This window comes from Camponotus vicinus, unplaced genomic scaffold (assembly GCF_025532165.1).
Source record: "Camponotus vicinus isolate PSW18456_S1 unplaced genomic scaffold, iyCamVici1.0 SCAF_13, whole genome shotgun sequence".
NCBI classification, from domain to species: domain Eukaryota; kingdom Metazoa; phylum Arthropoda; class Insecta; order Hymenoptera; family Formicidae; genus Camponotus; species Camponotus vicinus.
This window is the reverse complement of record NW_028141949.1, coordinates 9844844-9989022: the sequence shown is the minus strand read 5'-3', so window position 1 is coordinate 9989022 and position 144179 is coordinate 9844844. Positions and strand designations below refer to the sequence as shown.

Below are 144179 nucleotides of genomic sequence, written 5' to 3'. Positions count from 1 at the left end.
ACAGACAGACAGACAGACAGACAGACAGACAGACAGACAGACAGACAGACAGACAGACAGACAGACAGACAGACAGACAGACAGACAGACAGACAGACAGACAGACAGACAGACAGACAGACAGACAGACAGACAGACAGACAGACAGACAGACAGACAGACAGACAGACAGACAGACAGACAGACAGACAGACAGACAGACAGACAGACAGACAGACAGACAGACAGACAGACAGACAGACAGACAGACAGACAGACAGACAGACAGACAGACAGACAGACAGACAGACAGACAGACAGACAGACAGACAGACAGACAGACAGACAGACAGACAGACAGACAGACAGACAGACAGACAGACAGACAGACAGACAGACAGACAGACAGACAGACAGACAGACAGACAGACAGACAGACAGACAGACAGACAGACAGACAGACAGACAGACAGACAGACAGACAGACAGACAGACAGACAGACAGACAGACAGACAGACAGACAGACAGACAGACAGACAGACAGACAGACAGACAGACAGACAGACAGACAGACAGACAGACAGACAGACAGACAGACAGACAGACAGACAGACAGACAGACAGACAGACAGACAGACAGACAGACAGACAGACAGACAGACAGACAGACAGACAGACAGACAGACAGACAGACAGACAGACAGACAGACAGACAGACAGACAGACAGACAGACAGACAGACAGACAGACAGACAGACAGACAGACAGACAGACAGACAGACAGACAGACAGACAGACAGACAGACAGACAGACAGACAGACAGACAGACAGACAGACAGACAGACAGACAGACAGACAGACAGACAGACAGACAGACAGACAGACAGACAGACAGACAGACAGACAGACAGACAGACAGACAGACAGACAGACAGACAGACAGACAGACAGACAGACAGACAGACAGACAGACAGACAGACAGACAGACAGACAGACAGACAGACAGACAGACAGACAGACAGACAGACAGACAGACAGACAGACAGACAGACAGACAGACAGACAGACAGACAGACAGACAGACAGACAGACAGACAGACAGACAGACAGACAGACAGACAGACAGACAGACAGACAGACAGACAGACAGACAGACAGACAGACAGACAGACAGACAGACAGACAGACAGACAGACAGACAGACAGACAGACAGACAGACAGACAGACAGACAGACAGACAGACAGACAGACAGACAGACAGACAGACAGACAGACAGACAGACAGACAGACAGACAGACAGACAGACAGACAGACAGACAGACAGACAGACAGACAGACAGACAGACAGACAGACAGACAGACAGACAGACAGACAGACAGACAGACAGACAGACAGACAGACAGACAGACAGACAGACAGACAGACAGACAGACAGACAGACAGACAGACAGACAGACAGACAGACAGACAGACAGACAGACAGACAGACAGACAGACAGACAGACAGACAGACAGACAGACAGACAGACAGACAGACAGACAGACAGACAGACAGACAGACAGACAGACAGACAGACAGACAGACAGACAGACAGACAGACAGACAGACAGACAGACAGACAGACAGACAGACAGACAGACAGACAGACAGACAGACAGACAGACAGACAGACAGACAGACAGACAGACAGACAGACAGACAGACAGACAGACAGACAGACAGACAGACAGACAGACAGACAGACAGACAGACAGACAGACAGACAGACAGACAGACAGACAGACAGACAGACAGACAGACAGACAGACAGACAGACAGACAGACAGACAGACAGACAGACAGACAGACAGACAGACAGACAGACAGACAGACAGACAGACAGACAGACAGACAGACAGACAGACAGACAGACAGACAGACAGACAGACAGACAGACAGACAGACAGACAGACAGACAGACAGACAGACAGACAGACAGACAGACAGACAGACAGACAGACAGACAGACAGACAGACAGACAGACAGACAGACAGACAGACAGACAGACAGACAGACAGACAGACAGACAGACAGACAGACAGACAGACAGACAGACAGACAGACAGACAGACAGACAGACAGACAGACAGACAGACAGACAGACAGACAGACAGACAGACAGACAGACAGACAGACAGACAGACAGACAGACAGACAGACAGACAGACAGACAGACAGACAGACAGACAGACAGACAGACAGACAGACAGACACACAGACAGACACACACACACACACACACACACACACACACACACACACACACACACACACAAGATGTTTTTCATATTCTTGCTTTCTGCAAGTATGGTGTCTGTTAGACAGACAGACAGACACACACACACACACACACACTCTCTCTCTCTCTCTCTCACACACACACACACACACAAGATGTTTTTCATATTCTTGCTTCCTGCAAGTATGGTGTCTGTTAGACAGACAAGATGTTTTGTACAAGGGTAATGTCTTTAATAAATTTATTATTAATGAGATGAGGGGCCAGCTATGTCAGTATCTGCAGCATGTAACCGTAAAATACTTTTATTTTTCTTAGTAGCGGTAGCATATAATTTATCCGCTGAGATAAATGCTTTTTATCAATTTTCATTTTTATAGCTGTTTCGCCCCTCGTTTTTAATGCCGATTTAAATACACAAATAGCATTAACAGTAGTTGACGAAAAACTGTTACGTTTTTTCGTTTTTAAATTATTCAAAAGAGAAAACATTCTTTCCGAATCGGCATTTGAATTTGGAAGAGATCTTATAGTACTTATAACCTTTTTTAAATTGGGATATTTAGCAAAATTATTATGTTGATTTTGTAAAATTTTTTTCCACATGTTGTCGAAATTTAATTTGGAAAAGCTTTGTTTTTCTTCCATTGTAAAATCTAATGGCAAAGCAATCCATTCTTTTTTTAAACCATTTTCATCAAAACCGCCGATAGTTTTAGCTATAAAAGAAACATCATTGAATGATGTTTCTCTATTATTATCAAATAAACTTATGTATGGCCGAAAAATTTGTAACTTTGATAAAAATATGTTATTTATAGGTAATCTTTTACGAATTTCTTCCGCAGCAGTCACAAAATGTTAAACAGTTCTCTCGAACAATATTAACTATGTTTATGTGACTTTTTAGCGTTAATTTAGATATTCTTCACATTCTGTTCCCAAAATAATTTCATTCATAGTTTTTTGATTTTCTTTTAATGAGAATATAATGTTTGTAGAAAATGGTTTTAAATATTCTTCTTTTAAAAAATTTCGACAGATTTGGAAAAGAAAGTTTATAGATTTAGGATGTAATAAATGAATCCTTGTTTCTAATGCTTGAAAAAATGCATTAAATGCATTAAAGAAATTCAAAACGTATTTTAAAAACAAAATAAGTTTCCATCTCTACGTTGTTCATCATAGACAATAGATATTCTCCAGAATTTGTTTTTTCACTCACAACCATTTCAGTAAGAAAGTATTTAATTGTATCCCAAGATTCAAGAAGCCTTTCGATACATAAATAGTGCGAAAGCCAGCGTGTATCACATAATTTCAATATTTTGCGATTTGTTTCTTGGAAACATTCGCAAAATTCAAGAAAAATAGCCGAACGTTTTGGACTACCATTGAGATAAGTAGCAATTTTTTTTAGAAATTCCTCGCAATATGCAGGCATTTTAGAACAAGCAGCATGCGCTGCTAATGCGGAGGAATGACATGGGCATGAAAATGTTAATAAATGTGGGCATATTTCTTCCAATTTTTTTTTAAACGATAAATGTTTTCTTGTCATAACAGATGCATTATCGCATGATAAAGCTACGATATTTAAAAACGGTATCTGTAATTTCCACATTTCACATTTAAATGCCTGAAACAACTTTTCTGCACTTGAATCTTTGGCATCAATATCGATTAATTTAACTAATTGTGAGCGAATATCTAATGTCTCTGGATCAACGTATCGAACAAGAAAAGTCATCCATTTATTATTTGTTATATCAGATGTTTCGTCAATAAAAATTGAAAATTTTGTATTCTGAATTTTATTGACGACACATCTGTTTCGAACGGGCACAAAACATTTGTAATAATGTTTTTACATTTTGTTCGGCTCATGCTCATGCTTTTTAACACATTAGGATCTTCTCCTATATGTTGAAAAAAACTGAGGATTTCTTTTGCAGTTTGATGCGAAATACTTTTATCAGCAATTAATGCAGCATACCGAATTTCTGCTATTTTCTTTCTTCAAACGACAAAAGTGAATCATCTACTATGTTTATATTTTCGTTCGTATTCTTTGTTTCTGTTTTAATTTTACATATTTCTATATGTGCTTTGGATTCTGCGTGACGATAAATTTTCGACAAATCAGCAACCATGGATTTATCACAAAATGAACAAAAAAATAAATTTACGTCATGTGACACTTTGCGTAGCCATGGCTTAAATAATTCAATATCTAGCCATTGTTCTTTAAATTTACATTTTTCTGATGTTTTTTTTCTGAATTTTCATTATCAGTATTTAAAGATGAAGTATTTTCTTTAATATTATTTTTATGACTCGCAGAATCCGCATGTCTCAAAACATGTGTATTGCACGAAATATTTTTATTACATATTATACAATGATACAAGCTCTCATCAAAAGATACTTTGCGTATCCAACATTTAATTCGATCATCATTGAGCCAAGCCTCTGAAAAGCTTCGCTTAGATTTTTTTTAACTCATCGCACATTTTTATGAAATAAAAAATAGACAGAAACAAAGAATTAAAGAAGAGTGAATAAAAGAAGATAAAGACTACAAAGGATAAAGATATGTAGGAATTTTAAATAATCAGAACACACTCACAATCGGGATTGTGTTAGTTTCTTGAACATCAAGATTTCACAAGGCACGTATAAAAAAATACGTTTACTCGAGCGTACAAGGCGATAAGATTATCTGATGATAACGCCGCGAAACAAATGAATGGCATAAAACAAATGAAACGGCATGAAACAAATGAACAAAGTGTGCCTCATTCTCAGTACACGAAAAGACGGCAAGACGAACTTGCGCTGAGCGTCAACATGTCTCGTAAGTAAATCATTATTTGTAACAAAATACTAAGAAATTTTCATGTTTTTAATTGTTCTAAATTTTAGAGGAAATTAATGAAGAAATGGGCGCGCTCGCTCTACAAGAGCCCAACATGCAGCAGCTGATGCAACAATTGATGCATCAGCAGCTGCAGTTATATATGCAGTTACACCAGCAGCAACAACAGCAGCAGCAGCAGCAGCCGCTGCAGCCGCCGCAACCGCCGCAGTCGCCGCAACCGCCGCAGCAGCACCAGGAACAACAGGCGCAGCAGCAAAATAGTATATTATTTTTTTATATATTTAAATTATATTTTATCAAATTATATATATATATATGCATCATTATAATTTATTTTATTTTTCAGAAAACAACTCAAAAAGAAGAGGAGGCGGCCAGTCCCGTGCCCGGTGGTATGCCCGGCGGAACCAGGGCACCAGGGACACCAGGGGCACCAGGGGCGGATGGGGCGTCGCCCGAAATAGTCGAGGCAGCCGAGGCCGAGGAGGCGGCCCGACTATTATTAAAAATTATTACTACTATTAATTATTAAATAAAGAACAAAAAATAATTCAGGGAGTATTTATTTTTACTTTCCTATACTTTCTTCCTTTATCCTTTTTTCCTTCTAAAATATAATATAAAACAATGTGGTATAATAGGGCTTCAGGCGAAGGTCTACATGAAAAACCTAACGCGCCATTGGTGATACCTCATGGGTGGTGTGGAAAGTCGCCACTTATATTTTTATTTTTTTATTATTTTAGATATATAAAAAAATTAATAATATTAAATATATCGCAAAACGTGTGTGTGTATACATATATAACATAAAGAAAAGCTGTGAGAGAGAAACATATCGAGCATATATCGAGATATATATATATATATATATATATATATATATATATATATATCGATATATGCTCAATATGTTTCTCTGTTACAGCTTTTCTTTATGTTTTATATTTTTGTTACAATTGTGTAGTAAATATGTATAAATATGTATATATAAACGTATAATATATTAAAAAAAAATATATATATACAGGGTGAGCCATTTTAATTAACGCACGCAATTATTTCGGAAACAAAGCATTTTAGAGAAAAATGTTTCAGACAAAAGTTTTATGGTTTCGAGGGGGCCATAAGATGGTATCATTGGTTTGACCTTGAAGAGTTATTTGAAGGTCACATGAAGGTCACCTTCAATTTCTTAAATGGAACCTACTATTTGTCATTGCATATTCTTGTAGCTTATCTCGAGAGCTTTCCAAAACACTATAATTAAGTACCTTTTCGTTAAGTACTTTTTGAGTTATGAGGCTTGAAATAATTTCTTAATTTTACATAAACCGTAAAATATCTTGTAAAATATTCATTTTTCGATTATCTTATCTTAATACTTTTATGTACAAAATAATGAGAGGAATCAATTGGTCTAAAGAAAACATAGTTGTTTTTAAGAAAAAATATGGAATTGTTAATTGCAAATTATATATTTTTTCTTCAAAACAACTTGTTGTCTTTGCCGGATACGTGCCTGATATCGGTTGAGAATTGGCCGATGAAGTCGAGGTGACGGCACTGCCGGGGCGAACACTTATCGGCTTTCTGTCGGAAGGCGAACGTGATCGGCTTGTGGTCTGTATAGATCGTGAAGGTCCTCGCCTCTACCATATGTCTGAAGTGCTTGACAGCAAGGTAGATGGCGAGGAGTTCCCGGTCGTATGCGCCGTACTTCTTTTCGGCACTACTTAGCTTTTTGGAAAAGAAGGCTAATGGTTCCCAACTATCGCCGATTCGTTGTTGGAGGACCGCCCCCACCGTGAAGTCCGAGGCGTCGGAGATTATTGCAAGCGGCGCGTTAGGTTCGGGGTGAGCCAGTAGGGCCGCTTGCGCAATGCTCTCCCGGCATTCGTTGAAGGCGACCTGCGTCGACGTGGTCCAGGTGATGGGGGTCTTGCCCCTGATATTTCCGTGGAGCAGGTCGTTCAGAGGCGCTTGGAGCTGAGCCGCCCTGGGTATGAACCTCCTGTAGAAGTTTAACATACCCAGGAACTGTCGCAGTTGTCTCGCCGTAGTTGGCTGTGGATAATTCCGGATGGCTTCGACCTTCTCGGGTAAGGGCTGGGTTCCCTCGGCGGAAACTCGGTAGCCAAGGAATTTGACTTCTGTCTGCCCGAACACGCACTTGGTCTGGTTGATGATCACGCCATATTTTCTCAGCCGTTCGTACACGGCCTCCAAATGCTGCAGGTGTTCGCGTTCGGAGGTCGATGCGATGAGTATGTCATCTATGTACGCGTAGCAGAAGTCCATGCCTCGGAGGACTTCGTCGAGGAATCGCTGGAACGTTTGCGCGGCGTTGCGTAGGCCAAACGACATGAACGGGAATTCGAATAACCCGAACGGTGTCGTGATAGCCGTTTTCTCGATGTCTTCAGGTGCGACGGGAATCTGGTTGTACGCCCTAACTAAATCTATGGTTGAAAAAATATTTTTACCTCTTAACGACTGCGCAAAGTCTTCTATGTGACGCACGGGGTACCGATCTGGCACGGTCCTTGCGTTCAATGCTCGGTAATCTCCGCACGGTCGCCATTCGTCGCTGGCTTTCTTCGGGACCATGTGCAGCGGCGATGCCCAACAGTTTTCCGATGGTCGTGCCGTTCCGAATCGTATCATTGTCTCGAACTCCTTCTTGGCCGCGCGCAGTTTTTCCGTCGGCAAACGTCTTGGCTTGTTCGCCACGGGGGGCCCAGGCGATGTTCGGATGTGATGTCGCGTCGAATGCTTCGGTTCGGAGGGGGCGCCGCCCGGGCGTGTGATCTCCGGGAACTTCCGCAGCTGCTCGTCGTGGTAGATCGATGTCCCGGCGATCGTTTTGATGCTGGGAATGTCGCACGTTGCAACGTGACCTTTGACAGTCAACGAGGTCAACTGATCTAAGAGGCGGCGGCCGCGAACGTCAACGAGTAGGCCGTAGAACGCCAGGAAATCCACTCCGATAATTGGCTTAGAGACGTCAGCGACGACAAACTTCCACGTGAAGGCCCTGCGTAGCCAGAGGTTGAGCGTAATCGTAATCGTTCCGTAAGTCGCGATGATGCTGTTATTCGCTGAGCTCATACGTTGTCTTTTCATGCGGCCCGCGTAGAAACGATCGTGGATAAACGCAGAGATCGGCGCCGGTGTCGACCAAAAATTCCGTCCTGGAGTCTTTGTCCGTGATGAACAGATGGAGGGACGTAGGGCACGGGTCGCTTGCCTCCATTAACGACCGCCCTGATCGTTTCCCGCGTGGAAGTTGCACGGCGGTTCGCACCTTGTCGCATCGGCCCCGAATCGCCAGTGATACCAGCAGATTCCGTCTTTGCCGTGGCCGCGGCTGCGCGCGCGCTGCCTGGATGGGGAGCGCCGCTACCGTGAGCGACTACCGCGCGCCGAAACACGGTCGTTGACCGCAGCGATCTCTTGACGGAGTCCATTCACCAACTCCCCCATCTTGGCGGTCATATGGATGGTCAATCGCTCGAGCATCGGCTCGAACGAGTCCGCGGATACGGCCGTCACATGGCGTCTTTCGGGCAAAGCGTCGCTTACCGCGTCGGCGAGCTCGGCCATCTTATCCAGACCAGCTTCCGCCTGAGTTACCAGGATGGCTTGCATGGACGCTGGGAGTCGCCCTAGCCAGATGGTTTTGAGCAATTCGTCCGGAACAGCGGTACCCGCCAGCCCGCGTAGATGGCGGAGGAATTGGGACGGCTTGCGGTCTCCTATCTCTTCGTGTTCCAGTAATTGCCGCGATTTCTTTTCCTGCGAGGTACCGAGCCGGCGTATGAGCTCCGTCTTGAGGAGCTGGTATCTCTCGGTCGCGGGCGGATCGAGCAGTATATCGCGGACGTCCGCGGCGTATCGGGATTCGAGGTTGCCCGTGATGTAATAAAATTTCGTGTCATCGCTCGTGATTCCTGAGAGTGCGAATTGGCTCTCCACCTGGCGGAACCACAGCTCAGGGTCATGAGCCCAGAATGGTGGAATCTTGATGGCTACGCGGTCGATCGCCGTGGCAGAGCTTCCTTCGGCCATGATAATCCGGATAGCGATTGAGTCTCACTGTCGGTTCCTTTAATTCTTCCGTGTACTTACACGGTCACCCACAAATGCACTTTACGGCAAAAAAAAAACGATACACGTACGCGAGATCACGCGATCACGTCGGGGTCACCAATTTGTGGGTAATCTCAGGATATAAGAAATGAACGTTTCTCAGTTAAATAGCTCCGAATTTATTTTAATCTATAATTTTGGGGGTCTTGTATACTATGTGAAGTCTTGTGTGTACTGTCGGTAGGCGCGAGATAGATTCTCTTGAGACTCGACAATCACTCTTCGAAAGCGGGATACTAAATGAATCCTGGAAAACCAGGATTCGGCATGCATGATTCGGGAGAAAGTTTTATAATCGGAAAGATTCTCGGAGGGACGAATGACCGTTGTGTAGGAAAAAACCGTGTGCTTGCCATATGTTAGTCGGCGATGTAAGGGATCGATGGAAGGCTGCGTAACATGCAAGGGTTGTAAAATTTACGAAAGTGAAAGCGGAATAGGAGACAATCGTCCCTATGCGGTCAACGATGAGGGTGACGTAGCGCATGTGTGTCGCTACACAAATTTAACCAAATATTCTGTTAATGTCCGATGTTGTCGCTCCACCATCCCGTTAGATTGCGGATGAAACGAAGTAGTTCGAGTTTTTTTAATCCCTAGTAAATGAGACAACTCATGGAAAACTCGCAAATCAAAATTTCTCCCCTGATCAGTATGCAACTCCGAGGGGACGCCAAATCTTGAAATCACTTGGTTCACAAAGATCTCTGCGACAGTGCTTGCTCTTATATTCTTTAATGGAAATGCTTCCACCCATTTAGTAAAGCAGTCGCACACAACCAATAAGTATCTGTTCCCAGCTGAAGACGTAGGAAACGGACCTAGGATATCCATCTGCACTCTTTCAAATGGAGCTCCGACATTGTAAATTTGCAAACTAGACTTTCCCTTATTAGAGGGACCCTTTTTAGCTATACAAGTTCTACACGACCTACACCAATCCTCAACGTCTTGTTTACAAGTTGCCCAATAAAATCGTTTTCGAATTTTCCCGAGGATTTTATTTACCCCAAAGTGCCCTCCAGAAGGAGAATCGTGAGCCTCCTTCAAGATCTGTGAAACTCTTTTTTGCGGGACTATTGTTTGGAAAATGCAAGTCTTTAAATTTGGAGATTCCCACCTTCTATGAAGAACTCCGTCCCTAAGTACCAGAGAATCCCATTGTGACCAATAGAGTTTACAAGGTGCCCCTTCGGAAACAATCTCTTGCCAAAGAGGACGTCGGTCCTCCTTCTTTTCGCGAAGAATCTTACCTATCGTCGAATCTTCCAACTGATCCTCTCTCCAATTTTCCCAAGTGCCCCCTCCTAGGATTATTCTACCGACCAACTCCTCTTCCCTAGAATCCAACTTGCTGCAATATCTACAACCACCCTCCTCACAAGGTCGCCTAGATAACCCGTCAGCATTTCCATGCAACTTCCCTTTCCGATGGATTATTTCAAAATCGTACTGTTGAATACGCTCCATCCGGGCTAATTGACCTTCCAGATTTTTAAACGATAATAACCAACGCAAGGAAATATGATCAGTCCTGATCGTAAACTTATTTCCGTAAAAGTAATGATGGAAACTTCTCAAGGATTCCACCACAGCAAGCAACTCCCGACGCGTAACACAATAATTCCTTTCCGTCTTGCTGAGAATACGACTAAAATAAGCAATGACTTTTTCCACACCATCTTGAACTTGAGATAATACAGCACCGATCCCATGATTTGAAGCATCGGTGTCGAGGATAAATCGCCCCTCATCCTTGGGAAAAGATAAAATTGGAGAAGACATCAAAGATTCCAGAGGAAGATAGGGATGTATGTGGGAGGAGGTCGGACGTGTCTTTACGCCCATTTGATCAACGAGCGACAGAATCCATCCGTGGCAACGGCATTGACGCATATCCTGTGGAGAGAGCATTCACACATTTTTCAGCCTAACGAATAATTGCTAGAAAACAATATTCGCAGACTAGAAAAATATGTGAGGCGCAAGTGGCTGGATCGGGAATCGAATCCGAATCTTTCGCTTTCCGGGCAACTGCTCTAAACCACTGAGCTATCCAGACCTCACACCTAATGCTGCTTTTTAACACAGTGATATGCGACTCCAGAGCGATGTTGGTATCTCACTCGATGGATGCAATGCCGATTGCCACGGAAAATCCCTGAAAGGTCGCTCGCTGACCAAATAAGTGCCGGTGGAGATATTCGCGTGCATGCTGGCTTCCGACTGGCCTTCCGTATGAAACGGCACCGACGAGCACAACGCCGTAGAGTGACCACATCCCCCAAGATCCCTCTAGAATATACTAAAATCCCCACTGTACCAAATAGCAGTGGCGGATGGACCCTAAGATAGAGCCGGGGCAGGCCTTCAGAGAAAGATAGGGATGTATGTGGGAGGAGGTCGGACGTGTTTTTTCAATTCTCTAAAAGCGGCGTCACATTGCTCTGTCCAAACAAATTTCCTAACATTCTCGGTTAATGAGAATAAGGGTTTTGCTATCAGAGAAAATCCCTTGACAAATTTCCTATAATAAGAACAGAATCCCAGGAAGCTACGGACTTGCTTTTTGGTGCGAGAAATGGCCAATCCTTAATAGAAGAAATCTTTTCGGGATCCGTTGTAATCCCCCTTTCGGAAATCACATGACCTAAATATTTTATGTCTCTCCTGAAGAAAAAACACTTCTTCGGATTCAATTTCAAATTAGCCATGCGTAATCGCAAGAAGACTTGCCTAAGACGACCCAACATTTCTTCAAAACTGCCACTGAAAATGATAACATCGTCTAGATATACTAGACATATTTTAAATAATAACTGCTGTAATACCTTCTCCATTAAACGTTCAAAAGTGGCAGGAGCGTTACATAAGCCGAAAGGCATAACGGTAAATTGCCACAACCCGTTTCCAATAGAGAATGCCGTTTTTTCTTTATCCTCTGGACGAATCTTAACTTGCCAATATCCACTCTTTAAATCCAGGGAAGAGAACCAAGAGTTTCCGGATAATTGATCAAGCATATCGTCTATCCGTGGTATTGGATATGAATCCTTTGAAGTCACCGAATTTAACTTTCGATAGTCCACGCAAAACCTAATGGAGCCGTCCTTCTTCTTAACCATAATCGCGGGAGAAACCCATGGACTTTGAGACTCCTCGATAACCTTTTGACGCTTCATATCCTCAAGAATCTGTTCGACTTCCCTTCTCATCTTCAGAGGGATACGACGGGGAGCCTGTTTAATAGGATTAGAATTATTCACATTAATGGTGTGCTCGACTACATTACAATTCCCAGCTACTATTCCTTCAGAGAAGATATCCTGAAATTCAGCTAAGAACTGGGCGAAAAGATCTTTCTGCTCCTCCGTTAGATCTTCAGATTTTTGAAAATCTCTCTTAAAAATTGAGGGACTTCATCGAAGCAACTCCTTATACGCGAACATACAAATTGCTCCTGCTCGCCGAAATCAACTTTTCCAAAGATTGACTCGAAAACATCTTCCTTATTTATTGCTGAAAAGAAATCAGCTCCCAACAAACAATCCTCAACCATATCAGTAACAAAAACAGGATGTTCTACTAAATACTTCCCTATCTCTATTAACACGACCATTTTACATTCAACGGAGACTTTCTCTCCGGTCGGATACCTTAGTCGATCAGAATGAACAAGAGGGATTTGCCTTTTCGGCTTTCTAATCAAATTCCGTCTAACTAACGAGACATCCGAGCCCGAATCGATCTTAAAAACACAATTCTGCCCATCAACGAAACCCTTAAAATAAAATAATTTTTGATGTCTAGACAAATTATTACAATTATTAACATATTTTTCGTCTGGGGCTCTCCGCACGCTCGTCGAACTTGTCCCAGTAAGTTCGACTAAACTTAGTTTTCCCCAGTACCCTTTTTAAGAGATGGACACTCCGCCCGAAAATGGCCCGTGTTACCACACTGCCAACACTCCTGAGCAGACTGAAACCCCTTATTATTCCCTTTGCTATTAAAGTTCTTATTATTCTTATTTTTGTCCGTTTTATTAAAATTTTTCCCGTTAGAGTTTTTAAAGTTTTTCTCCTTGTCTGTCCCTTTAAAATTTCCAAAATTTCTATTGCGTCCCTCAAAATCGTTACGTTTTTCAAAATTATTCTCTTGAATAGTCTTGACCGCCATCGCCCTTTGCACGACCATTTTCAGAGAAGTGATTCCCTCAAGCTGCAGAGTCCTTCTCACGAACCTATTAGACAATGCAGTAATAAATTGCGCGCAGGCAACTTTGTCCCTAACTTGATGCGTACACTCGGGATACGCCAATTGAGACAAACGTTCGATATCGGAACCCAAAGCTGCCTCGTCTTCATTCGATTTTTGCTTCCGGTTCGTAAATTGAGAGTAATAGGATTGAGACAGATAACTTTCCCCGAAACGCAACTCTAGTTTCGATTTCAATTCATCAAAATTCAAACTTTCGATGTCGTACACGCATTCCAAGACTGCACACGCTTTCCCCCTCAAACACGAGACAAGCGCCACCGTTTTTGTGGCATCACTCCAATGATTGGCCCGCGCAATTAATTCGAATTGAGAGAAAAACTCTCTGAGCGGAACCGACCCGTCAAAAATATCCGGCTTCAATTTATAGCCCAACTCCCTATTTATTGAGTCACGCGCACCGTTATCTACACAACTAGACACACTAGCAGCTCGACTCTCTAATTCTCTAAAATTAGGGCGACTTAGCTGTTCATTCAGCCGCAACATCCTTTCCTCCATGGCACGGAGCATCTCGTCGCGCTGGCGAAGCTGGGCTTCGAACTTGTTCCGTTCGTGGAGCCGCTCTCCGCGCAATTGTTGGATTTCCCTCATCGCCGCCTGGAACGTGATCGACTCCAGCGTCGGTTCCGAAACCGCAGCCGGAAGCGGAGTCGCCGAGCGGATCCTCTTCCGAGTAGAAACGCCCGTTGCCAAATCTCGTTGGTCGTTGTTTGTCGACATCTTTTCTTCACTCGTAAAATTCAAGTCCAAGCACTGAATCACAGTCCGGTCGATCCCGGACGAGCCCCCAAAATGTTGCGTCCGCGGAGCGATATATATCGAACGCGCGCGTACTGAAGAACGGCCGTCGCGAAACGCGTTAAATGACGAGACACTTTAAAGGGGAACAAAGAACTTTAATAACAGGAACACAGAACACACTCGAACAACAGATTAACACAACGGGTTTTACAACACAATTGTCGCACGTAAGCGAGAACGCGTCCGTACAGCTTGACAGCTGTTTTCCGACTCGACTGTCATTCGTCTTGTCAACATTCTTCTTGGCAACGCGCTCGAAGACGATCTTCTTCCGAACGTTACGGGTGACCAAATAATCCGCAGGGAAGGAACACGGGGTCGCAACAATATATATAATAAATATATTATTTATATATACATATTTATACATATTTACTACACAGTTGTAATAAGAATATAAAACATAAAGAAAAGCTGTAACAGAGAAATATATCGAGCATATATCGAGATATTGAGGAGCGAGCAGCGTGTTACGTCCCCAGTTCCTCAGGACTGGTCTGGAAGTCTTACTTTCCCAGTTGGACGCAATTAATCTCTCAATTTGTTTTAGGGCAAACTGCTTGGCCGGCTATACCCTGGGACGCCGAGAGATTGAAGGTCTATTGTGCTTGGCAGAGAGGATTCTAGGTGGAGAGTGAATAAACGTTCACACTAAATTTTATAAGTTTATTCTATTTTGTTCAAAGTATATATATTTTTTATTTTACAAATTTGAATATCCTTTTATTCCTCCCTCGGGTAACCGTACAATTCTGGTAGAAAGTAAGAATATTCGATGTTTATGGTTGAGATGGGTCTTTCTGGGGAAGCTAGGGAAATCTCTAAGGGCTCGAAGGGGTCTGGGTCTTCATATGCCACGGGGGAATAGCTAGGAGGACTATATAGGCTGTTTTCCTCGGGATAGTAGTTGTATAGGGGTACGGTGTCAAGATGTTGGAATGTCCCCGAGATGGAAGCAGTCTCTGGACTCTGACTCCAATCCACTGAAGGTCCGGGGATGGATGTCTGGTCGGAGTTCAACGAGATGGTTGAACAGTTGCTTCTATCTTCGGTAATTCCTTCTACTAGATTGGAGGGAGAATATTGATTATGTGGGACTGGGATAATTTCGTGGCTTTCTTCCTCAATAGTGATTATGGGGATAGGTGACTGAGGTTCTAAGTCGATGATCTCGGGAACTGGTGCAATGATTTCATTCTCAAGAGTGATGATAGGGAAGAAGGTACGTCGCGTTTGCCTATTTCGTCTCACACGGCGTAGAATATTTCGGACTCACTCGGACCATCTATCTATGGTTTAATTAACCAATTATAAACCTGTCTATTTAGTATTTGAGTCTTTGGTGATTTTGAAGTCACTTACTTTTGCGTAAAGTTGAATTTAAGAATACCCGATACCTGTTAATAAAAAAAAAAGAAAAAGGAATTCGATATAAATGTTCAATTTGTAATTGTTATCCCGAGTATAGTCAGATAGATATCCCCAAAGTTGATAGAAGTATAGACCGGCAGAAATAGAGATTAGTATAAAATAATTTTATTGTTGGTAATGTTGACTCCCGAAAATTACCGACCGTCGGTAATGTAGATTTCTGTTTTACCGACCGATGGTAAGTTAGGTTTCTGTTTTACCGACCGATGGTTAACGTCACTTTCTGTTTTACCGACCGATGGTAAGTTAGATTTCTGTTTTACCGACCAATGGTTAACGTCACTTTCTGTTTTACCTACCGATGGTAAGTTATCGACTGATGGTAAGTTATCGACCGATGGTAAGTTATCGACCGATGGTAAGTTATCGACTGATAGTAAGTTTTGATTGATGACTATTGGAAAAATTACCAACTGATGGTAAATTAGGATTATCGAGAATTTATTTGTTTGAAATGTTAATGTGTTATCTTGGTTTCAAATAAATTCTTATTTTATTTTGATTCTCTGAAAATCGAAAAGGGATTCGAGGAAAAATCAGGAGTTTGGATACGCCGACAAGGTATCCACCTATCATACGGCTGGCTTAGTATTAACCTCGTAAGGTTAGGTTATAATTGCAAGTAGTGATAATGATTCAAATTGTTATAAACTAAGCCAGTGTATTGTCTCTAAGTCCTGGGATGTATCTCGTATTTTGAAGTTAAGGCTAAATTCAATCCAAGATCAAAAGGTCAACTTCTATCATTGGGATAAATCCCTCAAGATAATTGCCTATTAATCGAAAACTGTATTTTCGCCTACTCAAACGTCGATTGACAGGAGGCCGCTTATTTTTTCTATTGCCTCACCAGCTCTAGGTTGAGAAACAACCTCTATCATGGGAATAAATTCCTCAAGATAATTATTTTTCCACCGAGCCAGACTTGGGTTCGACCTGCCGCTGCAGTTTCGCACTCGCTCACTGTCTATCGCGTCGTCTTATCAAAGAGATAAGTCCCAGATAAATTTTCCAGTTCGAAATGATATTTACTAAGTTGAATAACTGGATTAAGGAATACGGGTAATCAAAGGTAAGGTTCCCGAATTGTCGCGCACTGTTTCACTGAATTTAGTTGTTAGTAGAAATTAAAGGTTAGATTAATGACAAGTGGCCGGATATTTACCAGTGTCTGAAATGTCCTAGTGTGTGAAGGCTGCTTCCCTTCACTAGGCTGATGAGTGGATGCTGCTTCCTTCCGCTGGATACCGTCTACCTCAGTGACAATTCGGGATGGAGGTTGCAGTCCAGGAGTTTGATTGAGAAACTCAATGTTCAATAGTCACTGAATTTATTAACTGAATACGCGTACAAAATCTCGGAGATATAAGTATTAACTGTGAAGATCGTTGGGCAAAGTGCCAAGTTAACACTGTGAAGATCGTTGGCCCAAATTCCGGAGGTAATTGAATGTTGAAAACGTTGGGCAAAATGCCAAATTAACACTGTGAATATCGTTGGGCCAAATGCGAGGAGGACCGCTCTGCACGAGTTTATATAGTCGTCAGTCCCAGTTTTGCACACGGTCCCAATAGTAGGAGATGCGCTTCTCCGTGGAGGGAGTCGAGCAGTGATTGGTTCCCTCCTCTGCTTCTGGCTGCGCGCGCCTCGAAAGATGCGTGCGCCTCGAGGGATGTGCCGCGTTGTCAACGGGTGATTGGTTTTCTCTGACGTGATTGTTGCGCAATGATTTGGGATTGGCTCCCGCTGACGTGACGGATGCGCGCGCCTCGGAAGATGCGCGCGCCTCGGCGTGGGCGGCGCGGTCGCTCATTGGTCCCCTTCTCCGGGCTGGTTGCGCGCGCCGCTGGCACGAGCGTGGAGAAGATGCGCGCGCTGCTGGGCGTTGCCGCAGGAATTGGGCGTAGTTTGGGCGTAGTTTAATTTGTAGATGGTGGGACTCTTCAGAATTGGAGTGGGGGTGACGGAGCGGTCAGTATAGAATCGGCTATACTGGTTATATTGTATTTTGACACATAAGTTTTATAATAATTATTAGACCATCAGAATTTCTTTGCAGTTTACATGCATATATTTTCTAATGTAGTTTTTTAAGCTCTAGCTGTAGAAATGTCAACGGAGTTTCTAGGATGCTCCGTTCGAAAGTTTATTTTTGTCTCTATGTATTATTATGGAAAATGCTTTTAAATATTGTTAATAAATTCTGACATCATAATTATTATAATTACAATTATTTTAACACATAAGGATTTATGCGGTGGGATATAAGTATATAAAGACTATAAATTATTTCAGTAAATGGTGCAACAATTTTTATTCTTTGCTTTTATTTTTAATATTTATATCTATTAGGTTCTTGAATAAAAATTATTGCATGTACTTAATATTAATGTTTAACAATAAGTTAATTATTTCGTTATGTTGCGCAATGTTCTCTTGAACGGATTTTTTGTGGATTAATATATAAATGGAAGTTATTGCATACGCTTAATAATAATAAATTCATTTGTTACTTAATGATAATTAATTATTTCATCATGTTGCGTAATGTTGTGCAATAGTATTCGAGCGGATATTCCATAGTCTTAGTTTGGAATGTGATGATGACTCATAATATCGCATACGGAAAATTAGATTTAAAACTTCGTTTATAAAATTAGTAGTATTGGAGTTTTCATAATTATGTATACATGTGTCGGTCTGACTTTTTATGCTCCTTAAGGGAAAATTGTTATAAGATTTTTATTTATAGTATTTTTCGAGTTAATCTGGAATCAATGATTTTTGATATAATTTAGGCCCCAAAATAACTAGATATACGTGTAGTCGGTGCTGAGACGTGTTCAAAAATATATATATATGTATATAAAGTCTTTTGGTTTTTGATTTGTAAAATTTCTTGTGTATCAGGATTACATATTAATAAAGGAGGTATTCTCTTATATGTCGGTAAAGTTAGTATCATCGCTACCCCAGAGATGGCGCTGCCCTCTGTCGGTAATGTGGGTACGGGCAGTCTTCACTGTCGGTAAGGTAGAAAATGACTTTATCCTCAGTCGGTAACGTCGGTAACTGTGTTATCATGGGTCGGTAATTTTCCTGTCGGTAACTTTTTGCTCGGTCGGTAAGGTAGAAAACCTCCTTATCGACCGTCGGTAATTTTCCTGTCGGTAACTTTGCTCGGTCGGTAAGGTAGAAAACTTCCTTATCGACTGTCGGTAACTTTTACTCTGTCGGTAAAGTAGGAATTTATTTTATCGACTGTCGGTAACTTTTGTGTGGGTGATTTTGCCTATTGTCGGTAAAGTAGGTAATTTTTATGCGGATGATACTATATGTGGGCAAATACTTAAAATTATTTCTATCATTCCTAAGTGAGGTTATGTTATGTATAGCTAGCTTCTTAACAAAGAAAGATTATTTTCGGAGATATTGACAATATTATATCGCGCGGCGGAATGATATTGATGTACTATAAGTATTGGTGATATTACATTGCGCGGTGAGATTTTATAATAAGAAATATTGGTGATAATAGATGGCGTGATGGAATTTTAATTAACAATATTAATTATATTAACAATAATATGTTACGCGGTGGGATTAAGATTTATATGTTCGTCGGTGGAATTATAGTTTAAATATTATAGAGGCAAATTTTGCGTGTTTAAATAAAAATAAAAATTTTGTTGCGGGACGTAACAGCGTCGCGCGTCGCCCGTCGCCCGTCGCTTTCGTTGCCTGCTTGGTAAGAAGGAGACAGAAAACTGTATTCTGTCCTCTTCTTTTATCCGAAGCTAGCCGAAGCGCCGAGCTCACACGTACGCTTACGCTCACATCTCCGTTACCCCCTCCACTGCGCGTTGCATGTTGCTTGCGGTGAAGATCTGGCAGCTTTGTTTCTATATCGTTTTCCATATTTGTAAATTCATTAATATCTAATACTTCCACGTTTTAATTAGATATAATATCTGTTGAGATTTTAATTAGAAAAGAATGCGACACGGTTGATTGATAATAACCGGATTTATTAAAGCGACCCTGCTATAACGTGTACATCACAACGTGGACACAAGGAGCCGCGCGCAGTCAAGAACCTTCTCCCCATACCATATTTCACCTGAAGGCGGCTTTATCGCCAGAAATAAATTCTGGCCTTAACGGGACTTGAACCCGCGATTCTTTATATGGCAAGCAAGAGCCTTGCTGGCTCAGCCACACGCTGCTAGACACATACGTTTACAGACCTCGCATAAGAGACACAATACACATCCCGTCTGTGCCATATATAATATCTCTAACACTCCCACTTTGGGTCTCTATATGCCTTTTCTTTATTCTGAAAATTCTCAAAAAAAAAACATAAAATTTAACTCTGAAATAAACTAAATGTTATCTCTAACAACGAGACATTCACACTCTCGTCCTCATACAATAATTTTTTTTTTTTGCCTTATGAGAGAAAGGACTAACAGAATTTTACTTAGAATAAACATTTAACTTTGCTCTCAATCCTTCGAACATCACTCTCGCGAGTGGCTTCGTCAGAATATCTGCTTCTTGATCTTTGGTGTTTACATACTCTAGAATAAATTCTTTTTCCGCATACTTGTCGCGCACAAAATGAAACTTAATCTCGATATGCTTTGAGCGACGATGAAATTCGGGATTTCGAATTAATTTTATCGCACTTTGATTGTCCATCCGCAAGATCGGTTTTTTTACAGTTTTTCCCGCCAGCTCGATAAACAGTCTCTGCGCCCAAACAATTTCTCGCACCGTTTCGCTCGCCGCAACATATTCAGATTCCGTAGTCGATAACGCTACCGATCGCTGTCGCCTTGAACCCCAGAGAAAAGGACTTTTTCCTAACTTCAACACGTATCCTGTCGTGGATTTTCTCGAGTGGGTTTCCCCAGCGAAATCTGCATCGCTATAAGCTACAATTTCCGAGCAGTCTGCTCCTGAATTAAAAATGATTCCAAAATCACGTGTGCCTTTTAAATATTTAAAAATTCGTTTAACCGCGTTCCAATGCGCCTTAAGTGGTTTTTCGCTAAACTGAGCTATCGAGTTCACAGCGTATGCAATATCGGGTCGGCTTACATTTGCGATGAACAATAAGCTACCGACCGCTTCTCTGAAGGGAAAATTTCTAGACTCATGTCCCTCGTCACTGTAATCACCGAGACTCTGGTGGTTATCGGCAGGAATGGTCACGCTATTTGCTCTCTCCATGTGGAATCTTTTCAGCACCTTGCCTAAGTATTGCTGCTGCCCGACGAAGATTGACCCGTCTACCTGTCGATTGATTTGCATTCCCAGGAACAGACCTAAAGGACTAATTTTAATTTCGAATTCCCTTTGCAAATGTTTAATTAACTTATCAGCAGAAATTTTGTCGCTTGACACAACTAAACCGTCATCGATATAAATCGCAATGTACAATGTTACCCTAATGTCATCGCTTACGAATACGCATGGATCCGCTTCCGACTGTTTGAGGTTGAACGCCTTCAGGGATTTGATGAATCTCTCGTTCCAGCATCTAGAAGACTGTTTGAGCCCGTACAGGCTCCTCTTCAGCTTGCAAACTTTTCCGGATCCGTCTTCAAAACCTGCCGGCTGCTCCATGTACACATCTTCCAACTCCCCATAGAGGAAGGCAGTCTTGACGTCAAATTGCTCGACGTGCATTCGACGAGCTGCTGCTAGCGCCAACAGCATCCGAACTGAGTCGAATTTCACAACAGGACTGAATGTCTCAAAGTAATCCAGTCCTGGCCGCTGGAGGAAGCCTTTCACCACCAGCCTCGCTCTGTATCGGTCGATTGTTCCGTCGTCTTTCAGCTTCACCTTGAAAACCCAGCGATTTGGCAGCACGGTTTCCTCTTCTGGAGGTTTTGTAAGAATCCAGGTTTGATTCTTTTGGAGAGCTGCCAATTCCTCGTCCATCGCCTCCTTCCACTGTTGACTGCGATCGCTCTCCAAGGCTTCCTGGAGACTCTTTGGCTCATTTCCCTCCATTAGGAAGAGTGAGTTTAGTGTGTCGCCGTAACGAGCCGGTGGTTTCAGTTGATTGCGATTTCTCAACTGACGCTGGCTCCCACTGTTACTTGCATCTTCTTCTGGCTGTCTTTCTTCTCGCTGGTCCATTTCTTGCTGGTTGTAGACATCTGCTGCTTGATCTGGCTCTTCATACTCGTCGTCGTGGTCGCTTTCACTGTCTGCGAGTTCAACGACTTCTTGTTGTTCTTGTTGAATCTCCTCCTCGATACTCTTGGGTGCTGGCACCTCGAGATTACACTTTGATTCCTCTGTGTCCTTGTCATCTTGTTCTGACTGACTTTTACGCTTAAAGTACACATCTCTGTGTATTTCGATCTTGTTCGTCCCCTTACTCCAAATCCTGTAGCCTTTGGAGACTTCGTCATAGCCGACGAAGGTTCCCGACTTTGCTTTGGCGTCCCATTTTCTTCTGCGCTGTTTTGGAATATGCGTAAAGACCTGGTCGCCGAAGTTCTTGAAGTCCTTGACGTCCATCCTTTTGCCACACCACAGCTCGTATGGAGTTTCTCCGCTTGGACCTACCGGTACAGATCTGTTCAACACGAAGGCCGCTGTATTGACTGCCTCCGCCCAGAATCTCTTGTCCAGATTCTTACTCTGCAACATGGTCCTGGCTGACTCCGTGAGAGTTCTATTTTCTCTCTCCGCCTTCCCGTTCTGTTCGGGAGTATAAGCGACGGTCCGCTCGTGCCGAATTCCTTCCTCGAAGGCAATTTGTTGCATCTCCTCATTGACAAACTCGAGACCATTGTCCGTCCTGAGCGTTTTGACGTGCCTGCCGGTCTCGTTCACAACTCTCTGTAAATAATTTTTAAAACAGCCAACAACTTCTGTTTTTTTTTGAAGAAAGTACAACCTACGGAATTGTGAAAAATCGTCCTTGAAGAGCAGAAAATATCTCGAATTCCCAAACGAATTCTCCTCCATTGCTCCACATAAATCGGCATGAACGAGCTCCCCGACTTCATTTGTTTGTGTCTTGCTAGTTGGAAACGGTTGCCGGTGTGCTTTCCCCAAAACGCACGCCTCGCAATACGGGTCTTCTCCCTTGGTCTCGATTCCCGCGTCTCGGAGAATCTGCCTGACTTGCCTAAAATTCTGATGAGCAAGCTTTTCGTGCCATTCTTGGAGCAATCCACCTGAAACCCTTGAATTTCCGCTCCTGCTGATCCCCACGAAATTTTCCTTGGACGCCATTTCACGGAATTTCATCTTGAAAAGTTTCCCGTCGCGTTCACTTATCGCAACCACTTTGTTGCTTTTCAAAAAACGACACTCTTCATTATCCGCTTCGAGACGGAGACCCTTGTCTAGTGCTGCCCGCATGGAAAAAAGATTATATTTCAAATCTGGAACAAAGAGAACATCTTGCAAATATTTGGAAATCCAATGCTCCGAGTCGTAGGCTTGAACGTAAACATTTCCCCGCCCGCTCGCGTTAATAATGTTTCCGTTCCCCACTCGCACCGGCACAGGCGATTTGAAATGCTGTAAGTTGACGAATTTCTGTACATCACCCGACATGTGGTCTGTTGCTCCGGAGTCCAAGAACCATGTGTCTTTATTCTGTTCACCATTGTCCGAAGTAAACAGAGTACTGATGAGCGCACCAACTTGTTTTGAACTGTCACTTTGGCCTTGTTTAGAACTGTTACCTTGACTTTGTTTAGAACTGTCACCTTGACTTTGCTTACAGTTACGCTTCCAGTGTCCGTTCTTTCCACATTTGAAACATACATTCTTTTTGTTTTTCACAGCGTCCTTCTTGCCTCGCACGGCGCCTCGCCCTTGAGCAGCTAGCGCACCAACTTGATTATCTTGTGAGTTCTTCCTCGCTTCTTCCATAATCAACCTTGACGTTAAATTCGAGAGAGTTCGTTGATCCAGCGCAGTCGATTCCCACGCCGTGGCAAAATGATCATAACACGATGGCAACGTCATTAAAATTTTCGTCATCATCATGTTATCTGTAATGTCTTCTCCGAGTGCTTTCAGCCTGTGACAAATATCCTGAATTTTTGATACATGAGTCGCCATGTCGTCAGTGGGATCCTTGACTAATGAGAACCACTGTCTCTGTAGCATGTGCACACTTGTATCAGTCTTATTCTCATATACTGCACACAGGTTATCCCACATTTGCTTTGATGAAGTGCAATTAATGATGTGAAGTAGCACAGGTTCCGTAACACTCGTAACGATGATCCTTTGTGCCACACTATCTTCCTTCATCCATTCTCTGATTTTCCTCGCCCTTGCGGCAACCGTTGCTGCCTCTCCCTGCGTGATAGCTTCTGAGGCCGGTCTCTGTCCCGCCACGATATCATACACATCACTCGCAGTTAAAATAATGCGCACCTGGAATTTCCACGTTCCCCAGTTCTCAACACCTTTCAGTTTCGTGATTCTCAGCTGCTCGTTGCTTTCCATCGTTCTCGGGGCACTTTGCACTTTTGCACGTGGCTGGCTAACCTCAAGAAAAACGACTCCGACTCTCGAACTCACGGTTCGCGAAAAATTCGAGAACTAACGCGGAAAAGATCTTTCAATAGCAACCGTATCTGGGCCCATAACCTGTTGAGATTTTAATTAGAAAAGAATGCGACACGGTTGATTGATAATAACCGGATTTATTAAAGCGACCCTGCTATAACGTGTACATCACAACGTGGTCACAGACACAAGGAGCCGCGCGCCTTCAGTCAAGAACCTTCTCGGCTCTAGCATGCGACGCACGCATGCTCTGTAGACACATACGTTTACAGACCTCGCATAAGAGACACAATACACATCCCGTCTGTGCCATATATAATATCTCTAACAATATCGAATGCTCGCTCACGTTTATCTGAAATTGTGTAAAAAAAATTAAATATTAATGTCTTAGAGAGAGTAGAATAAATAGAATTATATTTTCAATACTTTCAACACTAAATTAAAAAAATTACTGTTATACGTACCATTAATTTCTTCTTCAGTCATGTTAGATGAAAATAAAATTGGCAGTTCTCATCAAATGCGCAATATTAACTATATCAGGATCGACATTTGCTTCTATTTTTTGTGGTCCTCCACCAGTTGTGTGATTGTCTTTCCTTTGTTAAAGCTTCTCTTTGAGATTGTTTTAAGTTTGCCCATGACTTTTTCAATTGTTGGACAGTTCTGTATAAGAATATTTTGTTATATTATATGTCAATGCACTTATCACATGTATAACTGAACTAACTTATATGTAACGTAACTTATACGTTACGTTGCATAAGTTAGTTCAGTTATTACTTATCACAATTCTTACCTTAGTTATTACTTATCACAATTTTTACCTCTTCATAAACTAAAGTTGATTGATTATATTTAGTACATATCTCACTCCAGGCACACTCTTTTAACGTTGCACTATCACTTTTTTTACTTCAATTACATGTTTATACTCATCAAGTATTTGGAGAAATACTTTTTTCTCCATCATTGTATAGTACTTGCTTTTGCTAGTGTTACGTTTTTCTTTGCATGACATTCTGTAAATAAATAACATATAAGATATTAATTAAACTTTTTAAAATGACAATAATGGTATTCCGATATTTTTTTTCCAATAAATTACAGAAAGGTTGCAATACACTCGCTTGTATTAATTCATCCAAATTTTGAATTATTACCTGTCACTATATTTTCAATTACTTGCAACGCCAAACTTAGGATAATTCCTTCCGTTGATTTTAAGTCCAACACAAGTTTATAATATTAATTTCCAAGACTGCTTGTATTTTGGATCTATCAGTAAGATAAGAGAAAGTCCAACAAGTATTAACTAAACATTATACAAATATCAATAAATATCTTAATCAGAATTGACTGTAAAATATAATGTAATCAATTAAATGTTAATGAATGTTAATTAATTAAGAAAAAAATAATGCCCGGCTTGATTGAATAAAAAGTTGTGATGCTGAAACATGAGAATAGTCACGGCTAATATTAAACTAAATAGTATATAATTCTTCTTCTTCTTCTTCTTCTATGGCTCGACGGACCAAAAGAGATCCTTGGCCTCATAGAGAATCGTCCTCCAACTGTCACGGTCCCCAGCTACGGATTTCCAGTCTCTTAACCTCAGTAGTTTTAAGTCATCCATGACTGCATTCCACCAACGGTTTCTCGGTCTGCCCCTGGGTCGTCCACCGTGTATATTACCAAACAATATCCTTTTGCATGGGTTATGCTCCTCCATTCTGCTCACATGTCCCAGCCATCTCAGTCTGCCGCTTCTGATGTGTGCCATCGCGTCGATGTCCCCAAAGAGCTCATACAGTTCGTCATTCCGTTTCCTCCTGTATTCATTCTCGCCCACCTTATTTGCGCCGAATATCCTTCTCAGTATCTTCCTTTCAAAGGTGCCCAGTCTCGCGCCATCTGCCTGCTTCAATGCCCAGCACTCTGATCCGTACATTATTATTGGCCTTATGGGCCTTAGGGTTTTGTAGATTATTACCTTAATCTTTCTTGAGAGTTCTTTGGATCTTAGTAAGGGGGTGAGGCTAAAGTACGCTCTGTTGGCTTTAACTATTCTTTTCCCGATTTCTGTGATTCGTTGTTCTCTGACGAAATGACAGAACCTAGATACGTGAATTCCTTTACCACTTCGAACGAGTACTGTCCTAAATTCAGTGTTTTTCCGATGTTTTTCCCTGCATTTTGGTATCTGGACACCACCATAAACTTTGTTTTTTCTGCGTTTACTTCCAATCCAACCTTTTTTGTCTCCACCTCGATTGCTTCAAAGGTCTCCTTTACCGCTTTCAGGCTTCTTCCTGCTATGTCCAAGTCGTCCGCATATCCCAGGATCTGGTAACTATGATGCAGCAGCGTGGCATTTCTTCTGATGTTCGCTCTTCTCATTACTGCCTCTAGGACCAAGTTAAACAGCGTTAGGGCCAATCCATCGCCCTGTCTAACTCCCCTGTCTATTCTTAGGGCCTCTGATGTTTTGCCGTTGACCCTGATCTTTCCCTTCGATTCTGTTATCACCAATCTGCACACTCGTATCAGCTCCTCTGGCACACCCAGTTCTTCTAATGCCTTCCACATTTCACCTCTGATGATGCTATCGTATGCTGTTCTAAAGTCAACAAACAAGTGATATGATGGGATGTTGTATTCCCATAGCTTTTCCAATGTGCATCTCATAGTGAACAGTTGATCTGTGGTCGCTCTATCCTTCCTGAATCCACTTTGGTATTCACCCAACGCTTGTTCATATATCGAATCAAATTTTTTCCTTAGAATAGATGTAGTTACCTTATAGGCGGTGCAGAGCAGTGTTATAGCTCTGTAGTTTTGGCAGATTGTTATGTCTCCCTTTTTTAGTATGGGATTTATTATTCCAATTGTCCAGTCTCCCGGTGGTGTTCCTCTTATTTACCATATTATTTTTACAATCCGATGCAGTATCTCGTGCGCTGTGTTTCCCGCGCTCTTCAGCATTTCCCCGGTTATCGCATCTATTCCCGGAGCTTTGTCATTCTTCAGAGTCCTTACCGCGCCCATCACATCTTCTAGCGAGGGTAGGAGCTTAAAGTTCTCGTCTCCCTGTTCCATAGCTTGTCCTATTTCCATATTGTCCTTCTCGCCCGTGACGACATTGGCGAAGTGTTCTACCCATGCCTGCATTATCGCTTCTTGGTCCGTTGCTAAGGTGCCATTTGCTGTTCTTATGAATTTGCATTGTGGTGTAAAGATTGCTTTAGCCTCTTTTACCTCCTTGAAGAATTTTTTGCTCCTTCCGTTCCCTCCATTTCTGCCTTCTTGTTCCAGGTGTTTTAATTTCTCACGATAGTGCAGCCTTTTTTTCCCTCTCAGCAGTCTTTTTGCCCTTCGTCTTGCCTCTCTGTATTCCTCCTCACGTCCTCTCGTTCCGTTGCTAATAAGCCTTTGTCTGGCATGATTCTTGCGTTTAATGGTTTCCACACATTCCTCATTAAACCATTGGTCTCGAGGTCTTCGCGGCTTTTCGCCCAATACCTCTTCCGCCGTGTGAAGTATGCTAGTTTTTAGTTTTTCCCATAGACACTCTGTATTCTCTTCTTGGTTCCATTCGCTAGATCTTAGTTTGTCTTCCACCAGCTCTTCAAATCTGCCACGCGTCTCCTCATCCTTCAACCTCTCACTGTTCCATATCTTTGTCTTCGGCTCTTCTGGTTTCCTCCTTCTATGGGCAATTTTGGTTCTCACCTTTGCAGTCACCAGGAAATGATCCGAGTCCACATTGGCTCCTCTTTTTGTTTTTACATCTATGATATGTGATGCATACCTCTTGTCCACCAACATATGGTCAATCTGATTCACTATACGACCATCCGGCGATTTCCACGTTCCCTTATGAATTCTTTTATGTGAGAAGTAGGTGCTGGATATGACCATTCCTTTTGCTGTTGCAAACTCAATCAGTTTTGTTCCGTTGCTGCTTGTGTTGTCATGTAGGCTGTGTCTGCCAGTTGTTGGATGATATATTCTTTCTTTGCCTATTTTTCCGTTAAAGTCCCCAAGGATGATTTTCATGTCAAAGCTAGGTGCTTCATCATATGTCTTTTCTAGGTCTGCATAGAAATCCATCTTCTCCTCCTCCTCTCTTTCCTCTGTTGGGGCATGGACCGAAATTGCTGTTATATTGTGCGGTTCCATATTTATTCTAATTTTACAGATTCTGGGGCTGACTGCTTGGAAATCGGTTACTCTGCTGCTCAGTGCTCTGCTCACGAATATGCCAGTACCATACAGATTCCTTCTATCCGTGCTACCGCTATAAAACAGAGTACCATTCTTCTTGTTTAGGATTCCCTTGTTGGGCCATCTTATTTCCTGCAAAGCACACAGGTCCACTCTGTATCTCGTCAACTCGTCCATGGTTTCCTGCAACGCCGCTAATCTATACAAGCTCCTGACATTCCAAGTCGCAAATTTCATTTCGTTATTCCTGGTTCGTAGCCATTTCCGTCTCCGGTTAGTCCGTCCATTCCGAGACTCCTTCTCCTGTCTGCTAATAATATGTTTTTACGAGATAGGGTATTGGCCTATCATCAACCCCCAACCTGGAGGGCCAGCTCTCTCTCTTTTTGTCTCCATGTCTTCCCCCGGGATATTCCCGGTCTCCGACATGGATTAGTAGCGCAACCACGTAGAGGTAGAGGGGAGAAGGGATATGAGAGGTGAGAGGTGTCATTTCCATAGATCCACCATCACGTTGCACATCACTATCCCGGCAGCGCCAAATAGTATATAATACTTCGTAAAATTGTATCTCAAATGTAATGTTTCTATTGGAGAATCCAACGGAAATATGACGGAAACAGCCGATCCATAATTAAGTACTATCTTAAGTAATTCATTTTCGCAAAAACAATCTTATATCAAATATGAATTACTTAAATAAAAATTTCTTGACAAAGATCATCTTATATTGCGACTATGAATTATATCGTTCTTGAGATGATCTTAATTGAATAAGATAGTCTTGACCAAGATTGTCTGGAGCATTACCTTGAGTTTCGACTATGAATACCGGCCTATGTCCACCAAAATCTGACTCTCAGTTCTTCAATTATAAGCAATTTTTTAGCTTTATATTGATGGCACTTTGCGACAGCAAATATTGCTTTACATGGATGGAGCTAGGAAACTATGGTACTTTATAATATAATAGAAAAAGTCTTGTTTTGTAATTTCATTGTTCTTTATTAATAAACTTCAACATTTTTGTTGACTCCGCCTGAGATGACCTCCGGAAAAAGCCCGAGGGGAGTCATTGCCGGTCCCAAGCCCGGATAAAGGAGGAGGGTTTCCAGGCTAGGCTAGCAACCTTTTTTTTTCTTTTTTTTTACATGGGGAAATGCATTTACGCATACTCCCGCCCTTAGGGAAAGGCCGGGATTATGCGGGACTCCGAGGGATAACCTCGACTACCCGCTAAAACCCCATAATGGCCGCTATCGCGCGCGATTGGGGGGCCACGGGATCGCTTACGCACTCGGCCGCGGCCCTTCTGCACGCAAGACCCCTCTCCAGTTAACAAAGAGAGGTCCCTACCAAATGTTGGGGTGTTATACACACCAACCCTCGACGAATATGACGAGACGCGGCCACGCAATCTCATCGCCCCTCCAGGGAGGGACCTATAGGGGGGAACGTCTACGCCCTCAACAGCACGTCCTCCAAATCCCTAGTCGAGGGGGAGTGAATCCCACTCGACCCGCCACTGGACTAGGTGCGGGCAAAGTTAACCCCCGCAGGAGGCGCTAAGGAAGCCGGGCGTATGTCCTTCTCCTCACACCTCCCCTCCTCCTGCGGATAGGAGCGGAGGACGGATCATCCTCTCGCCCCCGCTCCGCGGCTTCCTTCCGCGAGATGACATCCTCGCAGAAGGAGGCCAGGCGCCCCAGGCATCCTCGCTCCCGACCATGGCCTTAACCACAGCCGGGAGCGAGAGATCGTCCCCAATGATGTCTTTGAGGACACGGCGCTACACATCCCAAGAAGGACATTCCTCCAGGGTGTGCTGCGCCGTGTCTCTTACCTCCGCACAGTGGTGGTACTGTGTTGTCGGCTCACGCCTAGCCTTCTCATGCAGGTACTCACCGAAGCAGCCATGCCCGGTGAGTACCTGTACCAATCTAAATGAGAGTCCGTCATGCCGCCGATCCACCCAGTCCTCGAGGACCGGGCGGATGGCCCCGACAGCTCGGAGCCGGCTCTATAGCCAGCCTCTTTTTCCACTTTGAAATAGCTAGCTGCCGGGTCTAGTGCCTAGCAACTTCCACCGCTCGCGGTGTCGGGACAACATCCCACTGGCGGAGAGCGGTACGCCACTCGTATACGGAGGCGTACATCTCCGCCAGCAGGTCCCACGGAATTGACCCCGACACCGCTAGTGCCGCCTCGCAGGAGATGGTCCTATACCCCCGTGTGATCCTGATGGCCAGCCTCCGCTGCAGTCCAAGCACCACGGCTGTACGAGTGGCCTTCGCTTGGACACAGTACAATTGGACATGTTGCAAATGGACACGTTACAATTAGACACAAAACTTTGCACACCGTTCGTTTGCACACCGTTCATTTGTAAACAGAAAAATGCGCACCGTTTATTTGCACACCGTTCGTTTGTACACAGAAAGATGCGCATCGTTTATTTGCACACCGTTCAGTTGCGCACCGTTCGTTTGCACCGTTCAGTTGCACACCGTTTTAATAATTTAAATTTATATAGAATTTAATACAATTTAAAAATATCGCAAATGTATGTGTACACACACACACACACACACGCGCGCGCGGGGGGTGCAAGGGGGGCCTTCGGCCCCCTCCCGCAACCACCCCGCTAGTAGGCAAGGTGAACCTCGCTTTATAACTTACAGCATATATTCATTGTGATTGAATTCTTCGCAATGCGTCCCCTACCGGCGGGGTGGTTGCGGGAGGGAGGCCGAAGGCCTCTAACATATCAAAGCAAACGGTGTGCAACTGAATGGTGTGCAAACGAACGGTGCGCAACTGAACGGTGCGCATCTTTCTGTGTACAAATGAACGGTGTGCAACTGAATGGTGTGCAAATAAACAGTGCGTATATTTCTATGTCCAAATGAACGATGTGAGCTTAAACGGTGCGCAATTGAACGGTGCCCAATTGAACCTTGTGCAAAGTTTTGTGTCTAATTGTAACGTGTCCATTTGCAACGTGTCCAATTGTACTGTGTCCAAATGCACCGTCCCTCGGCTGTACTGCGTCGGCTGGCCATCAAATCTTTGGACCACACGGGGGCCCCATATAGGATCATAGATCCGACCACCCCCATATAGAGGCGGCGGACTCTGTCCTTTGGCCCCCCAATGTTGGTCAGTATACTCCCAAAGGAGTTTATAACTGCCCCAATACGGGGGGATTGCTACTGGTGCTTTAGAGAGCACTTCCCCATGCGGCGGAAGTGCTCTCTAAAGCACCAGTAGCAATCAAGGTACAGCCACAAATATTTCATATAAGGCCGTACCTCGATGCGGACTCCTTCGATGATTATGTGGGGCTGAGGTGGCGGCTTCCACCGAGGCCTTGTGAAATACATTGCTTTGGTCTTATGAAGCGTCACCATCAACCCCAATGCGCGAATACGGCCGACAACCAGTGCCACCCCTACTCGTGCGAGGCGGGTGGCCTCCTCCCAATTGTCCCCCCCGGGCCATAACCAAAGTGTCTTCTGCATAGCAGATGACACTAATAAGGGAAGTATCAAGTAGTGAGATCACCGATTTCAATGAATTTTAAATATGTTTTAGAGTAGCCCCCCCCACTACTTAATAGCCAAGTGAGACGATGCAATATTCAAGTATTCGCGAGAAATTTGCATCGAAAGTTTTCCATGCGCCTTTTATACCGCGCAAATTCGAGAGGTTTGCAGGTAGTGAGCGTAGCGTAGCGGATAAGGTAGCGGACGGGAATACTGGACGTTGCAGGTTCGATTCCTACTTTTTCCAAATTTTTTTTTTAATTTTAAATGTAAATTTTTACAAAATAAAGAAAACACATAGTTGTTTCGAAGAAAAAATATGTAATTGTTATTTGCAAATTACATATTTTTACCGTTAGCTTCCTTGTCGAAATTTTCTTTAAGGAAAATGCTTTTAACGAAAGAAATACGATTTTTAATGCAAAATAAAGTTTTTCGCATTATTACGACGCATAAGAATATTGCACGATAGCGGCATGACATAGCGCCGTAGCAGCGGAGCATTCACGCACACTACCAGGCGCCCGGCTAAAGATCGGTGCTTACTGGCGCAACTTTACTCAATAATTATCGCTTTATTAAGCATTATAGAAAAAAATGTTTCAGGACTTTTCGACTCAATTTTTAATCAGAAATAACGCTGTTTGCTCCGTGGGCGCTTTTTCAGTTACACCCTGTATATACACTCAGTTCCAAAAAAGCGATACACTTGAAATTTGGAAAAAAATCACCAAATTTCAAATGACCATAACTTTGTAAATAATAAAGATAGAAAAGTCTATAAAAAATGAAAATAAAGCTTGAAATCTCTACTTTAAAACTTGGTTCTCCGAAATGTTACGAAATAACGTTTTTAAAAATGACGGATGACGAAACGAGAACATGCAAAATTGAAAAATAATTGAGTTTGCCATGACACGTGGCGAGAATCAAATGTCGCAGGTCAAAAGCATATGATAGTACAGAGATTCCTCTTTAAAATGCTTTTTTGTTCATCTCGATACGATGATTTTTTCGCCGAGTTATACGCATTTGGAGTAAAAAGCCGCTTTTTTTTTCAAATGCGTATAACTCGGTGAAAAATCATCGTATCGAGATGAACAAAAAAGCATTTTAAAGAGGAATCTCTCTGTACTATCATACGCTTTTGACCACATTGACCTGCGACATTTGATTCTCGCCACGTATCATGGCAAACTCAAACAATTATTTTTCAATTTTGCATGTTCTCGTTTCGTCAGCCGTCATTTTTAAAAATGTTATCTCGCAACATTTCAGAGAACCTAATTTTAAAGTAGAGATTTCAAGCTTTATTTTCATTTTTTATAGACCTTTCTATCTTTATTATTTACAAAGTTATCGTCATTTGAAATTTGGTGATTTTTTTCCAAATTTCAAGTGTACCGCCTTTTTTGGAACTGAGTGTATATATAAATACTGTTTATTTAAATATTGTAAATATATTTTCAATAATTCTATTGCTTTACAGATATCTTGTAACCGGTAATTCTATAAAATCTATTTGTTCAAAACGAAAAGGATTAAAATTCGCATTTGAGTAAAATCATATCAAAGATCTCAGAAAATCGAGATCTTTACAACTAACGGGCCTCTCGAACATTCTCGACGTCTCAAATTGCCAGAAAACGCAACCGTTGGCAATGACTCGCGTTTCTCTGTCACCGATAATATCGTGTCATCAAAACAGAGTCAACCGCCGGCGAAATCAGCGTAGCGCACGGGCATGCGCGACCACACGTCATAATCAGCTGATGGCCAATCAGCTGATCGAAAAGAGGCTGCGCGCATGCCTACCGCAAAATTCACACGTCAGACCTCATCGGCCGCCTATCGCGCACGGGGCCCTGAGATCACCGTCAAGCCTTCAAATTAATTGGCCCTCGCGACAACGGGTCCCCACAATAAAAGCAGCAGCTTCCGAGAAATTCTCGCAGTCTGCAATTTTTCGATAGTAGAACCGCTTTGTTGAACCGCTTAGTAGAACCGCTTTATTAAACCGCTATTTCATATCTCGACCGCTTATTCACTCGGACGTTCGTTGCTTCTCTTTTGATTACTCTTAGTTAACCGCCTAGAACGACCACTATTTCGCACTTGGACTACGAATAAACCGCTTACGAAACCGCACACTGTGAAACTCCGCTGTCTTGTTATCCGCAATCGCTGCACTGATCACTTTATTTTACTGTTGACTTTAATAAACGTCTGTTTTGAGTGTGAACGTGGCGCACACTTTTTTCATAGAAAGACCATTCCGCTCCTACTGTCCACTGTCGGATTCGCTCGCGAACACTATTGCATTTTCTTTTCGAGTCGGTCAATCTACAATATAAGAAATATAATAAAAGAAGTTTGTACTATAATTTCTAGTACTTTGAGTCCTTTATATTTAATAGTTCCAACAGAAGAAGTGGAAATCGATCGTTGACGGATATTGGAATACAATGGCAAATGCCTAATTGCTTTGGGGCGGTGGATGGAAAACATATTAAGTTAAAATATCCACCTAATTCTGGCAGTTGCTATTAGAATTATAAAAAATACTTTAGCATTGTGTTGATGGCTATTTGTGATCATCTATATAGATTCAAATTAATAGATATAATAGCTTATGGAGAAAATAGCGATGGTGGTATATTTGAGGTTTCAAATATTGGAAAAAATATGAAGAATGGTCAGTTAAATTTACCGAAATAATGCCAAACTTCCTAATAGTAATATTAGCATGCCAGGATTCTTTAGATAGGAGATGCTGCCTTTCCACATACAACAATAATAATGAAATCTTATTGTGTGTGGATCAAATTTGACGATTGCTCAAAGAATTTTTAATTATAGACTCTAGGGCGAGACGCACAATTGAAAGAGCCTTTGGCATTCTAACTAATCGCTGGCAAGTTTTTCATAAATCTATTTGTATGTTACCATAAACAGCAGACAAAATAACATTAGCATCAGTATGTCTACACAATTTTTTAATATATGAAGAACAAAAAGATGGTGTTAAGGGGATACCGAACCGTACTATATTACCGATCAAATTAATTATTTCATTAAACACGGAAATTATTTTGTTGGTTATACAGAATGAAAAATGCTTCTCTATGATTAAAGTATATACAGTAACACATTTCGAACGTGTTAAATTTTCAGTTAAAAACGAAAAAAAAAAATTACAGTTTTATATTATCGATTGGTAGCGTCGAATCGTAACTATATTTGCTTAATATCAAAGTTTTACAATTTACACGTGCAAAATAAAATACGTTCCGAATGGGAAATACATAGAAGCATATATGTAAACTTTTAGAATTGAATTTGAAGTCTAGTAAAAAAGATTTCCGTGTTTTAACGCTTTCGTGCATATTATCATACGAAATCGAGGATTAATAGATAAAAAAGAGCAGTAGATTAGTACACGAGAAGATTGACTAATGTCGCGATAATGAGAGGTCTAAATCTGTTTCTGTGACAAGGAAAGACAATAGTACTATCCTTGTCTGTTTCATGCGTAGAGAGTAATATATGCACGCTCTAATATTATTACATTTTCTCGTATCTTCTTTCTATAACAATACGCTCATTTGGTCTCTTTCTAATCGCTCGCTATATCGCCTCGTTGCTTTCTCACAAACTTATTATTTTATTTAGAAATAAAATAATACATATATATATATATATATATATATATGTATATAAGTATATATATATATAAGTATATATAAGTATATAAGTATATATATATACAGGGTGAGCCATTTTAATTAACGCACGCAATTATTTCGGAAACAAAGCATTTTAGAGAAAAATGTTTCAGACAAAAGTTTTATGGTTTCGAGGGGGCCATAAGATGGTATCATTGGTTTGACCTTGAAGAGTTATTTGAAGGTCACATGAAGGTCACCTTCAATTTCTTAAATGGAACCTACTATTTGTCATTGCATATTCTTGTAGCTTATCTCGATAGCTTTCCAAAACACTATAATTAAGTACCTATTCGTTAAGTACTTTTTGAGTTATGAGGCTTGAAATAATTTCTTAATTTTACATAAACCGTAAAATATCTTGTAAAATATTCATTTTTCGATTATCTTACCTTAATACTTTTACGTACAAAATAATGAGAGGAATCAACTGGTGTAAAAAAAACACATAGTTGTTTTGAAGAAAAAATATGTAATTTGCAATTAACAATTCCATATTTTTTCTTAAAAACAACTATGTGTTTTCTTTACACCAATTAATTCCTCTCATTATTTTGTACATAAAAGTATTAAGGTAAGATAATCGAAAAATGAATATTTTACCAGATATTTTATGGTTTATGTAAAATTAAGAAATTATTTCAAGCCTTATAACTCGAAAAGTACTTGATGAAAAAATACTTTATTATAGTGTTTTGGAAAGCTCTCGACATAAGCTATAAGAATATGCAATAAAAAATAGGTGGTTCCATTTAAGAAATTAAAGGTGTCCTTGACCTCACCTTAACGATGCCATCCAAGGTCAAACCAATGACACCATCTTATGTTCCCCTCAAAACCATACAATTTTTGTCGAAAACGTTTTTCTCTAAAATGCTTAGTTTTTTAAATAAAAGGGGTGTACGGGTGATCTAGGACACCCTGTATGTACAATATACATGTAGTTAAATAAATACGTACATAAATACATGAATATTGAGTGTATTGTGTATGTGTATGCATGTGTATTACAATGTGTATACGTGTTGTGTAAAATCTATATTATATATACATATACAGGGTGTCCTAGACCACCAGTACACCCCTTTTCTTTCAAAAACTAAGCATTTTAGAGAAAAACGTTTTCGACAAAAATTGTATGGTTTTGAGGGGAACATAAGATGGTGTCATTGGTTTGACCTTGGATGGCATCGTTAAGGTGAGGTCAAGGACACCTTTAATTTCTTAAATGGAATCACCTATTTTTTATTGCATATTCTTATAGCTTATGTCGAGAGCTTTCCAAAACACTATAATAAAGTATTTTTTCATCAAGTACTTTTCGAGTTATAAGGCTTGAAATAATTTCTTAATTTTACATAAACCATAAAATATCTAGTAAAATATTCATTTTTCGGTTATCTTACCTTAATACTTTTATGTACAAAATAATGAGAGGAATCAATTGGTGTAAAGAAAACACATAATTGTTTCGAAAAAAAAAATGTAATTGTTAATTGCAAATTCCATATTTTTTCTTAAAAACAACTATATGTTTTCTTTACACCAATTGATTCCTCTCATTATTGGCCGGTGATTTTGGCCCACGGCACACCTTCGGCGCGATCTTCTCATATAACAAACAAAACGTTTCTATCCAAAAGAATGTATGGGCGCCAGGTGCGGTCATCCGCACCGCTCTAATAAAATTTGCCGTATCGGCCGTACACAAAAAAAATGCAAAGCTCTCAGAAAGATCGCGACGGACGCTCGTCTAGCCCCGTCTCGAAATTGGCAGAGGGGCGGTCCGTTTTAATAATTCACAAGGAAGGATCGAGAATACAAGGTGGCTGCAAATAAAACATAATATTATAATAACAAGAATTAATATATTTAACATATGGATAAGTTTCAATGTCGGACAGATTCGCGTAGATGTAGAGCGATTTTATACAATTGATTATCGGATTATTAGCCGGCAGCGACGGGCCGGCATTCGAGCGCGATCACCACGGTATCACGTGTCACGCGGCAGGAAGAAAGCGTAAAAGAAAAGTCCCGGAATTCCGCGCTAAACGAGACTTGTTCGAGTCTCGGCAGCTACGAACCCCAAATAACTTTTAATAACGAACACCGCGGTGTTGGCTCCTTTAATAACATCCGTCTGTCGTAAATGAAAAGAATTAATTATAATAGTAGATCTACTCGCCGCCCGCGCGATTAACAGAACCGATTATAGATGCGAGTCGATTATACGGATTACTGCATTAATGAAAGAATCGAGCGACAACGAACTTATAAAATAAAGACAATTACATCAAAACGCGAACAATTATACACGATAATAAGGTATCGAATGATTCGAGTCTCGGAGATATGCGAACCGACGCCGCGACGCAGTTGCCGGTTATCGAATATCGCAATCGCCTATATGTGCGAGTTCGTCGTATCGAAAGTTTAACGGACAAAGATTTTCACAAAATCACAATAATCGCAACAAGAAAGACAATTAATTTGACTGTCGGCGCATACTCGGGAGAGAGGGCACTTAATTTTACTTGAGCTCGAACAAGACATGTCGGCCGGCCGCCATTCGTTAATGCGCAATTACCGAAAACATGAATTCGTCGCGAGAAAGGATTTTATGACGGCAGCAATTCGGCAGCGATCCTGTTCGAGCTACTTCTACCTGATATTCTAAACGATAAACGGCCTGATATGGTCGACGCTCGTCTCACCGATGACTCCTCGGCGCTCTCGGCATTCGCTTCGGAAATCGATGTTATTGGGCCGTCGTACTCTTCGCCGGTCCGCCGAACAGTGACGAGCGGAAGGCCCGTCGGATTCACGCCGGCAAGTTAATGCATAATTAGGCCACTTTTGGCGCTTCTGCAACCCTCAGGATCGTCACGCATCTCAATTAATCCTGCGGCCTTCAGGGCCGTATTCGCGCCTGTCGCAACCCTGTCTCTTCTCAAATTTTTCTTGGCCCTCCAGTTGAAGACCGGTGTGAGGGGTTTTTCCGGTAGCCACTCGCCGTGACTGTTATAGTTCTTCGGTAGCGCTTAATTCGGTCGAAGTGGCTCCATTTTCGGGGTTCCGGAGTTCGACCTTATTTACTGCTCGACCTTCCCTGCGATTGTTCCTCGTACCTGCTGAGTATATGGAGGTTTACAGGGACGGCAGCGAAGTCTTAAATTGATGTTACAATTTACGAGAGTAGAGAAGGGTACTTAGCTCGGCGTTCTCCTTCCAGTCGGTGCCTCCGCTCGTCCCGTATCTTTTGGCCTGGTCTTCCGCGTCGGGTCGAGTCACCGGGTGAAATCCCGCTAGCGTCTCCCATCATAGTAGCGCCTAATCTTAATATTATTACCGCAAAAAAAATGAATCTTTACGCAAGGGAGGCGGGTCTACTCCCGCCTCCAAAATCCGCTCTCTCTCCCTAAATCAGGGGAGAACGAGGGCTCAAAAATTCTTCCCGGTCAGATCTCGCGATCCTTGTGACGGGCCGCCAGGCATCACGTCACAACTCCCCCCTCCTAGGAGAGGACCGAGGAGGTCTCGGCTACCGACCAACGTCGACAGCCGTCGGTCTTCTAATGTTCCTAAATCCCTAAACTCAAGTCTCAAGATTAGTCCACTCTCCTCCACGGTCGCGTCTCCAGTCATTTCCATCCAGGTCACGAACATGCAACACGACACAAAGATCATGCAACCACAAAGCCAAAAGCAAAGTACAACCGAAGCGAAGAGGATTTCTTATCCTAATGGGGCGTAACAGTAGGAAAGGGCTAGGAGGATAGAAACTGATTAAGGCGATGCTGTGGTCCCTCAATCTATCTTTATTCTCAACTAGAGAGGAGCCGGGAAAAAAATTATTATAAAAGAGGCAGAGAAAAGAAGAGAAAAAAATATATATAGAAGGGTTGGCGGCAACTATTTGTTACGTCCGATGGACGTCGTGATTCTTTTCTTTCTTTGAAGCTATATAAAAACTATACGATAATCATGTGCGCGGGTAACTCTCGGCGATATCCAAATCAAGGAAACGAAAAGTAATAAATGAGTCTAGACTACGCGGACAGTATGTTATTATAAATAGAAAATTTCCACTAAAATAAAGAACTGTAATAAAATCGAACTCGCACATGTTTACAGTTGGGACGTCCGTTAGAACCATCGGAACTCTAGTAACAAAGCGATCCTTCTTAAGAATCGCACCAACTATAAACATATGTATATCTAACCCTTGCAGCGGATATCTGAGATCGAGAGACTCGAAGCAAAAATATACAAGAAAAACTAGAGCTAAGGATGGTCAGTCGTTGAAACTTAGAAATTTTAAATCGGAACCAGAACCGCAATAAAATTTTTATAGCGCTCCACACGTGGAGCTATGAAAATAGAAACCCTCCAGGGCTGCAGAATCTTAAGCTAGTAATCAAAAAGGGAAACTAAACAATTCGCCTGGCCACCCTTAAGCGCTAACCGAAACGCGAAAAGACTCTCGCAAGTCATAAAATCTGTCCGCTAAGCTCCCACTCTCTGCTGGATAGAGCCAAAATTTGGAACCAAAGGGGCAGCCTATTACAATCGTAGAACCGCCTTTCCCTCCAAAATCAGCCTCCTTGTTCTTAAGAAGGGGAACAACTGAAATTATCTCATTCGCCCAAAAGGGATTCCCACTATCCAGAAAAGAGGAGGAGCAATGACTTTAAAAACTCGAGCGCAAGACGCGAGACACAGTCTTTCCGTACTCAAAAAATTCTCCTGCAGTTGCCAGTACTTCTTCCGCAGTTTAAGCGTCAGAGTCTTAGCTTTCGCGAGTTAGATTAACTGAAAAAAGGAAACGCGAAGTGCACGAAGTGAACAGAGTCCAACATCAACCAGGTCACCTGTTCTCCAGCATTGGGGCCTCTCCGACCGCGACTAGAGACTCGCCTTGACTAAATCGTTATATATATAATTATATATATATATCAACGCTCTCAATAAGTAGTAAGTCTAAATCCTCTCTCAGTCCTTATTTCTCCTTCCCATTCGATTGAGAAACGATCTTTAAGTAATTAAAGAGTTGAGTTACAGATCTTTAAGGTAATAAGAATTTAATCAATAATACTCCCGATCAGTTAAAATTCCATAGTAACCATCAATAGTAATCTATCGTTAACAGTTCAATTCCCCTCTCTCGTGTTAACCAACTGTCATTGGGAATGAGCCTTGATTTTTCCTCTAATCTATAGAAGATAAATTTCGACAATTTAATAATCGTTTAATTACTTCTTGTCTCTTTCCTCTTCCTAATCATCCTCCTCATCTCTCCCTCGTTCGCCGGGAATCTCCGCAAGGCGATTCGCGAACAATCCCTCGTTCGCCGGGAATCTCCGCAAGGCGATTCGCGAACCATTCCTCGTTCGCCGGGAATCTCCGCAAGGCGATTCGCGAACAATCCCTCGTTCGCCGGGAATCTCCTGTTACGTCCCCAGTTCCTCAGGACTGGTCTGGAAGTCTTACTTTCCCAGTTGGACGCAATTAATCTCTCAATTTGTTTTAGGGCAACCTGCTTGGCCGGCTATACCCTGGGACGCCGAGAGATTGAAGGTCTATTGTGCTTGGCAGAGAGGATTCTAGGTGGAGAGTGAATAAACGTTCACACTAAATTTTATAAGTTTATTCTATTTTGTTCAAAGTATATATATTTTTTATTTTACAAATTTGAATATCCTTTTATTCCTCCCTCGGGTAACCGTACAATTCTGATAGAAAGTAAGAATATTCGATGTTTATGGTTGAGATGGGTCTTTCTGGGGAAGCTAGGGAAATCTCTAAGGGCTTGAAGGGGTCTGGGTCTTCATATGCCACGGGGGAATAGCTAGGAGGACTATATAGGCTGTTTTCCTCGGGATAGTAGTTGTATAGGGGTACGGTGTCAAGATGTTGGAATGTCCCCGAGATGGAAGCAGTCTCTGGACTCTGACTCCAATCCACTGAAGGTCCGGGGATGGATGCCTGGTCGGAGTTTAACGAGATGGTTGAACAGTTGCTCCTATCTTCGGTAATTCCCTCTACTAGATTGGCGGGAGAATATTGACTATGTGGGGCTAGGATAATTTCGTGGCTTTCTTCCTCAATAGTGATTATGGGGATAGGTGACTGAGGTTCTAAGTCGATGATCTCGGGAACTGGTGCAATGATTTCATTCTCAAGAATGATGATAGGGAAGAAGGTACGTCGCGTTTGCCTATTTCGTCTCACACGGCGTAGAATATTTCGACGGGTATTGAAGTTACCTTGTCTCACTCGGACCATCTATCGTTTAATTAACCAATTATAAACCTGTCTATTTAGTATTTGAGTCTTTGGTGATTTTGAAGTCACTTACTTTTGCGTAAAGTTGAATTTAAGAATACCCGATACCTGTTAATAAAAAAAAAGAAATAGGAATTCCATATAAATGTTCAACTTGTAAATGTTATCCCGAGTATAGTCAGATATATGTCCCCAAAGTTGATAGAAGTATAGACCGGCAGAAATAGAAAGATTAGTATAAAAAATTTTATTGTTGGTAACGTTGACTCCCGAAAATTACCGACCGTCGGTAATGTAGATTTCTGTTTTACCGACCGATGGTTAACGTCACTTTCTGTTTTACCGACCGATGGTAAGTTAAATTACTGTTTTACCGACCGATGGTTAGCGGCACTTTCTGTTTTACCGACCGATGGTAAGTTATTGACCGATGGTAAGTTATCGACCGATGGTAAGTTATCGACCGATGGTAAGTTTTGATTGATGACTATTGGAAAAATTACCAACTGATGGTAAATTAGGATTATCGAGAATTTATTTGTTTGAAATGTTAATGTGTTATATTGGTTTCAAATAAATTCTTATTTTATTTTGATTCTCTGAAAATCGAAAGGGGATTCGAGGAAAAATCAGGAGTTCGGATACGCTGACAAGGTATCCACCTATTATACGGCTGGCTTAGTATTAACCTCGTAAGGTTAGGTTATAATTGCAAGTAGTGATAATGATTCAAATTGTTATAAACTAAGCCAGTGTATTGTCTCTAAGTCCTGGGATGTATCTCGTGTTTTGAAGTTAAGGCTAAATTCAATCCAAGATCAAAAGGTCAACTTCTATCATTGGGATCAATCCCTCAAGATAATTGCCTATTAAGGGGTAACACCACTCTAGCGACTGAAAAAAAGGCCTATTTTTGATAATTTATTGTGGGAGTATGGGAAGCGGGATAGAATTCCTTTTTAGACAGTACATTTAGCATATATTGAAGTGTAAAAAAAAAATTTTTTATTATTATTTTGTTACAAAATGGCGGCGCCAGAGCCAATTTTCAAAATCATGTTTCTTCGAAGAGCCTTGACGGGAGAAAGGATTTCTCGCGACCCATGAGACCTGGAACAAAAAAACAAAATTTTCTTAATCTACATACTATTGCCTATAGAAGTACGTAGGGATTTTTTTTTAAATCAATTTTTGTAAAAATGGTGCACTGTTGAAAAAAAAACTCGATTTTTGGCAAAAAAAACGTCTTCAATTGTTCATAAAAAAAAAAATTTTAATCTTATCAAAAAACGGCTACGTACTTCTGTAGAGAATGTGATTTAAAAGCTACTGTCAAAATTTGAAATAGATCCATGCAATAGTATTCAAGTAATCTTTTCTCCCAGTTTGAAGAAAGTGATTTCGTGAAAAACGCTCCCTAAGTTTTACGAACACTTAAATCTTTGAAATTTTATTTTACCTTTCAATCTGCGATACCTGCTCCGTACATTTGGCCATCTGCTTCAATGCTAGCCTCTTCTTCTTCCTTCCTGAGCGATTTTATGGAAAGCCTGGCTTTTTTAGCAGCGTTTGTCAGTGATCTTTCAGAAAAGTATATGCGGCGCTTGTCTGTTTCCACGCAGAAATTGAAACAATTTGGCCCGATTGTAATATCCAAATGCTGCATGAGCCTCATGATACTTGATAAGCCGTCATTGTATGTGCCTACAGCAATGTAAACAGCAATATCAAGCACATGCTTGCCACTAGATACTGATTTTGGAGCCATAGACCATATGGTAGAGTTGAAGCTCTCGTTGCTATTTTGTGTGAAGCCGCCTAAACAACGAGTAAGCAATTCGTCTCGGCTTAATTCTTCATAAATGGGCAAAATCGCTTTATAAACTTCTTGCGAGAGAGCTGGCTTATGTTTATAACTGGTATCACCAGTGGCCTGTGCCCTTTGCCACGAGCACCACGAGTCTTCTCCGCGCGGGCATTTTTCATGCATGGGATTGTCGTCCGTCGATAATTTGTGCTGTAGAGTTGCATAAATGTCATTCTGCATTTTCTTAACTGAATCATGATTTCTGCGTATTGCCAAACCATAATAAATCGACAACTCATCAATTAGTGCACCAGTAAGTTTTCCTTTTCCTCCAAGGCCTTTTGTATTTTTTTTCAAATTACGAAGACGAGAACCCATTCTCTTTTGGACATGATCGATGCACTCCTTCTTAAACACAGTAAAATCATTGTAAGGCTGTGCATCTATGATTCCTTTAAAAGTTTTTGAATCGCCATCTCCTACGTAATTGACGTACTTCAAGTTGTGCAGTGATTCTGAGCGTTGGAACATTTCTATAACAGCATCAACTTCCATCTTACCCGCTGAGCCGACGTGGTTTGGTTGACACTCTTTTTCGTGAGATTGGGCCCACTCTTTGTACTCTTCAGTATCAGTTTTCTTCTGCCAATACTCACAAGCCTTGCAATACTTAGATTTCACTAAAACATCGACAACTTTGCCAGTAAACCATCCAATCAGTGATACGATGCCAAAAAGGGAAGAAAAGCCACGTTTCCTCCAAGATCCATCGCCTGATACTGTGATGCCATTTGTAAGGCCATTCTCAATGCTTTTCACTTTTTCTTCTTGAGCTGCACTTCTCATGCTCAACTTACAAACATTCTCTGCTTCAGTAGCAATTTTCTTTACAACACAATCGTAAAAGGCCGAAAAATAGGCCGGTTTGAAAAATAGGCCGTGGCAGATCCATGAACGCACAAAATTTGATGGTTCCATTTAATCCTACTCCCAAAAGCCGCATTGCAAGAACAATTCTACGGTTGATTTCGTATCCTTTTTCAATGAGTGGAGAAGAAGGAATAACAGTTTTATCGCAGTTTGCACAAGAAATTACAATTTTAAATCCTAAGCCACGCATTCCACATTCAGTGAACGTTATATCAGACTTGCACTTCTTGCAAACAACTGCCTGCGATATGGCAGTAAATACTAAAAAATTCAAAATTCTGTAACCAAAACATTGGTTCACTTCGAATTCATCCGGATCGATCGCTGACAATTTGGAGGCTGATGTGCTAGTGTTTTCAATGCTTGGTTTCTCTAATTCGTAACGGTTTAACGGTCGGCGCCTTGAGATTTTTGGTCTATTCAAATTTGACGGCTTTCCCTTTTCGGATTTTTTTCCACTATACACTGCTTTATCACTCATTTTCTGTATTTGTATGATTAACAATTTGCACACAAAAAAAAACAGAAATACACAACGTTAATGCAAATTTAAACACAAAGCAGAGAAAGTAACGGACACGTGTTTTCGGCGTCGGTTTCGTAGCTACACTAACTCACACATACATGTTTATTTTTATTATACGATTACGCACCCTGGTGAGCACCTGAGGAACTCAGAAAACCTTTGCTCAGTAAGTAATGTGGTCACTTACTATATTTAACAGGTACTATATTTAAAAGCAGCATAAAAGCGAATCATGAATTTAAAAATCACGCTATTTAAAAATTTTTTTTCACTATAAAACTAAGTGGATATTATTTTTGAGGCCCTAAAGTGTTGTTTAAGTAAAAAAAAAAAAATCGATTTTTTCAAAATTCTAGAGTGGTGTTACCCCTTAATCGAAAACTGTATTTTCGCCTACTCAAACGTCGATTGACAGGAGGCCGCTTATTTTTTCTATTGCCTCACCAGCTCTAGGTTGAGAAACAACCTCTATCATGGGAATAAATTCCTCAAGATAATTATTTTTCCACCGAGCCAGACTTGGGTTCGACCTGCCGCTGCAGTTTCGCACTCGCTCACTGTCTATCGCGTCGTCTTATCAAAGAGATAAGTCCCAGATAAATTTTCCAATTGGAAATGATATTTACTAAGTTGAATAACTGGATTAAGGAATACGGGTAATCAAAGGTACGGTTCCCGAATTGTCGCGCACTGTTTCACTGAATTTAGTTGTTAGTAGAAATTAAAGGTTAGATTAATGACAAGTGGCCGGATATTTACCAGTGTCTGAAATGTCCTAGTGTGTGAAGGCTGCTTCCCTTCACTAGGCTGATGAGTGGATGCTGCTTCCTTCCGCTGGATACCGTCTACCTCAGTGACAGTTCGGGATGGAGGTTGCAGTCCAGGAGTTTGATTGAGAAACTCAATGTTCAATAGTCACTGAATTTATTAACTGAATACGCGTACAAAATCTCGGAGATATAAGTATTAACTGTGAAGATCGTTGGGCAAAGTGCCAAGTTAACACTGTGAAGATCGTTGGGCCAAATGCCGGAGATAGTTGAATGTTGAAAACGTTGGGCAAAATGCCAAGTTAACACTGTGAATATCGTTGGGCCAAATGCGAGGAGGACCGCTCTGCACGGGTTTATACAGTCGTCAGTCCCAGTTTTGCACACGGTCCCAATAGTAGGAGATGCGCTTCTCCGTGGAGGGAGTCGAGCAGTGATTGGTTCCCTCCTCTGCTTCTGGCTGCGCGCGCCTCGAAAGATGCGTGCGCCTCGAGGGATGTGCCGCGTTGTCAACGGGTGATTGGTTTTCTCTGACGTGATTGTTGCGCAATGATTTGGGATTGGCTCCCGCTGACGTGACGGATGCGCGCGCCTCGGAAGATGCGCGCGCCTCGGCGTGGGCGGCGCGGTCGCTCATTGGTTCCCTTCTCCGGGCTGGTTGCGCGCGCCGCTGGGCGTTGCCGCAGGAATTGGGCGTAGTTTGGGCGTAGTTTAATTTGTAGATGGTGGGACTCTTCAGAATTGAAGTGGGGGTGACGGAGCGGTCAGTATAGAATCGGCTATACTGGTTACATTGTATTTTGACACATAAGTTTTATAATAATTATTAGACCATCAGAATTTCTTTGCAGTTTATATGCATATATTTTCTAATGTAGTTTTTTAAGCTCTAGCTGTAGAAATGTCAACGGAGTTTCTAGCATGCTCCGTTCGAAAGTTCATTTTTGTCTCTATGTATTATTATGGAAAATGCTTTTAAATATTGTTAATAAATTCTGACATCATAATTATTATAATTACAATTATTTTAACACATAAGTATTTATGATTATGCGGTGGGATATAAGTATATAAAGACTATAAATTATTTCAGTAAATGGTGCAACAATTTTTATTCTTTGCTTTTATTTTTAATATTTATCCCTATTGGGTTCTTGAATAAAAATTATTGCATATACTTAATATTAATAAGTTAATTATTTCGTTATGTTGCGCAATGTTCTCTTGAACGGATTTTTTGTGAATTAATATATAAATGGAAGTTATTGCATACGCTTAATAACAATAAATTCATTTGTTACTTAATGATAATTAATTATTTCATCATGTTGCGTAATGTTGTGCAATAATATTCGAGCGGAATATTCCATAGTCTTAGTTTGGAATGTGATGATGACTCATAATATCGCATACGGAAAATTATATTTTAAACTTCGTTTATAAAATTAGTAGTATTGGAGTTTTCATAATTATGTATACATGTGTCGGTCTGACTTTTTATGCTCCTTAAGGGAAAATTGTCATAAGATTTTTATTTATAGTATTTTTCGAGTTAATCTGGAATCAATGATTTTTGATATAATTTAGGCCCCAAAATAATTAGATATACGTATAGTCGGTGCTGAGACGTGTTCAAAAATATATATATATGTATATAGTCTTTTGGTTTTTGATTTGTAAAATTTCTTGTGTATCAGGATTACATATTAATGAAGGAGGTATTCTCTTATATGTCGGTAAAGTTAGTATCATCGCTACCCCAGAGATGGCGCTGCCCTCTGCCGGTAATGTGGGTACGGACAGTCTTCACTGTCGGTAAGGTAGGAAATAACTTTATCCTCAGTCGGTAACGTCGGTAACTGTGTTATCATGGGTCGGTAAATTTCCTGTCGGTAACTTTTGCTCGGTCGGTAAGGTAGAGAACCTCCTTATCGACCGTCGGTAATTTTCCCGTCGGTAACTTTTGCTCGGTCGGTAAGGTATAAAACTTCCTTATCGACCGTCGGTAATTTTTCTGTCGGTAATTTTTACTCGGTCGGTAAGGTAGAAAACTTCCTTATCGACCGTCGGTAATTTTTCTGTCGGTAACTTTTACTCTGTCGGTAAAGTAGAAATTTATTTTATCGACTGTCGGTAACTTTTGTGTGGGTGATTTTGCCTATTGTCGGTAAAGTAGGTAATTTTTATGCGGATGATACTATATGTGGGCAAATACTTAAAATTATTTCTATCATTCCTAAGTGAGGTTATGTTATGTATAGCTAGTTTCTTAACAAAGAAAGATTATTTTCGGAGATATTGACAATATTATATCGCGCGGCGGAATGATATTGATGTACTATAAGTATTGGTGATATTACATTGCGCGGTGAGATTTTATAATAAGAAATATTGGTGATAATAGATGGCGTGATGGAATTTTAATTAACAACATTAATTATATTAACAATAATATGTTACGCGGTGGGATTAAGATTTATATGTTCGTCGGTGGAATTATAGTTTAAATATTATAGAGGCAAATTTTGCGTGTTTAAATAAAAATAAAAATTTTGTTGCGGGACGTAACACTCCGCAAGGCGATTCGCGAACAATCCCTCGTTCGCCGGGAATCTCCGCAAGGCGATTCGCGAACCATTCCTCGTTCGCCGGGAATCTCCGCAAGGCGATTCGCGAACAAATCCTAAACCGAATTTCTCCTAAATTTCAAACCTTTATTTGAAACCATTTTAGAGTCACGTTAATTCATTTCATTCCCCTTCTATTTATTACTCAACTATCTCTTTATTTGTATGACCAATTTAAACTTAAGAGTAAAATCTTTCAGAACGAACTATTATTTTGCCTAAGGCTTATCCATCTTTTCCCAATGACAACAGTGATATATTTTATAATAGCTAGTCTAACATTAAATCAGTAAGATATTCAGCGTCAAAATTATTATTAGTGCCTCCCACCGGTAAACGGCGGGCAGCGTTGCGGTGGCGGAATCGGCGGAACAGACGGATACAGGCTCAATCTTTACCTAAACCTATTAATGGCGATACCTTAGATAATATTGACGCGCCCGTTAGCAGTAAAAAACTCGACACTAACACACACACACCTAACCCCTCTTCCTCACCCCGTATTCCGAATTATTCTCCAATCTCGTCCCCAGGGCATTCTTCGACCTTCCCCGATACACCTGTTCCAGGCCCCGCGCCGTCGCCTGGTTCACCCCCCAGATCTCCTACCCTGACCCCACCAGAATTTTCTCCTTCCCCAGCTACTTCATCAACCCTTGTATTCCAACCCTCTCCTTTGCCTTCTCCCGAACCCCCTCGTTCGCCCTCACCTCCTGTCCGGGAGCGTACTCCTCCCATACCTGTCATCACCCTCGACTCAGACCCTCCTTCCCCTTCCACCTCCTCAGAGTTTTCTGAATTCAGCGAGGCTCTAGGAGATTTCGCGAGAGATCTTCCCGACCTTGAACAAGATTCCCCCGATTTCGACTTCCCTCCCGATTCCCCGTCGGAACATCCTCACCATAACGAAACACCTGAATCTCCCCATCCCGATTCTCTAAATTATTTCTTATCTCAGTTCCCCTTCTTCGATCTCCCCGTACCTGAAGGAACATTTTGCGTGGGCCCAGGCCGAGTTAACCACGAAGACCTACTGAATCACATAACCACCGCCCCTTCCAATTCCGTCATCCCCTGGTACCTCACGGGTTATCACCTCCCTTTAGCTGTCCCTATCCAAGCCCTCTGGAGGAGGTTTCCTCCTTCCACAGCTAGGATTGAAGAACTCTGACCCTTCGCTTTTTCCCTCACCCAATAAATTTGTACATAACCCCCCACTTCCTGTAACTTACACACACACTTATCCGCAACCGACGAATTCTATACCTCCCTTAATTAGTAAGAGTTATTCATCCTTTTTTTTTATTTACACATTCACTTTTTCATTTTGCTTCATTTCTTACATTATATTAATTATATGTATATTGTATTAACCAGTCAGAATTTAATTCTTAACGTAAATTCTTCCCAGTATATTCTGATTGATGACCTCCGAACGATTGTAACACCCGCGAGAATATATACACACACACGCAGATACCTACTCACCCATAGCTACAACTGCTAAGATGTATTTTTCTTTCTTTATTTTTGCATAATATATGTACTTTTAATTTAATGTATAATTTAATTATTTAACCCGTTCTCTTCCCTAAATCCTGAGATCGCACTAGGTCCCATCCCGCGTAATAAGGATTAAATTCCTTTATCGAAAAGGGACCATCGAACAAATAGGCTTAAAACGCAGCGTTATAGAGACCTTCGGTCGCTGACCTGTGTCAGGCCCTTCACATTCGTTCGACCCGATCCATACACACGCCCGAATAAAGTGTGTCACGGGGTAAGTAAGTTGCGACCTTCCATACGGCCCATCCATTCCAGGGTCTGGACGTAACATACTGATAAAATTTTGGGGCTCGTCCGGGATAGAAATGTGCGATCTTGGAAACCGGAATGAGTGACGGGACTCGAAGTAAAGTTAATAAAGACGAAGTAGAAGATATTTATAAAACAGCATTAGAGCGATATAGTAAACCGAAAAATACTCGATCTATTTCTACTCCCTTACACACATCTACCCCTAAATCGACATCTAAACAAGTCCAATTTACTGAGGAAAATTCTTCCAATTTAACTGAAAATACCTTAATTGCCGATTCGCCTGAGCCGTCTTCCAACGATTCCGAATCTACCGCCGCAAATGCTAGTATAAGTAAAATAATTGATAGTAATAATCTTGCAAATTATCTTGAAAACCCTATAATCATGGCGCAACAAAATCCTTTCGCCACACTGAAATATGCGGTTGACGCTGTCCCATTCTTCGATGGCAGCAACATTCCGCTTAACTATTTTATTGAGGGCTGCGAAGAAGCAAAATCGATGCTTCCTAAGGAAGCCGAACCGCAGTTTACTAAAATTTTAAGAACTCGAATAGTAGGCGAAGCACGCAGAACAATTCAAGATCAAGATTTTGATAAGGTATCGCAAATAACTGCCTATTTGAAAAGAATTTATGGGCCTGTAAAAACCGTCTACCAACTCCAAGGGGAATTAGGTTGCATTTACCAGAAAAATGAAGAGGACGTAATTACTTACGCTAACCGTGTCAAAATCCTAGGGAAACAGATATTAGAGGCTTATAGAGGACCCGGAAATACACTGCCTGATCAAACCACCAAGACATCTCTAGAAAAGGATATGTGTAAATGCTTTATAAGGGGGCTTAAGCCTGAAATCGAACAAAGAATCGCGAGGGATTTAGATGTGCAAGAGACGGTCGCCGATGCTTTAAGGATAGAAAGAGAACTGCGGGTAATGACAGACCTGCGACAGGGACAGAGCAGCGATTCAAACAAAACAAAAATATTACCCACTAATCGGTTGCGGGAAACATGCCAGATCTGTTTCAAGGAAGGGCATGTAGCAAATAATTGTCGAAAACTCTCTCAATTTTCACTACAAAATCAGCATAAATCCGATATAGGCACCGAAATATTAATATGTCATATTTGTAAGAAGCGAGGGCACGGTGCTGACAAATGTCGGTTTCGCGATCATCAAGCTCGACGAACGATAAATGTAATACAGGAAAAAGCCATCACCTGTCAGTTATGCTCAAAACCAGGACATAATGCAAAAACCTGTCGACAAAATACTAATAGTCAACCTAATAAAGCTCCTGTAATCTGTCAGTGGTGTGATAAGCCCGGGCATTCCGCCAATAATTGCTGGAAGAAACAGAACGAGCAGCGGAACTTCGAGAATAAACCAAGAATTATCTGTCAAACTTGCGATAAATTCGGGCACACCTCTAAAGAATGTCGTTCTAAAGCTAATCAACAAACGACACCTAAGGACGATTTATTCTGTCGATATTGCAAGGACCGAGGTCATCTTCTCGATGATTGCCAATTGCGCATCGCGAGTAATAACCGTCGCAAAGAAAATAGTCAGGGAAACTACAAGGGCCCCTCGACGTCGGGTGTGCAGCATGGGGCCGGGCCGACTTCACACCCGTCACAATCTCAGGGAGCCAAGTAGGAAGCGGTGATGTGACTATACAGCCTGTAACAGTAAATCTCAATAAGCAAAGCCTAGTGCCTACTGTCCGGGTTAATATTAAAGATATTCCGACTTCCATAACTCTTATGTTAGATACAGGATCTGGGCCAAATGTTATTAAAGAAAATCTTACACCCGAGGGAATTAATATCAATTACAGAAATATATTGAAACTAAATGGTATAAACAATGATCCTGTTTACACTCTCGGTGAAATCGTATTAACTCTTTTTGAGTTACCGGTCATCTTTCATATTGTATCTAACGATTTCCCAATTCCGCAATCCGGAATATTAGGCAATGAATTTTTTAAACAAACTTTTTCAAAAATAGATTATGCGGAGGAATGCCTGATTGCATCTGGAATTAACATACCTTTCTTTACGCCGGAGATGATCGTGGTGGCTCCACGGTCTGAATCATTATTTTATGTAAGGATAAAAAATCCAGAAATAAAAGTAGGATATATACCCAGAATAAGGTTAACGCACGGAATCTATCTAGGGGACACCATTGTCGAAAATACATCTGGAAAAGCCTATTTAAACGTCATAAGCACTCTAGACGAAGAAACGGAAGTACAAGTTCCGATCTTGCACTTAAAACCAAAGTAATGAAGTGCTCGATGACCATGAATCCACTTTGGAAGACTTGAATGACTTGGAGGAAATAATATGTACAAAGGGAGAAATCAAACATAAAGAATCTCACCAAATGCCTGAAAGGTTCAACTACAAGGAAGAGGACGAAATTGAAGACGAAAATAAAGATAAAAATAGTCAAAATAATATTAGCATCAAAGAAACTCGAAATAAAAATAATAAGGAAATGCTAAATCAAGAAAAAAATAAAATTAAGAATAAAAACAAAATTAAAATCAGAATAAAAAAGGGGGAAGAAAAGGAAATTAGAAGTTACGTAGATGGAACGGAACCAGAAGATGAAGATAAAAACCACCAACATAATCTTGCTATCGAAGGAATATCGGATGAAAATAACGAGGAAATATTAAACCAACGGAAAAACAGGAAAGAAATCAAAAATAAAAACAACTACGAAAAGAAAAATAAGGAATTAAATTCAAATTCCCTAGGAGAGGCAAATTACCAGACCTCTTCGGAGGAGACTAACTCTAGGACTTCGGAGGGAAATTTCCAAACCTCGACAGAAAATCCTAGCTCCGTCAATTGTGAGGGGGGAAGTTACCAAGCCTCGTTACACAATTCGACATCTTCTAATTTTAAAAAAGGGAGCAATTCTTCATCTCCCTTAGACATCGAATTCCCAGAGATTGAATTATTCTCAAAAAATAACGACAATGAATTGGAGATTTCTCTAAAAAATCTCTTTGAAGAAGTTCAAAAACAGATTAAGAAAAACAAAAAATTAAAACCTAAAGGTCTTCAAAGGAATAAACCATCTTCAAAAATTTCCACGTCCTTATTAAATAAATCTCAAGAGATCATAGATAAATTTATGCGAAAACGTAAATCAAAACATAAAGGAAATCGACAACTTGATATTGCAAACTCCAAGTGTCTAGTGGTCACTGAAGGAAAAATAAAGGATCGACTCATCGAGATAATAGAATCACTACGATTAGAGCATCTAAATGGGACGGAGAGAGAAAGCATAATAAAGTTAATAACAAACAGTCAAGATCGATTTCACGTTCCTGGAGAAAAATTGACTGCAACAAACGTATTACTACATCAAATTCCGACCACAGATGATCATCCAATAAATACTCGACAATATCGTTTCCCACAAATACACAAGGACGAAATAAATAGACAAGTAGAAGAATTACTAGAAGGAGGAATAGTAAAACACTCACAATCACCTTACAATACTCCTATATGGATTGTGCCAAAAAAGGAAGACTCTAAGGGTAATAAGCGATGGAGAATGGTTTTAGATTTTCGCGCTTTAAACGATAAAACTATAGGAGATGCATATCCTCTCCCGAATATCGTCGATATATTAGATTAACTGGGAGGAACTCGTTATTTTTCAATATGCGACTTAGCATCCGGTTTTCATCAAATGGATCCTGCAGATGGTCACAAAACTGCTTTTACAACGCCTTTTGGACATTATGAATTCGACCGAATGCCTTTCGGTCTTAAAAACGCTCCAGCGACCTTTCAACGCCTAATGGATTTAGTGTTGACTGGATTACAAGGTGAAGAATTATTTGTCTACATGGACGATATTGTTATTTATGCATCCTCGTTAGAAGAACACGAAAGAAAATATAATGCCTTAAATGAACGGCTTCGCAAGGCTAATCTAAAATTACAACCCGACAATGTGAGTTTCTGAAATCTGAAGTAACATATCTGGGACATGTAATCGGGAGAGATGGAGTAAAACCGGATCCGAAAAAATTAGAAGCAGTACAACACTTTCCAAGACCGAAAACACCAAGAAATATTAAACAATTTTTGGGACTTGCCGGATATTATAGAAGATTTATACCAAATTTTTCTAAATTAGCAAAACCATTAACACTATTATTAAAAAATGATGTTCGATTCGAGTGGACAACCACTCAAGAAGAGTCATTTGAAATCTTAAAACAGAAATTGTGTGAAGAACCAGTACTACAATATCCAGATTTCTCTAAACCATTTATTTTGACTACTGACGCTTCTGGGATAGCTGTAGGAGGAATCCTATCCCAAGGAAAAGTAAACAAAGATAGACCAATAGCTTACGCTTCACGAACTCTGACCGACAACGAATTAAAATACGATACCTACGAAAAGGAAGCACTTGCAATAGTATATTGCGTTAAGCATTTCCGACCATACCTGTACGGAAGAAAATTCACCTTAGTCACAGATCATAAACCATTAATGTGGTTTAAACACGCTCAAGATGCAAATATGCGGATATTAAGATGGAGATTAAAATTGGCCGAATACGATTATGAAGTAGTATACAAGGCAGGAAATACTAATGTAAATGCAGATGCATTATCCAGGAATCCCGCAAATATTGAAGAACTTGATTGCAAGAAATAAAAAACTTTTAAACCCCGATAACCCCGAAGATGCACAAGTAATATCTGAAATGTTAGAAGAACTTGAAGAAGATGAGGAAGAAGAAGAAAGCGACTATTTTCATTTACATCTTTCCGACAGCGAAGATAATGAAGAAATAATAACGGAAGACAATCCTGACTCCCTTCCATTTACCTTAGAAGAATTAAATGAACCGGTTGAAGCACAGCTAACAGAGAAAGCATTAATACATGATCCTCCTAAACAGGACAGAATATTAACAAGAAGTCAGACAGCTAAATTAAAAAACGATACCGAAAAAATTAATGAACGAAATGATCCTCCTGATAAAATTTATAAAACAATAAATGAATTAAACATAGAGGAAGAAGAGAAGGAAAAGGAGGAAAGGGAAAAGGAAGAAGATACGGACGAAGAAGATACGGAAGAAGATGATATAAATAAAAACCTAAAATCCAGGAAAACAAAACCATTTATAATCAGAGATAAATTCTCAAGAAGTAATATTGTCGACTCACGCGAATTACTATTTTTACGAAGAGATAACATTGCATATTTTGTTGATACTGAGGGAAATCCTTTGGATTCTGGATCTAAAAAATTATTTGAGCGAAACGAATTACCACATCTAAATTCTCTAGTCTTGAGTAAAGCTACCGCCATAAAATATAAGAACTATTACCACGTAGCACTGCCTATCAGCGAGGGACAACGAGAAGGCCCTACAGTAGCTCTCAACCAAATCATTACAGTGTTAAACGATTTACGAAATCTACTTGAAACATTGAAATTAGAAACAATTAGCATAGCAAAAACTGATTACGTTAATAATGTCCCATGGGATAATATTAAAATACAGCTTCGATTGATACTCCTTGACGTACCCACCAAAATAATAATATGTAATGGACTAATTAAATATCCTCCTAAAGATTTACGCCCAGTTATAATCGGCGAGATGCACTGTCCGCCAACAGGAGGACATCGTGGCGTTACTAAAACATATCATAGAATAAAACAATTATTACTGGGAAAATTTAAAATCCGATATTCAAAAATATATACAATAATGTCTACAATGCCAATTAAAGAAATTAGTCCGAGTAAAAACTAAGCAACCTATGATAATCACCGACACTCCAGGGTCTGCTTTCGATAAAGTAGCAATGGATATCGTCGGTCCTTTACCAAAAACCGAGAGAGGCAACGAATATATACTGACGTTACAAGATCAATTAACAAAATTCTGCATGGGAATACCATTGCCAGACCAGACGCCTGAAACAATTGCAGAAGTATTCGTAGACCGTTTTATTTGCGTACTTGGATCTCCCAAAGCCATATTAACAGACCAAGGCAGAAATTTTATTAGCGACCTAATGAAAAAATTAGCCAAGGTATTTAAAATCCGTAAATTCCGTACTACCGCCTTCCATCCGCAATCAAACGGATCTTTGGAGAGGTCGCATCACGCGCTAGGAGAATATCTTAAACAATATGCTAATGAACAAAAGCAATGGGACCGATGGATAGGACTTGCAATGTTTAATTATAACACAAGCGTGCATGAAGCTACAAAACACACTCCATATGAGTTAGTATTTGGAAAAATAGCAAGAGTCCCTTCAAGTGAGCTTCCAGCACCCGAGGATAGATTAGCGAATTACGATGAATATCTGATAAACCTTGTAACGCAACTACACACCATTCAAGGGAATGCCAGAGAAAACGTGATCGACGCCAAGCATAGATCAAAGAAATATTACGACAGAAAGATCAACCCTCAAACCTTTAAACCTGGAGATCAAGTATTTTTATTAAAAGGGCCGAAACCGGGAAAATTCGGCGATCATTACACAGGCCCTCATGAAGTGTTAGAAATACTGAATAAAAATAATGTGAGAATAAGAATAAAAAAGAACAGCCGAATAGTACATCCGAATCGGTTGCGAATTTCTTATATTAAACCCACTAATAAATCATCAAGCCATCAAAAGGAATAATAATAATAATAATAATAATAAACTTAAATAATAATAATAATAATACTAATAATAATAATAAATATAGTAATAAAATCAACCATACTAACAATAGTAACATTAATAAAACTCTTACGGGGAAAGGAAAATGCACGTATACACATAATATTCCTGTTATTATTAGGTAGCAATTAAATAATAAATATAATAACTACACTAACGAAGTAAATGAATAGCAATAGATACGTAATTATATCAATGAAAAATTTTCAGATGGATCCCAGGCAAATAGCCACGTTAATATTTTTATTTGTGGAATTACAATCTACTTACGGAATAATAGGCTATGATTGTGGTTCAGCATCCGCTAACAACACTACGTTATCGTTACTGAACATCGAGGAATGCGATATTCCAAAGCAAAGTGTAAACTCAAGCAGAGTTTATATTCAGCTACTTCAAATTAACGAATTTGATTCTGTAAAAGTAATACAATGCAAAGTTGAAATTGATCGACTAATCAGAAAATGTGGAATGTTTTCACATTCTATGGATGTATTTAACGGCAAATATTCATTTATACAAGAAGTAACCCGCGAGGCATGCCGCCGTATGCATACTTATGGAACGTTCCAATTAACAGAAACCTATATAACTGGATTAAAATCGAATCAAACCACGACTCGCCCAATAACATTAGCCGGTCATGTGTTACATCCCGCGCCTGATTTTTCCACAAACTTTCATGTAAATCTTCTAAGTTTCTTTCAGCGCATTTGAAAAGCGCGCCAAGGCGCGCTATGACACCGAACTCCGACTAGCGGCCGAGCGCGGCACTGCGTTAGATTTAAGCCTCCGCCAAGCGCCCAGAGATGGCGCTCAGCTAGGGCTCCTCTCTCTCCAAGCTCCCCACTTTCGACCGCCGCAGCAGTCGAGCCGCCGAAATCGAGGGACCTCGGAGCGGGCCCAGACTCAGGCAGTTTAACTCGCGACACCGAACCGACAAGTCCTAAGCTGGACTCTAACTCTAATTCCATATCATAATCTTAACTCAAATTCCAAGTTCATTATAAATTCATTCTCGAATCTAAGTGCTAGTTTAAATATATTACATTTTGTGTATTAATTTAGAAATATATACTAGTGTGTGCTAAACTTCGTGATCATTCAAAAGAATCCTAATTCAATAAATCCACATCCCACGCGACGCGACGTTAATATACAGATATTCTTAACCAGGCACGTGCTACTAAATTATAACAATTAAATCGAGTTTTCGTATTTGAAGTGACGACAGAGAGGACAAGCCGCTCGTCGCCTACAGAAAATACGAAGCATAATTGATTACTTCTGATTCAAAGTGACGACTCAGAGAGGACAAGCCGCTCGACGTCTACAGAAAATCCGAAGCATAATCAATCATTTCTGATTTGAAGTGACGGCTCAGAGAGGACAAGCCGCTCGACGCCTACAGAAAATCCGAATATGACTTTAATTTTCTACAATGCCTAAAACACGCCGTGCCGGTAGGAAAAATCAACTCCGTCGGATGATAGCGAGACATTACTACGCCGCGTCCACCAATTATATCGATATCGTAGAAACAAACCACTACGATAAAGAATACGAACAATTATTCGCGAGTGCAAATAAAACCACGTGCTTAATAAAGTGGCCAGAACGACTCATCCCCATCGACGTTGATAACCAGCCGCATCAACCCGCTTCCGTTCATCCAGGAGACCCGCGTGGAGCGCCGCGATCCCCGCCTACCAGTGCAGCCTGATTAATCAACGCGGCCAGGCCACGTGGAAATTAATCTTTGAAAGGAAATGAAGCGAAGCCATCTTGGAGGTAAGTGACGGTTGAAAATTCCTGTTTGTGCAAGTCACGACTTTTTGCCAGGCCCATCGTGTTTTTGTATAAGGTTTCACTTTTACGATCTTAGCCCGACCCTTCGGCGCCGCGGTACATTCCAGTGGTCAATCGAGTCTCTCTGTATTAAATCCCCGGCCTTATCTCCGCGAATTACCGCGAATACCGGCTCTATTCCGCGAATAATAGCCAAATATTAATAATAATAATAACAACAATTCGAATTCATAGTGATAAATGACCGCGGTCCTCTCCTTAAGCTGTAATTAACGAAATTATGAATTGGGATTTAATTCGACGCTTGGGATTTAACGCAACGACCTACTAACCTATTTTCAACTTCGGGATTTAACGCGATGACCCACTGACCCAGTGACCTAATTTTTATTTTGGGATTTAACGCGATGACCCACTGACCCAGTGACCTAATTTTTATTTTGGGATTTAACGCGATGACCCACTGACCCAGTGACCTAATTTTTATTTTGGGATTTAACGCCATGACCCACTGACCCAGTGACCTAATTTTATTTTGGGATTTAATGCGATGACCCAGTGACCTACATAAATTGACCCAATTACCCCGTGACCTACTTTCCCGAATCCCTTTAAACCGACGCTGCGTTAAAGGGACTTAGTCCCAACCGAGACCTACTTTCAAGAAAATCCCTGGAAAATCGGATTTCACCCGATAAAATCGCTCTCTCCCGATGCGATCCCGCGTGTTTCGTGATCGGATCACTCAAGCCCCCCTTAATACCCACGATCTCTCCCTGAGCTTTTGCCAGAAAGCTTGCGGTTTCGCGAATAATCAAACTAGAGCCGCTCTGTGCGCATTCTGTTATTATTCCCTGCCCGCTGAAGAGCGTCTACGGTATAATTACGTGACGAAACATAGACTTATAATTGGCGAACCCATCGGATTCGGGTGTTACTCCTGTGGAAGTAGATTAAGCAGCATCAGAATTAGCGACGAATGCCCCGAGTGCCCTGAGCGACTTCTAGACTATTGGCTACACCCTGCCAATCATCCAGTAACTCAAGACGGTAATATAGTCATCCCTATCGTGTACCCCGACGAAGAGTCCACTGACTCCGAGCCCGAACAATAATTCCGAGCGCTTCAGATCGCACGTATCCCCGGGAAGAGCCACATAGGTTCGCTTGACCCGAAAAAGCGATCGAGCCCCGCGACGTCCGAATTCTCTTTTAGAGCCGCGACATCCCGGGACGTAACACATGTCGATTCAGATGGATCATGCTCCGGAAGCACGTATTCAGATCCTTATGGAACGTGGGCGGATGTCGTTGTACTGGGCAGTATTAAAATAACCCTCCAAGATTACATAGCCGACGTAAGAATAAATACTAACAAGGTACATCTTAGATCCGGAGTAGCGTGTGAACTTAGCGCTACAAGCTGTTCAGATATAGAAGGAGGAGACACCTTCTGGGATCCCGTACCTGCCGATACTTGCAAATTTTCTAGTTATGGTATATTATACGAGGGGTATGCCGATAAGATAATCGATAGTATGAATCAACAGTCGCAGGTAGCTTATTCGTTAACGACCCAAAATACTATATTCGCATTAACCAGTAGAGGAAAATACATTACCTGTGGGTACACTCTTACCCGTACCGAACATCCAAAATTAATAATCTTTGAAGCTTCACCGGGCGTCGAAATTTTTAAAATCAGTCAAAAGTATCGAACCTTGATATCTTCACATACATGAATTCTAAATTTGTGTATGTAGAAAGGCATATACGCACACAAATAAACGAATTATATCGAAATATATTATTACAACAATGTAGTCTGGAGCAACAATTACTGCAAAACGCATTAGCTATAGCTACTCAATCACCTGACATATTTGCATACTATCTAATGAAAGGACCGGGATACATGGCGTTATTAGCCGGTGAAGTAATTCACATCGTGAAATGCGTACCTGTCGAAGTAAAACTCGCCCAAACAGAATATTGCTTCAATCAACTCCCTGTACTGAGGGGAAATCAAACGTACTTCCTAACGCCTCAAACACACGTGTTACTGCGACAAGGCACGCAAATTGCATGTAACGCATTCGCACCTGCCATGTATCTGCTAGGAGACTCGTGGTATAAACTTATGCCAAAACCAATAGATACAGTACCGCCCACCATTATGAAACCTTTAACTAAACCTACTTGGAAATATGTTAGCCCCGGATCACTCACCATCAGTGGGATATACACCGAGAACGATCTTGAGGATCTTAAAGACCACATCATGTTTCCTGCCGAAAGACCTGCGGTGCTCAACACCATTGCAAGGGGAGTAATGGGGAGACCCACGTCCTTGCAAGGAGGCTCAATCTCTAACCTGCTAGACAAAAATGCAATAGAGAAAATAGCCGTTTCCACATGGGAAAAATTTTGGAAAAGATTTCTAATCTTTGGAAATATTAGCGCCGGAATCATGGGAATATATTTAGCCGCGAGAATTTTCAAATTAATATTGGATACGTAAGTACATGGTTATGCCTTACACACAGTGTACGGGTGGTCCATATACCTCCTAGGGGCCATCTGGGATTCCCTTACTCAACTTTTATTACATCTGAAATTGAAACAACCATCGTATACTAATCAGCCAACCGCACCGGCTGCCGAAGATTCACACAAAAATAAACATCCCGCTGATACCGAAGCCCATATAGGGCCCTCTGACCGCGTTTACCCATCTCTCTCTCTGAAGGAGAATTGTAATTTTACATTACAACTCAAGGAGTGAAGGCTCAAGCATACCGCTAGAAACCTCCTCCCACACTCTCTCTCCTCAATCTTCTGCAACTGTTTCATTCTCCCTCAAACTCAATTAAATAAAGACAAACTTACAACTGATTGGATAAACTAACTTCTTTGTAGAAAAATGGAACCAGCGCCCATTGACACAGAAAGTCTTACGCGTTCTCGCCTGGACGTCTTTATCCTCCGGGTCGTGTCCCCATTGTTATTCTGGGTCCGATTGAAAAATGGCGATCAGGACCTACAAGAGATGGAAGAAGAACTTGCTCTCCGTATGTCACGAAGGAGCAAGTTCTTAATCTGCTACCCGGATGATATAACATTAGACATGGACGTCGTTGTCAAGGAAGGTAATGGCTAGCGACGAGGATGGGTGGAGAAAATCAGCCGGGCATCCGGTATGGTTAGAGTACGCCTAGGAGATCATGGCTGGTCAACCTGGCGACCAATGTACGAGATCTATCGCCTAGAAGACAGATTTCGAGAACTCCCGTGGCAAGCTTTTGCGTGCGGACTCGCCTACACTGGGTCGCCTAATAATGCAACGACATGGCCAGAAAAAACCCGAGAACTCTGCCGGCTCTTGGCTGAAGGTCACACCGGCTGGATTAATATAGTATTGCCCTTGGGTAGAGGATTCGCCCTCGTCAAACTTTACAATACAGGGAGAAAACAACGGAGAAACCTACAACTTCAGAGATATATTAATTAAACTAGGACACGTGGAATTGAGCACTCGAGTAACAAGAGACGTATACCCCGCAGTATGAAAAAAAAAACAAAAGAGAACACACGAATATAATAAAACTAGAATAAAACATAACAAACGCATATCCCAACCATATATGCACACATATACAGGGTGACCCATTTTAACTTAGGCAGCCAAATAACTCGAAAAATAAGCAAGATAGAGAAAAATGTTTTAGACAAAAGTTGTATGGTTTCGAGGGGGCCATAAGATGGTATCATTGGTTTGACCTTGAAGAGTCATTTAAAGGTCACGTGAAGGTCACTTCAATTTTTTTAAATGGAATACCCTATATATTTTTGTACATTCTTGTAGCTTATTTCGAGAGCTTTCCAAAACACTATAATTAAGTACCTTTCCGTTAAGTACTTTTTGAGTTATGATGCTTGAAATAATTTCTTAATTTTACATAAACCGTAAAATATCTTGTAAAATATTCATTTTTCGATTATCTTACCTTAATACTTTTATGTACAAAATAATGAGAGAAATCAATTGGTGTAAAGAAAACACATAGTTGTTTTTAAGAAAAAATATGGAATTGTTAATTGCAAATTACATATTTTTTCTTCGAAACAACTATGTGTTTTCTTTACACCAATTGATTCCTCTCATTATTTTGTACATAAAACTATTAAGGTAAGGTAATCGAAAAATGAATATTTTACAAGATATTTTACGGTTTATGTAAAATTAAGAAATTATTTCAAGCCTCATAACTCAAAAAGTACTTAACGAAAATGTACTTAATTATAGTGTTTTGGAAAGCTCTCGAGATGAGCTACAAGAATATACAAAAATATATAGGATGTTCCATTTAAAAAAATTGAAGTGACCTTCACGTGGCCTTCAAATGACTCTTCAAGGTCAAACCAATGATACCATCTTATGGCCCCCTCGAAACCATACAACTTTTGTCTAAAACATTTTTCTCTATCTTGCTTATTTTTCGAGTTATTTGGCTGCCTAAGTTAAAATGGGTCACCCTGTATATATATATACTGAATACTATAATTATATATATATTACGTATTGCGTACTTAGTGTTTACAAAACTATTACGCATAAAGTACATTAGGATCATTTAGTTATATATACCCATGCACATATATAATATTAGTATACACACATATACATATATATTTTTTTTCTTCCTTTTTTTTCTTTTTTTTTGCATCAACATATACCTCTTACTTTAATGCCATACACATCAACACTGCTATATATTAGCCTATTAAATCGCCACATTCAATGTAAAAAAAATGCATACATCAAGCTAAATTATGTAAGAAAATATATACAATATATCTACATTAGATATTAGACCAAAAAAAAAATATTTTTTTTTTGTTTTTTTTTCTTTCTCTCTCTCTCCTCTCTCTTTCCTCCATCCCCTCGCCCTCGCTAGACATACTGGTATTCTTTTACAAACTATACGTAGCCTTTCCCTTAAAGGCTTATACATAAGTTATTAATTGTACCCTTTAACGAAGTATTAGTAATAATAATAATGATAATATGGATAGTAGCAATAATGATAATGAATACAACAGCAATAAAAATAATCACACTGTTATTTCCTCAATAAAACATTGTCAGAAATATCTTCTCAACGACGTTATCCCTCCTTATAGAGAATGGAAATCGAATCCATCGACACCACTCACTTATGCTCAGGGCATCAAGAAGTGAGAGTTGTATGCGTGGAATCGCCGTTACTCTTCTGGGTACAACTACGAAATAACGAAAGAATCTTCGAGAAATTACAAAGTAAATTACAAGTTAAAATGACCACCAATAAGAAACTCCTGACAAACATACATGAAGACCAAGTCGTCAGCGTAATGCACAACAAACTCTGGCACAGAGGTATAGTAACCAGAGTCAGCAGAATAATCGGAGCAGCCGAAATCTCTCTAAAGGACATTGGCCGAAAATTAACTCTGCCTCACAATGAACTGTATGAACTCGACGATGAATTCAAAAACTTACCGTGGCAAGCCATCGCTTGTTCTTTAGCTTATACAGGACCAGAACTCCCTACTTCCACCTGGCCAGAAACTAGTAAAAATCTTACCCGCATAGTCGCTGAGGGCAATAAAGGATGGATAAATGTAATACAGCCTCTTTGGAAAGGAGCTGCTCTAGTTAATCTCCGACTACAATCAATAAATTTCGATGCGTCGTACGACTTTAAAGAAGCTCTAATTAAATTAGGAATAGCTCGTCACAGCAAGAACATTATGGAGCATGTTTCCCCTGCACTCTAACAACAAAAAAAAAAATAAATAAAATAATATAAAAAAAATAATAATAATAATAATAATAATAAAAAAAACCAACATATATTTTCCTAAAAAAAAAATATAGAAAAAATAATAATAAAATAAAAATATATAGAACAACTGCTACCTTATCCAAATTTTTGTCACAAACAACAAGAGTCATCCCTGAACACTTGACAATCGCTTACAGTATTGAAATGCCGAGACATCACCACCTACAGGCCCCTGAAAATCAAGAGGAAGACTATGGATTGATCGACGGCGTAAGACCAGGTTATCATCCTAAAATCTAAGGTTACCTATCTGAATTCAGATGTGTTGTGTCATTCGAAGGAAAAATTTACCAACGAATCTCGGACGGTTATAAAATTTGTAGTTCATGCTTCTACCAGGTTCCGGAAGAATATCAACAAGAACACGCAATGGTGCCATCACATAATTTAATACACAGGATTTCGACAGAAAACCAAGCCAATTGCACTCAATGCCATAAGATAATAATAAAAATCAGACCAGCTGTTGAATGTAGAGGATGCATCGAAGAATACTTAACCACCGATGAAGCATATCTCTATGAAGGATGGGGAGCGCCTGTCTTCGCACGATGGGAAGAAAAACAATAGTGAAAAGGAAACCTTTTCCCCCTTTCCCCCCCCACCTTCAACACCGGATCCAGACTCTCTGACCATAACCACGTAGCATCGCTCATCTCCGCATTATTTACTCTTTTTCCTTATAAAAAAAAAGAAAAAAAAAATATATATATATATATACATATACAAATAAAAAACGCATAATCTGGCATTCTAAGTATTTACAGTTAATTCTTCAATGATTAAACATCAACTACAGCTTAAGGAGATCACGAATTCCTTCCGATTACCTGAAAGGAAACCATCGACGCTCATTTAGATCAAACAAGGAGAGTGCCTGCCCGTCCCCACAGGAAAAAGAGTAACAGCGAAGGACACAGGAAGAACCTGGTTTCTCTCACATACGCACATCTGGTATTGACCCTGACAAGGACGATATGTCCATATCTCTCTCTCTTATCCTTTCTATCCTTTCTTCGCTCCAGCCTCCTCTTTTGCGCTACTATATAATTGCGCTAAAATATCAATTATCAATTCCTTTTATATACTATCTTTATATTCTTCTTATATTAAGTTACCTTTATATTTTTACTCACATTTTAATCATTATTATAAAAAAATATATATATATACATATATATATATATTTATATGTATATGGAAATCTTGTGCAGGAAGGACGAAGGAATAAAAGAAAGGGGTTATGAAGTCGCCTTTTCCTTCCTCCTTCCTCTAAGAAAAGGGAGAAAGAAGAACTAGCATATACTATAATAATTAATTTATACATTTATACTATACTCTTACACGTTACATTAAGTATATAATAATGCGTGTAATTTCCTTCTTTTTCTCAGAAAGAAAAGAATCGAATATTTGTATTATTTGCAAATGTTGTGTACTCCCCCAACATTTGTCTAAGGCGGGGGGTGTTACGTCCGATGGACGTCGTGATTCTTTTCTTTCTTTGAAGCTATATAAAAACTATACGATAACCATGTGCGCGGGTAACTCTCGGCGATATCCAAATCAAGGAAACGAAAAGTAATAAATGAGTCTAGACTACGCGGACAGCATGTTATTATAAATAGAAAATTTCCACTAAAATAAAGAACTAATAAAATCGAACTCGCACATGTTTACAGTTGGGACGTCCGTTAGAACCATCGGAACTCTAGTAACAAAGCGATCCTTCTTAAGAATCGCACCAACTATAAACATATGTATATCTAACCCTTGCAGCGGATATCTGAGATCGAGAGACTCGAAGCAAAAATATACAAGAAAAACTAGAGCTAAGGATGGTCAGTCGTTGAAACTTAGAAATTTTAAATCGGAACCAGAACCGCAATAAAATTTTTATAGCGCTCCACACGTGGAGCTATGAAAATAGAAACCCTCCAGGGCTGCAGAATCTTAAGCTAGTAATCAAAAAGGGAAACTAAACAATTCGCCTGGCCACCCTTAAGCGCTAACCGAAACGCGAAAAGACTCTCGCAAGTCATAAAATCTGTCCGCTAAGCTCCCACTCTCTGCTGGATAGAGCCAAAATTTGGAACCAAAGGGGCAGCCTATTACAATCGTAGAACCGCCTTTCCCTCCAAAATCAGCCTCCTTGTTCTTAAGAAGGGGAGCAACTGAAATTATCTCATTCGCCCAAAAGGGATTCCCACTATCCAGAAAAGAGGAGGAGCAATGACTTTAAAAACTCGAGCGCAAGACGCGAGACACAGTCTTTCCGTACTCAAAAAATTCTCCTGCAGTTGCCAGTACTTCTTCCGCAGTTTGAGCGTCTGAGTCTTAGCTTTCGCGAGTTAGATTAACTGAAAAAAGGAAACGCGAAGTGCACGAAGTGAACAGAGTCCAACATCAACCAGGTCACCTGTTCTCCAGCATTGGGGCCTCTCCGACCGCGACTAGAGACTCGCCTTGACTAAATCGTTATATATATAATTATATATATATATCAACGCTCTCAATAAGTAGTAAGTATAAATCCTCTCTCAGTCCTTATTTCTCCTTCCCATTCGATTGAGAAACGATCTTTAAGTAATTAAAGAGTTGAGTTACAGATCTTTAAGGTAATAAGAATTTAATCAATAATACTCCCGATCAGTTAAAATTCCATAGTAACCATCAATAGTAATCTATCGTTAACAGTTCAATTCCCCTCTCTCGTGTTAACCAACTGTCATTGGGAATGAGCCTTGATTTTGCCTCTAATCTATAGAAGATAAATTTCGACAATTTAATAATCGTTTAATTACTTCTTGTCTCTTTCCTCTTCCTAATCATCCTCCTCATCTCTCCCTCGTTCGCCGGGAATCTCCGCAAGGCGATTCGCGAACAATCCCTCGTTCGCCGGGAATCTCCGCAAGGCGATTCGCGAACCATTCCTCGTTCGCCGGGAATCTCCGCAAGGCGATTCGCGAACAATCCCTCGTTCGCCGGGAATCTCCGCAAGGCGATTCGCGAACAATCCCTCGTTCGCCGGGAATCTCCGCAAGGCGATTCGCGAACCATTCCTCGTTCGCCGGGAATCTCCGCAAGGCGATTCGCGAACAAATCCTAAACCGAATTTCTCCTAAATTTCAAACCTTTATTTGAAACCATTTTAGAGTCACGTTAATTCATTTCATTCCCCTTCTATTTATTACTCAACTATCTCTTTATTTGTATGACCAATTTAAACTTAAGAGTAAAAATCTTTCAGAACGAACTATTATTTTGCCTAAGGCTTATCCATCTTTTCCCAATGACAACAGTGATATATTTTATAATAGCTAGTCTAACATTAAATCAGTAAGATATTCAGCGTCAAAATTATTATTAGTGCCTCCCACCGGTAAACGGCGGGCAGCGTTGCGGTGGCGGAATCGGCGGAACAGACGGATACAGGCTCAATCTTTACCTAAACCTATTAATGGCGATACCTTAGATAATATTGACGCGCCCGTTAGCAGTAAAAAACTCGACACTAACACACACACACCTAACCCCTCTTCCTCACCCCGTATTCCGAATTATTCTCCAATCTCGTCCCCAGGGCATTCCTCGACCTTCCCCGATACACCTGTTCCAGGCCCCGCGCCGTCGCCTGGTTCACCCCCCAGATCTCCTACCCTGACCCCACCAGAATTTTCTCCTTCCCCAGCTACTTCATCAACCCTTGTATTCCAACCCTCTCCTTTGCCTTCTCCCGAACCCCCTCGTTCGCCCTCACCTCCTGTCCGGGAGCGTACTCCTCCCATACCTGTTATCACCCTCGACTCAGACCCTCCTTCCCCTTCCACCTCCTCAGAGTTTTCTGAATTCAGCGAGGCTCTAGGAGATTTCGCGAGAGATCTTCCCGACCTTGAACAAGATTCCCCCGATTTCGACTTCCCTCCCGATTCCCCGTCGGAACATCCTCACCATAACGAAACACCTGAATCTCCCCATCCCGATTCTCTAAATTATTTCTTATCTCAGTTCCCCTTCTTCGATCTCCCCGTACCTGAAGGAACATTCTGCGTGGGCCCAGGCCGAGTTAACCACGAAGACCTACTGAATCACATAACCACCGCCCCTTCCAATTCCGTCATCCCCTGGTACCTCACGGGGTACCTCCCTTTAGCTGTCCCTATCCAAGCCCTCTGGAGGAGGTTTCCTCCTTCCACAGCTAGGATTGAAGAACTCTGACCCTTCGCTTTTTCTCTCACCCAATAAATTTGTACATAACCCCCCACTTCCTGTAACTTACACACACACTTATCCGCAACCGACGAATTCTATACCTCCCTTAATTAGTAAGAGTTATTCATCCTTTTTTTTTTATTTACACATTCACTTTTTCATTTTGCTTCATTTCTTACATTATATTAATTATATGTATATTGTATTAACCAGTCAGAATTTAATTCTTAACGTAAATTCTTCCCAGTATATTCTGATTGATGACCTCCGAACGATTGTAACACCCGCGAGAATATATACACACACACGCAGATACCTACTCACCCATAGCTACAACTGCTAAGATGTATTTTTCTTTCTTTATTTTTGCATAATATATGTACTTTTAATTTAATGTATAATTTAATTATTTAACCCGTTCTCTTCCCTAAATCCTGAGATCGCACTAGGTCCCATCCCGCGTAATAAGGATTAAATTCCTTTATCGAAAAGGGACCATCGAACGAATAGGCTTAAAACGCAGCGTTATAGAGACCTTCGGTCGCTGACCTGTGTCAGGCCCTTCACATTCGTTCGACCCGATCCATACACACGCCCGAATAAAGTGTGTCACGGGGTAAGTAAGTTGCGACCTTCCATACGGCTGTTACGTCCCGCAACAAAAAAATTTTAAACATTACTTTGTAGTATAACATCAAGAATTTATCATCTTATATAATTTTTAAATATTACATATATTCACTATAAATTCATATCACTATATATATTATATATAATTTGCCGATATTCATATTATCTAGTTATCCTATATAACTAAAAAACTAGTAAACTACCAGTGCTAACCGAATAGCTGGATTTACAGAAATATGTTAATCGAATAAAATTAATATATTTCAACTTTATTCAGGAAAGAAATAGATTTGAAATCGTGTTATTAAAATTATTTTGAATAATGCAAACTGTGTTAAAAGCGTTCGCGACAAAATTCATATAAATCATTATATGAAAGTTAGCAGAAAATTTATCATTTCAAATATCTATTAATATATATATATGTAACCAAAAATCTAGGAAAATATACTATATTACACCTGCAGTAATCATGCATGCAAAATAATTATACATTTTAAATTAATTACAGAAAAGTGAACATAACTGTTATATAAAATACTATAATAATTAATTCCTTTAGTCAAAAAGAAGACAATTTAAAATTCTATTTTTAAATTCAAGCAATTTATATTGTTAGAGCAAAAATATCGTAACGGAAAATACGTTCATATAAGTACCTATACTTACTACACTGTAAAATCCCATAAAATTCCCTTTACAATAATATACAGAAATATTTATGGACCAATCAAGCACCTCATAAAACATAACCCTTCTCCTGGAAATTATAAAATAATATTAGAAACAATTTATTTAAAGACTAAGTAAAAACACTTTTAATTATAAAATAATACTTACCTAAAATCTTTTAACGATTGATCTTATCGCCCTATACGGATCACTTCGATGGACGATGTAACTGGACTGCCGTAAGTGGGATGCGGCTATTGCAAATTTTGAAACCTGGGAGAAATATAATTAAATTAATATTTGGATGAATCGAGACATAACCTGTTGGCAAAAATGCCAACAAATATCCTGAAAGCAAGTCTAAACAGAAGGAATATTAATATAAAAGATTAATAAAAAAAATTATCAATAATAAAAGAAAATTTATAAAATTAATTTTGTGCTCCAAAACAGTGTAAAAACATTTTGTAAAAATTACAGTATTTAATTAGAACCAACATATCATAAGTATCTGCAAACGATGAAATTCATTTGTACAAGAGAAAAGTAACTCAAAGAATTTGTTGCTCGTTTTAAACTATTAAAAATCGACACTTTGTCGGCACAAAGCTTAAAATACTATATATATATATATTCACTATTAGAAAGTAATTTTTCTCAGAGTCATGATATCTGAAAATTATAATAAAAGTATAAGAGTTACTATAAGAATTATTGAGTAACCCATTTAAAATATAATTCATACTTACACACTTTTTATAACCCTATATATATATATATATATATATCCTCTTCCCAACGATATAAGACAGTTCGTCATAAATAAGTAACAAGAATTCCAAGTCCTAGCAGCTGAAAATAACAATCCAATAATATTTGGCCGTATGAAAAATTAACTTGACATAAAATACATAAAAACATTAATCCATACAAAATCTATTATCATTATAAAAATTTTTAGTTAATCAAAACTAATGTATTAATGTAATTAAAAAGGTATAATATTTTACAGATGTGTATAATCATATAGTAATGAAGAAAATCAAATAGTAAAATAAGTATGATAAATCAAATATTAATACACTCAATTTTAACAACAAATATATTAAATTAAATAATAACTACAAAAGGAAAAATTCAGTAAGAATAAAATTTTTATACATAACTCTTTCTGCATGCAGAATAATAAGTCACCCTATAAACATAGCCTCACTCGGTTGTCCACCGGGTGTCTCAGTATTTTCATCACCTAACGAACACGCTATACAGAAAAATAAAATATATTTATTAGTAAAATTTCCTTAGAAATACATTTCAACAATAACCTACACGTGAATTCATATTCAAAATACATTACTCAATTACAAATATAAAAATTCATATATATATATATATAAACAAATATACTTACCGTATAGATGTTTTGCGTGGCAGCCCTATTGAATAATTAAAAGAGGCTCACTTCGTACACCCATTATCTACGGAAAACCCATAGGCTTGTGCCTTTCCAATTATATGTATATATATATACATATATAAAAACCTACATAAAGGAAAATCATATTTTAATAAATCGATTAATAGTAAATAATAACGCCAACAATACTTACTAAGCCTTCTCTAACATATAATAAAGCATAATCGAATGGTTAAACCGATCGAGACTTATACGTGAGACCTCAATAGGTAGTACGTGAAAGTGAGAGAGACCGAACTATCGGGCGGCCCGCGCGAGCGAGAGAGACAGCGCTATACGTAATCCCGTATGCAAGAATTAATGAGAATTAAATCGCGAAACAAGCTCAGACCAACTTATCACCCTTGTTATTAATATATATATATATAATTATTAATAAAAATAACAAGGTGAATTGGACACACAAAATTTGTAGTCATAAAAAACATGAAATATATTCTTATATACTTTAAGTATATATATATATATATTATCCAAGGAATATCCGTTAGCTTAAGTGCTTTAATTATTCATACAAGCATATGTACTCTAGCTACCTAAATACAATAATTTTCTTTCTTTATTAACGACAAACCTAAAACTATAGGTAAATGCGAATAAAATATGATTTTATATGCGTGAATTAATAAGTCGGTCAGGCGGTCAAGGCTAAGGATGTGCGGTGCGTTATCTACTGACACGCGTCAATGTATCTTATCTCCCTTGATACTTACGGCGTTCATGCATTAGACTTCAGACCAAGGGGACTTAAAAATAATATTCTTTTAAAATCAAGGCGTGAAATAAATTTCGGACCGACCTTTTGCTTTGACCATTAACACGCATGGTTATTAATAAATATATATATTGTAATATGTTTTACTAAGTTATTAAGTTGTAAATTGTAGGAGAATACGTTACACATATACATACGAAATTTAAAAGGCGAATTATAAGAACAATATAACCGACAATAAAACATAAATTTAACGACGTAAAAGATATGTCAAAATAAATTAAAAGGATTAGAACATAAAATTGAAATCCAACAAATGTACAATCTTATAAAATTTAGTAAAACATGGTTTAGTACGTACGAATAATCGAGCTGAATTATAAATCTTCTTATATGTGCCAAAGGCTAAGGCTAAGCCGAACGCAGTGCGTTATCGGTTGGCGCGTGCCAATAATCTTATCTTCCACTATGTCTCAACATACGCGCCCGAGTCTAGAGACAAAGAGGACTCGAGAATAATCGAATATTATAAGAAGCACTTTTTATTGCGAGCGCAATATTCATAGGATTATAAAATTGTTAAAAGAATATATATATATATATATATATATATAATCATACGCCAAATGAGCCTGGATGTTTAATAAAAAATTAAGAAGTAATAAGGTTCAAATAAACTCTTATTTTTGACATGAAAATATTAATACACACTAAATTATTATAAAATAAATTTTGATAAGACAATAAAAAACTATAACTATAAAATCTTACAACCAATATATATATATATGTATATATCCTACATAATAAGTAGCAGAGCTACATGAATTGTTGCAAGCAAAATTATTAAATCGTCCTATAAAATAATATAAGAATAAAATTATTCACCAAGAGATAAGCGATCCTCCGAGCTTCATTCAGTACAGTTGTACATGGGCTCATTTAGCGATAAGATAATAGACCCGGCATGACCGCCTGGTATTACGGCCATCCGCTACAACAGAATTAATTCGATATATCGAACCGTAATAATTAGAACACTTCTATACCACCTAATTATTATTAACAATTATTTCTTCTATGTTAAGCTACTATATATATATATATCCACACATATATATATATATATATCTATATGTGTATTATAAAATGATTGTAATTATAATAGTTTATGACACCAGAATTTACTAATTATAAAAAATTTATTATAAGCGGAATTTTAAGACAGCTTTTGAACGGAGCATGCTAGAAGAACCGTTCACATTTCTTTCGCATTTCCTAAAGGAGATTTAAGATTCTACATTAGAAAATGTATACAAATAACGAGAATTCTGGTAGCCAAAAACTATTGTAAAATTTTATAAATTAACAAACCAACGCACGGATAGCCCATTCCCCCTCCACGCAAAAGCGCAACTCCTACGTCACAACATGCGCCAAAAGGAAGGGCAGCTAGAGCAGCAAATAGCAGCCAAGCAACCTACGCTTAGAGCTCCCGTTTCCCTACCACTGACTCCTGGAACAAAGTAGGGATCAGAGGGTACCTCAGGGAGCGCAGCTCAGTCTTCCGTGCATTTGACCCGACGCTCTTGAGACAACATCACCTAGCATTTGACCCGACGCTCTTGAGACAACATCACCTATCATCTGACCACCAGCTCTCTACAAGGAAGGAAGCATCTTAGAGCCGTCAAATATTGTACTCGAGTATACTTTAAAATAAAAGTGAATTTCAAATTCAACTTCGGTCTTCTGCCAGTTATTCTTCAACGGCTCCTGACCTCTCTTCAGGGACCTCGCCGAGGCAATCGGTCTCCGACGGAGAGCAGTCATCCTTACACATCAAGAACTTCATCATCTGGTAAGTACATCTTAAACCAATTAAAATTTTCTTTGCTTCCTAGTACTTATTAATAATTAATAACCTACACAGTCGCATGCTACTTGACTGTCATTTTCTATATTTTTAATTCTTACCTTCAACCATTCATATTCCCATATCCATACACACCATTTATTTAAATCATACTTCGAATTGGAAGTCTTTCATGGGACCTATCTCTTTGATAAGACGACTCGATTGACAGTAATTAGTAAGAACCTGCTTCAGCAGGACAAACCTAATTTAAGCACAGCGAAAAGGCAATTATCTTGAGGAACATATTCCAATGATAGAGGTTTCCTTTTGACTTGGTGCTGGTGAGGCAAATAAAAAATTAGCGGCCTCCTGTCACATCGACGTTTGATTAGGCAAAGATACAACTTAAGCCCGGTTAATTGACAATTATCCTGAAGCTGCGTCACTGATGATGGAAGTTGTCCTTTAATTTTGGAGCTGCCTGACGTAAATCACGTCAGGTTGAATCTAGCCTTGATTTCAAGATACGAGATCCATCCCAGAGATTAGTAACGATACACTGGCTGAGGCTTATATGAAAATTTTATAATATACTGAGCCAGCTGCATTGATAATCTGTCATTTCAATGACATATCCTATAATCCTCTTCTTACTTTATGTCTATACACACAATTTGAAATATAAAGGCATGATTAACAACGAAAATTTATTAATGATTTTCAAATCACAATTTAGTATCCAGAGAGAGAAATAAAATAAACTTATTTAATTATCTACTTTCTCTTCCACTGTGCATATGCGTGTGTGTGACATATTATTCACACGATACTTTCATTTTTGACAGGTGACCCCTTTTTTTTTTCTTGCGACATCGTAAGTAATAATAATAATTTTCGGGAAAATTAATTGAAATATTATATCATATCGGATTTCGAACCTTTTTCTTATTAATAGATGGTCAACACCCGACGTCCAGATCCCATAACTCGTCGCGAATTCCCTCTGCGAAACGCAGGCGTAGCTCGCCGAGAAATATATAGACAACGATTGCTCCGAGATTGTCCCTCCGTTGTACGACAATTATTTGTAGACAGGGATAATATCCCTCCTAATATTGTACACGCCGCCAACGATCGCGAAGATACCCTCTTCGATCTGTCCTTCGCCCCCTTGCCCCCTGAATTTAACCCAGAAATCAGCGACAACGACAACAGCCCAGCGATATCAGCTGGCGAGGAAGCTGAGGAGGAAGACATTACTGAAACAACCCATTCAGACAGCTCAAGCGACGCATCGACAATAATTGTCGATTTAAACAATCCTACGAACGGGATCCCGCTAGGACTGCTCCGCGCCTGGGAGCGCAACGGAGAAATCCCTGCGACAAGGGACCAACAAGTCCAGACTTCACCGCCGCCGAGCCCTCCACGAACTCCTGACTCATTCTCAGGCCCTTTTACCCCGAATTCTTCTCCGCTTGCTTTTGGAGAAGCAGATTTTGAGCCCATAGACATCTCTCCGAGCGACGAGAGTTTTACAGACTTTGAGGTAAATCAACTCCTCGACTATTTGAGCAGCGAGGAATTCCTCGATACTATTGTAGACCTATAAAATTAATATAACATTAATATCAACGGAAAAATTATTATTATATCTGCATCTAATGTATATGGATAAGGGAATGAAATAAAAAGAAATAGAAAATTATGATACAAATCCATTTATTTATTTGTCAACCTTGATTTATCTCTAATAAGAAGCGTTAACAAGATCCTGAATCTCTCGGCGTCCCAGGGTATAGCCGGCCTAGCAGGTTGCCCTGAAAAAGAAATTGAGAGATACAACCTTGTTCGTCCATGCACGGTAAGCCCTGCAGAGTCGTTGAATAAACGCTAAAATAGGACGTAACACGGCCCATCCATTCCAGGGTTTGGACGTAACATATTATTAATGACCCAGATGACCCCTGTCGGGATGGTAGGGCTGGAGGTCCCTCCACTCGTCCCGGCATCTAGGGCAGGTGCGAAGTGTGACTCCGTCCCGACCACATCCGTAGCAGTACTGCCGATCCTTGGGCCACGGGCAGTTGGAGTAGCGGTGGTCAGGGGAACGGCAGTTCCAGCAAACCGTGGAACCTCGGGTTGGTGGTCTAGCGGCCACTACAGCTCCAGCCCCTGAATGCCGGGGTTCCCCCCCGAGTGGAGCGACGTCACGACTCGGTTCCGAGGGAGGCAGAGATGGTGGAGGGTCATCCCCCATCGCCAAGCCGGGGCGCCTCAGAGAGGCTGGCAGCAGGAGGTGGTGACCTCTTCCCTTTCCGGGAGAACTCCGTGGCGCGGCAACTATTACTGGCGGAGGGGGGTCCGCCTGGACCCCTTGGGACTGGGTGACGGCCGCCTCCGTTTGTGTGCCAGCGTGTTGTGGCTCCGGTGCGGCGACCTCGAACAGGCGTTGCCCCAGCGTCCTTCCTCCCGAGACCTGGGTCCCCTGGTCCCTAGTACGGGGGAATTCCCGTACGGTCGCTCCTCGGGTGGTGGTTCGGCGGCGGTCCCGACTTTCCGCCAGGTCCCGGAGCTCTATCCAGAACCCCGGGTACCGCTCGTGCATCTCCTCGATGGTTTCCCGGTATCGGAGCCTGAAATTGCGCCACTCTTCCATTTTTAGCTCGGCTTCTTCTCGAAATGCTTATACGTCGGCAGCTATCTAGGGAAGCGGAATATGGTAGGGCTTGAGATCCTGCACGTGCACCTTACCCGCAAAATCACCATTCATACTAACGATCTCACACACAACAGGCGAAAGCATGCGGTTAATGCGAAAAGGTCCGTGGAATTTCGGTGACAACTTGGCGGCGATATTCTGTGCCGCTGACGATAAAACATGGTGGCGTTTTAGTACTAGATCACCGATCTGAAAAGCAACATTGCGTCGTTTCAAATCGTAATAAGTGGCTTGCTTGCGGTAGGCTTACTCTAAATTCTCGTCTACCCAGTCGTATAGAGTACGTAAATTTCTTCATTCGCTCGGACCAATCAGCGGGGTCCCGCGGTTCGATTTCGGCCGTCCCTCGGCAACGATCGCGTAAGCTATTAGAGGGATCTAACTCTCGTCCTAGGTTCAAGAATGCGGGTGATGTTCCGATCGAGGAATGATGAGCCGTGTTATAGGCGAAGCGAAAATCTCTCAAGTGCTCATCCCACTCCCGGTGGTCGCGGTCCAGAAACGCAACAATCATCGTTTTTAAGACGCGATTCACTCGCTCCACAGGATTCGCTTGCGGGTGATATGGCGGAATAGTAGTGAGCCTGACCCCATGCTCTTCGGCGAACGATTGCAGGGTTCGGTTCGCGAACTCCGTACCGTTATCAGTAAGCAGAAATTTTGGCGTGCCCCACCGCGAGACTACTTCCTCTAAGGCCTCACAGATCTTTTTCCCGTTAGCGGCGCGTAGCGGAAAACATTCTACCCACTTCGTAAACAAGTCCTGCACGTAGGGACCAGGATGTAGGTGAATCCGGACTTACTCTTGGGAAACGATCCCATTATATCGGCAGCAATGACAGTCCATGGGCCCTCCACGACGCGGCGGCCCATGAGTCCTGTCGGGGGAGCCTGTTCCACTTTAGTGCGTTGACACGTGTCGCACTGTCTAACGTATTTCGCGACATCCCGAAACATGTTTGGCCAAAAGTACGCGACCGCGAGTCTCTGGAAGGTCTTTTCCACCCCTAAATGTCCGGATTGCGGCTCGTCATGCGCCTCCCTCAAAGCTTCCTTTCGTCGTTCTTGTGGCAGTACTAATTTCCACCGATCTAAATCCTCAACTATGTCCGACACGATCGCCCTTGGTCGACAATAATACATTTGACCGTCTATAACTCTCCAGTCCGTGTATCTTTTAGTTGCGTCGGCCAGCTCCGTGAAATGTCTACGATACCATTCGTCCGCAGTGTTCGCGAGTATATCTGTCTCTACGGTAGCTACCGCTGCGACCTCGGTCTCACTCTCATACATCCGGGATAAAGCGTCCGGTGCGTGGTGTAACGCGCCTTTCCTATGCACTATCTCGTAATCGTATTCGAGTAGCTCTAATGCCCACCTCGCGAGTCGACCCGTAGGATTCTTTAGATTATGCAACCATCGCAGGCTACTGTGGTCGGTCATTACCGTAAACTTATAACCTTCTAAATATGGTCGAAATTTCTTAATAGCCCATACGACAGCTAAGCACTCTTGTTCCGTGACGGAATACTTCTTCTCCGGGTCGGACAATGCTCTACTCGCGAAAGCTATAATATTTTCTTGTCCCTCGGCCGTTTGTGTCAAAACCGCTCCGATTCCGATAGAACTCGCGTCCGTCTGCAAAACGAATGGAAGATTAAAATCTGGACACGATAAGGTTGGGGCGGCCATCAGGTGTGAACAGATCTGTTCAAAAGCACGGGCTTGATCTTCCGCCCACTCCCACCGTTGATTCTTTTTCAGTAATCTTGTTAGCGGTTCGCTGAGAGTCGCGAATCGCGGGATAAACCGCCGATACCAGGACGACATACCTAGGAGCCGGCGTAATTGCTTAACATTACGTGGTGCCGAGTATTCTAAAATGGGTTGAACTTTGTCAGGATCCACGGTCAGCCCGTCCCTCTGTACAATAAACCCGAGATAGCGAACCTGTGAGCGACAGAACTCACATTTCGCCGGATTTATCGTGAGACCGGCAGCGAAAATTTTCTAATACGCGTTCCAACCATTCCAAATGTTCGTCAAAAGTGGGCGTTACGATTACTATGTCGTCCAGATAAGCGAACGCGTGCGGTTCCATTTCCGGCCCGATTAATTTGTCTAATAAACGCTGGAATGTCGCGGGCGCTCCTGTCAGTCCGTAAGGCATTCGCGTGAAGTGGTACAATCCTTTTCCGGGTACGCTAAAGGCGATAATCTCTCTGCTTTCCTTGGCCAGAGGTATTTGAAAATACGCCTGACTCAAGTCAAGAGTTGAGATGTACTTCGCCGATCTTAGTTTATCTAGAATGCCGTTCATGTTCGGCAGCGGATAGGCATCCTTCTTGGACACGCTATTAACTTTCCGAAAATCTAAACAAAATCTATATTTCCCATTAGGTTTCTTAACTATGACTATAGGATTGGACTACTCACTAAAGGAAGGTTCAATAATCCCAGCCTCTAACATCTTATCCACTTCATCGCGAATAGCCTCCTGAACTTTAGGCGAAACTAAATAACACCGTTGTTTAATCGGCCTCTGTGAACCAACATCAATACTATGTTCAGTGAGAGAAGTGACACCGGGGTTTTCGACAGCTTTCGGTATCTTATCTTTCAAAAATGACTCTAAACGTTCATTCTGCAAAGGCGTCAACTCGGGGAGCCCACTGCACACGTGCGGTTCCCCATCATGCGATTCAAATAAATACGTTACGGAGGGACTGGCTCTGAAGTTCCATTTCGAGGTTTCATAATCCACGATCATGCCAAACCTGCGTAGAAAATCCATGCCTATCAGACATGAGACAGTCAGACTCGGCAGCAAGCAAGCCGAGATCTCACGCACCCGACCCTTCAAAGAGAATACAATTTCCACCTCCTCGCCCGCTCTCGCTATCCGCCCGTCGGCCGTGCGGATCCTAGTAATCCTCTTACGGATGGGCAAGTTTAATTTTTGGACGATCTTTATGCCCGCCGCGCCGAGAATCGTACGGGTGGAGCCCGAATCCACCAGGGTCCTTAGGGGTTCTCCCTCTATCGCGATCGTGCAATAATGCAGCGGCGGCAAATCTAAAGCATTCCCGGGATCGATCATATTATAAGACAAGACCATCTCGTAAACAGAATTCGCGTTGCGGGCCTCTCTTCCGTCTTTCGGAGTCGTGGCGGCTCGCCCTAACGACTCTCGCTCCCGTTTCCCGAACAGGAGGGGCACGTTTTCACCGTGACGTTCGCCTTGCCGCATCGGTAGCAATATTGGCGACGAGATCCCGAACACTCGCGGGCTATATGGCCGGTCTTCTCGCAATTCAAACACTTTATATTTCGCGCGGACGAGGTAACTACTAGCGATCGTAGATGAGGCGCTCGCGGTCGCGGGGGCGGAAGGTGCAGCAGCCGCCGTCACCGGGGCTGTTTGAGGGCCGGTGGCCCCTCTTTTATTCCGTTTTTCGCTCTTACTCTTCTTTCCGGACTGGCCGGCTATACCGGCGGCAGCTACGGCGACTGGGCCTTTCGCGGTTTTCCGCGGCGGTCGATACGCCAAATCCGGGAATATAGACTGCTTCGGAGTCGGAGGGGCACGATATTGTGTTAGAGCTTCGTAACTCCGTTCCACCCGCATGGCGGCGTCCTCTAAAGAAGTGAAGTCATAAACAGTACGGCGCGGTACGGAGATCTGTAATCGCGGCAACATATTACGGTGCGTAATTCAATTGTTCCTCTAGACTCCACGGTGGATTTAAACGATCAAAAAGGGCTCTAATACAAGTAATAAAATCAGCAATGGGCTCATGTTCGCCCTGGGTGCGTCACATGATCTCGTCCCGCAATGCGAATTGAAAATCGGGGTTGCCAAATCTCGCGCGCCACGCGGCTTCAAAATCCCGCCACGTTCTCCACCGATCACGTTCGCTGCGATACCAATAAAGCGCGATACCCGACAAAAAGAAAGAAATACATTTAAAAATTTCCTCGTCGCTAACCGTTACTAGCGCTCGACCCTCCTCGATACGTGTCAAAAAGGTTTCCGCGTCGCTACCTCTAGCGCCGGAGAACTGCAAATTCCACCGTCGCATCATGTGGTAGGCGTCCATGGCGGAAGACGCGGGTCTGGCGGGTGGTCGAATTTCCGTACGAGGGGGCAGGTCGATTCGCGGGGGTCGTGGATGCAACCGAGAACGATCCACTTCCAAGGTCTCCCCCGCGGTCGCGGCTCGTTCGCCCCCGTCGCCGGGCCTCATCGGCGCTCCCTCAGGTAGCTCATCAACGTCGGAATCCATTCCGGTGGGCGTACGTGGTGCTTCCCATCCTAATTGCGCGCAGTTCTCATACTTAATTAATCGAGCCCTCAATGTGGAGACGGTTCCCTCAATCCGCTGACCGCGTTTTTCTAGTTCGACCCTCAGCTGATCCGCCGATAGCGCCAGAACTCATTCGGTACTGTTCGGATTCTCTAGACTCATGGTTGATACCGGAGATGAAACCTCGAAACTCAAACCGAGCCGTTATTTAACTTGTATCTAATTTTTATTTTATTTCTATTAACGGCAGCGAACTTTGATGGCCTTAATCGGGTGTGGTGGCTCCCCACGGGTGCTAATTTTTATTTCACGACATGCCTCAGGGATAAGCTGACTATCGCAACTATTCAGAGTCGAAAAGATTTAACAAGCCGAACGATCGACCCGCAAACGAAACAAGCCGCGACGGTACACGAAAGAAACTCCCCAATCGAAATCCCGAGCAGCCGAGCTATTCTTTCAAGCCAATCACGTAAAACAACGTCGAAATTCCACAAACATTCTCCCCAATTATAATTAAAATAACAACAAGCTTAATAATACGATAGCACAATATCTCCTGAAAGAAGCCAGATTAATATTCAAATATCTCTCAAAGAAGCAATAGCAATAATCAAGGCACAAGAACATAAAAATAAAATAATAGCACATCAATAAAATTTTCTTGCAAAAAAAATATAATAGGCAGCAACTAGTGCGCCAACATATGAAAAGAGTGGCGAGGGTGCGCAAGCATAAGTCGAGAGTACTTAAACATTCCTGGTAATATATAAAAAAAATTTTTCCGAAAGTAAAGATATTCGTAGATATTTCCGGCCGATATAAATTTCATAAGGAAACACTAAAAGACTAGATTCCTAATTACAACAATAAAAGAAAAGATATTAATTTGAATATTAAGAAAATTTAGTAAAGTTCTGTAAAAGTTAAATTACATGAAATAAATCTTTAAAAGGTTCGATATTATCCCAAAGAGAAGTAAAGATTTCGACTTGGTTAATTTAATGGTTCTTCTATTAATTATTCTGATCGACTCTTCGTAAGGCAGCAAAGCGAAAAAAAAGAATTATTTTAACGAAAGAAATCTTTTAAATTAATTTCATCATAGTCTAGAAGCCTCTAGCGAAAAGGACAAATAATAGCTCGAATTACTTTCACTTTCACAATTCTCGACACAACCGACAGTTATTTTCAAAATCTTATTTGCTCGCGACCCTCAAATACAAGAGAAATACATGTTCAAATATAAGACACAAAGAAATATCACAACATTCAAAATTCAATATATCACAGTTGACCTTGTTATTCTCGAGTTCCTTCTTCCTTGTGCCAACGAATCACTAACGGAAAATTTTAAATCATGAGATGCCCTGTTTTTAGTGGGCGCCACGTTGGGCGCCAATTTGTGACCGTTAATTTATTAAGGGCTGATGGTATTACTTGGCCGATGATTTTGGCCTACGGCACACCTTCGGCGCGATCTTCTCATATAACAAAAAAAAAACGTTTCTCTCCAAAAGAATGTATGGGCGCCAGGTGCGGTCATCCGCACAGCTTTAATAAAATTTACCGTATCGGCCGTACACAAAAAAAATGCAAAGCTCTCAGAAAGATCGCGACGGACGCTCGACTAGCCCCGTCTCGAAATTGGCAGAGGGGCGGTCCGTTTTAATAATTCACAAGGAAGGATCGAGAATACAAGGTGGCTGCAAATAAAACATAATATTATAATAACAAGAATTAATATATTTAACATATGGATAAGTTTCAATGTCGGACAGATTCGCGTAGATGTAGAGCGATTTTATACAATTGATTATCGGATTATTAGCCGGCAGCGACGGGCCGGCATTCGAGCGCGATCACCGCGGTATCACGTGTCACGCGGCAGGAAGAAAGCGTAAAAGAAAAGTCCCGGAATTCCGCGCTAAACGAGACTTGTTCGAGTCTCGGCAGCTACGAACCCCAAATAACTTTTAATAACGAACACCGCGGTGTTGGCTCCTTTAATAACATCCGTCTGTCGTAAATGAAAAGAATTAAGTATAATAGTAGATCTACTCGCCGCCCGCGCGATTAACAGAACCGATTATACAGGGCGATCCTGAAAAACGTTATGTCTGTAAAATGACGTATTCCTGACACCATTCTAAGACAATTTTTCCTTTACCAAAATTTGATTTGAAGCGTAGTTTTTGAATTATTAAAGGAAGTAGTTAACGTATGACGGGTCGAATACAAGAGGCAGGCAAGGGTGGCGCGAATCACCGTCAGACGCGGGTGCTTACGCGGGGCGCCTGCTGCGATCAGCTGGTCGCTATACACATACAGACACACATGCGAACACATACATTCTCTCTCTGTCTGTCTGTCTGTCTCTCTCTCTCTCTCTCATACGCTCACTCACCTGTAATTTTTTTTTTTTTTTTACGAGAGAGGGGAAAATGCATTTTATGCATACCCACTGGTCGATCCAGTGAGTTATGTGGGACTCGAGTATCAAGTCGAATTACCAACTCGGTACTCCCTACCCACTAAATACCCCTCTCTTTTCACGAATTTCCTTTGACACACTGTCCCTCTAACTTCCCGAGATCTGTTTTCACACATAACGTCAAAAAATAGTTATCATTACCTTGTTCGATGACTTTTGATGTATTGCTGTAATTGCTTGAAGGAGAAATGAATTTTCCGATAGATCGTACGTTCTCAAATTTAACGTAGATATCACGTTGCAAAAGACAAGAAATCCACACTAAATTATTAACTGAAAGTTTTTCTTCTTTCATGAACTGTATTCTTTTATAAACTTTAACGTAATCACATTTATTTACTCACTCGATGAGACGAGAAATTTACTAATGACTCTATCACTAATCACTATTAATCACTGTCGAATAATAACTGTTGGCGATTAAAAATCACTCGATGAAAGAAACACGCGCGGACACGTTACTACACGACGCGACAATGCGACGATAATTATTCGGCGACTGCAAGCGGTTTTTTGTCATGGTAGGTTGCGGTAGGTTAATGTACTACTGGCGCTATCGAACGCGATCATGTATTCGATTGAAGAATGCGGTAAACACAATAAACATTTAACATATTAATATTATTATTATCATGAATGCGTGTGATATCCATACATCATATGATATCTATTTAAAAATTAATTAGATTAAATAAGTGTTTTTAAAATATTTATTACTTTTACTATTATCATATAAAATATTAATATTAAATATTTATTTAACTATTTTATCTATTTATTTATTTATTTATCTATTTCACCTATTTATTTTGAACTATTTATTATCAATGACCGATTTTCGATCATTGATCGCAGCAGGCGCCCCGCGTAAGCACCCGCGTCTGACGGTGAATCGCGCCACCCTTGCTTGCCTCTTGTATTCGACCCGTCATACGTTAACTACTTCCTTTAATAATTCAAAAACTACGCTTCAAATCAAATTTTAGTAAAAAAAAAATTGTCTTAGAATGGTGTCAGGAATACGTTATTTTACAGACATAACGTTTTTCAGGATCGCCCTGTAGATGCGAGTCGATTATACGAATCTACTGCATTAATGAAAGAATCGAGCGACAACGAACTTATAAAATATAGACAATTACATCAAAACGCGAACAATTATACACGATAATAAGGTATCGAACGATTCGAGTCTCGGAGATATGCGAACCGACGCCGCGACGCAGTTGCCGGTTATCGCAGTCGCCTATATGTGCGAGTTCGTCGTATCGAAAGTTTAACGGACAAAGATTTTCACAAAATCACAATAATCGCAACAAGAAAGACAATTAATTTGACTGTCGGCGCATACTCGGGAGAGAGGGCACTTAATTTTACTTGAGCTCGAACAAGACATGTCGGCCGGCCGCCATTCGTTAATGCGCAATTACCGAAAACATGAATTCGTCAGGAGAAAGGATTTTATGACGGCAGCAATTCGGCAGCGATCCTGTTCGAGCTACTTCTACCTGATATTCTAAACGATAAACGGCCTGATAGGGTCGACGCTCGTCTCACCGATGACTCCGTGAGGTCCTCGGCGCTCTCGGCATTCGCTTCGGTGTTACGTCCCGGGATGTCGCGGCTCTAAAAGAGAATTCGGACGTCGCGGGGCTCGATCGCTTTTTCGGGTCAAGCGAACCTATGCGGCTCTTCCCGGGGATACGTGCGATCTGAAGCGCTCGGAATTATTGTTCGGGCTCGGAGTCAGTGGACTCTTCGTCGGGGTACACGATAGGGATGACTATATTACCGTCTTGAGTTACTGGATGATTGGCAGGGTGTAGCCAATAGTCTAGAAGTCGCTCAGGGCACTCGGGGCATTCGTCGCTAATTCTGATGCTGCTTAATCTACTTCCACAGGAGTAACACCCGAATCCGATGGGTTCGCCAATTATAAGTCTATGTTTCGTCACGTAATTATACCGTAGACGCTCTTCAGCGGGCAGGGAATAATAACAGAATGCGCACAGAGCGGCTCTAGTTTGATTATTCGCGAAACCGCAAGCTTTCTGGCAAAAGCTCAGGGAGAGATCGGGGGTATTAAGGGGGGCCTGAGTGATCCGATCACGAAACACGCGGGATCGCATCGGGGAAGAGCGATTTTATCGGGTGAAATCCGATTTTCCAGGGATTTTCTTGAAAGTAGGTCTCGGTTGGGACTAAGTCCCTTTAACGCAGCGTCGGTTTAAAGGGATTCGGGAAAGTAGGTCACGGGGTAATTGGGTCAATTTATGTAGGTCACTGGGTCATCGCATTAAATCCCAAAATAAAATTAGGTCACTGGGTCAGTGGGTCATCGCGTTAAATCCCAAAATAAAAATTAGGTCACTGGGTCAGTGGGTCATCGCGTTAAATCCCAAAATAAAAATTAGGTCACTGGGTCATCGCGTTAAATCCCAAAATAAAAATTAGGTCACTGGGTCAGTGGGTCATCGCGTTAAATCCCAAAGTTGAAAATAGGTTAGTAGGTCGTTGCGTTAAATCCCAAGCGTCGGATTAAATCCCAATTCATAATTTCGTTAATTACAGCTTAAGGAGAGGACCGCGGTCATTTATCACTATGAATTCGAATTGTTGTTATTATTATTATTAATATTTGGCTATTATTCGCGGAATAGAGCCGGTATTCGCGGTAATTCGCGGAGATAAGGCCGGGGATTTAATACAGAGAGACTCGATTGACCACTGGAATGTACCGCGGCGCCGAAGGGTCGGGCTAAGATCGTAAAAGTGAAACCTTATACAAAAACACGATGGGCCTGGCAAAAAGTCGTGACTTGCACAAACAGGAATTTTCAACCGTCACCGTTCGACGGGTGTTCAATTACCGTTCAATTCCGTTCGATTACCGTTCAATTCCGTTCGATGACTGTTCATTTCCGTTCGATGATCGTTCAATTACCGTTCGACGACCGTTCAACGAGCGTTCGTTTCCGTTCGACGGGCGTTCGATGACCGTTCAATTCCGTTCGACGAGCGTTCGTTTGCGTTCGATGACCGTTCAATTACCGTTCGACGACCGTTCATTTCCGTTCGATGACCGTTCGTTTGCGTTCGACAGTCGTTCGTTTCCGTTCGATGACCGTTAAATTTTATATTTTATATGTTTTATATATTTTTTAAATTTTATATTTTTATTATAATTTTTAAATTTTAAATTTTATATTATTATATTATTATTTTATTAGACACACACACACACACACACACACACACACACAAAACACAAATTGTATAATACACGCACACATTTTAAAATAAATGTTATATTTAGTATTGAAAAGAAATGTATTTATTTACGCGCCTCTCCTTGCGTTCCCATCCCTTGCGTCTCTCTTGCGCTAGTTGTAAGTATAGCGATATCGTTCTCTCTCTCTTTCGTACGCGCTATCGTTCCAACAATAAGTCTCGCGTTAGTTGTAAGTCTCGCGATATCTTCGTTCTCGCTCGCACGCGTTATCTTAGCTATTATCGTTCTCTCTCGCACACGTTGTTCTCGCGATATTATAGTTCTCTTTCGTATGCGTTCTCTTCGCGCTATTATCGTTCTCTCTCATTCACAAGCTCGCCGCTATCACTCACTCACTTACCTTTGCGTCGACCTGCTCCCACCTATGTGGCATCTTACAATGCATCATCCTTGTCCCACGTTGACGCCATCCTTGTCGCACGTTGATGCCATCCTTGTCGCACTGTCCTCTTCACAAACACTTTACGCTATCCTTTTCCCACACGTAGCGCTATTCTTCTCACACTACCGTCTTCTTTCCGCGGATCCCCCCCTACCCGCGCGGACCCCCTCATCCATCGCTCGCGCCGCGGATCCCCCCTACCCCCGCGGACCCCTTCGTCCATCGCTCGCGCCGCGGATCCCCCTACCCGCGCGGACCCCCTCGTCCACCGGTCGCGCCGCGATCCCCCCTTCCCCGCATGTGACGTCATCATCCCCCGCGTGATGTCATCATCCCCCGCGTGACGTCATCATCCCCCGCGTGACGTCATCATCCCCGCGTGACGTCATCATCCCCGCACGTGACGTCATCATCCCCCGCATGTGATGTCATCATCCCCCGCACGTGACGTCATCATCCCCCGCACGTGACGTCATCATCCCCGCGTGACGTCATCACCCCCACCCCCGCGTGACGTCATCACCCCCCCCCGCGTTACGTCATCGCCCCCCCCGCGTGACGTCACCCCCCCGCCCGCGGTTCCCCCTCGCCCCTCACCCCCCCTCGGAGCCCCTGCGTTAGAACCGGCTTAGTCTTACTACTCTTATCTTAATACTTTTATGTACAAAATAATGAGAGGAATCAATTGGTGTAAAGAAAACACATAGTTGTTTTTAAGAAAAAATATGGAATTGTTAATTGCAAATTATATATTTTTTCTTCAAAACAACTATGTGTTTTCTTTACACCAGTTGATTCCTCTCATTATTTTGTACGTAAAAGTATTAAGGTAAGATAATCGAAAAATGAATATTTTACAAGATATTTTACGGTTTATGTAAAATGAAGAAATTAGTTCAAGCCTCATAACTCAAAAAGTACTTAACGAAAAGGTACTTAATTATAGTGTTTTGGAAAGCTCTCGAGATAAGCTACAAGAATATGCAATGACAAATAGTAGGTTCCATTTAAGAAATTGAAGGTGACCTTCATGTGACCTTCAAATAACTCTTCAAGGTCAAACCAATGATACCATCTTATGGTCCCCTCGAAACCATAAAACTTTTGTCTGAAACATTTTTCTCTAAAATGCTTTGTTTCCGAAATAATTGCGTGCGTTAATTAAAATGGCTCACCCTGTATATAGTAGTATATAATAAGTAGTATATAGTAGTATATAATAGTAATTAGTATAATAGTAGTTAGTACCATTTAATACCAGATGCGGTTTGCATGTACGCACTGGTTAAAATAATCCCAGAGGCGATTTATTCGTGAGCTGGTTGTAATATTTCATATCGATGCGGTTTGCATGTACGCATTAAAAAATAATCCCAGAGTCGATTTATTCGTGGGCTGGTTGTAATATTTTCTACCAGATGCGATTTGCATGTACGCACTGGTTAAAATAATCCCAGAGGCGATTTATTCGTGGGCTGGTTGTAATATTTTCTACCAGATGCGATTTGCATGTACGCATTGGTTAAAATAATCACAGAGGCGATTTATTCGTGGGCTGGTTGTAATATTTTCTACCAGATGCGATTTGCATGTACGCACTGGTTAAAATAATCCCAGAGGCGATTTATTCGTGAGCTGATTGTATAATACATATTATAATAAATACATATTAGATGCGGTTTTCATGTTCTAAAAAAAATTTATATTTTCAAAATATGTATTATATTACACAATAGTTTTAGTAACAAACTATTGTGCATTTAATAATATTAATTTAATTTTTACTAATAAATAAACAAAAGACCGCACTTTTACAGAGATTTTTTCTAGATATATAAATAAGTAATAAAATATACATATAATTATCACATAATACCTAATTTTTTTAATATTTTACAAAATACTAATCTTTATTTTTCTTTACAGGCGATTAAAACGCATGGAGCTTCAAAACATTAATGACTCCAGAAGCATTAAGAATATTAACGATGAATCTATCGATTTTAAAAAATCGGTAGAATTATTTCCCGATATGATAGATTCGAAAGTTAATATTCAAACAATGCTGTGTCAAGAGTCAAATAAAGGTATGTATAATGTAGAACAAGATACTGAACTTTGTAAAAATAACATAGATTCAAATGACTCCAAAAACATGGATATTAGCGATGAATCCATCGAGTTTAAAAAATCGGTAGAATCATTTCCCGATACGATGGATTCTAAAGCTAATAGTCAAATGCACTGCCAGGAGTCAAATACAGATATGTACAATGTAGAACAAAATGTCGAATTTTGCGAAGATAACAAAGATTTTGTTATCGAAAATAGGCCTCTGAATACGAATCGTATCCAAGAAAGATTGCCTGAAGGCCGCTGCATTGTCGACATTTCTTTTGTATGGAATGAAATCCATAGAACGTTCGATAATCATGCACAAGGAATAGAGTGCCAATTTAAAGATTGGAAACTCGTAAATTCTTGTCGCTATGGGTTGAAGTGTTACGTCCCCAGTTCCTCAGGACTGGTCTGGAAGTCTTACTTTCCCAGTTGGACGCAATTAATCTCTCAATTTGTTTTAGGGCAACCTGCTTGGCCGGCTATACCCTGGGACGCCGAGAGATTGAAGGTCTATTGTGCTTGGCAGAGAGGATTCTAGGTGGAGAGTGAATAAACGTTCATACTAAATTTTATAAGTTTATTTTGTTCAAAATATATTTTTTTCTTTTACAAATTTGAATATCCTTTTATTCCTCCCTCGGGTAACCGTACGATTCTGGTAGAAAGTAAGAATATTCGATGCTTATGTTTGAGACGGGTCTTTCTGGGGAAGCTAGGAAAATCTCTAAGGGCTCGAAGGGGTCTGGGTCTTCATATGCCACGGGGGAACAGCTAGGAGGACTATATAGGCTGTTTTCCTCGGGATAGTAGTTGTATAGGGGTACGGTGTCAAGATGTTGGAATGTCCCTGAGATGGAAGCAGTCTCTGGATCCTGACTCCAATCCACTGAAGGTCCGGGGATGGATGCCTGGTCGGAGTTTAACGAGATGGTTGAACAGTTGCTCCTATCTTCGGTAATTCCCTCTACTAGATTGGCGGGAGAATATTGATTATGTGGGAGTGGGATAATTTCGTGGCTTTCTTCCTCAATAGTGATTATGGGGATAGGTGACTGAGGTTCTAAGTCGATGATCTCGGGAACTGGTGCAATGATTTCATTCTCAAGAGTGATGATAGGGAAGAAGGTACGTCGCGTTTGCCTATTTCGTCTCACACGGCGTAGAATATTTCGACGGGTATCGAAGTTACCTTGTCTCACTCGGACCATCTATCGTTTAATTAACCAATTATAAACCTATCTATTTAGTATTTGAGTCTTTGGTGATTTTGAAGTCACTTACTTTTGCGTAAAGTTGAATTTAAGAATGCCCGATACCTGTTAATAAAAAAAAAGAAAAAGGAATTCTATATAAATGTTCAATTTGTAATTGTTATCCCGAGTATAGTCAGATAGATGTCCCCAAAGTTGATAGAAGTATAGACCGGCAGAAATAGAAAGATTAGTATCAGAGAGAAGAATGAGAGGTGTCACGGCCCGCTTTTAGGTGATCCCTGAAAGCGATACGCCCTCTGTGGACCTTGAAAACGTGCACCTAAACTACGAAGCCAAGGTGCACGAATGTTCTCAGAGGGTAACATATAAGGTGCACAATTTCTGGTTCTGTTCCGTGCTATGTGCACAAAATGTCGGTAGCACCAGTGCTGTATAGCAAGGTGCTCACGTATATCAAATAAATTTTAATATAAATGAGAAATGACGAATTTGCGATCCTCTCTCTCTCTCTCCCTCTCTCTCTCTCTCCATATATATATATATATTTTTTTTTTCTTTTTCTTTTTTTATTATATGAATGCAATGAGCAGCGACATATTGTTTAAGAACAATCATGTTTTCTTTACATTAACCGATTCCTCTTATTATTCTGTGCATAAAATTATTAAAGTAAAATAATTGAAAAATGAACATTTTATCAGATATTTTATAATTTATATAAATTTTGTCAACTTAAAGAATCAAATATCTCGTTAACTATTCAATGTGTGTGTGTGTGTGTGTGTGTGTGTGTGTGTGTGTGTGTGTGTAGCGTACACGGGAGTTATGTGAGCAAGCGAGAAGGTAATAAGAGAGAGCAAAATGGCAATAAGAGTGAGCGAGATAGCAATAGCACGAGCAACGAAGACTCGGAAATCGAGTGTTTCTTGCAGCCTGGCATACTATTTCTCTCTCGCTCGCTCCTATTACTATCTCGCTCGCTTCTGTTATTGTTTCACTCGCTCTTACGTACTCGTGTATTGTCATGCTCATCTCGTTATCAAATCTGCCGCTGGCAAGCGGCCGATGACAAATTGTGACAAATAAATAAATTAATTATTTTAAGATATATTTATAAGGGTAAGGGAGTAATTTTAATGGAATAATTAAAATTTTGCGATTAAAATAACATCAAACACGGTATCAATCGGATAAACGTAGTTAAATATATAATCAAAATTTTTATTATCAGACCAATTAAAAACGATCCGATTTACGTCGTGTTTGATATTATTTTAATCGCAAAAATCTCAATAATTCATTAAAATTACTTTCAAATAAATAAAATAAAAAATAGGAGTTTCAGTTTTTATCTTATAAGATGTTTACATTCGCGAGGAAGCCGAGTCCGCTTATCTTTACGACCTGTCAAGTGCGAGAGCGACAGCGAAACCGCGAGTCGAGAGCGAGCGAGACGACCTATCATCAAAGAATTCCGAAGTCTCTGACAATCGGCTTCTTCACTTCCTCTATCCATTCGCATTTACGAGATTATAAAGTAAAAACTGAAACTTTTATTTTTTATTTTATCGATATGAAAGTAATTTTAATGAATTATTGAGATTTTTGCGATTAAAATGATATCAAACACGACGTAAATCGGATAATTTTTAATTAGTCTGATAATAAAAATTTTGAATATATATTTAACTACATTTATCCGATTGATACCGTGTTTGATGTTATTTTAATCGCAAAATTTTCATTATCCCATTAAAATTACTCGCATACCCTTATAAATATATCTTAAAATGATTAACTTATTTATTTGTCACAATTTGTCATCGGCCGCTTGCCAGCGGCAGGCTTGATAACGAGATGAACATGACAGTATACGAGTACGTAAGAGCGAGTGAAACAATAACAGAAGTGAGCGAGATAGTAATAGGAGCGAGCGAGATAGTAATAGGAGCGAGCGAGATAGTAATAGGAGCGAGCGAGATAGTAATAGGAGCGAGCGAGAGAGAAATAGTATGCCAGGCTACAAAGACTCGATTTTCGAGTCTTCGTTGCTCGTTCTATCTCGCTCGCTCTTACTGCCATTTCGCTTCCTCTTATTACCTTCTCGCTTGCTCACATAACTCCCGCGTACACTATATATGTATATATACGTATATATATTCCGTGCTACGTGCACGAAATATCCGTAACACGAATTCTGTAACGTAAGGTGTTTATGTATATTAAATATATTTCTATGATAAATAAATAAGATAATAAAATTTATTTATCATATAAATATATTTAATGTACATAAACACCTTGCGTTAAAGAATTCGTGTTACGGATATTTCGTGCACATAGCACGGAACACATCAGAACTTGTTTTTTTTTTTTTTTTTTTTTTTTACATCGAGAAGGAGGAGAAAATGCGTTTACGCATCCTCTCTGGGCCGGCCCAGAGGGGTATGTGGGACTCCCGGAGTGATGAGTTCCGTAATACCCACTAAAAACTCCCCCAGCATATATATATATATATATATATATAATAATGAATATATATATATATAATTATTATTACAAATTTTATAAATTTATTTATATTATATGAAAGTGTAATACACACAAAAAAATTAATTTTTTTTAAGTGAAAATCCATTGCTAGAAACTTTTCTCTATTTACAATTAGCAGAAATATGATTTTGAACGTAGAACGCATTTTCAGAAAATGTTTTATAAAGAATGCAAAATAAAAATGAAGCTTTAATACATAAAATGTTGTATTTCTATTTGTATTGCCATTAATTAAGCATGACGTAAAAATCGCAATCACAGTTGAAACAATTGCATAAATCTTTGACTAACAGGACTTATCACGAGGAAATCTACATGATGTAGGTTTCCTTAAACTGAAAGTATCAGTATGTTTCTGTGACATCCCTTTTTTTGTTATATTTATGTTCAGGACGTCTATTGTTGCCAATGATTATGAAAATCAATCATATTTGTATGTATGTGTGTGTGTGTGTGATACATGTATGTATCTTATCTTTTAATTAAAATATCGTGTGACAATATTATACATACTTATTGTTAATTTAATGAGAACATAACAAAGTTAAGGCACTTCCTTAAATTTTTATTGCGGTTTGCATCTTATTAAGCATCATTAATAACAAGAAAATGCATGATTTCACAATTTCGTAGCATGATCACATTAAGATTACTTATTCCGTGATAAGACCTGCTAGTCTACGATTTATGCAATCGTTTCAACTGTGATTGCGATCTTCTACATGAAATTGAAAAAATCATGCTTTTTTTCTTATTATGAGACAGTTATACTCGCTGTAAGGTAATATGATTTACAAACATACATGACTCTATTGAGAATATTATGCAATATCATAGTACAATATAGCAAATATTTCTATCTATAATGACGAAACGATAGGATGCAACGAAACAATAATAAATTAAAGGAAGTATACTTTCATATTTTTTATAAAATTAATATATAGGAAATATTAAAATTTTATATTATTTATTAAATTTTTTGCGTTCTACGTTATTTTATTGTTTTTTACTGCTTACCTTTCCTCGCTTATATGTTGCTTTTTATTTCAACTTTGTTTTTTTTTCTTTTATAGTGCATTTATTTATTTGTATTTTGTTCTTCCATTCTATATATATTTTTATTCTTTATTCTTTATATTTTCTTAAAGAATGATGCTCAAAATGGTTTTCTTTTCTATGCTACAATCATTATTCTGATTTCTTATTTGTTTAACAAATTATTCATTTTCCTATGGATATAACCTCCTTTTACAGCACGATTATTATATCTTGTGCGAGAGTACAATTTTATTTTGATCATATATCTCAATGCTTGCAGCCGATGATTGTAACATGCATTATTTTTATCTAGCCATTCAGAATACTTTTTATTTGTTGTATTAATACATTCATTCGTTATTGTATCCAAAATTTGCTTTGATGCCCAATAATTTTGCCATACATGATTGAACGTCATTAATTGTGTTTGGACCACTTTTGTAAAAAGATCTGTCGGTCGTATTAATTTCGTTATTGTAGGAGCATCTTCGTCTGCATTTGGATATTCTCGATATTCTATATATATTTCATTTTCCATAACATTATCCATTGGCGTTTTCATCATGTAATTACGACAATTGTCGCACTTGGTTTTTGCAACGCTTTGACGTGCTATATATCCTGCAAAAAATGCAACAGCATTTTGATCATATATATTTAGTGGGTCAACATTTTCTGCATCTCTTATATTATCGAATTCTTCAAGAATTTGTGTGTCTTCCACAAATGAGTCATCTTCAGAATTGGCATCACATTGTGCGACGATACTTGCGTTCAATGAATCTTCTAGCATTTTAACAAGGTGGCTAGGTGAATTAATAAGAAATTCAGCTTTTGGGCATTGAACATTGCCTTTATTACTTGTTGGGATGTATCCCGTAGATATTATATGTCTCAGAGAGAGTCGGACCATTCTTGCTGTGGGATTGGGATTAAATCCTCCGCGTTGTCTTAATTTAGAAAATAAATGTTCAACCGAGTCTTGATTGCATAATCCTGTGGCAAGTTCAAATTTTTCATCTTGCCTTGTGAGTTCCTTATATGTTCCAAGAATGGCTTGTACAGTTAAACTTAAGCCTTTCAAACAAGGGATTTTCGACAATCTGTTTGGCGATAAAGACCATTTTGAGCACCATTCAACAAAATCTGTTAATAAAATTTCAATGTCAGGATTTTTGGCAGACAATGGTCGTTTTCCACCATATGTGATATTTAGACTATAAGAATTGCAAGCTTCTATTACTTTATTCAAATATTCTGTAAAATCAGCCGTTGCATCCCATGTATTTGTTTGTAATAGCTTTCCATGACCGGCAGTTCTTATTGCAGCTGCAAATGTATGACTAAATAATTGGAAAGCTCTTTTAACATTCATCGTCTCAAAAGCATTGGGGCGAATATGTGCTTCCGTAATATGAGATAATAAATTAGAACCTCCTTTATTGGCGTCATCAATAGACCATGTTAATTCAAAATCATCAAATGATGCAATTATTTTTCCATCGCGATACAGATATTTATGTTTTCTGAATAAACTTGCCAATCTTTTCACTAAATGTGGGAAATCAAATGATGCATAATATTTTTTTCCATTATGTATAAAGAATGGCTTATCCGGATGCACGCCAAGTTGAACATAAGCGCTCTGATTGCATGTGCCTTGATCACACGTTACGAGTCGCACATCAGCACCTGTTTCGATAAGCTTATCTAAGCATTCTTTTATTAAAATTATTATATTTTCCGTTTTCATGCATTTCCCTGGAAGAAAATATGCTAACGGTTGACGCCATGGATTTCGCGCATTTATACTATCTAAACAAAAAGCAAATACACATTTTGCTCTTTCATGTTTTCTTCCTAAAGATCCTAAATCAACGAGTCCTTCTATTTGATCCAATTTGACCGAATATTCCTCATATGATTTAATTGTCATTTCATCCCACTTCAATGCACATATTCTTTCTTCCATGGGTATCTTAGACATTTTCTCTCGTAATTTACAAAATATAAAGTTGCAAAATCCGGGCATCATATTATATTCTTCATGCCATCTTCGAATTGTTCGCTCTCCAGGCAAATTGCAACCTGCCTTTCGTAAACCACGCAGTGCAGAAGCAGAATAATAATAAAGTTGCTTCGATATATTTTTTTCTTCTTGCGTGTATGCTGCGTTTGGCGTATGTAGTTGCAAATTTATCATTGCTTTCGCAACGGGATGCAATTTTAATTTATCCATCAATTCCTGTACATTTTTTTTCGTATTTTTCTTATTTATGCGCTTTGCAGGTGTTCGTCGAGTATATCTTTGCAAACGCAACTTTAATGTTTTTATTGTTCGGCGCAGACGTACATTTTCATTTCTTAAGGAACTAATTATTATTTTTAAATTATTTTCTTCTTCCTTATCATTTTTAATTTCTTTATTTCTTATCTCTTTATTTTTTATTTCTTCATTTTTTGTGGATTGTATTGGTGGTTCCAAATGTATCCATTCCATGACATCTTCCTCTTCCGATGTCATATCGAAATGTAGTCGCGGTGACCGATAAGTTTGTAATGGTGGCCATTGAAATGATTGTTCTATCATTTCATCGTTTTCAATATTTTCTAATGTTCTTGGCCTTATAGTATTTTCATGCTTCCGTTTTTCTTTTGCTTCCATTACATTTATTGTATTTTCTGTATCGGTCACCTCTATCGCAATAGGCATACTCTCCATGTTTATGTCGTTATTGTTTTCTCTTGAAACAATATTTCTAAAAGGAATAGGTATTGAACCGCGTTTTAATGATTTCTTACCTTCTCCCTTGAAAGAATTTTCATCAAAATGATCTGCACACAAACCGGCACGACGGATAGAACTGGCAGACCATTTTTCTAATTGAGTATTTCCTGAAACAGAATCAACGCGAAAGATTACTAAAATAAATCTTTCAGAAAATTTCTTAAGAAAAAAGCACTATTAATTATGTATGCATATATACATACATATATAAATATATATATATATATATATACAGGGTGGGCCATTTTAATTAACGCACGCAATTATTTCGGAAACAAAGCATTTTAGAGAAAAATGTTTCAGACAAAAGTTTTATGGTTTCGAGGGGGCCATAAGATGGTATCATTGGTTTGACACTGAAGAGTCATTTGAAGGTCACGTGAAGGTCACTTCAATTTTTTTTAATGGAACACCCTATATATTTTTGCACACTCTTGTAGCTTATCTCGAGAGCTTTCCAAAACACTATAATTAAGTACCTTTTCGTTAAGTACTTTTTGAGTTATGAGGCTTGAAATAATTTCTTAATTTTACATAAACCGTAAAATATCTTGTAAAATATTTATTTTTCGATTATCTTACCTTAATACTTTTACGTACAAAATAATGAGAGGAATCAATTGGTGTAAAGAAAACACAGTTGTTTTTAAGAATAAATATGGAATTGTTAATTGCAAATTACATATTTTTTCTTCAAAACAACTATGTGTTTTCCTTAGACCAATTGATTCCTCTCATTATTTTGTACGTAAAAGTATTAAGGTAAGATAATCGAAAAATGAATATTTTACAAGATATTTTACGGTTTATGTAAAATTAAGAAATTATTTCAAGCCTCATAACTCAAAAAGTACTTAACGAAAAGGTACTTAATTATAGTGTTTTGGAAAGCTCTCGAGATAAGCTACAAGAGTGTGCAAAAATATATAGGGTATTCCATTAAAAAAAATTGAATTGACCTTCACGTGACCTTCAAATGACTCTTCAGTGTCAAACCAATGATACCATCTTATGGCCCCCTCGAAACCATAAAACTTTTGTCTGAAACATTTTTCTCTAAAATGCTTTGTTTCCGAAATAATTGCGTGCGTTAATTAAAATGGCTCACCCTGTATATACATACACATATAATTATTATATTAATATATTAATTATATTAAACGATAATTGTGCTTTCTCCCTCCTTTCGCATGTTCATACAGTATATTCAATTTTTGTTAATATTATAGTATATTTTTTGCGTATAATAAAGCTTACAAGAAAAACTCACTGATTCATCGATTTTGATAAAAAAATTTGCGTGAGTAATTCCAGAAAAAATGTACATGTATTGCGACAGTGAGATACCCCTCGGTAAAATCTCCTTATTAAATATATTAATAAAATACATTGCGTTTCGTTATTATAGATATTTCAATAAAAAATTAAAAGCGACTCTTTGTTGCACGGGATATATACATATAATTCTAATATTTCTAATACATATTTCTAATATATTTCTAATACATGTATGTGTGTGTGTGTATGCGTGTGTGCGTGTGTGTGTGCGTGAAATATATGAAAATAAATATAAATCCAAGAAAGCACTTACCGCTATTGCGTATCCATAATTTGTGTCTTGCATCCGTACTCGATGGGAATCGAAATAAATGTGATCCCGTTGAATATCGACCATTGCGACAATTTTTATACGCGCACTTATCATAAACATGTTCTGGATAACACTGATTATCCATTCTAATTTTATAATGAAACGTGCAAAAATAAATAAGCAAAAAAATAAAATTAAGGAAATAAAATATGTGGTAATAATAACAAAAGAAAAAATAATACCACGCTTAAGGAATAAGCAAAAAAATAAAATTACAGAAATAAAATATGTGGTAATAATAACAACAAAAGAAAAAATAATACCACGCTTAAGAAATAATTAAAAAAGTTATTATGTGTATTAATGCACAAAATTAATGTAAACTAATTATTTATCAATTATATGTATAAAGTAACACAACTTGATGTCACTTTAATTGAAACAGCGTCTTCGATAAGAATCAGAAGAATAAACTATTAAATATTTATATAGCACAATTATGTATAAAGTACACCGATCACAATAAATCGTATAAACTTTTTAAATACCTCGAGTGGAAAGATTTTCTTAACTGCTATTTCTTATCGCATTAACAAAAGAGAAGCAGAGAAAAAAACACGAGGTAAGAAATAAGAGGTAACACAGATATAAAGCCGTAAATACGATTATAAATACGGCGATCCAGCTTATGCTGCGATCGATGGGAGGAGCCTAACGTTTATCTTCCTTTACTAAATAGCGTTCACTATCGCGTGTCACTCAGTACTGAGGACTGGAGAAGAAGAGGGGGGACCACGCGACAGCGACCGGACCGCGGTGAGCCACGAGCCATTAGTTCGCTTTAACTCGCCGAACTGTGGACGCGGCACGTGGATATTACATATGTAAGTAGACAATTTTATATAAAATTTCTATATAAACACACACATATAAAAAAGATTTAAACACAAGTATCATAAATATTCGGCTTATATTATATCTGTAAATGATTAATTATTTATAATAAGACAATAGAGTCAACAGAAATATTAATTTGTCTTCTCATTGAATGTATTAAAAGATAATGGATCTCGTGCTCATGATGGAAAATGACCATATCTTATTCATGTGTGCACGGATAATAAAAATAGGAACTCAAAAATATTGTAGTTCCTATCCTTATTATCTGTACACACATGAATAAGGTACTGTAATTTTCCAGCATGAGCACGAGACTCATTCTCTTTTCATACATTCAATGAGAAGAAGACAAATTAATATTTCTATTGACTCTGTTGTCTTCCTTATTATAAATAATTATTCACAGATATAAGCTGAATATTTATGACATTTGTGTTTAAATCTTTTTTATACGCGTGCGTAATATAGAGACAGCATTTAAATAATATTTTTATAATATGTGGATTATAATTTTTAATATTATTTTTCTATTTTTTTCCAGTTGGTTTGTAAACGATGACGACACCGACGACGACGGCAGCGGCGACGATGCCGGCATCGACGACAACGACGATGATGCCGGCAACGATGGCGACGGCGACGGCGATGGCGACGATGTCGACGCCGACGGCAACGATGTCAACGCCGACGACGATAATGACGGCGACGACGTCGACGACAACGACGATGAGGCCGGCAACGATGGCGACGGCGACGATGCCGACGCCGACGGCGACGGTAACGGCGACGACATCGACGTCGACGACGACGGTCACGATGACGACGCCGACGGCTATGGTGACGACGTCAGCAGCGACGGAAAACGCCGTCTTTACATTAAATGTGAGTATAAAACTAAATATTATTATTAAGAATATAATTAAGAATAGTGCAGAGGGATTATTATCAACCGCTATTTGCATTTATGGATTTTCATCAATATTAGACCGGTCTTAACATTTCAATTAAAGCCCGGTTATACTAATGTTGCTTAATTTTAACATTAACTTTGCTCACTCTTCGTCTCTTTTTAACTACTTCCTTAGAAAGAGACAAAGAGTGAGCTAAGCTAAGAGCTAAGCTAAGATTAAAGTATGCAACCAAGCCTAAAATTAATAAAAGTCTCTTAATTTCGCAATATATCTGCGAATAATTCACTGTTGTTACGTCCAGACTCTGAGAAAAGATGGATTGAAGAAAAAACAATTATATAATCGAAAGTTTAAGGCGTATATCAATTTTGTTGTTTGTTAATATTTTTATTGTTCAAAATATTAATGTATTTTAATGTTAATGTTTCAGGCTGAACAGCTGCAAAATATTATAGCGACTGCTATAAAAAATTATTCGACACGAGGACGAGAACGAGGAAGAGGAAGAGGAAGAGGAAGAAGAGGAGGTGGAAGGGCCCGTCGAGGTGGAAGAGGACGAGGCGGAGGGAGAGGGCGGGGAAGAAACACTTATATTTTTTATAATTAAACATATTATAATTAATTTTTATAATTATCTTTATAATTACCTTTATAATTATCCAATGTTTCCAATAAAAATAAATGAAAATTAAATTTTTTATCATAGAAATATATTTAATATACATAAACACCTTACGTTACAGAATTCGTGTTACGGATATATATTCGTGCACGTAGCACGGAATATATATACGTATATATACATATATAGTGTACGCGGGAGTTATGTGAGCAAGCGAGAAGGTAATAAGAGGAAGCGAAATGGCAGTAAGAGCGAGCGAGATAGAACGAGCAACGAAGACTCGAAAATCGAGTCTTTGTAGCCTGGCATACTATTTCTCTCTCGCTCGCTCCTATTACTATCTCGCTCGCTCCTATTACTATCTCGCTCGCTCCTATTACTATCTCGCTCGCTCCTATTACTATCTCGCTCACTTCTGTTATTGTTTCACTCGCTCTTACGTACTCGTATACTGTCATGTTCATCTCGTTATCAAGCCTGCCGCTGGCAAGCGGCCGATGACAAATTGTGACAAATAAATAAGTTAATCATTTTAAGATATATTTATAAGGGTATGCGAGTAATTTTAATGGGATAATGAAAATTTTGCGATTAAAATAACATCAAACACGGTATCAATCGGATAAATGTAGTTAAATATATATTCAAAATTTTTATTATCAGACTAATTAAAAATTATCCGATTTACGTCGTGTTTGATATCATTTTAATCGCAAAAATCTCAATAATTCATTAAAATTACTTTCATATTGATAAAATAAAAAATAAAAGTTTCAGTTTTTACTTTATAATCTCGTAAATGCGAATGGATAGAGGAAGTGAAGAAGCCGATTGTCAGAGACTTCGGAATTCTTTGATGATAGGTCGTCTCGCTCGCTCTCGACTCGCGGTTTCGCTGTCGCTCTCGCACTTGACAGGTCGTAAAGATAAGCGGACTCGGCTTCCTCGCGAATGTAAACATCTTATAAGATAAAAACTGAAACTCCTATTTTTTATTTTATTTATTTGAAAGTAATTTTAATGAATTATTGAGATTTTTGCGATTAAAATAATATCAAACACGACGTAAATCGGATCATTTTTAATTGGTCTGATAATAAAAATTTTGATTATATATTTAACTACGTTTATCCGATTGATACCGTGTTTGATGTTATTTTAATCGCAAAATTTTAATTATTCCATTAAAATTACTCCCTTACCCTTATAAATATATCTTAAAATAATTAATTTATTTATTTGTCACAATTTGTCATCGGCCGCTTGCCAGCGGCAGATTTGATAACGAGATGAGCATGACAATACACGAGTACGTAAGAGCGAGTGAAACAATAACAGAAGCGAGCGAGATAGTAATAGGAGCGAGCGAGAGAGAAATAGTATGCCAGGCTGCAAGAAACACTCGATTTCCGAGTCTTCGTTGCTCGTGCTATTGCTATCTCGCTCACTCTTATTGCCATTTTGCTCTCTCTTATTACCTTCTCGCTTGCTCACATAACTCCCGTGTACGCTACACACACACACACACACACACACACACACACACACACACACACACATTGAATAGTTAACGAGATATTTGATTCTTTAAGTTGACAAAATTTATATAAATTATAAAATATCTGATAAAATGTTCATTTTTCAATTATTTTACTTTAATAATTTTATGCACAGAATAATAAGAGGAATCGGTTAATGTAAAGAAAACATGATTGTTCTTAAACAATATGTCGCTGCTCATTGCATTCATATAATAAAAAAAGAAAAAGAAAAAAAAATATATATATATATATGGAGAGAGAGAGAGAGGGAGAGAGAGAGAGAGGATCGCAAATTCGTCATTTCTCATTTATATTAAAATTTATTTGATATACGTGAGCACCTTGCTATACAGCACTGGTGCTACCGACATTTTGTGCACATAGCACGGAACAGAACCAGAAATTGTGCACCTTATATGTTAGCCTCTGAGAACATTCGTGCACCTTGGCTTCGTAGTTTAGGTGCACGTTTTCAAGGTCCACAGAGGGCGTATCGCTTTCAGGGATCACCTAAAAGCGGGCCGTGACACCTCTCATTCTTCTCTCTGTTAGTATAAAAAAATTTTATTGTTGGTAACGTTGACTCCCGAAAATTACCGACCGTCGGTCATGTAGATTTCTGTTTTATCGACCGATGGTAAGTTAGGTTTCTGTTTTATCGACCGATGGTTAACGGCACTTTCTGTTTTACCGACCGATGGTAAGTTAGATTTCTGTTTTACCGACCGATGGTTAACGTCACTTTTCTGTTTTACCGACCGCTGGTAAGTTATCGACTGATGGTAAGTTAGATTTCTGTTTTACCAACCGATGGTAAGTTATCGACTGATGGTAAGTTACCGACCGATGGTAAGTTTTGATTGATGACTATTGGAAAAATTACCAACTGGTAAATTAGGATTATCGAGAATTTATTTGTTTGAAATGTTAATGTGTTATCTTGATTTCAAATAAATTCTTATTTTATTTTGATTCTCTGAAAATCGAAAGGCGATTCGAGGAAAAATTAGGAGTTTGGATACGCAGACAAGGTATCCACCTATCATACGGCTGGCTTAGTATTAACCTCGTAAGGTTAGGTTATAATTGCAAGTAGTGATAATGATTCAAATTGTTATAAACTAAGCCAGTGTATTGTCTCTAAGTCCTGGGATGTATCTCGTGTTTTGAAGTTAAGGCTAAATTCAATCCAAGAACAAAAGGTCAACTTCTATCATTGGGATAAATCCCTCAAGATAATTGCCTATTAATCGAAAACTGTATTTTCGCCTACTCAAACGTCGATTGACAGGAGGCCGCTTATTTTTTGTATTGCCTCACCAGCTCTAGGTTGAGAAACAACCTCTATCATGGGAATAAATTCATCAAGATAATTATTTTTCCACCGAGCCAGACTTGGGTTCGACCTGCCGCTGCAGTTTCGCACTCGCTCACTGTCTATCGCGTCGTCTTATCAAAGAGATAAGTCCCAGATAAATTTTCCAATTGGAAATGATATTTACTAAGTTGAATAGCTGGATTAAGGAATACGGGTAATCAAAGGTAAGGTTCCCGAATTGTCGCGCACTGTTTCACTGAATTTAGTTGTTAATAGAAATTAAAGGTTAGATTAATGACAAGTGGCCGGATATTTACCAGTGTCTGAAATGTCCTAGTGTGTGAAGGCTGCTTCCCTTCACTAGGCTGATGAGTGGATGCTGCTTCCTTCCGCTGGATACCGTCTACCTCAGTGACAGTTCGGGATGGAGGTTGCAGTCCAGGAGTTCGATTGAGTAACTCAATGTTCAATAGTCACTGAATTTATTAACTGAATACACGTACATAATCTCGGAGATATAAGTATTAACTTGAAGATCGTTGGGCAAAATGCCAAGTTAGCACTGTGAATATCGTTGGGCCAAATGCCGGAGGTAGTTGAATGTTGAAAACGTTGGGCTAAATGCGAGGAGGACCGCTCTGCACGGGTTTATATAGTCGTCAGTCCCAGTTTTGCACACGGTCCCAATAGTAGGAGATGCGCTTCTCCGTGGAGGGAGTCGAGCAGTAATTGGTTCCCTCCTCTGCTTCTGGCTGCGCGCGCCTCGAAAGATGCGTGCGCCTCGAGGGATGTGCCGCGTTGTCAACGGGTGATTGGTTTTCTCTGACGTGATTGTTGCGCCATGATTTGGGATTGGCTCCCGCTGACGTGACGGATGCGCGCGCCTCGGAAGATGCGCGCGCCTCGGCGTGGGCGGCGCGGTTGCTCATTGGTTCCCTTCTCCGGGCTGGTTGCGCGCGCCGCTGGCACGAGCATGGGGAAGATGCGCGCGCTGCTGGGCGTTGCCGCAGGAATTGGGCGTAGTTTGGGCGTAGTTTAATTTGTAGATGGTGGGACTCTTCAGAATTGGAGTGGGGGTGACGGAGCGGTCAGTATAGAATCGGCTATACTGGTTACATTGTATTTTGACACATAAGTTTTATAATAATTATTAGACCATCAGAATTTCTTTGCAGTTTATATGCATATATTTTCTAATGTAGTTTTTTAAGCTCTAGCTGTAGAAATGTCAACGGAGTTTCTAGCATGCTCCGTTCGAAAGTTCATTTTTGTCTCTATGTATTATTATGGAAAATGCTTTTAAATATTGTTAATAAATTCTGATATCATAATTATTATAATTACAATTATTTTAACACATAAGTATTTATGCGGTGGGATATAAGTATATAAAGACTATAAATTATTTCAGTAAATGGTGCAACAATTTTTATTCTTTGCTTTTATTTTTAATATTTATATCTATTAGGTTCTTGAATAAAAATTATTGCATGTACTTAATATTAATGTTTAACAATAAGTTAATTATTTCGTTATGTTGCGCAATGTTCTCTTGAACGGATTTTTTGTGGATTAATATATAAATGGAAGTTATTGCATACGCTTAATAATAATAAATTCATTTGTTACTTAATGATAATTAATTATTTCATCATGTTGCGTAATGTTGTGCAATAGTATTCGAGCGGAATATTCCATAGTCTTAGTTTGGAATGTGATGATGACTCATAATATCGCATACGGAAAATTAGATTTAAAACTTCGTTTATAAAATTAGTAGTATTGGAGTTTTCATAATTATGTATACATGAGTCGGTCTGACATTTTATGCTCCTTAAGGGAAAATTGTTATAAGATTTTTATTTATAGTATTTTTCGAGTTAATCTGGAATCAATGATTTTTGATATAATTTAGGCCCCAAAATAACTAGATATACGTGTAGTCGGTGCTGAGACGTGTTCAAAAATATATATATATGTATATAAAGTCTTTTGGTTTTTGATTTGTAAAATTTCTTGTGTATCAGGATTACATATTAATAAAGGAGGTATTCTTTTATATGTCGGTAAAGTTAGTATCATCGCTACCCCAGAGATTGCGCTGCCCTCTGTCGGTAATGTGGGTACGGACAGTCTTCACTGTCGGTAAGGTAGGAAATGACTTTATCCTCAGTCGGTAACGTCGGTAACTGTGTTATCATAGGTCGGTAATTTTTCTGTCGGTAATTTTTGCTCGGTCGGTAAGGTAGAGAACTTCCTTATCAACCGTCGGTAATTTTTCTGTCGGTAACTTTTGCTCGGTCGGTAAGGTAGAAAACTTCCTTATTAACCGTCGGTAATTTTTCTGTCGGTAACTTTTGCTCGGTCGGTAAGGTAGAAAACTTCCTTATCGACCGTCGGTAATTTTCGTGTGGGTGACATTACCTACTGTTGGTAAAGTAGGAAATTACTTTACCATTCGTCGGTAACTTTTCTGTCGGTAATTTTTACTCTGTCGGTAAAGTAGGAATTTATTTTATCGACTGTCGGTAACTTTTGCGTGGGTGATTTTGCCTATTGTCGGTAAAGTAGATAATTTTTATGCGGATGATACTATATGTGGGCAAATACTTAAAATTATTTCTATCATTCCTAAGTGAGGTTATGTTATGTATAGCTAGCTTCTTAACAAAGAAAGATTATTTTCGGAGACATTGACAATAGTATATCGTGCGGCGGAATGATATTGATGTATTATAAGTATTGGTGATATTACATTGCGCGGTGAGATTTTATAATAAGAAATATTGGTGTTAATAGATAGCGTGATGGAATTTTAATTAACAATATTAATTTATATTAACAATAATATGTTACGCGGTGGGATTAAGATTTATATGTTCGTCGGTGGAATTACAGTTTAAATGTTATAGAGGCAAATTTTGCGTGTTTAAATAAAAATAAAAATTTTGTTGCGGGACGTAACAGAAGACGCAGTTGTCCTTCAAATGCCAAATGTGCCATTACGAAGCCAAGATCTGGTCAGAACCCACAGAACCGGAAACATTGGATGTTAATACGGCTGCTGTAGCAGGAACTATTACGACTGGAATTGGTTTTGCTCAGCTGGAAGAGCTGTGTGCATCCATGAATATTCCATGTATGTCCGATAAAAGTTATATGAAATATCGAGAAAGTGTAATCAATGATTTCGAGAAAACAGCCATGGAAAATATGAAAATGGCTGGCGAAGCTGAAAAGCAACTCACTCTTGAAAGAAATGAAACTATAAACGGTATTCCGTACATAACCGTTGTAGTAGATGGTAGTTGGATCAAGAGATCATACGGCAACACCTACGATTCACTTTCCGGTGTTGGTGCTATAATTGGTTACCGCACGAAAAAGGTACTCTTCGTTGGTGTCCGCAACAAATTTTGTTCCCTCTGTGATTTTGCGGAACGAAACGGAATCGAACCAAGAGATTACAAATGTTACAAAAATTTCGATCGTAATGCAAGCTCTACAAGCATGGAGAGTGACGCCATTGCAGAGGGCTTCAAAAGTAGCCTGGAAATACATGGAATAATTTATAGAACGGTTATTGCTGATGGTGATAGTAGCGTTTATCAGGCCATCCTTGATAGCAAACCATATTGCGAACAAAAGGTAACCGTTAAAAAAATAGAATGCACGAATCATTTGCTTCGCAATCTGTGCAAAAAGTTGAGAGCTGTAGCAATGACAACTCAACAAAAAATGCATAGAAAGCGTGGTTTCGTCCAGTTACGAAATGTTGTAAAAAACAACATATTAAAAATACGAAAAGAGATAGTAAAAGCAATTGATTTGCGAAAAGAAGAAATACAACCTGACCATAAGAAGGCTATGGAATTACAAAAAGATATATTAAATATTCCTAGCCATATATTTGGTGAACATAAACGATGTAAGGAACGCGGTATAAGTGACTGTGATGAAACGAAGAATTATGTACCGTTTCTCGAACAGCACGGTCTTTATCAGAAAGTAAAGAATGCTATCGTTTATTTGAGCGGATATTCCGACAGCTTATTGCGGAAATTCACCAACAATCCAGCAGAATCATTTAATTCGATAATTTGCAAAGAAATCGCTGGAAAGCGTATTAATTTTGCTAACAGAGGTTCCTATAATGCTAGAGTTGCGGGAGGAATTGTGCAACATAATACCCAACAAGTTCTCACGGAAGTACATAAAAATATGGGTAAAAATGTTCCTCCCATTGTCGAGACTCTGGAAAAGTGACGACAAATAAAAGTTGCAAAAATCAGAGAATCTCGAGAAATGAATGGAAGGTCAAAAAAATTTAAAAGAGAACAAGGAACAGATAGTTATTATGGTCCACAATCACGAAAACCAGATCTTCCACCGATGTTTTTGAGCAACTTCGGCAAAATCATTTGGAAAAGTTGTTTGAAAATGGGAAAAATTGGAGACAAATAGAACGTGACACAGTGGAGCAAAGTGAATCAGATTTGTGGCAGTCGTTGAGACAAGAAATGTTAACGGCGTCTAATTTTGGAATCGTATGTCGCATGAGACCGACAACATCTTGCGCCGCAATTGTAAAGAACATTTTGTTCCCTCCCTCTATCGATACCGCGACTATGAAATATGGTCGCGAGAGAGAGAAAATTGCAAAAAAAGAATTGGCCCAAATACTGGAAAAGGAGATTAAAACTTGCGGATTATTTATTGATGTTAAAAATCCATGCTTGGGTGCTTCTCCTGACGGGCTTATAGATAAAAATGGATTGGTAGAAATAAAATGTCCTCTATCAGCTGAACATTTAACAGCGGAAGAGGCTATAAAGACGCTGCCTCATTTAAAAAGTGTTTTTGATAAGAAAAATCCAGATAAGATGAATCCAAAACATCGATTTTTCTATCAAGTTCAAGGCCAGTTAAATATAACGCAGCGAGACTATTGTATTTTTACTGTGTGGACGCCAAGACGCTTAAAAACAGTACGTGTTAATAGGGACAATGTATTTTGGAATACTCAAATGCTGCCCTTTTTAACACGTTTCTATCATGATTGCATGCTGCCTGAAATCTTGGATAGTCGACATAATAGACATATGCCTATTAGAAATCCTAAATATATAATAGAAGCTCAAGAAGCAGCCAAAAAATTAATTACTGGTCAAAAAAGTCGTCGACAATATAATATAGGCGAAAATATTGTCGAAGAAAATCAATGTTGCGAATCCAATGTTTTATCATTAGAAGCAACTAATGCTACTGTTACCGCTCTGACAAGTGCGGAACAAGATGACGATTGCATAATTGTTAGTTACTCACAAAATAAAGACGAACTAACTGAAGATGACATAGCGAAACAGAAAGAATTTCTCGATAACCAGGTTATTCCTTTTTATTTAGTAAAGGATAATGTATTACCTGTACATAGCAAAATAAACGACGAATCATTAGACCGATTCTTACGCGTCGTAAGAAATAAATCTCACTTTGAAACACAAAGTGTGTTATATTTAGAATATCCTCATATAATTGAAGCAAGTCGTACCGACAAAAGCTTACAAATTATTGGAGGGAATTGCAGTGATCACTGGCGATGTATATTTTTTGACGGCACCAAGCTTCGAGTATACGACAGTCTACCCGGTTGTACATACGATAAATTGGTGCATAAAGAAAAAAATTACATTCATCGTCGTTATCCACAAATAAGTGCAAATGATATAATATTTGAAAAGGTTCAAGTACAACCTGATGGCACTTGTTGTGGAATTTATGCTGCAGCTTTTGCTACAACTGTAGCATTAGGAGGAAATCCATGTAACGAGAAATATTCCAATCGTGTGGAATATATGAGGCAACATTTTCTTAATATTATAATAGAAAATGAACTGTCGCCTTTTCCAAAATGGTAATTCAATGAATCATTGGAAAAAGACGCCTCAATATTATTGATTTCTTTATACTCGGAGAGACGGAAATAATACTTACATTATGGTTGCGTTCTCACAGGAATTCTATATATAAAATAATTCTATATATTTTAACAAATCGGAAAGACGAAAATATAATGGTTGCGTCTTACGAAAATGGACGATGGATGGGGCCCATTCTATATATATTTCTTATACTTCTATATATATTTTCTATATATCAAATATTCTATAAATATATTTTATATTATATATATTATATATAAAGCCAGGGGCGATCTAATGTGTACTGGCATTATACATTTCTTGTTAATATTTACACATTGACGTTCCACATATATATATATGTCAAATGATATAATCATATTCTGTTGCATTTCTTTGTTCGACCAAAATTATTGCCATGCAAAGCCATGTGCGGAAGGAATCGTCATGCAAAATGTGTGCAATAAATATAAACAAAATTTATTTAAGAATTATGTGTATATAACATTGTACATCTAATGTTATATACTTATTTTTACCTCTATATCATAAATACAAATAAATTGTTAAACTTTTTCTTTTTATAAATGTATAGTATTATTATATATATTTGTGAAATAAATATTTTATTATATTTGATATCTTTTAAACACTTTGCACACGTCTATTTCATCTCGTACATAGCTTTATTATATCATGGCTTTACATATGCCAAACATGCAATAAATAGAAACTAAATGTGCTACAATGTTTAATTTGAGAAATATATATGTGTATATAACACTATATATATTTAATATCATATACTCCTCTTATTTTTATCTGTATGTAATAAGTGCAAATAAATTGTTTATTATTTTATTGTTTATTAATACATATTAGGTATTGAGTATATATAATTATCTCTATTTTGTATTTTATACCATAATGTGTGTGAAAAAAGTTATAAATACGTGTATTTACAATAATAATAAATATATGTATTTGAATAATATGTATATTGAATGCTATTATAAAATAATTTCATTCATTATGGTATAAAATACAAAAAAGCATAATTTTATATTCAATATCTAATTGTATTTCTCTCTAATAGACAATTTATTTTCATTTATATTACATACAGATAAAAATAAGAAAAGTGTATGACATTAGATATATAGTGTTACAAATACATATTTCTCAAAAAACATTGTAACATATTTAGTTCCTACTTATTGCATATTTTGCATATGCAAAGCCATGATATAATGAAGCCACGTACAAGATGAAGTAGACATGTGTAAAGTGTCTGAGATATCAATTATGATAAAATATTTATTTTTCAAATATATATAATACTATACATTTATAAAAAGAAAAATTATGATATAGAGGTAAAAATAAGTATATGACATTAGATGTTTATATTATATACACATATTTCTCAAATTTAATTTGTTTACACACATTTTGTATATGCCTATTAGTCCTGTACATTATGTTCGTCTTGCGACGAAATTTTAGTCGAGAAAAAAAGTCGTTTCTTTATAACCATTTGAAACGATGCATGTACAAAGATCACGCGTTAGTGTGTACTATTATTACCACACAACAAATGTCTCTTAGCGAGCGAGCGAAAGAGATAATAATAGGAACGAACAAGACAGTAATAAGAGCGAGCGAGACAGTAATAGGAGCGAACGAGACAGTAATAGGAGCGAGCAAGAGAGGCATAGCAGTTGGCAGAGAAAACTCGAGGATCGAGCCTTTCCTTGCACGCTGCTATTCCCCTCTTACTCGCTCCTATTACTGTCTCGCTCGCTCCTATTGATGTCTCGCTTGCTCCTATTACTGTCTCGCTCGCTCCTATTACTGTCTCGCTCGCTCCTATTGCTATCTCGCTTGCTCCTATCGCTATCTCGCTCGCTCTCATGCGACTGCGTCGGTAACATTTTTTTTAGTTCTTTCAAGGCGGCGCTCAAAATCGCGTATGAGTTCGGCCGACGCTTCGGTATCCCCTTAAAAAGTATAGCCAAGAAGTTAATGGCGTTAACACGTATTGGTTACCTGTAGTAACTAATACTGATCAGAATAACACACAAATGACAGTTATTCAAAGAGATTCTTTATGTGAATATTTTATTTCTCCAATAGGAAAGTTAGACTTTCAGTATGATTGTGTACATAAGGGTACATATCGAGAATAAGAGTCATAACATTTTAAACATCCCATTTTCTGCTATATAGAATATTTCAAAATGTTTTTCATGTTTAATAAAATCAATAAAAATTGAATTATTATCAATATGTCAATATGTCAAATTTTTTATTAATTTTATTTATATATTATTATTTTATTTAAATATTATTTTCAATATATAATATTAATAATAAAACACGTTTTATTTAATATTTTCATATTTATTCGTATTTTGTATGATATTTGATTGATATAATTTGCATAATAAAAGAATATATAATAAATTGTAGTTTATAATTAATTAATCTTTTTTTCTTCCTTTGTCTCTGTTTTTTTCTTCTTTTCTCTCTCTCTCATACTATTAAAATATTTAAAATCTGCTAATGTAATAGAATTTATGAGAAATAAATAATGTAAAATTGTATATATTGTTATAGTCCGAAAGATTATAACTAATTATTAAGACTATAATTAATTATTTTACCATTAATAAATTTTATACGCTTTAGATGCGATAGAATGTTCGCGAACCGCGTAAAACCGCTACCTCAGCGAACCACGCGCGAGTTCGCCGGAAACGTGAAAATGCCAATGAAGGGATTCGACTTTGAACCTCCTTCGTTTGCACTTGGATTTGACCGCCACGAAAATCTTCCATGACCATATATGGTCATGTCGCTAGGCGATCCCCTCCAAAACACCCCTAAAATGAGGTGTTAAAAACCGTCCACCGCGGGTTCGCGGCGGACAGTCGTTAATTAAAAGTCAATTGATAAAGAGTGCGAATCTGGGCTAGTTACTATAACACTTAAAAAGCTAACAGAACGAAGAAAGAGGCGACGGAAAGAAACTCGAAACTCCTGAGAAGGATTATGAAATAAGATATAATTAAACAAATTGTATACAAATCCAGTTAAAAATAAACAATTTTATAATAAAAGTATACAACTACACGACGGTCCGTGACATCCTTTGGAATCTCCCGGCTACCCCACATCCCGTGCCGCTCCCGGCACAACATTTTGGTGGCAGCGGTGGGATAGCCGAGAAAGAGAACCGCCGAAGAAGAAATCTGGACCTCTAATATCTGTAACAAAAAGAAAATATAATATTAATAAAGTGGACGGAGCAACTGCTATATTAAAGCAGACGGACTCAAGCAGACCACAGCACATATAACGCATAAAGCCAACAAGTGATAAGTGATCACGGTCAAGCAGCTATATCTGAAAAGGAGCACCAGCGCCCAAGGACCAACGTTGATCCACGACCTTCGCCAAGGCAACGCATCGCCGACGGACAACGCATCGCTGACGGACAGCGCATCACCGACGAACAACGACCCGTATCTACTAGCAGCGTCAGCAGTCGAGCGAACCGATAAGCGACCATTCGATTCACCGTACTACTATTGTAAGTCGAAATTCAATTTAAATGTCGGAACCGTTAAACCGAGTTCGATTTAATAGCCCGCGCTTTTTGAGCGTGCCAGCACGATTGGCAAATAGATTAGGTCTTGTAACACCGTTCCAAATTGCGGAAGAAGCTACTCGCGATATACGAGATAGCGTGCGAAGAAATTTAGAGAACCAATATTCGAGTTCCGAATCTTCCGAAGCGCGCGAACAAGACGATAACGATAATTTAGAACAGGACCGACAAAGCGTTAGTCGAGTTACTGTCAGGAGAAATTATTCAGCAATATCCGTTGATATTAGTCTCTTTGAGCCAAATCCCGCGAGGAATATGGATAACGAAGCCGTCGATAGAGAAATCGAACGCTTACGAGCGCAACAGGCCGGACAAAATGCAGCCGCGAATTATGAAGACGCCGGTCACCCGGTCGAAAGCACTAGTAACATATTATTAGCCGAACCCCCTACATAGTTTTCGCGAAATGCAAGAGGAAATGCGAGATTTACGCGAACAAGTGCGAAACGTACCTAGTATTCACGAAATGCGAGAGGAAATGCGAGAATTACGCGATCAAACGCGAAATGTACATATTAACCAAGGAAACTTTAATACATACATGTTAAGTTTATATATAATTTCTTTTATAATATATATATACATATATATCTTAGTAGGGGAGCTATGTTGGTTCTAACTCAATTAATTCTAAAAATAGATATCCCCAGTGGGGAACCGCGCATGCGCCGCGCGGGGGGGGGGATTTCTCTCTATCCGCTAGGTTGGTAATAAAAAAGCAGTCGCGCGGGGGGGATTTATCCGCTAGGTTGGTAATGCTCGCGCCGTCCGGACGCAACCCGTCCAACAGCGCGGGCTCGCGCCGCCCGGACGCAACCCGTCCAACATCTCTCGCTCGCGCCGCCCGGACGCAACCCGTCCAACATCTCTCGCTCGCGCCGCCCGGACGCAACCCGTCCAACAACGTCGTGGTTGCCGCCTAAGAAAAAAAGTGAAATTTTACGTAGCCGGCGGGTACGGGCGAACGGTTCGCGCGAGAGGACGGGCGCGCGGCTAAGGGTGGGGCGAGGGGCGAGCCGCCGCTGGTTCGCTAGCGCGTGCGAGAGAGACCTTTGTAAGAGGAAGGGAGAGAGAGACGGAAGCCGATAACAATACGGCGTATCTATTCGACGATGAGTGTATCTTTTAGGTCTTGGATACGAATCGCGCGTATTATATTTTTTTACGCGCGTCGAGAGCGGGAGAGAGATGGAAGCGGGCGATAATAATACGAGAAGAATGACGAATTTCGAGTAAAATATTTTTTTTATTATTTTGTTAGATCAATGCTCGCTTTATCCTTCGGTTTCTCAGCTGTTTAATACGGTTCTTGAAAAAAAGTACGGATCGCTAATTCGCGCTAATAGCGTGTTTGTCAATTTTGATAATAAGTATATTTCAGGTCTTAAATTACGAGTGTCAGCCTCCCGGAGCCTTTACGTGCAATCGTAACCGTCTCAACAGTTCTTCCTCTCGTAGTCTTCTTCGTTCCATGAGTTCCGCTATTATTCTTCTTTCCTCTTCTTCCTCTCTCCTTCGTCTCTCCTCGTATTGAATGTTCTCTATTTCTAATATTTCCTCGTACAGATCTCGCATCTCGAAGAGGCCTCGTAGATTGAAGATGTCGTGGTACTTCCATCCGTTTATTTCGTTGTCTCGGCGGCTTTCCGGAGTGTCGCCCCATTCCTCCTCGAGATCGTGTCGCGCGTTCCATCGCTCCGCTCGTATCTCGCGCCGATGTTCGATATTCACGAATTTTGGAATTTCAACGTCGACGGAGGACTTTAAAAAAATGATATATATTATATACGCGCGTATATTTTTTTTTCATACAAAAAAACATTATTTACCTTCCAAAAGAACATCACTTTTACGATGCAAAACAATAGATTTACGAAGTCTTTCTTCCATAGAGAGTAGAGATTATTGTTAATGTTATCCATTTCGGTTTGTTATACGAAATGTACGTTCTTTCTCTCTCGAATAAAACTGGAGAACGATTTAATCGCAGGATTAATATATATCCTCCTGAAAGCATCGCGCATTAACGCATTAGCGCGGTTAGATTAAGGGGAGAGCGATAAGCGGTCGCGAACGGATTTCCGCTCCGTATTTCCTCGTTTTAATCTAAGCGGTATTCGTTTCCCATTTATGAATGAATGAATGAAAACTCGATGTATCGGGAGAATATGTCGCGCGTAGAGGTGTTCGTCTTTAAGGAGGAGGAGGAGAGATGACGAATTTCGTGTTAAATATTTTTTATTATTTATTCGATTAACGTTACATGTGTATGTGTGAGTACATAAGTCGTCAATGGGATTGCGTTAGCGGCGTATATTTTTTTCATTCGAATTTATATGCGCGGATACATAAATTGTCGATAACGATATATATCTTTTTTTGTTACGAGAATTTTTTACAAACTGTAGTAGAGTCCGAAAAGGAGAGCGTGTAACTCGCAATCGATTAAATCGTTCGCGTCGAAGTGTTCGTGTTGACGAATTCCTTCCGGAATATCATTCGGGTGATCGATTTGCGTCGCGATATCGATGAAATTCGATAGTTTGTTGTCGACGGTTTCGAGCACGCCGGTTAGCGTCGCGACGATGCGATTCACGCATAATTCGAGATCGAACAGCGCTTTTACCGTGGCTTGCGACATGGATATGCGATTCTTTCCCGATTCGAATCGTAGTGTCTTGAGGTTGTTTATCTTGCCGAATCGAATCGTCGCGGTTCTGATTATCGCGAACGTTGGAGCATGCAGATCTTCGGAGTCGTTCTCGAAGTACCATAGTATATCGTTGCGTAGAGCGAGCAGATCTCTCCACATATCTGCCGTCAACGAGATTTCTTTTCCGTGACAGTCTCCTAGAGCGATATCGACGTATGATTCTCGCTTTACGACGATAGCGATGTCGATGTACTTGTAAGACGTTTTAGTCAGCGCGTATCGTCTTCCTAATATGCGAATCGGATGTTTCGCGAAATTGATCTCGCGTTTAAACATCCAATTTCTCATCCATCTGTTGAAAAAAATGAGGAAAAAGATTAGAGAGAGATAATCGAAAACGTTCCCACGAGATAATTCGCGAGGTGTACACTTACTCGTTTTCGGTGTACAATTTGGCTTTTCTTTCCGCGGGCGGAGTGTCGCAGCGGTCCTGGGTATCGTCCTCGTCTCGACGCAAAGGCGCGACGAAGGGATTGGACATTGCTGCTGATGTCGTCGTCGTCGTCGTCGTTTGCGGCGTCGATTGATTTTGATCCCCGAGAACTCGGCGATATTCCTGTCCGATTCCCGCGAACATGATCGGTCTCGCGAAGAAGGATTCGATGCTCGTTGGAAACACCTCGACGTTGAGAGATGCGCGTTAATCTCGAGCACTGCGAAAAATGTTGCTTGTCGCGATCGAGATGCGCCTTATATACTCATTGTTTTTTTTCGATTAACGGAAGCGCGGTTTGGAAACAATGCGTTAAATATAACGATTTTCAATTTCTAGGCTGATGCGCATTCCAGACGAGGAAGCGGTTTAGAACGACGCGAAAGATATAATAATCTTAAAAACATTAAGTGTTAAAGTTTCCCGCATAATTGTCGTTGTAGTCATCATTATCGTCGTCGTCGTTATCATTATCGTCATCATTATCATCATTCTCCGGTCTGTTGACGGATATGTATTTTAGACGATATATCTTGGAAACGAGTTCCTGTAATTGATTTAGAATGCCTTCAGCGGGACATTTTATTCCGAGTATATTGAGATCGAAAGGACCGGCTGAAGTTATCGCGTCGATGAATTCGTTGTACGCGTAATAATCGTGTTTTTTGAGGAAATAGAGATTACCGTCAATGTGACGAAAAGCCGCCGTTATCGCGGACGGTATCCCGGAAAACGTATCCCATAGAGAGCCGTGTCTCATAATTGTCGTCGCGCAATCGTTCATCTCGGCTATCTTATCGTCGTTATATATAACGTAACTGCGCCCCGCGTGTGTGTTTATCGCAGCGTTTATTTTAGCCTCGTGCGGAAATCCGATGTGCTCGATAGATCTCGGCCATCCTATTTTGAGTTGAAAATTCGAATCGGTGAGATAAACAGAGCCGTTCGCGAATATCACGATGTCTCCCGAGGGTTTCTGATACACGGTTGATATACGTGCGATATCGCGAGGGAAAAATTTAAAATAGTCGGCGAATGAGAAGGGCGAGTAAAGGGCGGGTAACGTTTTCTCTTTATATCGATCGACCATACGTTGCGTTTACGCGCGACGTATAAGCGATGATTCATAATTAATGCTCCGTCTATACGTTTTAAGGCGCACAGATCAATGGTATTGGTAGGAGCCGTCGTTGTCGTCCTCACGGTCGTTGGCGTTACTGTAGTTGTCGGTGCTACTGTAGTTGTAGTTGTCGTTGTCGTTGTTGATGGAGTCGAAGTTTTCCACGATCCGTAGAGATTTCGTATACTTATGATATCCTCTATGCTCAATCTGAGCGGAAATTGTTTGTCTTCCGTAGGCGTACATGTATATAAGCGTACATGACTGAATCTTCTCTCAGACTGTGAGTTAGACCTAAAGTGTGACCGATTTCATGCGTCAGCGTCTGAAGGAGATACAATCTATTCGACGGAGGTCTCGTTAGCGCGATGTGCCACGGTTCCGATTCATCGACGTGTACCTCGGTTACGTAATCGATCGTTCCCGTTGGAAAGAATGCGTGAGCGACGGCCGCCCCCGGACCCGTGAACGGTGACGGGCACGAGTCTCCATTCTTATCGTTCTCGTACGCGTGTGCGCCAGATTGATACGATATCAGTATATCGGGCCGTAACGTGTCGCGCGAAAACGTTAGCGAAGAATGCTCGGACCATAGAGCGAACGCCATTTGAGTCGTGCGTAGAGTTTCTCTATTTGCTAGTTTAAAGTTCCACGTGAGATGCGTCTTCGGCCACTTTCGCGTTAATGAGCTGTGATTGTGAATGTCCGCGACGCCGCATCGCGGTTTGCGCATTACGCGAATTGTTTCCACGTTTAGAATTCCATTTCCAGATAGACCGTAGTACTCTTGAAATAATGTCAATGCATCGCTCAGAAGGGTTGCGTTATCCAACGATTGTTGATTTTCATCGTTCTCCAGATAGCCGTAAATTCGCAGATAATGAAACGCTTCCGCGATATCGCTATCGGTCAGCGACGTAGCGGCGACAAACGGAAGTGTCGATAGCGCGAACGATAACACGAACGATATCGCGACGCGCGTCATGACTCTCGCGAGCGCGCGCACGGAAGCGAGTCGCTCGAATTCGCGAAAGCGCGATGGAGCATCGATCGATCGATCGATGAGAGAGGAAAAAGGAGGGGGAGAAAGAGAAGGGCGACGTGCATATATGGGTGCGTGAGAATCACGTTTAATTGTACAATTTTTTATTATAATACATTCAATTGGAGTCAGCCGGTGGCTGAAATCCTTGACAGTCGACGTATTAAATTAGCGATCGAGGAATGAACGCTTAATCGTAACACATATACGCCAAGTTAAAGATAATTCGTTAGATGAGTAAATGTTACATTTAATTATTTAGTTAATATGGAAAGAATATTATATACTAAAGATAAACGCGTTTGAAGAAAGACGATGTGCGTACGAACGCTTAATCGTAATACGTTAGATGAGTAAATATATATTTAACTATTTAGTTAATGTAGAAAAGAATAATACATTAAAGATTAATTGTCGATATAAAAAAAATATTGTATATAAATATATATCGTTATTTACATATCGTGTAATTGACTACGTCTCTCCAACCACCAATTATGTAGTTTACAGACGTTTTCTAAGGCGCAAATTTTCGTGTGGTAAGCGCAACGATAGGCGTGTGACGTGGCCAGCATTCGTAAAGGTCCGATGTCCTCGTAATCGGCGTCGATAGTTTCGATTGTTATATCGCGTTGCTCCGCAACTTCTCCCGCAATGTCGACCAACCATTTCTTCTTTTCATGACCCTTGACATAAGTTGTCGTAGTAGTGTCCGCGTTAAGATTCTTCGACGCGCGACATATCGCGTCGCGGATGATCTGTCTAACACATTTATATTCCACGTATCCGTCGGTCCAATGGAATCCGTGATGATTCAAAGTTAACCAACAAGCTTGCGATTTTTCACCTTTCGTCAATAAATTCCATGACATCGGAGCGCGAAAGACGTGATGCGTTAGATCTCTATCGTTCGCGAGTATCGCCACTTCTTTCGTTACGAATCGTTCGTTGACGATAAAACCTTGCAGATCGATGAAAATTGGTATCGCGATATTACTCGTAACCGTCGTCGCCGCTGCCATGGTCGAAAGAGAGAGATCAACGTTTATTTATTCCACAGTCTTATATATATAAAGACCCGCGGTTTATTCGTTTCACCGCTTCCGTCTCATTATTCCCTCTCTCTCTTTCAATTCGACGACAGTTTACGCGTCGTTTTATAGAATTTTACGCACAACATTCGTTAGCGGATTATATTCCACCACGCGATCGTGAATGATGAGACAATACGCCGTGGTGTTGGGTGGAACATTTTCTTTGCAGTCGAATTCTAGACGAACGTCCACGGTGGCGCTCTTAATCGCCTCGTTTTGACGGGAACAATCTATTACTGCGAGCGGGCCGCAATATAAAAATTTATTCATAGTTAGGATTGTCTCGTCGTTTTTAGATCCGTAATATGTTCGTCGAAATCGCGTCATATAGTATTGCGATTCTATTTTTATCGAAATCCAAATTCATATCGTCGTATGGATAGAAATCGGAATTAAGATACAATTTTACATTAGTTAGATTGCACGCGTCAAATCTAGAAATGTCCTGCGATAGAATATTTTTCTTTCCGGTTTGTAACGCGAAAATGACGTAACGCGGTTTTTCGAGTTGCGTAGCCGCTTTTACGGCCCACGAGTGTTTGGTTGTGCTTTGCAATAGCGGAAATTCGTAAAGATCCCACGAGCGAAAGGGTATACTTAGATATCGACCGCTATCTAATGTGCGCAATAACGACAATTTATTAATGTCATTTAACACTACGTGCGGCATACGCCATTGTATCTTCATCAGTTCCACTCTTGGCTCGTTTTCCTCGTGCGATATCAGACAATTGTGGTCATTTCGCGCTCGTATCAAAATCAATTCGTGACGCGCATTAATAACAATACGTTTGTAATCCTCGCAGAAACCTAATAGCGTGTTGAGAGGAACACAGAAGTTGAAGTCGTCCGTTGTTGCGACGCCGCTTGATCCGATTGCGAAATCCCATCCGGCATTCTTCAAGATATTTCCTCGTTCGCTTGTTAATGACACGTAATTCTTAATTGTTGTTACGTCCCCAGTTCCTCAGGACTGGTCTGGAAGTCTTACTTTCCCAGATGGACGCAATTAATCTCTCAATTTGTTTTAGGGCAACCTGCTAGGCCGGCTATACCCTGGGACGCCGAGAGATTGAAGGTCTGTTGTGCTCTTCGAGAGAGGATTCAGGAGGGAATGCGAATAAATAAATGATTTATATAGATTTAAGATTTCTTTATTTATTTCACCTTTTGTTTCTTTTCTTTTATAACTTGAATAAATGTGGATTTATTCCTCCGAAGAGTAACCGTATATTTCTGGGAGAATATATGAATATTCGCTATCGATATTTGCAATAGGTATCGCGATTTCTATTTGGGGAATCTCCAAGGGTGCGAAAGGGTCTAGATCCTCGTATGTTACTGGTGAATAGCTTGGAGGAGGATAAGAATCGTCTTCTTCCGGCGAATAATTATATTGTTCTGGGTTTGACGCTATCTCAGCGTTTCGCTCTTCGGTTTCCAAGATAAGGTCGCTCAGTTCTTCAGGTAGTTCCTCTGTTGTTTCAAAGGGAGTGTAGTTATTTCCCGTAGGTTGTGTCGTTGAAGCGAAAGTATTTATTTGAGTGTCGAGGGGTTCTTGGATTTCTGTATTTCCTTCGGTTAGAGGGGGAGACAGATCTTTTGACGTTGAAACATTTATTTCTGCGATCTCTGGGATGAATGGAGAAGACTGATTTATCGTAGATGGGGTTGGCTCTATAAGTTCGTTAAGGAATGAGACGCGATTAAGCAGTAATCGTCGGGTGCGTCTATTCTGTTGTATATGGCGAGAAGCGTTGCGAATGGAAAGCTCACGTCGAGTACCCGCGGTTGAGCGTCGAGCGCGGACCATCTATTAATTATATAGTTTGGTAACAATTTAATTAAGTGAAGATGGAATAATATTGTATAGTGGTTCGGTGGTACTTACGTCGACCAACACCTGTTGAATAAAAGAAAGGGTCTCGCGTGACTATTCGTTCAGTAATAAATAATTATTATCCCAAGAATACAGAAAGTAATAGTAAGATCTAATTATTGAAGCTTCATAAGGGTTTAGATCGCGGCTAGAATATAGTCGGAGCAGAATAAGTCATAATAGTAATACTGAATTACCGACCCGGGGTAATTATCGACTCACGAAACTTACCGACCGACGGTAATGTAGGTTTCTGTTTTACCGACCGATGGTAACATCGGTTTTGCCGACCGTCGGTAATGTAGATTTCTGTTTTACCGACCGATGGTAACTTCAGTTTACCGACCGTCGGTAATGTAGATTTCGATTTTATCGACCGATGGTAACTTCAGTTTACCGACCGTCGGTAATGTAGATTTCGGTTTTACCGACCGATGGTAACTTTGGTTTACCGACCGTCGGTAATGTAGATTTCGGTTTTACCGACCGATGGTAACTTTATCGACCGACGGTAATTTATATAATTTTGTTAAATTATTAGGTTAGCCTTGTTTTTAAATTGCGATTTGAATATCTAAAGTCGGTTTGCTGAAAATCGAAGAGGCTTGAGGAGGAATAAGGAGATTGGATACTTTAATAATGTATCCACCTGTCAAACGTCTGGCTTAGTATTAACCTTATAATGTCAGGTTATAATAAATGAAAGTACCAAAATAATAATTGAAATTATCAAAAGCTAAGCCAGTGCATCATCACTAATTTCTGGGATGTATCTCGTGTCTTGAAATCAAGGCAAGATTCAATGTGACGGTTGCGTCAATCAGCTCCAAAATTAAAAGACAATCTCATGAAAATTGTCAATTAACCGGGCCGAAATTGTATCTTCGCCTAATCAAACGTCGATTGACAGGACACTCTAGTTCCGTTTCCCAGGAATGGTCAACAGCTCCAAGAAAAAAAGGAAATTTCCCTGAGGATAATTGCCTTTTTCACTGCGCCGCGCCTTGAGCAATACCCTGCCGAAGCAGCCTCGCTTTATTCACTGTCAATCGAGTCGTCTTATCAAGGAGATAAGTCCCAGTAAAAGTCTTCCAATTTGAAGTAATATTTAAATAAATTGAATAACTGGATTAAGGAATACGGGTAATCAAAGGTAAGGTTCCCGAATTGTCGCGCACTGTTTCACTGAATTTAGTTGTTAGTAGTAAGTTGAAATAAAATTGAATTAAGAATTTAGATGAATAACATTCATCTAAGTATTTACCAAGAGCTGCTGTATTCTAATGTGTGGATGCTGCTTCCTTCCACTGGATGCCGTCTACCTCGGTGATGGCGCAGGAAGAGGGTTGCAGTCAAGCAATGAAGTCTCTCGGTGTGTAAGGATGATTCCTCTCTGCTGGAGACCGACTGCCTCGGCGAGGTCCCTAAAGAGAGGTCCGGAGCCGTTGGAGAATAAGTGGCAGGAGACCCAGATTATAAGCTCGAAGACACTTTATTTTAAAGTATACTTGAATATAATAGAATATAATATTTGGCGGCTCTGATGTATGGAGATGTCTCCTTGAGAGCGTTGAGTCAAATGCCAGTAGTTGTTAAGTGTTGAAAACGTTGGGCCAAATGCGAGGAGGACCGCTCTGCACGGGTTTATATAGGCGTCGGTCCCTACTTTTCGTGCTGGGTCTGATGGTGGAGGATGTGCGCCTCAGGCGTGGGCGGCGCGATTGCTCATTGGCTCCCTTCTCCGGGCTGGTTGCGCGCGCCGCTGGTGCAAGCGTGGGGAAGATGCGCGCGCTGCTGGGCGTTGCCGCAGGAATTGGGCGTAACTTGAGTTGTAGGTGGCGCGACTCTTCTGATTCAGAGTGGGGGCGACGGAGCGGTCAGTATAGAATCGGCTATACTGGTACATTGTCTTTTGACATATAATTTTTTATAATAATTATTTGACTATCAGAATTTCTTTGCAGTTCACATGCATATATTTTCTAATGTAGAATTTTAAGCTCTAACTGTAGAAATGTCAACGGAGTTTCTAGCATGCTCCGTTCGAAAGTTCATTCTTTTCTTTTATGTATTATTATATAAAAATGCTTTTAAATATTATTAATAAATTCTGATATCATAATTATTATAATTACAATTCTTTTAACATCTGAAAATATATATATATTTATGATTACGCAGTGGGATATAGATATATGTATATATATATATAATATATCTATATGAATATAATTATTGTTAACAAATTCTCGTTTTAGCATGCAATAATTTATTTTATATCACGGTGGGATATAATTAAAAGAGTAATATAAATTAATTTTATTTCATGGCGCAATAAAGTATTGCGGCTATTTTATATATGCATATAATTAATTCACGGTGGAATAAAATAATGTAAATTAATTGTTTTTAATAAATTATTGCAGCTATTTCACGCGGTGTGATATAAGTGAACATAATTTTAATTTACGGCGGAATAAAGACTATTAATTAACTATTTCAACATGTTATGCAACAATTTTTATTCTTTGATTTTAACTTTTAATACTTATAACCGTTAGGTTTTTGAATTAATAAATTAATAAAAATTATTGCATATGCTTAATATTAACATTTAACAATAATTTCGTTTGTCTCTTAATAATAATTAATTATTTCATCATGTTGCATTATGTTGCGCAATAATATTTGAACGGAATATTTTTTAGATTTAATTTTTAATAATTATAACTGTTAGGTTTTTGAATTAATAAATTAATAAAAATTATTACATATGCTTAATATTAACATTTAACAATAATTTCGTTTGTCTCTTAATAATAATTAATTATTTCATCATGTTGCGTTATGTTGCGCAATAATATTCGAATGGAATATTCTTTAGATTTAACTTTTAATAATTATAACTGTTAGGTTTTTGAATTAATAAATTAATAAAAATTATTGCATATGCTTAATATTAACATTTAACAATAATTTCGTTTGTCTCTTAATAATAATTAATTATTTCATCATGTTGCGCAATAATATTCGAACGGAATATTCTAGAATATTCCGGAGCTTGGAATGCGTAGAGCTAGGCATTTCTGAGAATTGCGATCGATCGGCGCTTCTGAGAAATGCGTTGCATTTAGCCTTGAGCACTTTTTAGCGACTTATAATATTGCATACGTAAAATCATATTTAAAACTTTAGTTATAAAATTGGTAATAGTGAAGTTTTCATAATTATGCATATATGTATCGACTCAGCTTTTTGTGCTCTTTAAGTAAAAATTATAACGAGATTTATATCTATATTATTTTTTGAGTTAATAAGAAATCAATGATTTTTGATATAGTCTACGCCTTAAAATAATGAGATATATGTATAGTCGGTGCTGAGACGTGTACAAATATATATATATATATGTATATATAACTTAATAAAAATCCTTTGAATTTTAATTTTTAACTTTTTCAGTATCAGGATAATATACCAATAAAAGAGGTATATTCTTATATGTCGGTAAGGTTAGCAACATTATTATCTTCAATCGGTAAAGTAGGAAGCAACCTTATCTTCAGTCGGTAAAGTAGGGAATGACTTTATCTTCAGTCGGTAACGTCGGTAACTGTGTTATCATGTGTCGGTAACTTTTGTGTCGGTAACTTTTGCTCGGTCGGTAAGGTAGAAAACTTCCTTATCAACCGTCGGTAATTTTTGTGCGGGTGACATTACCTGCTGTTGGTAAAGTAGCAAATTACTTTACCATTCGTCGGTAACTTTTCTGTCGGTAATTTTTACTCGGTCGGTAAGGTAGAAAACTTCCTTATCAACCGTCGGTAACTTTTCTGTCGGTAACTTTTACTCTGTCGGTAAAGTAGGAATTTATTTTATCGACTGTCGGTAACTTTTGTGTGGATGATTTTGCCTATTGTCGGTAAAGTAGGTAATTTTTATGCGGATGATACTGTATGTGGGCAAATACTTAAAATTATTTCTATCATTCCTAAGTGAGGTTATGTTATGTATAGCTAGCTTCTTAACAAAGAAAGATTATTTTCGGAGATATTGACAATAGTATATCGCGCGGCGGAATGATATTGATGTACTATAAGTATTGGTGATATTGCATTGCGCGGTGAGATTTTATAATAAGAAATATTGGCGATAATAGATGGCGTGATGGAATTTTAATTAACAATATTAATTATATTAACAATAATATGTTACGCGGTGGGATTAAGATTTATATGTTCGTTGGTGGAACTACAGTTTAAAGATTATAGAGACAAATTTTGCGTGTTTAAATAAAAAATAAAAATTTTGTTGCGGGACGTAACACCTCCCCCCTAATGAAGACAAAATCCGATAGTTTTCAGAGGATTTTGTTTGAGGGAGTTAGATATTCTCATCTATTGTGTTCAAGCGATTCTTTAGGTTAGTGTAAGGATTTTGAATATTCACCTCTTCGGTGTTTTCTGCGTTGCTAGCTTTTGATGTCCTCGGCGGTTTAACTGGTCGAGGTTGCTGTGTGATTATTTCTGGAGGTGCGTTTGCTTCCGCGGTTGGATTGATTGTGACATTAGTTCCGTCGTTGTCCGATTGGTGTCCGTTAGTTTCCTTTGGTCTCCGGGAAGGGGGTTCCTTCGCCAGGTGGAGCAGCAGATTTGCGAGGGAGCTCCATACGGCTCCTAATAGATGTAGGCTACAACCATACACTGTATGCAAGGCATAACCATGGATTATAGTATCGATTAATAATTTGATTATACGAATGATCATGAATATTCCAACGAGTCCAGCGGTCGCAGATCCGAAGTTAACGAATCCTCTCCAGATTCGAGAGGCGGTGCTCTCGACTATTTTGTTTAAAGATTCTTCATTAAGTAAATTATACACTGATATTCCGTCAGTATTGACGCTGTGGCCCGTTAGTCCTCGAGCTACAGTATTCAATAATGCTGGTTTCTCAGCAGGAAACATAATGTGGTCTCTTAACTTTTTTAGATCGACTTCGGAGTAGATTCCACTCACGGCTAGTGGTCCAGGAGTGAGATACTTCCATGTTAAAGAGGCCATAGGCTTAAATTGTTCAGGCGATACTTGTCGGACTTGAATCGTAGGTGTAAGCTGTATCCAGGTATCCTCTATACGGTATAAGGTGGGTAGTTCCATGCTGCACTCTCGTTCATTTCCGAGCTCCGTGATAATTCTAGATTTAGGTGTTAAGAAGAAAGTATTATTTCTTATAGTAACAGGGAGTTCGGTATAGCATTTTTCAGTTCTTCTTGCCATTGCTTCCACAGGAATACATTTAACTATGTGGACGGCTTCTCCTGCAGTGACGGCCATGTATCCAGGGCCTTTCATCAGCCGGTAGGCGAATTCATCTGGTTGGAGAGCGGCGAAAGATAAAGCATTTGTTATTACTTGTCTTTCTAGTTCGCATTTTTGAGAAATGACGTTATTATATAGGGATGTCATTTGCTGTTTGACGTGTTTTTCGATGTATACGAATTTGGAATTCATATATGTAAAGATGTCTAAATTATTAACGGCGATGGTTCCTTGTTTCGCGAACGTATTTCCTGGCTTTACTTCTAGGATGAATAATTTCGGATGTTCCGTGCATAGCAGTGTGTATCCACACAGGGGAAGTTCCTTAGTCTTCATAAGAGCAAAGGTAATTTCTTGAGTTACTAGGCTGTATATTACTGGAGAGTCGGAGTGAGAGCTGTCTTCGAAGATCTTGTTTGCTGGTCCTTCATAAAGGACATCGTATCGTTGAAAATTACATGTATCCGTAGGCACGGGTTTCCAGTAAGTATATCCATCGTCGGCGTCTAGACAAGAGCCGGCAGCAAGATTGCATACCGTTCCTGATCTTAATTTAATTTTTCCAGTATTTATTTGAACTGGTACGTAGGCTGATTTCAAAGTAATTTTTACAGCGGCTTGGACAACTACATTGTCCCAGGTTCCATATGGATCGGAATATTGTGCTCCTTTACAATATCCGTCGACTTGCAATCGTCCTCTAAGGGTGACACTTCGGTACGTCGTTTGATTAGCTTTGATCCCAAGGATTAAAACGTATTCGGCGAGTGTTATACTCCCGTCTTGAAACATACGCAAGCACTGGGAATGTCCGGTTTCATGGACATAGTCGGCTTTTCCGATTTGAACGGCTGAGATGTGTGAGTGCATTCCGCAATGGAAAATAGTTCTTGAAATTTCAATCTTGCACTGGATAACTTCAGTATGACTGTAGTCAGATAGTTGTAACAGTTAGATATGGACACTAGATGTATTTGGCTTCCGAATTTTTAAGTCACATTCGCCAACGTCAAGAAAAGAGACTGTAGTGACGTTGAGGTTTTGTCCTCCGCAGTCGAATCCAATTAAAGCGGATGCTTCACTTAGCAAGATTATTAGGATAAGGGACGTCATTATGTCTGAAATAATGATCCCTGGCATAAGATATATGTATATATGTATTCTTAAAATTATATGATTACATGAGTAACAGTGAGTACTTATGTCTATCTTTAGACTATATGGAATATATATGTGTATGCATTTGCGGTAGGATTATTATTTTAACATAACCGCTGCCACTAAAATTTTATCGTTATATCTCTTTAAGCGTTATATTTCCCACTAAAGTTATTTAGTTTTTTATGTATTTATGTATTTGCGGTGGGATATATATATATATATTTTTTTTATCGCGGTGGGATTATTTCTTTAAATTAGCTGCCACCAAAATATTTTATTTGTATTAATATATATATATATATATATATTAATTTTTCATTACTATTATTCTATTATTTTTCCCGAGTCATACACGTATATACTCTAAATGGTTAATTATATTATTTTAAATATGTACGCTGCCACCAAAGTAATTAATATGTATTCGTTAAACAATTCTATGTGGCTTTGACAACTTTTCGGCGGTTACATGCTTCCTCTTAAATATAATATATGTATACGCGAGTATATGTTATATAATAAAGGCTTCTTATAATGGAGGTAAGCGTTATGCATGCGTTAATATTAATGTTAAAACTCTTATAGTGATTCTATGCGATTTACTAAATCATCTCTAGTTTCTAAGTCAAGATTTGCTTCAGGAACGCTATATTCTATTCTCAGAGTTTGTGAATTTACGATTAGAGCTACTAATCGTTTACAATTTTCTTCCTCTCCAGATACGTGTTGGAGGAATTGGTAATATGCGCGTGTACAAGTTGAGCATTCTATAAGTGGTCTATTCTGATAGCATTTCCCTCCGCATATCCGACAGGCGATTTTTGGCACATTTCCGAAATGGAATGCATGTAGATATTGCGTTAAGACCTTATTATAAATTCGTGGCTTATAACATTTGGCGCAAATTATGTAAGGATTTTCGGAACCCATGACGTCGTGTGTCAGAGTTATGGTACATTTTATGTTTAAACTATTGAACAAAGTATTGTCGAGCAGTGGGTGGACTGGTGTCTTGGCCTTAATTGGTAGACACATCTTTGAATTCAGGAAATTTGACTCTGATTATGTGTTCTGCAATAGGCGAAGGCATTTATGTCATTTATGTTCCTCCCACGTTTTCTTTCAATTATGGCTCTTTCGAGATAAGTATAGACGCATTCAGAACAGTTAAAGATAGAGCGAGTTGTCTCAAGAGTAGTATTGCAGAATTCGCATGCAGCGAAGTTAAGATTGCCAGAGGTAATCCAATGGCAGACTGTTAAGGAGGCTTGGCCTCTGAGTCGGCTGAGCCTATGACAAGAACAGCACATGCGTATTACACGAGATTCTACAAGTCTTTTATAAAATATAATCTTTTTACATTTTGCCTCATGGATTTTAGGAAAATGAATTAGGAGGCCATGAATCAAATGATTACAAGTAGTGCTGCTTGGAATTTCCATCGCGGTGATGGGATTTTGATTCTTGTATTTAATTTTGTTCTCTATTTTCTTTGTCACTGTTTTCGCGTTCGCGTTCCTCCTGTATATAATTTAGAAAACACTGCTCAGTGCAGGTGGTGATAGGAGTTATACGGCATACTTTCGTCGTGCAAATGCAACATTCGAATTCGCGAAAATCGTTCAAAGGGCAGAATTGAGATATACTGTGGTATTTGATTTGAACAAGACGATGGGTACAGATGTCGCGATCTTTGCACGTTCGGCAAAAATATAAATTTTCTTTCTGGCAAAGATATCCGTTCCATTCCTCATGTACTACATGATCCAACGTATCTGTGTTAATTTCGGATTGCATGTTCTTACGATTCGGGGGTTCTTTCTTCACTTATGGAAACGGTTGGAGGTTGCGTATCCCGGAATATTCTAGCTATATTTCTTATGCACGTGGGGCAAGTGGCTAAAGGCCTTATGATAGATATAGGTCTGTAGCAATGAGCACAGAGTGTCTGTATTGCATGGGGTGCAATGGATATTATGTGGGAATTTATGGGTAGGTAGAATCGTTGGGTAATAGGAGTATAGAGTAAACAGTAGCAAGGACAACAATAATGGTTATGGTTATGGATGTGGAGATACCCGTGTAATTTTATACATGCGGCATTAGGTATTTGTCGAGACATCACAAATAGTGGAAAGGAAATATATAGATAGTATTTCAGTAAGATCTCTGATGCAAATAGAACATTGATGTATAGGGCTCAGAGTGGTTAGGTTTCGTAAGCAGTTAGCGCAACGGTATTCCACGTGGAATGGTCCAATGAAGAAATAGTGAACAAAGAATTGAGGAAGCTGAGTAATTAGTAGAGATAATTGTATCTCGATATAGCAGGGCTCACAGAAGTATGTATTGAAGTATGGATCTCGGTATCCTTGAGTTATCGCACAACAAAAGACACCGGGCATTCTTTCGATATGTCTTATAGCACAGGGGTTCTGTCGTAGACATTTACGACTAGAGGGTACGTATAATCGGTATGGGTCGAAGTTTCTTCTAGTGTTTGTTGTAATTTAGTAGCTGTTGCGACACAGGAAATGCAATTAATTATATCTTGAGTTTCTGTTACCACTATACCGCAAGTTATGCAGTATTCTTCTTTAACTAGATGACTATTTACGAAAAAATGTCTATGAATTTTCTGGTAATTTGCCCGGATTATCGCGATGTGAGTTTGATCGTAACACCGGTTACAAAAGTTAGTGTCATCCTCGAGGCAGATTGCCCCGTGGACATGAGTGCAGTGAGCGAATAGGAATGAATCCCTGATTCGATGTACCTGCTGGATATTTGGCTGCGGCCGAATCGGCTGTCGGTGCCAAAGCATCTGAAATAAAAAGAGAAATTATCATTAATGTTTCATCCGGGTTTAGAATGTGCGAGCTTCACTTTGTCGACGTGGACAATTCGAGTTTGATTTCCGATTTTGAGTTTGACGTTGCTGGGAGGTAATAATTCAAGTACCTCATGGGGACCCGTATATTGGTCGGCGAATTTTCCTTTATGCGGTTCTTTTAATAAATAAACTAATGTTCCTTGTTCAAGAGCTCGAGGGTTTATATTTTGATCATAATATCTCTTGCTTCTCTCTTTAGCTTGTACTAGATTTGAATGAGCTTGAGCTTGCAGATCTCTTATTTTATTAAAGAGGTTCGTGATATATTCGTGGTAAGTAGGTTCAGTATTTTCTTCGATGATAGGATGTGCAGAGGGTAGTCGAGCTATTCGCCCGAAAACCAATTCGTAGGGTGAATATCTAGTTCCTTCGTGTACGCTAGTGTTGTATGAAAACATTGCGAGTTTAATATATTCGTCCCAATTTACTTCTCTATTTATTTGTGTCTTTAGGTACTCTGTTAGTACATGATGTGAGCGTTCTAGTGATCCATTTGACTGAGGGTGGTAAGCTGTGGTCTTAAAATGTTGTATGCCAAACTTCTTCGTTAATTGTCTCATTAGAGCTGATAGAAAGTTAGTTCCCTGGTCCGTTAATATGGCACGAGGGGCTCCGTATATGCAAATAAATTCCTTGGTAAAAGCGTCAGCTATTGTTAAAGATGTGGCTTCTTGTAGAGGTGATGCCACGGAATATTTCGTTAGTAAATCTTGCATAGTTAATATGTATTGATGATTGTTATCCGTGATGGGCAGAGGTCCCATAATATCTAATGAAACCTTGTCGAAAGCCATTCCAGGCGTAACAGTAATAACCATTGGTTGCTTTGTTTTAACTCTAGTTAATTTCTTTAATTGACATTCACGGCAAGTCCTTATGAAATCTTGAATATCTTTCTTCATTGTCTTCCAACAATATCGAGAACGGAGGCGGTTATATGTTTTTGTCACTCCTTTATGTCCGCCATGCGCAGAGGCATGGTTTTCTAAAATGAGAGAGAGTCGTTGCTCTATTTCAGGAGTCTGTATAAGATTTAGGCATATGGTAATTTTGACAGGTAATTCTTGGAGATGTTTTTTAAACTGATTAATTATATAGGACCATGGCAAATCGTCGAAATGGTCGGTTTTGCTAAGACTAAGAGATGATAGTTCGAGTTCGGTAATGACGTCTACTAAAGATTTCAAACAGTTTTTAAGATTTTGAGCTTCTATTAAAATGTGATTGTTTAATTTTATAGGGAGAGCGATAAGCGTGTTGGATTCTACTGTACGAATTCTGGCTCTTTCGAATGTTAATTCTTCGTAATTAGGAAGCAAGTTGGCTTCTTGATATTGTTTAGCTCCATTATCGTAAGGAGTACCATCTTGGTAAAGAAATATTACATGATTATCTTTTTGCTTTAATAGGCTTTCTCGTACTTCTCGGACTTGAGCTCGGCTCCATGGCGGTGGCTCTGGAGGTTTCGGTTGATGAGGTATAATATTCGAATCTATTATTTCAGTATAATCGGACTCAGTACTTTCGTCGGAGTCTGTTACTTCTTCGATGATAACTTGACTGTCGTCATGATCTTCGGAGTCGATATTGGAGTTTTCCAATTCTTGCTGCTGTATGGGGGTAGAGGTTCTTGTAGCTTGAACGATTCTTTTATTCTTTTGATTTAATTTCTGTTTTCTAGAGATGTCTGGAGGTTGAGGCGAGAAAATAGATTCATCGGAAGAATATTCGTCAATAATGAATAAAGGTACGGCTATGTTGACAGCAGGATTTCTAGATAAAGCGTCGGCGTTATTATTTAAAGTTCCTTTTTTATATTTTATTTCGTATTGGTATTCGGATAGTTTCATCCGCCATTTCCATAATCGCGAAGAAGGGTCCTTAATGGAATGTAGCCACACTAAAGGCTTGTGATCCGTGATAATTGTAAAAGTTCTGCCATATAAATATGGTCGAAAGTGGTTTACACAGTAAATAATTGCAAGGCGTTCTTTTTCAATCGTAGAATAATTTTGTTCTGCTGTATTCAAAACGCGTGAAGTATAAGCTATGGGTAAATCTTTTCCAATTTCACCTTGACTAAGTACGCCTCCGACGGCATATCCAGAAGCGTCGGTGGTTAATATAAAAGGTTGATTAAAATCCGGATATTGCAATATAGGTTTGGAACATAATGAATGCTGTAATTTATTAAATGCTTCTGCTTGATTTTCTTTCCATTCAAATTTCTTGTTCTTTTTCAAAAGATCTGTTAATGGCTTGGCGGTTTTGGAAAAATTCGGTATGAATCTTCGATAATATCCAGCTAATCCTAAGAACTGCTTAATGTTTTTGGGGTTTCTTGGCGTAGGAAATTTCATAATGGCTTTTACTTTTGCAGGATCGGGTCTGACTCCGTCAGCTCCGATTATATGTCCTAAATACATGACTTCTTGTCGTAGAAATTCGCATTTATCAGGTTGCAGCTTTAAGTTTGCTGTTCTCAATCTTTCCATTAATCTTTCGAATTTGACTTCGTGTTCCTTTAGAGATCTTGCATATATAACGATGTCATCCATGTAAACGAATAATTCGTTTCCTTGTAAGCCAGAGAGCACGTTATCCATCAGTCTTTGAAATGTTGCTGGTGCGTTTTTTAATCCAAACGGCATTCTTTTAAACTGGTAGTGTCCATAAGGTGTGGAAAAAGCAGTCTTATGAGCATCTTTTGATGACATAGGAATCTGATGAAATCCTGACGCTAAGTCTAGTACAGAGAAATATTTAGCGGACCCGAGTTGATCGAGTATATCTGTTATGTTCGGCAAAGGATAAGCGTCTCCTATGGTTTTTTCATTAAGATTACGGTAGTCGATGACCATTCGCCATCGCTTGTTTCCTAGGGAGTCTGGTTTTTTAGGAACAATCCAGAGTGGAGAGTTATAAGGTGAGGTTGATGCTTCGATTAAGTCTGAGGATAATAATTCGGTTACTTGTTTATCGATCTCTTCTTTATGTACAGGGGGAAACCTGTATTGTTTTGTGTGGACTGGTACTTCATTAATAGTAGGGACATTGTGTTGCGCGGCATTAGTAGCTTGAAGATGTTCACCAGTAATATGAAATCTATCGGCGTGCTTGTATACTAGAGACTGTATGTTTGCTGACTCCTCGGAGTTCAGATGTTCTAGTCGAAGAAGGTTTATAACGTCAGTAGCTCTTTCAGTAGATTGGGGCAATGCTTGATTAAAATAAATAGGATTGGCGATGGCATTAGAGAATTTCCCTCGGGTTTCTTCTAATCCAACGGAGTTAGTAGCTGATACGTCTGGCTTACAGACGTCAAAATCTTGTAGTTGAATAACGGGGATATTGAAAATGAATTCTTCCTCGGAAGTGTTAAAGATAGGCATGTATGCCTTCCCGTTATTATTAGCAACGATTGCTTGCCCATAATAGATGCCTTCGGCTAGAGTATGACGTGGCACATAACCGACTTGTTGGTGACTTGAGATTGGAAAAGAGCAAGGGGTAACGCTCCTTCCTTTAAGAAGTACAGAATTTGAGTTTAGAAAAGGAATTCTTTCATCCTCGTGTTGAATAAAATTATTTTTGTAATCTATAGTAACGGCTCGTTCCCTCAGGAACTTGTTGCCTAAGATCCCATCCTGTGGGAATGCGATTGAGTCAGAGATTACATAGAATTCGGACGTTCTGCCGAGTATCGTCATAAAAATGACGCCTAAAGTGACGACGGTTTCAGAGGCAATCCCTTGCAAGCAGAGGGGATTGGTTGTATCAAGATTAACGTATGGTTTCAGGCATCCTTCCTTAATAAGGTTTAAACCGGATCCTGAGTCGATCATAAATCTGCATTCTTTTGCCAAATCTGGAGAGGCTAATGTAATCGTAGGTAAGTCCGTAGGATGCTGATTGCTATTCAATTGGCAGATCCGGAGGCTTGCACTGTTGCTTCCGGAGGGACTGTGGCGCTTGGTTTTCTTTGTACGATATAAGTCGGGCGCCCTTGTTGCTGATCGTTCCGACGGACGCCGGGATTTATCGGAACGCCTTGAGCGTTTCCCGAATTTACTGGTTGCTGTATTCTTTCTTGAGCTCGTCTCCAGGCTAGTTTTCGGCATTCTTGTATCAGGTGGCCTGGAGTTTTACAATAACGGCAAATCTTTGTTTGATAATTCTGCGGAGATTGTCCAGTGGGTATTGCTGGTCTTGAGAATGTCGGAAGAGCTGGTGGTAATGTAATTGTATTCCCATTACCCGGTTTAGATTGTTTATTAGTGTTGTTAGCTACAGGAAATTGGCGAGAAGTGTTGTTATAAGTATTAGGTCGATCTGCACGTGGTTGGAAATTCGGACGGAACACGGTTCGTTTCCGTATGTTCTCTGCTTCTATAGTTTTTGATAATTGGATGGCAGTGCTTATTCCATCTTTGAGAGTACGCGAATGTTCCAACTTGACTCTTACTAGCAGATCAGATGGAAGTCCGTTAATGAAACTGTGTAATGTAGTCATCTCGATTGCATCTTCTAATCTTTCATCTATCTGTCCAGTGTAATCTGTTTCACCATCGACGATTGCAGCACGTAATTCTTGTACTCTTCCAATATAATCGAAAATATCTTCGTTGTGCTTCATGTATACATTTGCCAATTCTCCTCTATATTGGTCTACCGATTTATTCGGTCCAAATATAAGCTTCAATCTTTGTGTTAATTCGAAAACAGTATGATATTCAGATCCTTCTACTGCAGAGTAAGCGTGTCCTTGTAATTTATTCATTATTAATTGAACTAAGAAATATTCATGATACTGCGGTATTAATTCAAGAGCACGTTCGCAGATTTTACTAAAATGAAAAACGGACATTTTATGTCCATCGAATTTAGGAATTGTGTCGATAGCATCTTTAAGTCGTATGGGGGATGGTTGATCCATCACATCAAATTTATGCGGAGATAGTTGCGGAGTCGTTTGTGTTTCAGGCCTATCATGCCTTGTGTCTTGAGTGGAATTTTCCAAGTTTGTAATCCTTGAATTAATTCTTTCAATTTGATCAGCTATCTTATGCATTGATGATATTAGTTGTTTCATGCCTGTGGAGTCTTCGGTAAATTCTCTTTGTTCTAATTCTTCTTGAGCTCTTCTAAGACGCTCTTGTTTAACTTGTAGATCCTCTGACTGTTCTTTTAATAATTGTTCCTTCTCGTGCATCTTCTTCATTATGATTTCAATTTCTTCTGGGCTATATTGTTTTTTCGTAGCTCCTGTGGTTACGGAGCTTGCAGAGCTTGAGCGAGTTTGCATGATTACGTTGAAAATTGTTTATTCTTATCCACTGAATCTCTCAAAAGCACAGATCCTTCGGCAAATCCCACCGCTGCCACCAAAAAATAATGTTTTCTGTTACGTCCCCAGTTCCTCAGGACTGGTCTGGAAGTCTTACTTTCCCAGTTGGACGCAATTAATCTCTCAATTTGTTTTAGGGCAACCTGCTAGGCCGGCTATACCCTGGGACGCCGAGAGATTGAAGGTCTGTTGTGCTCTTCGAGAGAGGATTCAGGAGGGAATGCGAATAAATAAATGATTTATATAGATTTAAGATTTCTTTATTTATTTCACCTTTTGTTTCTTTTCTTTTATAACTTGAATAAATGTGGATTTATTCCTCCGAAGAGTAACCGTATATTTCTGGGAGAATATATGAATATTCGCTATCGATATTTGCAATAGGTATCGCGATTTCTATTTGGGGAATCTCCAAGGGTGCGAAAGGGTCTAGATCCTCGTATGTTACTGGTGAATAGCTTGGAGGAGGATAGGAATCGTCTTCTTCCGGCGAATAATTATATTGTTCTGGGTTTGACGCTATCTCAGCGTTTCGCTCTTCGGTTTCCAAGATAAGGTCGCTCAGTTCTTCAGGTAGTTCCTCTGTTGTTTCAAAGGGAGTGTAGTTATTTCCCGTAGGTTGTGTCGTTGAAGCGAAAGTATTTATTTGAGTGTCGAGGGGTTCTTGGATTTCTGTATTTCCTTCGGTTAGAGGGGGAGACAGATCTTTTGACGTTGAAACATTTATTTCTGCGATCTCTGGGATGAATGGAGAAGACTGATTTATCGTAGATGGGGTTGGCTCTATAAGTTCGTTAAGGAATGAGACGCGATTAAGCAGTAATCGTCGGGTGCGTCTATTCTGTTGTATATGGCGAGAAGCGTTGCGAATGGAAAGCTCACGTCGAGTACCCGCGGTTGAGCGTCGAGCGCGGATCATCTATTAATTATATAGTTTGGTAACAATTTAATTAAGTGAAGATGGAATAATATTGTATAGTGGTTCGGTGGTACTTACGTTGACCAACACCTGTTGAATAAAAGAAAGGGTCTCGCGTGACTATTCGTTCAGTAATAAATAATTATTATCCCAAGAATACAGAAAGTAATAGTAAGATCTAATTATTGAAGCTTCATAAGGGTTTAGATCGCGGCTAGAATATAGTCGGAGCAGAATAAGTCATAATAGTAATACTGAATTACCGACCCGGGGTAATTATCGACTCACGAAACTTACCGAACGACGGTAATGTAGGTTTCTGTTTTTCCGACCGATGGTAACATCGGTTTTGCCGACCGTCGGTAATGTAGATTTATGTTTTATCGACTGTCGGTAATGTGGATTTCTGTTTTACCGACCGATGGTAACTTTAGTTTTGCCGACCGTCGGTAATGTAGATTTCGGTTTTATCGACCGATGGTAACTTTGGTTTACCGACCGTCGGTAATGTAGATTTCGGTTTTACCGACCGATGGTAACTTTGGTTTACCGACCGTCGGTAATGTAGATTTCGGTTTTACCGACCGATGGTAACTTTATCGACCGACGGTAATTTATATAATTTCGTTAAATTATTAGGTTAGCCTTGTTTTTAAATTGCGATTTGAATATCTAAAGTCGGTTTGCTGAAAATCGAAGAGGCTTGAGGAGGAATAAGGAGATTGGATACTTTAATAATGTACCCACCTGTCAAACGTCTGGCTTAGTATTAACCTTATAATGTCAGGTTATAGTAAATGAAAGTACTAAAATAATAATTGAAATTATCAAAAGCTAAGCCAGTGCATCATCACTAATTTCTGGGATGTATCTCGTGTCTTGAAATCAAGGCAAGATTCAATGTGACGGTTGCGTCAATCAGCTCCAAAATTAAAAGACAATCTCATGAAAATTGTCAATTAACCGGGCCGAAATTGTATCTTCGCCTAATCAAACGTCGATTGACAGGACACTCTAGTTCCGTTTCCCAGGAATGGTCAACAGCTCCAAGAAAAAAAGGAAATTTCCCTGAGGATAATTGCCTTTTTCACTGCGCCGCGCCTTGAGCAATACCCTGCCGAAGCAGCCTCGCTTTATTCACTGTCAATCGAGTCGTCTTATCAAGGAGATAAGTCCCAGTAAAAGTCTTCCAATTTGAAGTAATATTTAAATAAATTGAATAACTGGATTAAGGAATACGGGTAATCAAAGGTAAGGTTCCCGAATTGTCGCGCACTGTTTCACTGAATTTAGTTGTTAGTAGTAAGTTGAAATAAAATTGAATTAAGAATTTAGATGAATAACATTCATCTAAGTATTTACCAAGAGCTGCTGTATTCTAATGTGTGGATGCTGCTTCCTTCCACTGGATGCCGTCTACCTCGGTGATGGCGCAGGAAGAGGGTTGCAGTCAAGCAATGAAGTCTCTCGGTGTGTAAGGATGATTCCTCTCTGCTGGAGACCGACTGCCTCGGCGAGGTCCTTGAAGAGAGGTCCGGAGCCGTTGGAGAATAAGTGGCAGGAGGCCCAGATTAGAAGCTCGAAGACACTTTATTTTACAGTATACAAGTTAACACTGTGAAGATCGCTGGGCCAAATGCCGGAGGTAGTTGAATGTTGAAAACGTTGGGCAAAATGCGAGGAGGACCGCTCTGCACGGGTTTATATAGGCGTCGGTCCCTACTTTTCGTGCTGGGTCTGATGGTGGAGGATGTGCGCCTCAGGCGTGGGCGGCGCGATTGCTCATTGGCTCCCTTCTCCGGGCTGGTTGCGCGCGCCGCTGGTGCAAGTGTGGGGAAGATGCGCGCACTGCTGGGCGTTGCCGCAGGAATTGGGCGTAACTTGAGTTGTAGGTGGCGCGACTCTTCTGATTCAGAGTGGGGGCGACGGAGCGGTCAGTATAGAATCGGCTATACTGGTACATTGTCTTTTGACATATAATTTTTTATAATAATTATTTGACTATCAGAATTTCTTTGCAGTTCACATGCATATATTTTCTAATGTAGAATTTTAAGCTCTAACTGTAGAAATGTCAACGGAGTTTCTAGCATGCTCCGTTCGAAAGTTCATTCTTTTCTTTTATGTATTATTATATAAAAATGCTTTTAAATATTATTAATAAATTCTGATATCATAATTATTATAATTACAATTCTTTTAACATCTGAAAATATATATATATTTATGATTACGCAGTGGGATATAGATATATATATATATATATATATATATAATATATCTATATGAATATAATTATTGTTAACAAATTCTCGTTTTAGCATGCAATAATTTATTTTATATCACGGTGGGATATAATTAAAAGAGTAATATAAATTAAATTTATTTCATGGCGCAATAAAGTATTGCGGCTATTTTATATATGCCTATAATTAATTCACGGTGGAATAAAATAATGTAAATTAATTGTTTTTAATAAATTATTGCAGCTATTTCACGCGGTGTGATATAAGTGAACATAATTTTAATTTACGGCGGAATAAAGACTATTAATTAACTATTTCAACATGTTATGCAACAATTTTTATTCTTTGATTTTAACTTTTAATACTTATAACCGTTAGGTTTTTGAATTAATAAATTAATAAAAATTATTGCATATGTTTAATATTAACATTTAACAATAATTTCGTTTGTCTCTTAATAATAATTAATTATTTCATCATGTTGCATTATGTTGCGCAATAATATTCGAACGGAATATTCTTTAGATTTAACTTTTAATAATTATAACCGTTAGGTTTTTGAATTAATAAATTAATAAAAATTATTGCGTATGCTTAATATTAACATTTAACAATAATTTCGTTTGTCTCTTAATAATAATTAACTATTTCGTCATGTTGCATTATGTTGCGCAATAATATTCGAACGGAATATTCTTTAGATTTAACTTTTAATAATTATAACCGTTAGGTTTTTGAATTAATAAATTAATAAAAATTATTGCGTATGCTTAATATTAACATTTAACAATAATTTCGTTTGTCTCTTAATAATAATTAACTATTTCGTCATGTTGCATTATGTTGCGCAATAATATTCGAATGGAATATTCTTTAGATTTAACTTTTAATAATTATAACTGTTAGGTTTTTGAATTAATAAATTAATAAAAATTATTGCATATGCTTAATATTAACATTTAACAATAATTTCGTTTGTCTCTTAATAATAATTAATTATTTCATCATGTTGCGCAATAATATTCGAACGGAATATTCTAGAATATTCCGGAGCTTGGAATGCGGAGAGCTAGGCGTTTCTGAGAATTGTGATCGATCGGCGCTTCTGAGAAATGCGTTGCATTTAGCCTTGAGCACTTTTTAGCGACTTATAATATTGCATACGTAAAATCATATTTAAAACTTTACTTATAAATTTAGTAATATTGAAGTTTTTATAATTATGCATATATGTATTGACTCAGCTTTTTGTGCTCTTTAAGTAAAAATTATAACGAGATTTATATCTATACTATTTTTTGAGTTAATAAGAAATCAAAGACTTTTGATATAGTCTATGCCTTAAAATAATGAGATATATGTATAGTCGGTGCTGAGACGTGTACAAATATATATATATATGTATATATAACTTAATAAAAATCCTTTGAATTTTAGTTTTTAACTTTTTTAGTATCAGGATAATATACCAATAAAAGAGGTATACTCTTATATGTCGGTAAGGTTAGCAACATTATTATCTTCAATCGGTAAAGTAGGAAGCAACCTCATCTTCAGTCGGTAACGTCGGTAACTGTGTTATCATGTGTCGGTAACTTTTGTGTCGGTAACTTTTGCTCGGTCGGTAAGGTAGAAAACTTCCTTATCAACCGTCGGTAACTTTTGTGTCGGTAACTTTTGCTCTGTCGGTAAGGTAGAAAACTTCCTTATCGACCGTCGGTAATTTTTGTGAGGGTGACATTACCTGCTGTTGGTAAAGTAGGAAATTACTTTACCATCCGTGGGTAATTTTTCTGTCGGTAATTTTTACTCTGTCGGTAAAGTAGGAATTTATTTTATCGACTGTCGGTAACTTTTGCGTGGGTGATTTTGCCTATTGTCGGTAAAGTAGATAATTTTTATGCGGATGATACTGTGGGCAAATACTTAAAATTATTTCTATCATTCCTAAGTGAGGTTATGTTATGTATAGCTAGCTTCTTAACAAAGAAAGATTATTTTCGGAGATATTGACAATAGTATATCGCGCGGCGGAATGATATTGATGTACTATAAGTATTGGTGATATTACATTGCGCGGTGAGATTTTATAATAAGAAATATTGGTGATAATAGATGGCGTGGTGGAATTTTAATTAACAATATTAACTATATTAACAATAATATGTTACGCGGTGGGATTAAGATTTATATGTTCGTCGGTGGAACTACAGTTTAAAGATTATAGAGACAAATTTTGCGTGTTTAAATAAAAATAAAAATTTTGTTGCGGGACGTAACAATATCATATATTTATAAAATATATATTATATATATATATATATATATAATATATGTATTCATGTATAATATTATGTACCTTTAGTATTTTAATGCATTATCTTTTAAATTTTTATTAATAACTACATATGTAATTATACTAATAATGAGGGTGACAAGTCTGTCCGAGCTTGTTTCGCGGTTTAATTCTTATTAATTTTTACATATGGTATTACGTATAGCGCTGTCTCTCTCACTCGCGCGAGTCACCCGATAGTGCGGTCTCTCTCACTTTCACGTACTACTACCTATTGAGGTCTCGTGTATAAATTTCGATAGATGTAGTCTGTTGATTATATATTTGAGGAGGCATATTTATGGTTTGTTATTGAAATATATTTCTAAGGAATTTTATTAATAAATATATTTTTATTTTTCCGTATAGCGTTTTCGTTAGGTGATGAAAATATTGGGACACCCGGTGGACAACCAAGTGGAGGCTATGTTTATAGGGTGACTTATTATTCTGCATGCAGCAAAGAGTTACGTATAAAATTTTATTCATAATAATTTCTTGACATTTCTTTATTATTTAGTTATTGTTTAGTAATTATTATTTAATTTAATATATTTATTGTTGAAATTTAATATATTAATATTTGATTTATTATACTTCTTTTACTATTTGATTTCTTTTACTCCTATATAATTATATACATTTATAAAATATTAAACCTTTTTAATATAGTAATTTTGATCAATCAAACTTTTATAGATTTTTGTATAGATTGATTTTTTAGTATATTTTTGTTAAGTTAATTTTTCATACGGCCAAATATTATTTGATTATTATTTTCAGTTGCTGGGACTTGGAATTCTTGCTACTTATTTATAAGAAGTTGTCTTACATTATTAGGAAGAGGATAAATATTATATATATAGGATCATAAAAAGTGTGTAAGTATGTATTATATTTTGGATGGTTTATTTAATAATTTCTATAGTAGATTTTCTTATACATTTATTATATTTTTCAGGTATCAAGACTCTGAGGAAAATTACTTCCTGATAGTGAACATATATATATATTTACGGGAACTCAACGAGGACCAAAAATTAAAATAATCTAGGATTTTTAAAGGAAATTCTTGCTTGATTAATTATATTTTATTAATTAATTTTATTATATATATATTTTATTAATTATATTTTATTAAGAAATGTTTAAATCATTAATTTCTGAAAGAGGCTCGTTACTTTATAAAAGATTATTATTTGGTGATTATTGGCCATTTACATAATAAATTAAATAGTCAAAGTTAAATGTATGTTCAATAATAATGAGAATTTTATACAGACATATTTGGCCAATGGTATTAAAGATTTATTATCACGCTTGGAAAAATAGTTAGTCAAGGAAAATTAATTTTGTTTCTTTTGAATATATATAAAATATATATTGTTAATTATTTTATTACTGATTATTATTACTGATTTTTAGAGCGTATTGTTTTAGTAACAATTATTATTCATGGGTATTAGTTTTTCGATTGACTTGGTACATTTATTTATTGTTTCATATTCTTATATGTACGTAGAATATTAACTTTATAATTTTCCTTTTGTTATTGATGATTCTTTGTAAATTTTCGTATTAATATTTTATTCGTATTAATATTTTATGTGGCTCACTTTTG

General features: G+C 39.2%; 7 protein-coding genes and 3 pseudogenes across 7 annotated transcripts; 3 read left to right on the top strand and 7 right to left on the bottom strand.

The window, feature by feature from the left end:
* Positions 1 to 8401: 8401 nt before the first annotated feature.
* LOC145963949 (uncharacterized) lies at positions 8402 to 9217 on the bottom strand. Its single transcript, XM_083086311.1, has 2 exons — positions 8621 to 9217; positions 8402 to 8527 (listed from the first exon to the last, which is right to left on the bottom strand). The coding sequence occupies exons 1-2, from the start codon at positions 9215 to 9217 to the stop codon at positions 8402 to 8404; spliced, it is 723 nt and encodes a 240-aa protein (XP_082942437.1).
* A 16681-nt stretch (positions 9218 to 25898) lies between these two features.
* Positions 25899 to 26330, bottom strand: LOC145963948 (uncharacterized). Its single transcript, XM_083086310.1, has one exon. The coding sequence runs from the start codon at positions 26328 to 26330 to the stop codon at positions 25899 to 25901; it is 432 nt and encodes a 143-aa protein (XP_082942436.1).
* Positions 26331 to 26443: 113 nt separating this feature from the next.
* Positions 26444 to 30565, bottom strand: LOC145963947 (uncharacterized). The gene is made up of 3 exons (XM_083086309.1): positions 30450 to 30565; positions 27317 to 28817; positions 26444 to 27238 (listed from the first exon to the last, which is right to left on the bottom strand). Exons 1-3 carry the CDS (start codon positions 30563 to 30565, stop codon positions 26444 to 26446), a joined length of 2412 nt encoding a protein of 803 aa, XP_082942435.1.
* Positions 30566 to 43626: 13061 nt separating this feature from the next.
* On the bottom strand, positions 43627 to 45382 carry LOC145963946 (uncharacterized; annotated as a pseudogene).
* Positions 45383 to 50717: 5335 nt separating this feature from the next.
* Positions 50718 to 52307, top strand: LOC145963945 (uncharacterized). Its single transcript, XM_083086308.1, has one exon. It carries the CDS (start codon positions 50718 to 50720, stop codon positions 52305 to 52307), a length of 1590 nt encoding a protein of 529 aa, XP_082942434.1.
* A 3099-nt stretch (positions 52308 to 55406) lies between these two features.
* Positions 55407 to 61996, top strand: LOC145963944 (uncharacterized; annotated as a pseudogene).
* A 19746-nt stretch (positions 61997 to 81742) lies between these two features.
* On the top strand, positions 81743 to 114450 carry LOC145963943 (uncharacterized; annotated as a pseudogene).
* On the bottom strand, positions 94953 to 95886 carry LOC145964573 (uncharacterized). Its single transcript, XM_083087515.1, has one exon. It carries the CDS (start codon positions 95700 to 95702, stop codon positions 94953 to 94955), a length of 750 nt encoding a protein of 249 aa, XP_082943641.1. The 5' UTR covers positions 95703 to 95886.
* Positions 114451 to 116449: 1999 nt separating the features above from the next.
* LOC145963941 (uncharacterized) lies at positions 116450 to 117984 on the bottom strand. Its single transcript, XM_083086306.1, has 3 exons — positions 117628 to 117984; positions 117142 to 117386; positions 116450 to 117059 (listed from the first exon to the last, which is right to left on the bottom strand). Exons 1-3 carry the CDS (start codon positions 117982 to 117984, stop codon positions 116450 to 116452), a joined length of 1212 nt encoding a protein of 403 aa, XP_082942432.1.
* Positions 117985 to 118365: 381 nt separating this feature from the next.
* Positions 118366 to 119305, bottom strand: LOC145963940 (matrix metalloproteinase-24-like). The gene is made up of 2 exons (XM_083086305.1): positions 118586 to 119305; positions 118366 to 118530 (listed from the first exon to the last, which is right to left on the bottom strand). The coding sequence occupies exons 1-2, from the start codon at positions 119303 to 119305 to the stop codon at positions 118366 to 118368; spliced, it is 885 nt and encodes a 294-aa protein (XP_082942431.1).
* Between the last annotated feature and the right edge of the window lie 24874 nt (positions 119306 to 144179).

Coding starts and splice junctions, on each gene's coding strand:
- LOC145963949 (XM_083086311.1), bottom strand. CDS start 9,217: ATGGCCGAAGGAAGCTCTGCCACGGCGATCGACCGCGTAGCCATCAAG. Junction 8,528..8,620: donor CCGCCAAGATGGGGGAGTTG/GTGAATGGACTC, acceptor CCATCCAGGCAG/CGCGCGCGCAGCCGCGGCCA.
- LOC145963948 (XM_083086310.1), bottom strand. CDS start 26,330: ATGTACGGATCAGAGTGCTGGGCATTGAAGCAGGCAGATGGCGCGAGA.
- LOC145963947 (XM_083086309.1), bottom strand. CDS start 30,565: ATGACGGACTCTCATTTAGATTGGTACAGGTACTCACCGGGCATGGCT. Junction 28,818..30,449: donor AGTACCACCACTGTGCGGAG/GTAAGAGACACG, acceptor TTGGAATGTCAG/GAGCTTGTATAGATTAGCGG. Junction 27,239..27,316: donor ACGAGATACTGCATCGGATT/GTAAAAATAATA, acceptor ATACTAAAAAAG/GGAGACATAACAATCTGCCA.
- LOC145963945 (XM_083086308.1), top strand. CDS start 50,718: ATGAGTGACGGGACTCGAAGTAAAGTTAATAAAGACGAAGTAGAAGAT.
- LOC145964573 (XM_083087515.1), bottom strand. CDS start 95,702: ATGGTCCGACTCTCTCTGAGACATATAATATCTACGGGATACATCCCA.
- LOC145963941 (XM_083086306.1), bottom strand. CDS start 117,984: ATGAACGATTGCGCGACGACAATTATGAGACACGGCTCTCTATGGGAT. Junction 117,387..117,627: donor ATGACTACAACGACAATTAT/GCGGGAAACTTT, acceptor CTCAACGTCGAG/GTGTTTCCAACGAGCATCGA. Junction 117,060..117,141: donor AAATTGTACACCGAAAACGA/GTAAGTGTACAC, acceptor TTTTTTCAACAG/ATGGATGAGAAATTGGATGT.
- LOC145963940 (XM_083086305.1), bottom strand. CDS start 119,305: ATGACGCGCGTCGCGATATCGTTCGTGTTATCGTTCGCGCTATCGACA. Junction 118,531..118,585: donor ACAGTCTGAGAGAAGATTCA/GTCATGTACGCT, acceptor ATTTCCGCTCAG/ATTGAGCATAGAGGATATCA.